A 102,713-nucleotide genomic window follows, 5' to 3' on the forward strand; every position below is an offset into this window, starting at 1 on the left:
AAACTTTTTCTTTAAATGTTGTTCTTGATCTTGGAAGATAAGCTTCTGTTCAAGTTTCATAACAATCTATGAAAGTTTACAAATGTAGCAGGTGAAAACTATTTAATTCAAGACCGTCTGCTAATTGCCCCCCAAAAAAATGGTAAAATACTGAAAAATGAAAAAAAAAATTTTAGACTGAAATTTGCTGACTGTTGTTAAAGTTTTGAAATCATTTAAAAATAAATGAATATATCTTCCCCATGCAAAGCTCTGATTCTTTGTCCGGAATTGGCTATACTTTAGGTACGTTTTATTTTGATCAGCTCTTCCAATGTTTTTATTAGGTTTTGGATTTTCAAATATTTCGGCCTCGAGCATCACTGATGAGACATTAATTGTCGTAATGCGCATCTGGTGCAAAAAAAAAAAAAATTCGTACAGTTGGTGTTAACATTTTTACATAAAATTCGATGAAGTTTTGACAAAGTAATTGATGCGTAACAAACAGTATCTACTTGTTAACTAATAAAAACTATGTTCTTTTCAGTAAATTGCGGAAAAATTAAAAGTAAATTTTCATAATTATGCTCTGGATACTCTTTTGATCATAAAAAAATTTCTGCCTATATTCTGTAAAATTTCATAAAGGTTTTACAAATTCATTGATGTTTTAAAAAAAATTTAACCACAGGCTGAACATAAATATTGACGACGCCAACGCCGATTACGGAATGTCTCGCAGGCTCGACAAAACTGCATAACGTATCTCAGCAGATAATGAATTGCTTTAAATTATAGGAAAGGGAGGATAATTCATTATAGTAGATTAAGATTTTGACAGAAAACGAACAAATAAATGATATGATACAATTTGATTAAAAAGTAAATTTCTTCCGACTGTTATCTTCAATTACAAGTCAGTTGAGAAAGAACTACAAGGCTCATGTGCTTTTGGCCAGATCTTTTAATTTATTTAGATTTTAATATTTTTTCTCCAAAATTCATTTGTACGCCCGGGCGTTTTGACGTAAACGTAGCTACGCGCCTGTAATTTGAATGGGGACATATGGTTGGACAACCCCGCCCCCTTCCTGTTAAAAATGGCTGAATCCGCCGCCGAAGCTTGTTGTCAATAGAACAATAGGGCGATTTCCCCATTACATTTGTATTTATTTCACTCGCATGGTCAAAATCTTAAAGCTCTTGTCAAATACTAATTGGAAATTGAATACATGTACTAGTATTTAAAAGAGTCTAAATCATATACTTAATTTTTTTTGAACAATTTATATTTCCCTTACTCAAAATGAAACTCGTTGCTACAACTTGTTGCTGTTAAAGTCATTTTGAAACGAAATTACTTAATTTGTATCCGGAAAACTATTTATATCATTACTTTCAAAGAAATTTGGTTTTGATGTCCTTGTTCACTTTTGGGGAAACTGCTCAAAATTTACAAGTCAAAATCCCGATTTTGGTCTATCTTCAGGCGTTTATAATTTAGATATGGAAACAAGCCATAATAGTTTGTTCTTATGTTGTACTTTTCAACCATTGTCCCAGGTTAGGGGAGGGTTGGGCGCCTGCTCACATGTTTAACCCCGCCAGATGCTGTATGTGCCTGTTCCAAGTCAGGAGCCTGTAATTCAGTGGTTGTCGTTTGTTGCTGTTTTACATATTTGCTTTTCGTTCATTATTTTGTACATAAATTAGGCCGTTAGTTCTCTCGTTTGGATTATTACATTTGTCCGTTAGGGGCCTTTTAAATTGGCTATGCGGTATGGGCTTTGCTCATTGTTGAAGGCCGTACGATGACCTATAGTTTATTTCTGTGTTATTTGGTCTCTTGTGAATAGTTGTCTCATTGGAAATCATACCAGATCTTTTATATAATATTGTAAGAACCTTAAATTAGATACTTGGGCTCTGCTGCTATGGAATAAGTAAAGATTGAAATACTTTTTGAAAACGGTCATGATGTGAATCAAATTTAGGGAATACTGTCCTTACCTCTTACTATAATGCCTAATGACAGTTCTTCAGAAAACATAATTGACCGATGAATGGAAAGCCGATTACAGTATAATATTAGTTCCTTAATATCTAAAAAAAATTCGTAAGGGTTCCGCGGAACCCAGTGTCTCGCCTACTTTTGCTGTTAATCGCAGGCTCAACAAAAATGAGGAAAAAAATTAATAAAAATATTCCTCTCTATACTATCTTTTGATTGTAAGTAGCTTCTGTCCAAGTTTGGTAAAAATCCAGGATAGTTTATGAATCTAATAAATGTTTTAAAAACTTAAACTGCAGACTGTATGTAATGTTAACTGGAAGAAAAACAAAGTCCATTTATAAGTAAAAAACAGAAAAAATGGAACAAAATTTTAACAAATTTTCCTTGTAGATACTAGCTTTTAATCATAAACAAGCTTCTGTCCAAGTTTGATACAAATCCAGGATAGTTTAAGAAAGTTGTTAAAATTTAAAAAAACTTTAACCACAGAGTGAATGTAATGTAAACTGGCAGAAAAACTAAGTCCATTTATAAGTTAAATACGGATAAACTGGATTTTTTTTTTTAAATTTACTTCTGGATACTATCTTATGATCATAAACAAGCTTCTGTCCAAGTTTAGTACAAATCCAGGATAGTTGAAGAAAGTTGTTAAAATTTTAAAAACTTTAACCACAGAGTGAATGTAATGTTAACTGGCAGAAAAACTAAGTCCATTTATAAGTAAAATACGGAAAAAATGGATTTTTTTTTTTACAAAATTTACTTCTGGATACTATCTTATGATCATAAACAAGGTTCTTTCCAAGTTTGGTAGAAATCCAGGATAGTTTAAGAAAGTTATTAAAATTTCAAAAACTTTAACCACAGAGTGAATGTAATGTTTCCTGGCAGAAAAACTAAGTCCATTTATAAGTAAAATACGGAAAAAATGGAATTTTTTTTTAACAAAATTTACTTCTGGATACTATCTTATGATCATAAACAAGTTTCTGTCCAAGTTTGGTAGAAATCCAGGATAGTTTAAGAAAGTTATTAAAATTTCAAAAACTTTAACCACAGAGTGAATATTTGTGGACGCCGCCGACGACGACGACGACGACGACGCCGACGCCGACGGAATGTAGGATCGCTATGTCTCGCTTTTTCGACAAAAGTCGAAGGCTCGACAAAAACAGGGACATTCCGGTGATAGGATTGGCGATTATTTTAGTACATAAATCATTTTTAAAACCCCTTCTAAACAATTTTAGGATCAAGGAGTGCTGTACAATATCATAATTGGAGGTGTCAGACTTGAAAAACTGTGAGCAGATATCCCGAATGCATATACCACCGTTACTCTCATATTTGTGTTGATCTCGAAAATCGAAAACAACATACAGGTTTATACAAACAAAATTAATCAGGTGGCGAGGCGCATCATGTCAGATTGATTGATTGATTGGTGTTTAACGCCAATTTCAATCCTATTTTGCTATTTCTCGTTGCTGTCAGTTTTTATTGGTGGAGGAAGCCGGAGTTCCCGGAGAGAACAAACGACCCTCAGTCGGAAAACTGACAATCCTAGTCAATTAAGATCGGAGTCGAGCGCACCTGTCACGTGCGGGATTTGAACTTACAACCTCAGTGTGGACAGGCTAGCACCATGTCAGAGAGTCATATAACATCTCATTTTTTTTTCGCTTTCTACGTTTTAGGCATTCTTTACTGTTATATTGAAATGCGAAGTCATAGCGGATATGGCCCTTTTCCGCCATGATTTCAGGGATGAAAGAAATGACTAAAAATGTGTACCAAAACGTCATGAAGGTCGTTAAAGTATACATGTAATTATTTTAATGAAATGTGATGAAACAAAAGGTAAAATGCCAATTATTGCACAATATTCAATTATATTGCATACACATGCATTGAGTATTCCAACTCTGAAATAATACCAATCGGTTATCTTGAAACTCACAGTTTTAAGTTAACCGATATTCAAAATTTCATAATTTCTTACAAAATGTATACTTCATTTATACAAAATGGAGATTAACGTGGTAAACTTTACTAATTAAATCGTCAAAATAATTCGGTTCAGTCATTCAGTTCAATTTGCTAATTTTTCAAATTTTGCTACTGCTATTGACTCCCGATAAGGAAAATTACTAAATTGAGATGTGCAAATATTAGATTTCCTGTAGAAACTGAAAGATGGGCCACGATACCTAAAGAGAAAAGAATTTGTAACATTTGAAAAAACGGAATCAGGAATGAATTGATTATTTATTCCAATGTGCATTTCCACCACTTGAACAACTTCGAAGAAATATGTACCTAGTTACTAATAGTACAAATCCAAATGAGATATAAAATGAAAAATACGTTATCATTATGTCATGTTCGACTATACAAAAATCTGTCCTTGTTCCTGAAAAAAATCTCGAAGTATTTTTTAGAAAAATCATGTTTCAGATTGTGCTTTTATAGCACTAAATAATTTGTTGAAACATGATATCATATTTTCGATCTGGGTGTATGTTCTCTGTATTTTTACAGTCTCGCGTGTCATCATTTATGTATATAATGTTTGTTTATTGTCCTCTTATACACTCAAGGTGTCTGAGGTTAAATTAAGAATTTTGAACTTTGAATTTTGATAAGACCTCGGATTCATTAATCGATGTACATGTAAGATAGCAATGATGATTCTTGGAAGATAATCTCATTCGGTGGTTTTGGAGACATTGCGAATGAAAAGTATATCTATGCAAAATGACTAATGTTTCTGACAATGCATTTATAAAAGTTGTACAAAAATCGAACATGTAAAAATGTTGTTTGTTTATAGTTGACACGTGTTTGGTTATTTATAGTAAGGTCGGTTCCATTTGGATATTGAGTTCATGCACGAGTGAAATAAGTTGGTTTCAAGTCATTAGAGCCATTGCAGTCAAAGTGTACAGTACCAGCTGCTTATTTTCGGTGTATTTACACGAACTTTCCACATTATAATATTCATAATAAAAAAAAATCGTAAGGGTTCCGCGGAACCCAGTGTCTCGCCTACTTTTGCTGTTAATCGCAGGCTAAAAAGAAAAGGAAAAAAATTAATAAAAATATTCCTCTCTATACTATCTTTTGATTGTAAGTAGCTTCTGTCCAAGTTTGGTAAAAATCAAGGATAGTTTATGAATCTAATAAATGTTTTAAAAACTTAAACTGCAGACTGTGTCATGTTAACTGGAAGAAAAACTAAGTCCATTTATAAGTAAAAATAAGGAAAAAATGGAACAAAATTTTAACAAAATTTCTTTCTAGATACTAGCTATTAATCATAAACAAGCTTCTGTATAAGTTTGGTACAAATCCAAGATAGTTTTAAAAGTTGTTAAAATTTTAAAAACTTTAACCAGAGAGTGAATGTAATGTTAACTGGCAGAAAAACTAAGTCCATTTATAAGTAAAATACTGAAAAAATGATTTTTTTTTACAAAATTTACTTTTGGATATTATCTTATGATCTGTCCAAGTTTGGTAGAAATCCAGGATAGTTTAAGAAAGTTATTAAAATTCAAAAAACTTTAACCACAGAGTGAATATTTGTGGACTCCGCCGACGACGACAACGAGTTTTTTTCATTTGTTTAGCTAGCTAAATCATGTTTTTAAATAGCCCGATAGATACTAATTATAGTATATGAAAACACGTCACATCATCTATTTTCATACCTTGAACAGGTATTCCTACAATAATCAAGGCCAAGACTATTGATTTTTTTTTTATCAAAACCAATATTTTGTTCGTAAATGCCCCTGAGGAGCATTAAAATATGAAGTATCAACTAATAGATATTCAAAATTAGTTTTGTATTAAAAAATACATGGTGCTTCAGTTAGCGTGTTAATGTTGGTAGGTGATTTGTAGCGTACACGTATTTCACAGCTTTGTTTAACTTAAAACTAACAAAATATTAAACAAGAATGTGTCCATAATACACGGATGCCCCACTCGTACTATCATTTTCTATGTTCAGTGAACTATGAAATTGGGATAAAAACTGTAATTTAGCCTTAAAATGAGAAAGATCATATCATAGGGATCAAGTGTACTAAGTTTCAAGTTGGTTGGACTTCCACTTCATCAAAAACTACCTTGACCAAAAACTTTAACCTGAAACAGGACAGACGGACGAACGAAGGGACGGACGGACAAACGAACGAACGGACGCACAGACCGAAAAACTGAATGCCCCTAAGTGGCGCCTAAAAAGGGTGTTGAATATAAATACAAGAAACATTTAATAATCTAATTATCTGATATAAATCAGCTAATCTAATTCAAGATCGGTCTCCGAGGCTGTTTTAATGCCATTAAGCCAAAAAATATCGGACGCATTTAACTGTGATGTTGTTTTCCTCAATCTGGATGTATCTCTATCTATACACTGTTCCAGCTTTTTTAAAAGGTTTACCGTCTATATGAAACGGACAACAGCTTACACCAGTTGGTACTAGAACGGCTTGCGTAACAAACACATGTAATCTGGTCTTTTCTACATGGCATTACACAAAATGGATCGACCCTATGTTGTGATAAAGATTCAACACTTTCTTAATGTTTTACCTACAGTCACGATTGGTATAGTGTAATTGATTTTTTTTGTGGTGTTGTTTCATTTTCTGATGACTTAGGTTCCGGTGTAGGGACGGTGGTACAATGTAACAATGCCAGAACTAGTATCTACACAGTTGGTGGATTGGCGATAAAATTATTGTCTGCATTTTTTACAAATCATGCCATTTTCTAAAACGTTCTTGTTCAAGATTGAGAAAAAATATTTTTGTTGTTTTGAAATTTTTTCTGCTATGGCCTTTTTTCGTTATGTGTATAACACACACAGCATTTTGGGCTTATAATCAATTCTCGTGTTATTGGTTATGTACTTGTAAGCACCTACTTCAGTGTGACTCTTTGAATTAAACAAACATCCGAAAAAATGTGATACAAACATAACATTTTAATATTTCAACATAAATAAACAGCTGCGCCATGAGCGCATGATACGTCTTGTGTGTGAATTTTTATGCAATAGGCATAAATAGTTTCTGACATATGGCGTGACATGCGAAAACCCCCCCTTTTTTTTTTACAAAAAACTCAATATCTCTAAAATAAAATTTTGAATCAAAACCAAAAAGTATACAGATCTTAAGATTAATATAACTAGGAAGTGTGTAAAATTTTAAGCAATAATCATAAATCGTTTTTGAGTTACGGCGCGACATGTGAAAAACCCCTCCCCCTTTTTTTTTTACAAAATACTCAATAACTCAAAAAATAAAATTTTGAATCATCACCAAAAAGTATACAGATCTTAAGATTAATATAACTAAGAAGTGTGTAAAGTTTTAAGCAATAATCATAAATTGTTTTTGAGATACGGCGCGACATGTGAAAAAAACACACACCTGTTTTAGTTACTAAGTCCCGTAACTCAAAAAGTTTTAATCTTATTTTCACCAAAAAGTATACAGATCGTTTGACCATCATAAGAAACAACTATGTTAAGTTTCATGAAATTTGGATAAGTCATTCTCAAGTTACGGTGCGACATGTTTACGCCGGACAGACAGACGGACAGACAGACAGACGGACGGACGCCGGACATTTGTATAACATAATATGTCCCGTCAAAAATTTGACGGGCGTATAAAAAATGAGAAAAATTAGCGTGAGATTTGAACCCCATCTTAAAAACAATCCATTATTTACAGTTTTAAGCGCTACCGATGGAGCCACGGCGACTCTTGAAAACAATATTGATATTAAGCATCTATATAGGTAAAATTTAGCGATGTTCCACTTTTTATTAAAAAAGTTGTTTTTAAGATATTAAGGACACACTAAACCAATTTCATTTTTGAGGGGAAAAGTTGTATAAATTACAACAACAACAAAAAACATAACTGTGTTTTGGTTTGAAGTGTCCTTCTAGGGGGATTCCCTGTTTTTCCAACCTAAAAACACGGTAAATTCCTCATATTTGACTTTCATCCTTTTTTGGAGGTTAAATTAACTATTTTCCAGAAATAACAGAATACATAAAAATCGAAATATTGACCAAAAAACATTTTTATTTCATGTTTTTATCGTAAATTTTATTCTTTCAGCACTTTTTGAAATTGGCCCTTCTGTGAAAAAAATTCAGGGGAAATTGGCCCTTCCTCTTTATATATAAATAGCGGACACAAGTGGACTCAAATCTATTTCCATATATTATTAAGAATTAAAGAAACAAAGGATACAGGCGGAAACAAATGGACACAGGGTTATTTCTATATAAAAATTATGGAAACTGGAGGCTACAAGGTTTATTTTTGTGGTTCAAAGAACAATACCCCCTATTTGGGACATACAAAAAGGTGCAATAAAAATATTCTCACCTCTGTAAAGAGTATTACTATATAAACAAACCGCCCACAAAATGCAATAAAAATCATCCGAAAAGGGTCGCGATTACTTAAATAAGAAATCGCCAAGACAACTTCAGCCATGTTGACTTTTCTATTTGTAGATCTTGCTAGTATTTTCTGCTTTTAAAGTTTCTATTTATTTTAGTTTTCAAGATAAAAGGCAAAAATGAAGATTTTCTCTATTTATTAAGAGTTTTCAAGATAAAACAAATTTGCATTTGACACCTATGTTCTACTGTAAGCCATGTCGACCATGTTGGTTGGAAAGCACTTAACTATAGATACCCCAATGAATAGTTTGGTCAAGTTTGGTTAAATTTGGCCTAGCAGTTTCAGAGATATTTTTTCTAAAATTAACAACGACGCACACAGTGATGAGAATAAATAAATAAGGTAACTAAGGGACACTAATGTACTGTCAAAGTGTACTGTCAATGTCAAAACCATTTATGTGGACATTGACCTGTACTCGATGATCAATGAAACTGAACAAATTTCTAAGGATTGGATCAAGTGGTACTATCATGAATCACCATCCAGAATGCAAAGAAATGTAGTTTTTAAGCAATTCCAAGGCAGATCTTTTGAAGGATAAATGTCAAAACCATATCGAAAGCAAACTAGACCCGTTTTTGTTTCAAAAGATGTGAGCATGCAGCATTATCATAAAAAAGATGAAACCCATAATACAGGTGTAATACAACCAAATTATAGTACGTCACATCCGGTTGCATACGAAGAAGGTTCGAAAAAAATATCCCCTTGAATTTGCCAGTTGAAGGCAATTTATCCATTTCAATGCAGTAAAAAAAAAATCCGAGTCATAAACACAGCTTGGTTGTTTCAAAGCACCATTCTTTTTTTATTAGTTCACCTGGCCTAAAAGGCCAATTAAGTGAGCTTTTCTCATCACTTGGCGTCCGTCGTCGTAACTTTTTACATTTTGAACTTCTTCTAAGGATCATTAATTGGAATGAAACCAAACATTGCATGAATATTCCTTATGAGGTTTTGACCAAGTGTTGTTACTTTGTAGCTGATCCATCATCCAAGATGGCCGCCAGTGGGGGGCTTCGTTTAACATAGGACCATATGGACAATACATACAAATGTTTTCTTTTAGAGAAACACTGAATGGAATGAAACCAAACATGAAATGAATGTTCCTAATGAGGCGCTGACCAAGTGTTGTTACTTTGTAGCTAATCAATTACCAAAGATGGTTTCCAGCGGGGAACTTAGTTTAACAAAGGACCCTATGTGAAATACATACAAAAGTCTTCTTTTGAAGAACCACTGAATGTAATGAAACCAAACATGGCATGAATGTTCCTTATGAGGTGCTGACCAAGTGTTACTTTGTTTCAAACTTGGTCTCAATTATTATTAGGGTATCTGTTATGATTTTAATCTATTTTTACATGATTTCCACAACCAAAGTAGAACCAGGTGAGCGACACAGGATCGTCAGAGCCTCTGGTTTGGTGTTTCTATAGACTATTTGGGAAACTTGAGGTTACAGGTTACATGGTTACAAAAGCTTGTACACAGGAAAAAAGGGGAGAACATTTGATTGGTGAACTTCCAGCGATGGTAATCATCGTATATCCAATGACATGTTATTTGAAATTTTGTCTGTAGCCATACAGCTAGAAAGAATAAAACTTGATTAAAGCCAAGTATTTCTTTATTTGGAACAAAGATAAATTTTTAGAAGAGTGAAAATTTAACAAAGACTAATGGGTGAAAACAATGGTAATATTACACCTCTAAAGGTAACTAAGACAAAATCGAACTTGACCTACATTTTATTGTTGTCCATGACATTAGGCAAATTGTAATTAATCGGAGTGGAAAGCAAACTTGAGACAGGGCAAAGGGATGGATGAACATGTGCATCACCATGGAAGGGGTTAATGAGCTGTAACATAGGTTTTGTCAACAACAAAAAAATTTCATTTACGAATCTTTCCAAATATTTAGGCTTAAACAAAACAAATAATATATTCATATTGCCGATAACCTGGACATCGGATTTTATCTTCATTAAAACAATACACATGCATACAAGGATAAGCATAAATACATAAAGAAAATCGTAGCAATTATAATTGATGAAATGCTCATTGTATTTTATGTGAAATATCAAATAATGGCAAAAAATCTATCATCGACGATCTTGATAAATACCAAAATGACACTTTCTAAACCTATTGTAACTACTTTTATGCCACTGTAGTACATCATCATAGTATTAGATGCAGACAGATCTGCATCATGAGTAAGGTGTAATTAGAAAAAAATATTATTGTACAAAATACATGAAAGTATTGTTGATTCATTTTAATTTCCTGGATACCAGATCTCAGTGTGCTTGTTATAAAAAAAAACCTTGATAACTGAAGATGTCCAGTACGGCCCTGCTTGCACCTTTTTGTGCGAGGCATACTCAAATATTGATTGTAATACTAACAAACTCAATTCAATTAATTCAATGTTTTATGAATGTGTCATCTCTCAACAATTACAATCGATATTTATACATTGTAAAACAACACTAAATAAAATAAGCCATTCTATACAGAATTATAAAGACTATTAAAATGCATAGATATAATACTATGTATTTTCCATATATAAAATTTCAACACCTTTTTAAAATCAAATAACAGGTTTTGGAACACACGTAACATATTTACATCTGAGAATAAAAACACAAACTTTAGAATAAAAACACAAGCTTTTGGTTATCATCTAAAGTATTAAAATTTTCATTATAAGTTTCAGCAACATAATATAAATGGTTTCTAAAATCTTCATAAAGAGGACATCTTAATAAAACATGTGCTTCGTCTTCAATAAAACTATAACATATATGGCACAAGCTAAAACAATATTTTCATATTTCCCAGTTTAAATCCTTAGTGGAGCAACACCACATCTAAATTTGAGAAAAGCACTTCTGTGACTGAAATTCATTTTGACATTAAAAGTTTAACAACATAATTAGTGTCCATATTTTCAGGACACGATAAATGACTTGAATTCAGTTCAGAGAAGGTTTTCCTTACTAAAAAGTTCCAGTTTTCAGCACACTTATGCTTAATACTCATTCTATCAGCCCACTAATGAACTTTTGCATTTATCCGACCTTAGCTCATGTGATTTAATCTACACCACAAACGAATAATACTTTCCACTGCTTATCAAAAATAGGTGGTATTAACTACATACTTGTGCCAAATATAAACAATGCAAACATAATCTTAGTTTGCGGACAGCCGATCATGCTCGATGGACGCCAGATTGTATTATAAATATTCACAAATTCAATAAATCATTAAAATATTGCAATGCATATTTAATTCAAAATCATAACAATTCCTATGTATATATTATCCCATGGAAGTAAAATATAATACTTCCATGATTTTCCTAAATACACCAAAACCAACTTTTGACTAAATGCACCCCTTCATAGACAGTCAAGGCCGGCCAGGAACAACTAGAGATAAAAAAAACGATATAATCGATCAAAAAGCTCTAGAAACCTGTGTCAGTGGATGCCAAGTGCGCAATCCTGTCTCCAGGGTCAGGTGCTCTGACCTACACCATGAAACATGTGTGTATTGACAAATCAAAATGCAATATAAAATAAAATTATCAACGTATAATACAATAATACCCAAGTCTCCAGTAACTGCAGCATTTGGTGCATATTTTTCTTCTAGAAAATCTATAGGCCCCATTATGTATGGAATTTATACAAGAATATCTTTTTACACCCCATATACCTTTTCATATTCTATTATAGGACAAACCAAACTTTCATATAATTTTACAAATACATCGAAACAAACACCCCCTAAAAGTTTACACTTGGCTATTACCATCCCTAAAGCTCTATTCGCTGAAGATTTCAACGGCGTTTGCAGTGATATTATAGTCTAAATGCTTGTTTAAAACGAGACCAAGTATCATTACTAGAAGACTTTATAGTATGACCATTACAATTAAAAATTACATCATATCTAGGTATAGATGGTGGTCTAAATTGTACAATGTTACTCTTGTTTGTATCAATTGTCATACAATTGTCTTCAAATCATGTAGAAAAAGCATTTACCAAAAGTTGTAGCTCTTTTTCATCGTTTGCTATAATAACATCATCAGCATATAATAAAATAAAGTTTTTCATCACCAATTTCTATTCCGCAGTCAAAGGACTTAAGAAATGGTAATCATTAATACACAAGTTGAACAAAATGAGCGACAAGGGACATCCTTGTTTCAAGCCAGTGTTTACATCAAACCAGTCTGTGAAATGACCGTTTATTCTTACAGAACATTTGTATAAATTGACTTAATAGCAGAACAAAAGTCTGTGCAACACCAATTTTATTTAGTATATACCATAAAATATCTCTTTGTAGTGTCGTAAGCCTTTTTTAAAATCAATAAAGGCGAAAAAGATTGATTTAGGAAGTGTTTTTCTCACATCTATCAAATTAGTAAGAGTAGATAATTGGTCTATTGTACTACAAAGTTGCGGTAAACCATTCTGTTCCTCAACCAGTACATTGTTATCATCTACCAACTGAGCTAATCTATAGTTCAGTATATTACAGTACAATTTGTAAGACACTGACGCAAGGGCGATCCCTCTATAGCAAAAGGGGGGGGGGGGGTCTCTCGCATCTGATATGTAAGATTTAGGAATATGATTTATAATACATCAATACTTTTAATAGGATATCAACAGGATCCATTAGACTATACTTAACGACACTACCTAATTAAGTGTATTAACCGTGTTAGCTATCAGTGATTTTGCAGATCCATTTAACCAAATGTTTTAATGAAGCAGAAATTTATATTTGGAATTTTGTTTTCACTTGTGCTTAAATTTAGAACATAAATTAAGTTTTTCTAATTTTCAATTTCCATCCATCAAACTGTGTCAAATACAATTTAATTTTGATACAATAACTTTCCAAAATCGATTTAAAAATTATAAATTATAAAGTTTAAATATTATATATTCACAGTTCAAATGTTCATGCACTAATATTGTTTCTTTTTCAATGACAATAAAATATCAAATGTATATCATTTCAGAATTACATTGACAGTTCCCTTTGAATGACAAAACCATATCCTGAAGACATAGAAACCACTGATTCCTCCATAGAAAAAAACAAGAAACACCTCAATAAGAACTACCTCAGTAACTCCGAAACCCACTATGTTAAATGTTAGTGAAGATGATACCATGCAAACAAAATGTACTTCTGAAATGATAATTTGATATTTGCTTAGTCCACAACAAAACTTTTAAGATATACATTAAAGGGTGCATGAACTAAACCATAAGTTAAAGTCAATTTTGTTTGAGTTAATTTGAAATTGATTTTTTTTTTTAATTTTGAATTTAAATATATTTAACAAAACTGCATATACATTTTTGTTTTTATCTTACAAAAGCAATGACAGATATAACAGGAAAAAGTATTTCACCAAATTGGATGTTCTGATTTGGTTACTCAAAAGATGATGCAAAAAGGAAACTACAGAATATTTACAGACTATTCTAATTTATTCATATGTAGATATGGTAACTTGTCAAATTTGAAGATAGTTTCTATTTTAAGATCTTATTTAGAGCTGGCATTAATTAAAACCAACAATTGATCTTTTGGCTTAATTATGAATGTTATATCATTGTAGACATATTGAGGGCACTTGGCAAATTCTCATCTGATATTTTGAACATTAGAGATTTCTATAATCTTAATCTTATTTATTCTCTAAAAAATTAAACTGTCTCTTCACGATTCTCAATTTAACATCCTCTGCTGCCATGCTGCACCTTCTACTACTGAAACATCATATAAGTTGCACCTGTAAATAAAACCAATCAATTCAGAAATTAATGTGATGCATGTTGTATGTCAAATCCTTATTTGGAGACAAGAATTTTTACAATCACTATACATTCTTATTAAAATATATCTCATTACAGTGAATATTTCAATAAATGAAATGTAGGACCAGTTTGTAATAAAATTTCAAGCTGTTGTTCCAGGAAAAACTGATTTTTATTACCTAACAAATATAAACATAGTTTTAAGAACAATTGTTATGAATAAATACATACATGTGACTAATCCTAATGTGTTATCTGCAATGGAAGCATCTTTCATGGTATAGGAGTCTTACATATTTAGGCTGTATCTGTTAAAAACAAAAACAAATATTTTAAATTAGTTTCAGCTTCAAAATCAAAGCAATTTGCTGTTGCAATCAACTCAGAAATTAATGTTATGCATGTTTGATGTCAAATCCTAAATTGGAGACGTATATTTACAATAACTAAACATTCTTATTAAAATATACTTCATTAGGATATAAATAGGAATAAAAGAAATTTTAGACCAATTTGTTATAAAGCTTCAATCTGTTGTTTCAGTGAAAACTGATTTTTAATGCCTAACAAATACTAGAGGCTTCAAGGAGCCTGTGTTGCTCATCTGATATTTTTATTTACTATTGATGCATGAAATAATGCAACCGTTATACATTTGCTTTAGTTTCAGAGATATGTCAAAAACTGCATTTTCCCCCCAAGTTCTACTTTTAGCGATGTCTGACATGTTGGTTGGCAGGCAGGGTCATTGGATATATTTTTTTAAACTAGATACCCCAGTGATGATTGTGGCCAAGTTTAGTTAAATTTGTCTCAGTTGTTTCAGGAGAGAAGATTTTTGTAAAAGACTACAAAAATTTACGAATAATTGTTAAATTTGACTTTAAAGGGCAATAACTCCTTATGGGGTCAATTGACCATATTGGTCATGTTGACTTATTTGTAGATCTGCCTTTGCTGAACATTATTGCTGTTTACAGTTTATCTCTATCTATTATAATATTCAAGATAACAAAAAAACTGCAAAATTTCCTTAAAATTACTAATTCAGGGGCAGCAACCCAACAACGGCTTGTCTGATTCAATTTCAGGGCAGATAGATCTTAACCTGATAAACATTTTTACCCACGTCAGATTTGTTCTAAATGCTTTAGTTTCAGAGATATAAGCCAAAAACTGCATTTTACCCCTATGTTCTATTTTTAGCCATGTCGGCCATCTTGGTTGGCAGGCGGGGTCATTGGACACATTTTTTAAACTAGATACCCTAGTGATGATTGTGGCCAAGTTTGGTTAAATTTTGCCCAGTAGTTTCAGGAGATTTTTGTATGAACGGACGACGACGACGGACGCCAAGTGATGAGAAAAGCTCACCTGGCCAAAACCAAAGGGGCCAGGTGAGCTAATAAACCTAGTTTAAAGAAAAAAATTGTAATGAATAAATACTTACATGTGACTAATCCTAATGTGCTATCTACAATGAAACCATCTTCATTGTCGAAGAGTGTAACATATTTAGGCTGTATCTGTAATAAAAAGAAAATTGTAAATTAGTTTCAGCTTTAAATAGGGAATATTTGCTGTTGCAATCAATTCAGAAATTAATGTGATGCATGTTTTATGCCAAATCTTAAATTGGAGACTAGTCTAGAATATCTACAATTACTTAACTTATTACAGTAAATATTTGAATAAAAGAAATGTTCGACAAATTTGTAATAAAATTTCAAATTGTTGTTCAAGGGGAAAACTGATTTTTGTTACCCAACACATATAAAAAGAGATAAAAGTACAATTATAATGACAAAATACCTACATGATACAAATCTTCGTGTGCTATATACCATGAAAGCATCTTCATTGTCTAGGAGTGTAACATATTTAGGCTGTATCTATAACAAAAACGAATCATCAATTAGTATCAACTTCAAATAGAGACTATTGGCTGTTGCAATTAATTCAAAATTAATATGATGCATTTTGTATGACAAATCCTAATTTGAAGACAAGTATATAAACAATTTCTATACATTATCATTAATATAATCTTCATAAGAGTATAAATTTGAATAAAAGAAATTTCAAATCAAATCTAATTTAAGCTGCTGTTCCAGGGAAAACTGATTTTTGTTACCTGCAAACCATATAAACATAGTTTAAAGTACAATTAAAAATACCAAATACCTACATGCTACGTATCCAGATGTGTGATCAATCTACCATGAAACCATCTTCATTGTCTAGGAGTGTAACATATTTAGGCTGTATCTATAACAAAACCAAATCATCAATTAGTATCAGCTTCAAATAGAGACTATTGGCTGTTGCAACAATTATAAAATAAATGTCACTCATATTTTATGTTAAATCCTAAATTGGACACAAGAATATTTACAATTACTACACATTCATGTTAAAATTTACTTCACTAGATTATAAATTTGAACAAAAGAAATATGTACACTAATTTGAAATAAAATGTTATTTAAGCTGTTGTTCCAGGGAAAACTGATATTTATTACCCAACACATATAAACATAGTCTAAAGTACAATTGTAATGACTAAATACCTACACGTTAAACATCCTAATGTGCCATCTACCATGAAACCATCTTCATTGTGTGGGATTGGAACATATCTGGGCTGTATCTATTACAAAAGAAAAAATATAAATTAGCATCAGCTTCAGATAGAGAATATTTAATGGCTGTTGAAAAAATTAAAAAATTAATGTGATTCATGTTTTATGTCAAATCTTAAATTACGGACACTTAATTTACAATTACTCTTTCGTTCTTATTAAAATATACCACATTTGAAATTCGAATAAAAGATATTTTAGACCAATTTGTAATAAAATTTTAAGCTATTGTTTCAGTAAAAACAGATTTTTATTGACTTCCAAATATTAACATAGTTTTAAGTACAATTGTAATGACCAAATACTTACATGTTGACTCTTCCTATCTGCCATGAATCCATCTTCTCTGTCTAGGAGTGCAACATATTTAGATGTATCTTTAACAAAAACTATAAATTAATATCAGCTTTAAATACAGACTATTTGCTGTTGCAATTTTTTCAGAATTTAATCTTTTGCATGTTGGACAAGAATATTCATAATTACTATACATTCCATTAAGAATATATTTCATTAGAGTATATATTTGAAGAAAAAATTTTTTGAGACCAAAGTTTCAAATTGGTCGATAATGAAATAGAGCCAGACAAAAAACTAAATACATTTTACCATAAACACAAGTTTTCATCATACTATGTAATAGCACCCATTAAATTCATCAATGTTATATCAAAATCTGAAGTTTGCTCATGAGGTCTGCTTTTACGAGACCCATTTTAACATAAAGCATCTTTTTGTCAAACTGTTCAGGAAAAAACGGATTTTTATTACCTAACAAACATAAACATAGTTTTAAGAACAATTGTAATGACCAAATACCTACATGTGCAACATCCTAATGTGTGAAAGCATCTTTCATGGTATAGAAGTGTTACATATTTAGGCTGTATAATCTGTAACAAAAACAATAATTATTAATTAGTTTCTGCTTTAAATCCAGACTTTTTGCTGTTGCAATCAATTCAGAAAATAATGTGATGCATGTTTTATGTTAAATCCCAAATTAGAGAAAAGTATATAATTACAATTACTATACATTCTTATTAAAATATTCAGCATTAGAGTATAAATTTGAATGAAAGAAATTTTAGACCAATTTGTTAAAAAGCTTCAATCTGTTGTTTCAGGAAAAAACTGATTTTTATTACCTCACAAGTATAAATATAGTTTTAAGGAAAATTGTAATGACCAAATACCTACATGTGACTTATCCTAATGTGCATCTGCAATGGAAGCATCTTTCATGGAATAGGAGTCTTACATATTTAGGCTGTATCTGTAATGAAAACAAAAAAATATACATTTATATCAGCTTTCAATCAAGACTATTTGCTGTTGCAATCAATTTAGAAATTAATGTGATGCATGTTGTATGTCAAATCCTTAATTGGAGACAAGAATTTTTACAATCACTATACATTCTTATTAAAATATATCTCATTACAGTGAATATTTCAATAAATGAAATGTAGGACCAATTTGTAATAAAATTTCAAGCTGTTGTTCCAGGAAAAACTGATTTTTATTACCTAACAAATATAAACATAGTTTTAAGAACAATTGTTATGAATAAATACATACATGTGACTAATCCTAATGTGCTATCTGCAATGGAAGCATCTTTCATGATATAGGAGTCTTACATATTTAGGCTGTATCTGTTAACAAAAACAAATATTTTAAATTAGTTTCAGCTTCAAAATCAAAGCAATTTGCTGTTGCAATCAATTCAGAAATTAATGTTATGCATGTTTGATGTCAAATCCTAAATTGGAGACGTATATTTACAATAACTATACATTCTTATTAAAATATACTTCATTAGGATATAAATAGGAATAAAAGAAATTTTAGACCAATTTGTTATAAAGCTTCAATCTGTTGTTTCAGTGAAAACTGATTTTTAATGCCTAACAAATACTAGAGGCTTCAAGGAGCCTGTGTTGCTCATCTGATATTTTTATTTACAATTGATGCATGAAATAATGCAACCGTTATACATTTGCTTTAGTTTCAGAGATATAAGTCAAAAACTGCATTTTCCCCCTAAGTTCTACTTTTAGCCATGTCTGACATGTTGGTTGGCAGGCAGGGTCATCGGACACATTTTTTAAAACTAGATACCCCAGTGATGATTGTGGCCAAGTTTGGTTAAATTTGTCTCAGTTGTTTCAGGAGAGAAGATTTTTGTAAAAGACTACAAAAATTTACGAATAATTGTTAAATTTGACTTTAAAGGGCAATAACTCCTTATGGGGTCAATTGACCATATTGGTCATGTTGACTTATTTGTAGATCTGCCTTTGCTGAACATTATTGCTGTTTACAGTTTATCTCTATCTATTATAATATTCAAGATAACAAAAAAACTGCAAAATTTCCTTAAAATTACTAATTCAGGGGCAGCAACCCAACAACGGCTTGTCTGATTCATCTGAAAATTTCAGGGCAGATAGATCTTAACCTGATAAACATTTTTACCCACGTCAGATTTGTTCTAAATGCTTTAGTTTCAGAGATATAAGCCAAAAACTGCATTTTACCCCTATGTTCTATTTTTAGCCATGTCGGCCATCTTGGTTGGCAGGCGGTGTCATCGGACACATTTTTTAAACTAGATACCCTAGTGATGATTGTGGCCAAGTTTGGTTAAATTTTGCCCAGTAGTTTCAGGAGGAGATTTTTGTATGAACGGACGACGACGACGACGGATGCCAAGTGATGAGAAAAGCTCACCTGGCCAAAACCAAAGGGGCCAGGTGAGCTAATAAACCTAGTTTAAAGAAAAAAATTGTAATGAATAAATACTTACATGTGACTTATCCTAATGTGCTATCTACAATGAAACCATCTTCATTGTCGAAGAGTGTAACATATTTAGGCTGTATCTGTAATAAAAAGAAAAATTAGTTTCAGCTTTAAATAGGGAATATTTGCTGTTGCAATCAATTCAGAAATTAATGTGATGCATGTTTTATGCCAAATCTTAAATTGGAGACTAGTCTAGAATATCTACAATTACTTAACTTATTACAGTAAATATTTGAATAAAAGAAATGTTCGACAAATTTGTAATAAAATTTCAAATTGTTGTTCAAGGGGAAAACTGATTTTTGTTACCCAACACATATAAAAAGAGATAAAAGTACAATTATAATGACAAAATACCTACATGATACAAATCTTCGTGTGCTATATACCATGAAAGCATCTTCATTGTCTAGAAGTGTAACATATTTAAGCTGTATCTATAACAAAAACAAATCATCAATTAGTATCAACTTCAAATAGAGACTATTGGCTGTTGCAATTAATTCAAAATTAATATGATTACTTTTTTATGACAAATCCTAATTTGAAGACAAGTATATAAACAATTTCTATACAATATCATTAATATAATCTTCATAAGAGTATAAATTTGAATAAAAGAAATTTCAAATCAAATCTAATTTAAGCTGCTGTTCCAGGGAAAACTGATTTTTGTTACCTGCAAACCATATAAACATAGTTTAAAGTACAATTAAAAATACCAAATACCTACATGCTACGTATCCAGATGTGTGATCAATCTACCATGAAACCATCTTCATTGTCTAGGAGTGTAACATATTTAGGCTGTATCTATAACAAAACCAAATCATCAATTAGTATCAGCTTCAAATAGAGACTATTGGCTGTTGCAACAATTATAAAATAAATGTCACTCATATTTTATGTTAAATCCTAAATTGGACACAAGAATATTTACAATTACTACACATTCATGTTAAAATTTACTTCACTAGATTATGAATTTGAACAAAAGAAATATGTACACTAATTTGAAATAAAATGTTATTTAAGCTGTTGTTCCAGGGAAAACTGATATTTATTACCCAACACATATAAACATAGTCTAAAGTACAATTGTAATGACTAAATACCTACACGTTAAACATCCTAATGTGCCATCTACCATGAAACCATCTTCATTGTGTGGGAGTGGAACATATCTGGGCTGTATCTATTACAAAAGAAAAAATATAAATTAGCATCAGCTTCAGATAGAGAATATTTAATGGCTGTTGAAAAAATAAAAAAAAATAATGTGATTCATGTTTTATGTCAAATCTTAAATTACGGACACTTAATTTACAATTACTCTTTCGTTCTTATTAAAATATACCACATTTGAAATTCGAATAAAAGATATTTTAGACCAATTTGTAATAAAATTTTAAGCTATTGTTTCAGTAAAAACAGATTTTTATTGACTTCCAAATATTAACATAGTTTTAAGTACAATTGTAATGACCAAATACTTACATGTTGACTCTTCCTATCTGCCATGAATCCATCTTCTCTGTCTAGGAGTGCAACATATTTAGATGTATCTTTAACAAAAACTATAAATTAATATCAGCTTTAAATACAGACTATTTGCTGTTGCAATTTTTTCAGAATTTAATCTTTTGCATGTTGGACAAGAATATTTATAATTACTATACATTCCATTAAGAATATATTTCATTAGAGTATATATTTGAAGAAAAATGTTTTTGAGACCAAAGTTTCAAATTGGTTGATAATGAAATAGAGCCAGACAAAAAACTAAATACATTTTACCATAAACACAAGTTTTCATCATACTATGTAATAGCGCCCATTAAATTCATCAATGTTATATCAAAATCTGAAGTTTGCTCATGAGGTCTGCTTTTACGACACCCATTTTAACATAAAGCATCTTTTTGTCAAACTGTTCAGGAAAAAACGGATTTTTATTACCTGACAAACATAAACATAGTTTTAAGAACAATTGTAATGACCAAATACCTACATGTGCAACATCCTAATGTGTGAAAGCATCTTTCATGGTATAGGAGTGTTACATATTTAGGCTGTATAATCTGTAACAAAAACAATAATTATTAATTAGTTTCTGCTTTAAATCCAGACTTTTTGCTGTTGCAATCAATTCAGAAAATAATGTGATGCATGTTTTATGTTAAATCCCAAATTAGAGAAAAGTATATAATTACAATTACTATACATTCTTATTAAAATATTCAGCATTAGAGTATAAATTTGAATGAAAGAAATTTTAGACCAATTTGTTAAAAAGCTTCAATCTGTTGTTTCAGGAAAAAACTGATTTTTATTACCTAACAAGTATAAATATAGTTTTAAGGAAAATTGTAATGACCAAATACCTACATGTGACTTATCCTAATGTGCATCTGCAATGGAAGCATCTTTCATGGTATAGGAGTCTTACATATTTAGGCTGTATCTGTAATGAAAACAAAAAAATATACATTTATATCAGCTTTCAATCAAGACTATTTGCTGTTGCAATCAATTTAGAAATTAATGTGATGCATGTTGTATGTCAAATCCTTAATTGGAGACAAGAATTTTTACAATCACTTTACATTCTTATTAAAATATATCTCATTACAGTGAATATTTCAATAAATGAAATGTAGGACCAATTTGTAATAAAATTTCAAGCTGTTGTTCCAGGAAAAACTGATTTTTATTACCTAACAAATATAAACATAGTTTTAAGAACAATTGTTATGAATAAATACATACATGTGACTAATCCTAATGTGCTATCTGCAATGGAAGCATCTTTCATGGTATAGGAGTCTTACATATTTAGGCTGTATCTGTTAACAAAAACAAATATTTTAAATTAGTTTCAGCTTCAAAATCAAAGCAATTTGCTGTTGCAATCAATTCAGAAATTAATGTTATGCATGTTTGATGTCAAATCCTAAATTGGAGACGTATATTTACAATAACTATACATTCTTATTAAAATATACTTCATTAGGATATAAATAGGAATAAAAGAAATTTTAGACCAATTTGTTATAAAGCTTCAATCTGTTGTTTCAGTGAAAACTGATTTTTAATGCCTAACAAATACTAGAGGCTTCAAGGAGCCTGTGTTGCTCATCTGATATTTTTATTTATAATTGATGCATGAAATAATGCAACCGTTATACATTTGCTTTAGTTTCAGAGATATAAGTCAAAAACTGCATTTTCCCCCTAAGTTCTACTTTTAGCCATGTCTGACATGTTGGTTGGCAGGCAGGGTCATCGGACACATTTTTTAAAACTTGATACCCGAGTGATGATTGTGGCCAAGTTTGGTTAAATGTGTCTCAGTTGTTTCAGGAGAGAAGATTTTTGTAAAAGACTACAAAAATTTACGAATAATTGTTAAATTTGACTTTAAAGGGCAATAACTCCTTATGGGGTCAATTGACCATATTGGTCATGTTGACTTATTTGTAGATCTGCCTTTGCTGAACATTATTGCTGTTTACAGTTTATCTCTATCTATTATAATATTCAAAAAAACTGCAAAATTTCCTTAAAATTACTAATTCAGGGGCAGCAACCCAACAACGGCTTGTCTGATTCATCTGAAAATTTCAGGGCAGATAGATCTTAACCTGATAAACATTTTTATCCACGTCAGATTTGTTCTAAATGCTTTAGTTTCAGAGATATAAGCCAAAAACTGCATTTTACCCCTATGTTCTATTTTTAGCCATGTCGGCCATCTTGGTTGGCAGGCGGGGTCATCGGACACATTTTTTAAACAAGATACCCTAGTGATGATTGTGGCCAAGTTTGGTTAAATTTTGCCCAGTAGTTTCAGGAGGAGATTTTTGTATGAACAGACGACGACGACTACGGACGCCAAGTGATAAGAAAAACTCACCTGGCCAAAACCAAAGGGGCCAGGCGAGCTAATAAACCTAGTTTAAAGAAAAAAATTGTAATGAATAAATACTTACATGTGACTAATCCTAATGTGCTATCTACAATGAAACCACCTTCATTGTCGAAGAGTGTAACATATTTAGGCTGTATCTGTAATAAAAAGAAAAATTGTAAATTAGTTTCAGCTTTAAATAGGGAATATTTGCTGTTGCAATCAATTCAGAAATTAATGTGATGCATGTTTTATGCCAAATCTTAAATTGGAGACTAGTCTAGAATATCTACAATTACTTAACTTATTACAGTAAATATTTGAATAAAAGAAATGTTCGACAAATTTGTAATAAAATTTCAAATTGTTGTTCAAGGGGAAAACTGATTTTTGTTACCCAACACATATAAAAAGAGATAAAAGTACAATTATAATGACAAAATACCTACATGATACAAATCTTCGTGTGCTATATACCATGAAAGCATCTTCATTGTCTAGAAGTGTAACATATTTAAGCTGTATCTATAACAAAAACAAATCATCAATTAGTATCAACTTCAAATAGAGACTATTGGCTGTTGCAATTAATTCAAAATTAATATGATTACTTTTTTATGACAAATCCTAATTTGAAGACAAGTATATAAACAATTTCTATACAATATCATTAATATAATCTTCATAAGAGTATAAATTTGAATAAAAGAAATTTCAAATCAAATCTAATTTAAGCTGCTGTTCCAGGGAAAACTGATTTTTGTTACCTGCAAACCATATAAACATAGTTTAAAGTACAATTAAAAATACCAAATACCTACATGCTACGTATCCAGATGTGTGATCAATCTACCATGAAACCATCTTCATTGTCTAGGAGTGTAACATATTTAGGCTGTATCTATAACAAAACCAAATCATCAATTAGTATCAGCTTCAAATAGAGACTATTGGCTGTTGCAACAATTATAAAATAAATGTCACTCATATTTTATGTTAAATCCTAAATTGGACACAAGAATATTTACAATTACTACACATTCATGTTAAAATTTACTTCACTAGATTATGAATTTGAACAAAAGAAATATGTACACTAATTTGAAATAAAATGTTATTTAAGCTGTTGTTCCAGGGAAAACTGATATTTATTACCCAACACATATAAACATAGTCTAAAGTACAATTGTAATGACTAAATACCTACACGTTAAACATCCTAATGTGCCATCTACCATGAAACCATCTTCATTGTGTGGGAGTGGAACATATCTGGGCTGTATCTATTACAAAAGAAAAAATATAAATTAGCATCAGCTTCAGATAGAGAATATTTAATGGCTGTTGAAAAAATAAAAAAAATAATGTGATTCATGTATTATGTCAAATCTTAAATTACGGACACTTAATTTACAATTACTCTTTCGTTCTTATTAAAATATACCACATTTGAAATTCGAATAAAAGATATTTTAGACCAATTTGTAATAAAATTTTAAGCTATTGTTTCAGTAAAAACAGATTTTTATTGACTTCCAAATATTAACATAGTTTTAAGTACAATTGTAATGACCAAATACTTACATGTTGACTCTTCCTATCTGCCATGAATCCATCTTCTCTGTCTAGGAGTGCAACATATTTAGATGTATCTTTAACAAAAACTATAAATTAATATCAGCTTTAAATACAGACTATTTGCTGTTGCAATTTTTTCAGAATTTAATCTTTTGCATGTTGGACAAGAATATTTATAATTACTATACATTCCATTAAGAATATATTTCATTAGAGTATATATTTGAAGAAAAATGTTTTTGAGACCAAAGTTTCAAATTGGTTGATAATGAAATAGAGCCAGACAAAAAACTAAATACATTTTACCATAAACACAAGTTTTCATCATACTATGTAATAGCGCCCATTAAATTCATCAATGTTATATCAAAATCTGAAGTTTGCTCATGAGGTCTGCTTTTACGAGACCTATTTTAACATGAAGCATCTTTTTGTCAAACTGTTCAGGAAAAAACGGATTTTTATTACCTAACAAACATAAACATAGTTTTAAGAACAATTGTAATGACCAAATACCTACATGTGCAACATCCTAATGTGTGAAAGCATCTTTCATGGTATAGGAGTGTTACATATTTAGGCTGTATAATCTGTAACAAAAACAATAATTATTAATTAGTTTCTGCTTTAAATCCAGACTTTTTGCTGTTGCAATCAATTCAGAAAATAATGTGATGCATGTTTTATGTTAAATCCCAAATTAGAGAAAAGTATATAATTACAATTACTATACATTCTTATTAAAATATTCAGCATTAGAGTATAAATTTGAATGAAAGAAATTTTAGACCAATTTGTTAAAAAGCTTCAATCTGTTGTTTCAGGAAAAAACTGATTTTTATTACCTAACAAGTATAAATATAGTTTTAAGGAAAATTGTAATGACCAAATACCTACATGTGACTTATCCTAATGTGCATCTGCAATGGAAGCATCTTTCATGGTATAGGAGTCTTACATATTTAGGCTGTATCTGTAATGAAAACAAAAAAATATACATTTATATCAGCTTTCAATCAAGACTATTTGCTGTTGCAATCAATTTAGAAATTAATGTGATGCATGTTGTATGTCAAATCCTTAATTGGAGACAAGAATTTTTACAATCACTTTACATTCTTATTAAAATATATCTCATTACAGTGAATATTTCAATAAATGAAATGTAGGACCAATTTGTAATAAAATTTCAAGCTGTTGTTCCAGGAAAAACTGATTTTTATTACCTAACAAATATAAACATAGTTTTAAGAACAATTGTTATGAATAAATACATACATGTGACTAATCCTAATGTGCTATCTGCAATGGAAGCATCTTTCATGGTATAGGAGTCTTACATATTTAGGCTGTATCTGTTAACAAAAACAAATATTTTAAATTAGTTTCAGCTTCAAAATCAAAGCAATTTGCTGTTGCAATCAATTCAGAAATTAATGTTATGCATGTTTGATGTCAAATCCTAAATTGGAGACGTATATTTACAATAACTATACATTCTTATTAAAATATACTTCATTAGGATATAAATAGGAATAAAAGAAATTTTAGACCAATTTGTTATAAAGCTTCAATCTGTTGTTTCAGTGAAAACTGATTTTTAATGCCTAACAAATACTAGAGGCTTCAAGGAGCCTGTGTTGCTCATCTGATATTTTTATTTATAATTGATGCATGAAATAATGCAACCGTTATACATTTGCTTTAGTTTCAGAGATATAAGTCAAAAACTGCATTTTCCCCCTAAGTTCTACTTTTAGCCATGTCTGACATGTTGGTTGGCAGGCAGGGTCATCGGACACATTTTTTAAAACTTGATACCCGAGTGATGATTGTGGCCAAGTTTGGTTAAATGTGTCTCAGTTGTTTCAGGAGAGAAGATTTTTGTAAAAGACTACAAAAATTTACGAATAATTGTTAAATTTGACTTTAAAGGGCAATAACTCCTTATGGGGTCAATTGACCATATTGGTCATGTTGACTTATTTGTAGATCTGCCTTTGCTGAACATTATTGCTGTTTACAGTTTATCTCTATCTATTATAATATTCAAAAAAACTGCAAAATTTCCTTAAAATTACTAATTCAGGGGCAGCAACCCAACAACGGCTTGTCTGATTCATCTGAAAATTTCAGGGCAGATAGATCTTAACCTGATAAACATTTTTATCCACGTCAGATTTGTTCTAAATGCTTTAGTTTCAGAGATATAAGCCAAAAACTGCATTTTACCCCTATGTTCTATTTTTAGCCATGTCGGCCATCTTGGTTGGCAGGCGGGGTCATCGGACACATTTTTTAAACAAGATACCCTAGTGATGATTGTGGCCAAGTTTGGTTAAATTTTGCCCAGTAGTTTCAGGAGGAGATTTTTGTATGAACAGACGACGACGACTACGGACGCCAAGTGATAAGAAAAACTCACCTGGCCAAAACCAAAGGGGCCAGGCGAGCTAATAAACCTAGTTTAAAGAAAAAAATTGTAATGAATAAATACTTACATGTGACTAATCCTAATGTGCTATCTACAATGAAACCACCTTCATTGTCGAAGAGTGTAACATATTTAGGCTGTATCTGTAATAAAAAGAAAAATTGTAAATTAGTTTCAGCTTTAAATAGGGAATATTTGCTGTTGCAATCAATTCAGAAATTAATGTGATGCATGTTTTATGCCAAATCTTAAATTGGAGACTAGTCTAGAATATCTACAATTACTTAACTTATTACAGTAAATATTTGAATAAAAGAAATGTTCGACAAATTTGTAATAAAATTTCAAATTGTTGTTCAAGGGGAAAACTGATTTTTGTTACCCAACACATATAAAAAGAGATAAAAGTACAATTATAATGACAAAATACCTACATGATACAAATCTTCGTGTGCTATATACCATGAAAGCATCTTCATTGTCTAGAAGTGTAACATATTTAAGCTGTATCTATAACAAAAACAAATCATCAATTAGTATCAACTTCAAATAGAGACTATTGGCTGTTGCAATTAATTCAAAATTAATATGATTACTTTTTTATGACAAATCCTAATTTGAAGACAAGTATATAAACAATTTCTATACAATATCATTAATATAATCTTCATAAGAGTATAAATTTGAATAAAAGAAATTTCAAATCAAATCTAATTTAAGCTGCTGTTCCAGGGAAAACTGATTTTTGTTACCTGCAAACCATATAAACATAGTTTAAAGTACAATTAAAAATACCAAATACCTACATGCTACGTATCCAGATGTGTGATCAATCTACCATGAAACCATCTTCATTGTCTAGGAGTGTAACATATTTAGGCTGTATCTATAACAAAACCAAATCATCAATTAGTATCAGCTTCAAATAGAGACTATTGGCTGTTGCAACAATTATAAAATAAATGTCACTCATATTTTATGTTAAATCCTAAATTGGACACAAGAATATTTACAATTACTACACATTCATGTTAAAATTTACTTCACTAGATTATGAATTTGAACAAAAGAAATATGTACACTAATTTGAAATAAAATGTTATTTAAGCTGTTGTTCCAGGGAAAACTGATATTTATTACCCAACACATATAAACATAGTCTAAAGTACAATTGTAATGACTAAATACCTACACGTTAAACATCCTAATGTGCCATCTACCATGAAACCATCTTCATTGTGTGGGAGTGGAACATATCTGGGCTGTATCTATTACAAAAGAAAAAATATAAATTAGCATCAGCTTCAGATAGAGAATATTTAATGGCTGTTGAAAAAATAAAAAAAATAATGTGATTCATGTATTATGTCAAATCTTAAATTACGGACACTTAATTTACAATTACTCTTTCGTTCTTATTAAAATATACCACATTTGAAATTCGAATAAAAGATATTTTAGACCAATTTGTAATAAAATTTTAAGCTATTGTTTCAGTAAAAACAGATTTTTATTGACTTCCAAATATTAACATAGTTTTAAGTACAATTGTAATGACCAAATACTTACATGTTGACTCTTCCTATCTGCCATGAATCCATCTTCTCTGTCTAGGAGTGCAACATATTTAGATGTATCTTTAACAAAAACTATAAATTAATATCAGCTTTAAATACAGACTATTTGCTGTTGCAATTTTTTCAGAATTTAATCTTTTGCATGTTGGACAAGAATATTTATAATTACTATACATTCCATTAAGAATATATTTCATTAGAGTATATATTTGAAGAAAAATGTTTTTGAGACCAAAGTTTCAAATTGGTTGATAATGAAATAGAGCCAGACAAAAAACTAAATACATTTTACCATAAACACAAGTTTTCATCATACTATGTAATAGCGCCCATTAAATTCATCAATGTTATATCAAAATCTGAAGTTTGCTCATGAGGTCTGCTTTTACGAGACCTATTTTAACATGAAGCATCTTTTTGTCAAACTGTTCAGGAAAAAACGGATTTTTATTACCTAACAAACATAAACATAGTTTTAAGAACAATTGTAATGACCAAATACCTACATGTGCAACATCCTAATGTGTGAAAGCATCTTTCATGGTATAGGAGTGTTACATATTTAGGCTGTATAATCTGTAACAAAAACAATAATTATTAATTAGTTTCTGCTTTAAATCCAGACTTTTTGCTGTTGCAATCAATTCAGAAAATAATGTGATGCATGTTTTATGTTAAATCCCAAATTAGAGAAAAGTATATAATTACAATTACTATACATTCTTATTAAAATATTCAGCATTAGAGTATAAATTTGAATGAAAGAAATTTTAGACCAATTTGTTAAAAAGCTTCAATCTGTTGTTTCAGGAAAAAACTGATTTTTATTACCTAACAAGTATAAATATAGTTTTAAGGAAAATTGTAATGACCAAATACCTACATGTGACTTATCCTAATGTGCATCTGCAATGGAAGCATCTTTCATGGTATAGGAGTCTTACATATTTAGGCTGTATCTGTAATGAAAACAAAAAAATATACATTTATATCAGCTTTCAATCAAGACTATTTGCTGTTGCAATCAATTTAGAAATTAATGTGATGCATGTTGTATGTCAAATCCTTAATTGGAGACAAGAATTTTTACAATCACTTTACATTCTTATTAAAATATATCTCATTACAGTGAATATTTCAATAAATGAAATGTAGGACCAATTTGTAATAAAATTTCAAGCTGTTGTTCCAGGAAAAACTGATTTTTATTACCTAACAAATATAAACATAGTTTTAAGAACAATTGTTATGAATAAATACATACATGTGACTAATCCTAATGTGCTATCTGCAATGGAAGCATCTTTCATGGTATAGGAGTCTTACATATTTAGGCTGTATCTGTTAACAAAAACAAATATTTTAAATTAGTTTCAGCTTCAAAATCAAAGCAATTTGCTGTTGCAATCAATTCAGAAATTAATGTTATGCATGTTTGATGTCAAATCCTAAATTGGAGACGTATATTTACAATAACTATACATTCTTATTAAAATATACTTCATTAGGATATAAATAGGAATAAAAGAAATTTTAGACCAATTTGTTATAAAGCTTCAATCTGTTGTTTCAGTGAAAACTGATTTTTAATGCCTAACAAATACTAGAGGCTTCAAGGAGCCTGTGTTGCTCATCTGATATTTTTATTTATAATTGATGCATGAAATAATGCAACCGTTATACATTTGCTTTAGTTTCAGAGATATAAGTCAAAAACTGCATTTTCCCCCTAAGTTCTACTTTTAGCCATGTCTGACATGTTGGTTGGCAGGCAGGGTCATCGGACACATTTTTTAAAACTTGATACCCGAGTGATGATTGTGGCCAAGTTTGGTTAAATGTGTCTCAGTTGTTTCAGGAGAGAAGATTTTTGTAAAAGACTACAAAAATTTACGAATAATTGTTAAATTTGACTTTAAAGGGCAATAACTCCTTATGGGGTCAATTGACCATATTGGTCATGTTGACTTATTTGTAGATCTGCCTTTGCTGAACATTATTGCTGTTTACAGTTTATCTCTATCTATTATAATATTCAAAAAAACTGCAAAATTTCCTTAAAATTACTAATTCAGGGGCAGCAACCCAACAACGGCTTGTCTGATTCATCTGAAAATTTCAGGGCAGATAGATCTTAACCTGATAAACATTTTTATCCACGTCAGATTTGTTCTAAATGCTTTAGTTTCAGAGATATAAGCCAAAAACTGCATTTTACCCCTATGTTCTATTTTTAGCCATGTCGGCCATCTTGGTTGGCAGGCGGGGTCATCGGACACATTTTTTAAACAAGATACCCTAGTGATGATTGTGGCCAAGTTTGGTTAAATTTTGCCCAGTAGTTTCAGGAGGAGATTTTTGTATGAACAGACGACGACGACTACGGACGCCAAGTGATAAGAAAAACTCACCTGGCCAAAACCAAAGGGGCCAGGCGAGCTAATAAACCTAGTTTAAAGAAAAAAATTGTAATGAATAAATACTTACATGTGACTAATCCTAATGTGCTATCTACAATGAAACCACCTTCATTGTCGAAGAGTGTAACATATTTAGGCTGTATCTGTAATAAAAAGAAAAATTGTAAATTAGTTTCAGCTTTAAATAGGGAATATTTGCTGTTGCAATCAATTCAGAAATTAATGTGATGCATGTTTTATGCCAAATCTTAAATTGGAGACTAGTCTAGAATATCTACAATTACTTAACTTTTACAGTAAATATTTGAATAAAAGAAGTGTTCGACAAATTTGTAATAAAATTTCAAATTGTTGTTCAAGGGGAAAACTGATTTTTGTTACCCAACACATATAAAAAGAGATAAAAGTACAATTATAATGACAAAATACCTACATGATACAAATCTTCGTGTGCTATATACCATGAAAGCATCTTCATTGTCTAGGAGTGTAACATATTTAGGCTGTATCTATAACAAAAACAAATCATCAATTAGTATCAACTTCAAATAGAGACTATTGGCTGTTGCAATTAATTCAAAATTAATATGATGCATTTTTTATGACAAATCCTAATTTGAAGACAAGTATATAAACAATTTCTATACATTATCATTAATATAATCTTCATAAGAGTATAAATTTGAATAAAAGAAATTTCAAATCAAATCTAATTTAAGCTGCTGTTCCAGGGAAAACTGATTTTTGTTACCTGCAAACCATATAAACATAGTTTAAAGTACAATTAAAAATACCAAATACCTACATGCTACGTATCCAGATGTGCGATCAATCTACCATGAAACCATCTTCATTGTCTAGGAGTGTAACATATTTAGGCTGTATCTATAACAAAACCAAATCATCAATTAGTATCAGCTTCAAATAGAGACTATTGGCTGTTGCAACAATTATAAAATAAATGTCACTCATATTTTATGTTAAATCCTAAATTGGACACAAGAATATTTACAATTACTACACATTCATGTTAAAATTTACTTCACTAGATTATAAATTTGAACAAAAGAAATATGTACACTAATTTGAAATAAAATGTTATTTAAGCTGTTGTTCCAGGGAAAACTGATATTTATTACCCAACACATATAAACATAGTCTAAAGTACAATTGTAATGACTAAATACCTACACGTTAAACATCCTAATGTGCCATCTACCATGAAACCATCTTCATTGTGTGGGAGTGGAACATATCTGGGCTGTATCTATTACAAAAGAAAAAATAAAAATTAGCATCAGCTTCAGATAGAGAATATTTAATGGCTGTTGAAAAAATTAAAAAATTAATGTGATTCATGTTTTATGTCAAATCTTAAATTACGGACACTTAATTTACAATTACTCTTTCGTTCTTATTAAAATATACCACATTTGAAATTCGAATAAAAGATATTTTAGACCAATTTGTAATAAAATTTTAAGCTATTGTTTCAGTAAAAACAGATTTTTATTGACTTCCAAATATTAACATAGTTTTAAGTACAATTGTAATGACCAAATACTTACATGTTGACTCTTCCTATCTGCCATGAATCCATCTTCTCTGTCTAGGAGTGCAACATATTTAGATGTATCTTTAACAAAAACTATAAATTAATATCAGCTTGAAATACAGACTATTTGCTGTTGCAATTTTTTCAGAATTTAATCTTTTGCATGTTGGACAAGAATATTTATAATTACTATACATTCCATTAAGAATATATTTCATTAGAGTATATATTTGAAGAAAAATTTTTTTGAGACCAAAGTTTCAAATTGGTTGATAATGAAATAGAGCCAGACAAAAAACTAAATACATTTTACCATAAACACAAGTTTTCATCATACTATGTAATAGCGCCCATTAAATTCATCAATGTTATATCAAAATCTGAAGTTTGCTCATGAGGTCTGCTTTTACGAGACCCATTTTAACATAAAGCATCTTTTTGTCAAACTGTTCAGGAAAAAACGGATTTTTATTACCTAACAAACAAACATAGTTTTAAGAACAATTGTAATGACCAAATACCTACATGTGCAACATCCTAATGTGTGAAAGCATCTTTCATGGTATAGGAGTGTTACATATTTAGGCTGTATAATCTGTAACAAAAACAATAATTATTAATTAGTTTCTGCTTTAAATCCAGACTTTTTGCTGTTGCAATCAATTCAGAAAATAATGTGATGCATGTTTTATGTTAAATCCCAAATTAGAGAAAAGTATATAATTACAATTACTATACATTCTTATTAAAATATTCAGCATTAGAGTATAAATTTGAATGAAAGAAATTTTAGACCAATTTGTTAAAAAGCTTCAATCTGTTGTTTCAGGAAAAAACTGATTTTTATTACCTAACAAGTATAAATATAGTTTTAAGGAAAATTGTAATGACCAAATACCTACATGTGACTTATCCTAATGTGCATCTGCAATGGAAGCATCTTTCATGGTATAGGAGTCTTACATATTTAGGCTGTATCTGTAATGAAAACAAAAAAATATACATTTATATCAGCTTTCAATCAAGACTATTTGCTGTTGCAATCAATTTAGAAATTAATGTGATGCATGTTGTATGTCAAATCCTTAATTGGAGACAAGAATTTTTACAATCACTTTACATTCTTATTAAAATATATCTCATTACAGTGAATATTTCAATAAATGAAATGTAGGACCAATTTGTAATAAAATTTCAAGCTGTTGTTCCAGGAAAAACTGATTTTTATTACCTAACAAATATAAACATAGTTTTAAGAACAATTGTTATGAATAAATACATACATGTGACTAATCCTAATGTGCTATCTGCAATGGAAGCATCTTTCATGGTATAGGAGTCTTACATATTTAGGCTGTATCTGTTAACAAAAACAAATATTTTAAATTAGTTTCAGCTTCAAAATCAAAGCAATTTGCTGTTGCAATCAATTCAGAAATTAATGTTATGCATGTTTGATGTCAAATCCTAAATTGGAGACGTATATTTACAATAACTATACATTCTTATTAAAATATACTTCATTAGGATATAAATAGGAATAAAAGAAATTTTAGACCAATTTGTTATAAAGCTTCAATCTGTTGTTTCAGTGAAAACTGATTTTTAATGCCTAACAAATACTAGAGGCTTCAAGGAGCCTGTGTTGCTCATCTGATATTTTTATTTATAATTGATGCATGAAATAATGCAACCGTTATACATTTGCTTTAGTTTCAGAGATATAAGTCAAAAACTGCATTTTCCCCCTAAGTTCTACTTTTAGCCATGTCTGACATGTTGGTTGGCAGGCAGGGTCATCGGACACATTTTTTAAAACTTGATACCCGAGTGATGATTTTGGCCAAGTTTGGTTAAATGTGTCTCAGTTGTTTCAGGAGAGAAGATTTTTGTAAAAGACTACAAAAATTTACGAATAATTGTTAAATTTGACTTTAAAGGGCAATAACTCCTTATGGGGTCAATTGACCATATTGGTCATGTTGACTTATTTGTAGATCTGCCTTTGCTGAACATTATTGCTGTTTACAGTTTATCTCTATCTATTATAATATTCAAAAAAACTGCAAAATTTCCTTAAAATTACTAATTCAGGGGCAGCAACCCAACAACGGCTTGTCTGATTCATCTGAAAATTTCAGGGCAGATAGATCTTAACCTGATAAACATTTTTATCCACGTCAGATTTGTTCTAAATGCTTTAGTTTCAGAGATATAAGCCAAAAACTGCATTTTACCCCTATGTTCTATTTTTAGCCATGTCGGCCATCTTGGTTGGCAGGCGGGGTCATCGGACACATTTTTTAAACAAGATACCCTAGTGATGATTGTGGCCAAGTTTGGTTAAATTTTGCCCAGTAGTTTCAGGAGGAGATTTTTGTATGAACAGACGACGACGACTACGGACGCCAAGTGATGAGAAAAACTCACCTGGCCAAAACCAAAGGGGCCAGGCGAGCTAATAAACCTAGTTTAAAGAAAAAAATTGTAATGAATAAATACTTACATGTGACTAATCCTAATGTGCTATCTACAATGAAACCACCTTCATTGTCGAAGAGTGTAACATATTTAGGCTGTATCTGTAATAAAAAGAAAAATTGTAAATTAGTTTCAGCTTTAAATAGGGAATATTTGCTGTTGCAATCAATTCAGAAATTAATGTGATGCATGTTTTATGCCAAATCTTAAATTGGAGACTAGTCTAGAATATCTACAATTACTTAACTTTTACAGTAAATATTTGAATAAAAGAAGTGTTCGACAAATTTGTAATAAAATTTCAAATTGTTGTTCAAGGGGAAAACTGATTTTTTTTACCCAACACATATAAAAAGAGATAAAAGTACAATTATAATGACAAAATACCTACATGATACAAATCTTCGTGTGCTATATACCATGAAAGCATCTTCATTGTCTAGGAGTGTAACATATTTAGGCTGTATCTATAACAAAAACAAATCATCAATTAGTATCAACTTCAAATAGAGACTATTGGCTGTTGCAATTAATTCAAAATTAATATGATGCAATTTTTATGACAAATCCTAATTTGAAGACAAGTATATAAACAATTTCTATACATTATCATTAATATAATCTTCATAAGAGTATAAATTTGAATAAAAGAAATTTCAAATCAAATCTAATTTAAGCTGCTGTTCCAGGGAAAACTGATTTTTGTTACCTGCAAACCATATAAACATAGTTTAAAGTACAATTAAAAATACCAAATACCTACATGCTACGTATCCAGATGTGCGATCAATCTACCATGAAACCATCTTCATTGTCTAGGAGTGTAACATATTTAGGCTGTATCTATAACAAAACCAAATCATCAATTAGTATCAGCTTCAAATGGAGACTATTGGCTGTTGCAACAATTATAAAATAAATGTCACTCATATTTTATGTTAAATCCTAAATTGGACACAAGAATATTTACAATTACTACACATTCATGTTAAAATTTACTTCACTAGATTATAAATTTGAACAAAAGAAATATGTACACTAATTTGAAATAAAATGTTATTTAAGCTGTTGTTCCAGGGAAAACTGATATTTATTACCCAACACATATAAACATAGTCTAAAGTACAATTGTAATGACTAAATACCTACACGTTAAACATCCTAATGTGCCATCTACCATGAAACCATCTTCATTGTGTGGGAGTGGAACATATCTGGGCTGTATCTATTACAAAAGAAAAAATATAAATTAGCATCAGCTTCAGATAGAGAATATTTAATGGCTGTTGAAAAAATTAAAAAATTAATGTGATTCATGTTTTATGTCAAATCTTAAATTACGGACACTTAATTTACAATTACTCTTTCGTTCTTATTAAAATATACCACATTTGAAATTCGAATAAAAGATATTTTAGACCAATTTGTAATAAAATTTTAAGCTATTGTTTCAGTAAAAACAGATTTTTATTGACTTCCAAATATTAACATAGTTTTAAGTACAATTGTAATGACCAAATACTTACATGTTGACTCTTCCTATCTGCCATGAATCCATCTTCTATGTCTAGGAGTGCAACATATTTAGATGTATCTTTAACAAAAACTATAAATTAATATCAGCTTGAAATACAGACTATTTGCTGTTGCAATTTTTTTCAGAATTTAATCTTTTGCATGTTGGACAAGAATATTTATAATTACTATACATTCCATTAAGAATATATTTCATTAGAGTATATATTTGAAGAAAAATTTTTTTGAGACCAAAGTTTCAAATTGGTTGATAATGAAATAGAGCCAGACAAAAAACTAAATACATTTTACCATAAACACAAGTTTTCATCATACTATGTAATAGCGCCCATTAAATTCATCAATGTTATATCAAAATCTGAAGTTTGCTCATGAGGTCTGCTTTTACGAGACCCATTTTAACATAAAGCATCTTTTTTACAAACTGTTCAGGAAAAAACGGATTTTTATTACCTAACAAACATAAACATAGTTTTAAGAACAATTGTAATGACCAAATACCTACATGTGCAACATCCTAATGTGTGAAAGCATCTTTCATGGTATAGGAGTGTTACATATTTAGGCTGTATAATCTGTAACAAAAACAATAATTATTAATTAGTTTCTGCTTTAAATCCAGACTTTTTGCTGTTGCAATCAATTCAGAAAATAATGTGATGCATGTTTTATGTTAAATCCCAAATTAGAGAAAAGTATATAATTACAATTACTATACATTCTTATTAAAATATTCAGCATTAGAGTATAAATTTGAATGAAAGAAATTTTAGACCAATTTGTTAAAAAGCTTCAATCTGTTGTTTCAGGAAAAAACTGATTTTTATTACCTACCAAGTATAATTATAGTTTTAAGGAAAATTGTAATGACCAAATACCTACATGTGACTTATCCTAATGTGCATCTGCAATGGAAGCATCTTTCATGGTATAGGAGTCTTACATATTTAGGCTGTATCTGTAATGAAAACAAAAAAATATACATTTATATCAGCTTTCAATCAAGACTATTTGCTGTTGCAATCAATTTAGAAATTAATGTGATGCATGTTGTATGTCAAATCCTTAATTGGAGACAAGAATTTTTACAATCACTTTACATTCTTATTAAAATATATCTCATTACAGTGAATATTTCAATAAATGAAATGTAGGACCAATTTGTAATAAAATTTCAAGCTGTTGTTCCAGGAAAAACTGATTTTTATTACCTAACAAATATAAACATAGTTTTAAGAACAATTGTTATGAATAAATACATACATGTGACTAATCCTAATGTGCTATCTGCAATGGAAGCATCTTTCATGGTATAGGAGTCTTACATATTTAGGCTGTATCTGTTAACAAAAACAAATATTTTAAATTAGTTTCAGCTTCAAAATCAAAGCAATTTGCTGTTGCAATCAATTCAGAAATTAATGTTATGCATGTTTGATGTCAAATCCTAAATTGGAGACGTATATTTACAATAACTATACATTCTTATTAAAATATACTTCATTAGGATATAAATAGGAATAAAAGAAATTTTAGACCAATTTGTTATAATGATTCAATCTGTTGTTTCAGTGAAAACTGATTTTTAATGCCTAACAAATACTAGAGGCTTCAAGGAGCCTGTGTTGCTCATCTGATATTTTTATTTATAATTGATGCATGAAATAATGCAACCGTTATACATTTGCTTTAGTTTCAGAGATATAAGTCAAAAACTGCATTTTCCCCCTAAGTTCTACTTTTAGCCATGTCTGACATGTTGGTTGGCAGGCAGGGTCATCGGACACATTTTTTAAAACTTGATACCCGAGTGATGATTGTGGCCAAGTTTGGTTAAATGTGTCTCAGTTGTTTCAGGAGAGAAGATTTTTGTAAAAGACTACAAAAATTTACGAATAATTGTTAAATTTGACTTTAAAGGGCAATAACTCCTTATGGGGTCAATTGACCATATTGGTCATGTTGACTTATTTGTAGATCTGCCTTTGCTGAACATTATTGCTGTTTACAGTTTATCTCTATCTATTATAATATTCAAAAAAACTGCAAAATTTCCTTAAAATTACTAATTCAGGGGCAGCAACCCAACAACGGCTTGTCTGATTCATCTGAAAATTTCAGGGCAGATAGATCTTAACCTGATAAACATTTTTATCCACGTCAGATTTGTTCTAAATGCTTTAGTTTCAGAGATATAAGCCAAAAACTGCATTTTACCCCTATGTTCTATTTTTAGCCATGTCGGCCATCTTGGTTGGCAGGCGGGGTCATCGGACACATTTTTTAAACAAGATACCCTAGTGATGATTGTGGCCAAGTTTGGTTAAATTTTGCCCAGTAGTTTCAGGAGGAGATTTTTGTATGAACAGACGACGACGACTACGGACGCCAAAGTGATGAGAAAAACTCACCTGGCCAAAACCAAAGGGGCCAGGCGAGCTAATAAACCTAGTTTAAAGAAAAAAATTGTAATGAATAAATACTTACATGTGACTAATCCTAATGTGCTATCTACAATGAAACCACCTTCATTGTCGAAGAGTGTAACATATTTAGGCTGTATCTGTAATAAAAAGAAAAATTGTAAATTAGTTTCAGCTTTAAATAGGGAATATTTGCTGTTGCAATCAATTCAGAAATTAATGTGATGCATGTTTTATGCCAAATCTTAAATTGGAGACTAGTCTAGAATATCTACAATTACTTAACTTATTACAGTAAATATTTGAATAAAAGAAGTGTTCGACAAATTTGTAATAAAATTTCAAATTGTTGTTCAAGGGGAAAACTGATTTTTGTTACCCAACACATATAAAAAGAGATAAAAGTACAATTATAATGACAAAATACCTACATGATACAAATCTTCGTGTGCTATATACCATGAAAGCATCTTCATTGTCTAGGAGTGTAACATATTTAGGCTGTATCTATAACAAAAACAAATCATCAATTAGTATCAACTTCAAATAGAGACTATTGGCTGTTGCAATTAATTCAAAATTAATATGATGCATTTTTTATGACAAATCCTAATTTGAAGACAAGTATATAAACAATTTCTATACATTATCATTAATATAATCTTCATAAGAGTATAAATTTGAATAAAAGAAATTTCAAATCAAATCTAATTTAAGCTGCTGTTCCAGGGAAAACTGATTTTTGTTACCTGCAAACCATATAAACATAGTTTAAAGTACAATTAAAAATACCTACATGCTACGTATCCAGATGTGTGATCAATCTACCATGAAACCATCTTCATTGTCTAGGAGTGTAACATATTTAGGCTGTATCTATAACAAAACCAAATCATCAATTAGTATCAGCTTCAAATAGAGACTATTGGCTGTTGCAACAATTATAAAATAAATGTCACTCATATTTTATGTTAAATCCTAAATTGGACACAAGAATATTTACAATTACTACACATTCATGTTAAAATTTACTTCACTAGATTATAAATTTGAACAAAAGAAATATGTACACTAATTTGAAATAAAATGTTATTTAAGCTGTTGTTCCAGGGAAAACTGATATTTATTACCCAACACATATAAACATAGTCTAAAGTACAATTGTAATGACTAAATACCTACACGTTAAACATCCTAATGTGCCATCTACCATGAAACCATCTTCATTGTGTGGGAGTGGAACATATCTGGGCTGTATCTATTACAAAAGAAAAAATATAAATTAGCATCAGCTTCAGATAGAGAATATTTAATGGCTGTTGAAAAAATTAAAAAATTAATGTGATTCATGTTTTATGTCAAATCTTAAATTACGGACACTTAATTTACAATTACTCTTTCGTTCTTATTAAAATATACCACATTTGAAATTCGAATAAAAGATATTTTAGACCAATTTGTAATAAAATTTTAAGCTATTGTTTCAGTAAAAACAGATTTTTATTGACTTCCAAATATTAACATAGTTTTAAGTACAATTGTAATGACCAAATACTTACATGTTGACTCTTCCTATCTGCCATGAATCCATCTTCTCTGTCTAGGAGTGCAACATATTTAGATGTATCTTTAACAAAAACTATAAATTAATATCAGCTTGAAATACAGACTATTTGCTGTTGCAATTTTTTCAGAATTTAATCTTTTGCATGTTGGACAAGAATATTTATAATTACTATACATTCCATTAAGAATATATTTCATTAGAGTATATATTTGAAGAAAAATTTTTTTGAGACCAAAGTTTCAAATTGGTTGATAATGAAATAGAGCCAGACAAAAAACTAAATACATTTTACCATAAACACAAGTTTTCATCATACTATGTAATAGCGCCCATTAAATTCATCAATGTTATATCAAAATCTGAAGTTTGCTCATGAGGTCTGCTTTTACGAGACCCATTTTAACATAAAGCATCTTTTTGTCAAACTGTTCAGGAAAAAACGGATTTTTATTACCTAACAAACATAAACATAGTTTTAAGAACAATTGTAATGACCAAATACCTACATGTGCAACATCCTAATGTGTGAAAGCATCTTTCATGGTATAGGAGTGTTACATATTTAGGCTGTATAATCTGTAACAAAAACAATAATTATTAATTAGTTTCTGCTTTAAATCCAGACTTTTTGCTGTTGCAATCAATTCAGAAAATAATGTGATGCATGTTTTATGTGAAATCCCAAATTAGAGAAAAGTATATAATTACAATTACTATACATTCTTATTAAAATGTTCAGCATTAGAGTATAAATTTGAATGAAAGAAATTTTAGACCAATTTGTTAAAAAGCTTCAATCTGTTGTTTCAGGAAAAAACTGATTTTTATTACCTAACAAGTATAAATATAGTTTTAAGGAAAATTGTAATGACCAAATACCTACATGTGACTTATCCTAATGTGCATCTGCAATGGAAGCATCTTTCATGGTATAGGAGTCTTACATATTTAGGCTGTATCTGTAATGAAAACAAAAAAATATACATTTATATCAGCTTTCAATCAAGACTATTTGCTGTTGCAATCAATTTAGAAATTAATGTGATGCATGTTGTATGTCAAATCCTTAATTGGAGACAAGAATTTTTACAATCACTTTACATTCTTATTAAAATATATCTCATTACAGTGAATATTTCAATAAATGAAATGTAGGACCAATTTGTAATAAGATTTCAAGCTGTTGTTCCAGGAAAAACTGATTTTTATTACCTAACAAATATAAACATAGTTTTAAGAACAATTGTTATGAATAAATACATACATGTGACTAATCCTAATGTGCTATCTGCAATGGAAGCATCTTTCATGGTATAGGAGTCTTACATATTTAGGCTGTATCTGTTAACAAAAACAAATATTTTAAATTAGTTTCAGCTTCAAAATCAAAGCAATTTGCTGTTGCAATCAATTCAGAAATTAATGTTATGCATGTTTGATGTCAAATCCTAAATTGGAGACGTATATTTACAATAACTATACATTCTTATTAAAATATACTTCATTAGGATATAAATAGGAATAAAAGAAATTTTAGACCAATTTGTTATAAAGCTTCAATCTGTTGTTTCAGTGAAAACTGATTTTTAATGCCTAACAAATACTAGAGGCTTCAAGGAGCCTGTGTTGCTCATCTGATATTTTTATTTATAATTGATGCATGAAATAATGCAACCGTTATACATTTGCTTTAGTTTCAGAGATATAAGTCAAAAACTGCATTTTCCCCCTAAGTTCTACTTTTAGCCATGTCTGACATGTTGGTTGGCAGGCAGGGTCATCGGACACATTTTTTAAAACTTGATACCCGAGTGATGATTGTGGCCAAGTTTGGTTAAATGTGTCTCAGTTGTTTCAGGAGAGAAGATTTTTGTAAAAGACTACAAAAATTTACGAATAATTGTTAAATTTGACTTTAAAGGGCAATAACTCCTTATGGGGTCAATTGACCATATTGGTCATGTTGACTTATTTGTAGATCTGCCTTTGCTGAACATTATTGCTGTTTACAGTTTATCTCTATCTATTATAATATTCAAAAAAACTGCAAAATTTCCTTAAAATTACTAATTCAGGGGCAGCAACCCAACAACGGCTTGTCTGATTCATCTGAAAATTTCAGGGCAGATAGATCTTAACCTGATAAACATTTTTATCCACGTCAGATTTGTTCTAAATGCTTTAGTTTCAGAGATATAAGCCAAAAACTGCATTTTACCCCTATGTTCTATTTTTAGCCATGTCGGCCATCTTGGTTGGCAGGCGGGGTCATCGGACACATTTTTTAAACAAGATACCCTAGTGATGATTGTGGCCAAGTTTGGTTAAATTTTGCCCAGTAGTTTCAGGAGGAGATTTTTGTATGAACAGACGACGACGACTACGGACGCCAAGTGATAAGAAAAACTCACCTGGCCAAAACCAAAGGGGCCAGGCGAGCTAATAAACCTAGTTTAAAGAAAAAAATTGTAATGAATAAATACTTACATGTGACTAATCCTAATGTGCTATCTACAATGAAACCACCTTCATTGTCGAAGAGTGTAACATATTTAGGCTGTATCTGTAATAAAAAGAAAAATTGTAAATTAGTTTCAGCTTTAAATAGGGAATATTTGCTGTTGCAATCAATTCAGAAATTAATGTGATGCATGTTTTATGCCAAATCTTAAATTGGAGACTAGTCTAGAATATCTACAATTACTTAACTTTTACAGTAAATATTTGAATAAAAGAAGTGTTCGACAAATTTGTAATAAAATTTCAAATTGTTGTTCAAGGGGAAAACTGATTTTTGTTACCCAACACTTATAAAAAGAGATAAAAGTACAATTATAATGACAAAATACCTACATGATACAAATCTTCGTGTGCTATATACCATGAAAGCATCTTCATTGTCTAGGAGTGTAACATATTTAGGCTGTATCTATAACAAAAACAAATCATCAATTAGTATCAACTTCAAATAGAGACTATTGGCTGTTGCAATTAATTCAAAATTAATATGATGCATTTTTTATGACAAATCCTAATTTGAAGACAAGTATATAAACAATTTCTATACATTATCATTAATATAATCTTCATAAGAGTATAAATTGGAATAAAAGAAATTTCAAATCAAATCTAATTTAAGCTGCTGTTCCAGGGAAAACTGATTTTTGTTACCTGCAAACCATATAAACATAGTTTAAAGTACAATTAAAAATACCAAATACCTACATGCTACGTATCCAGATGTGCGATCAATCTACCATGAAACCATCTTCATTGTCTAGGAGTGTAACATATTTAGGCTGTATCTATAACAAAACCAAATCATCAATTAGTATCAGCTTCAAATAGAGACTATTGGCTGTTGCAACAATTATAAAATAAATGTCACTCATATTTTATGTTAAATCCTAAATTGGACACAAGAATATTTACAATTACTACACATTCATGTTAAAATTTACTTCACTAGATTATAAATTTGAACAAAAGAAATATGTACACTAATTTGAAATAAAATGTTATTTAAGCTGTTGTTCCAGGGAAAACTGATATTTATTACCCAACACATATAAACATAGTCTAAAGTACAATTGTAATGACTAAATACCTACACGTTAAACATCCTAATGTGCCATCTACCATGAAACCATCTTCATTGTGTGGGAGTGGAACATATCTGGACTGTATCTATTACAAAAGAAAAAATATAAATTAGCATCAGCTTCAGATAGAGAATATCTAATGGCTGTTGAAAAAATTAAAAAATTAATGTGATTCATGTTTTATGTCAAATCTTAAATTACGGACACTTAATTTACAATTACTCTTTCGTTCTTATTAAAATATACCACATTTGAAATTCGAATAAAAGATATTTTAGACCAATTTGTAATAAAATTTTAAGCTATTGTTTCAGTAAAAACAGATTTTTATTGACTTCCAAATATTAACATAGTTTTAAGTACAATTGTAATGACCAAATACTTACATGTTGACTCTTCCTATCTGCCATGAATCCATCTTCTCTGTCTAGGAGTGCAACATATTTAGATGTATCTTTAACAAAAACTATAAATTAATATCAGCTTGAAATACAGACTATTTGCTGTTGCAATTTTTTCAGAATTTAATCTTTTGCATGTTGGACAAGAATATTTATAATTACTATACATTCCATTAAGAATATATTTCATTAGAGTATATATTTGAAGAAAAATTTTTTTGAGACCAAAGTTTCAAATTGGTTGATAATGAAATAGAGCCAGACAAAAAACTAAATACATTTTACCATAAACACAAGTTTTCATCATACTATGTAATAGCGCCCATTAAATTCATCAATGTTATATCAAAATCTGAAGTTTGCTCATGAGGTCTGCTTTTACGAGACCCATTTTAACATAAAGCATCTTTTTGTCAAACTGTTCAGGAAAAAACGGATTTTTATTACCTAACAAACATAAACATAGTTTTAAGAACAATTGTAATGACCAAATACCTACATGTGCAACATCCTAATGTGTGAAAGCATCTTTCATGGTATAGGAGTGTTACATATTTAGGCTGTATAATCTGTAACAAAAACAATAATTATTAATTAGTTTCTGCTTTAAATCCAGACTTTTTGCTGTTGCAATCAATTCAGAAAATAATGTGATGCATGTTTTATGTGAAATCCCAAATTAGAGAAAAGTATATAATTACAATTACTATACATTCTTATTAAAATATTCAGCATTAGAGTATAAATTTGAATGAAAGAAATTTTAGACCAATTTGTTAAAAAGCTTCAATCTGTTGTTTCAGGAAAAAACTGATTTTTATTACCTAACAAGTATAAATATAGTTTTAAGGAAAATTGTAATGACCAAATACCTACATGTGACTTATCCTAATGTGCATCTGCAATGGAAGCATCTTTCATGGTATAGGAGTCTTACATATTTAGGCTGTATCTGTAATGAAAACAAAAAAATATACATTTATATCAGCTTTCAATCAAGACTATTTGCTGTTGCAATCAATTTAGAAATTAATGTGATGCATGTTGTATGTCAAATCCTTAATTGGAGACAAGAATTTTTACAATCACTTTACATTCTTATTAAAATATATCTCATTACAGTGAATATTTCAATAAATGAAATGTAGGACCAATTTGTAATAAAATTTCAAGCTGTTGTTCCAGGAAAAACTGATTTTTATTACCTACCAAATATAAACATAGTTTTAAGAACAATTGTTATGAATAAATACATACATGTGACTAATCCTAATGTGCTATCTGCAATGGAAGCATCTTTCATGGTATAGGAGTCTTACATATTTAGGCTGTATCTGTTAACAAAAACAAATATTTTAAATTAGTTTCAGCTTCAAAATCAAAGCAATTTGCTGTTGCAATCAATTCAGAAATTAATGTTATGCATGTTTGATGTCAAATCCTAAATTGGAGACATATATTTACAATAACTATACATTCTTATTAAAATATACTTCATTAGGATATAAATAGGAATAAAAGAAATTTTAGACCAATTTGTTATAAAGCTTCAATCTGTTGTTTCAGTGAAAACTGATTTTTAATGCCTAACAAATACTAGAGGCTTCAAGGAGCCTGTGTTGCTCATCTGATATTTTTATTTATAATTGATGCATGAAATAATGCAACCGTTATACATTTGCTTTAGTTTCAGAGATATAAGTCAAAAACTGCATTTCCCCCTAAGTTCTACTTTTAGCCATGTCTGACATGTTGGTTGGCAGGCAGGGTCATCGGACACATTTTTTAAAACTTGATACCCGAGTGATGATTGTGGCCAAGTTTGGTTAAATGTGTCTCAGTTGTTTCAGGAGAGAAGATTTTTGTAAAAGACTACAAAAATTTACGAATAATTGTTAAATTTGACTTTAAAGGGCAATAACTCCTTATGGGGTCAATTGACCATATTGGTCATGTTGACTTATTTGTAGATCTGCCTTTGCTGAACATTATTGCTGTTTACAGTTTATCTCTATCTATTATAATATTCAAAAAAACTGCAAAATTTCCTTAAAATTACTAATTCAGGGGCAGCAACCCAACAACGGCTTGTCTGATTCATCTGAAAATTTCAGGGCAGATAGATCTTAACCTGATAAACATTTTTACCCACGTCAGATTTGTTCTAATTGCTTTAGTTTCAGAGATATAAGCCAAAAACTGCATTTTACCCCTATGTTCTATTTTTAGCCATGTCGGCCATCTTGGTTGGCAGGCAGGATCATCGGACACATTTTTTAAACAAGATACCCTAGTGATGATTGTGGCCAAGTTTGGTTAAATTTTGCCCAGTAGTTTCAGGAGGAGATTTTTGTATGAACAGACGACGACGACTACGGACGCCAAGTGATGAGAAAAACTCACCTGGCCAAAACCAAAGGGGCCAGGCGAGCTAATAAACCTAGTTTAAAGAAAAAAATTGTAATGAATAAATACTTACATGTGACTAATCCTAATGTGCTATCTACAATGAAACCACCTTCATTGTCGAAGAGTGTAACATATTTAGGCTGTATCTGTAATAAAAAGAAAAATTGTAAATTAGTTTCAGCTTTAAATAGGGAATATTTGCTGTTGCAATCAATTCAGAAATTAATGTGATGCATGTTTTATGCCAAATCTTAAATTGGAGACTAGTCTAGAATATCTACAATTACTTAACTTTTACAGTAAATATTTGAATAAAAGAAGTGTTCGACAAATTTGTAATAAAATTTCAAATTGTTGTTCAAGGGGAAAACTGATTTTTGTTACCCAACACATATAAAAAGAGATAAAAGTACAATTATAATGACAAAATACCTACATGATACAAATCTTCGTGTGCTATATACCATGAAAGCATCTTCATTGTCTAGGAGTGTAACATATTTAGGCTGTATCTATAACAAAAACAAATCATCAATTAGTATCAACTTCAAATAGAGACTATTGGCTGTTGCAATTAATTCAAAATTAATATGATGCATTTTTTATGACAAATCCTAATTTGAAGACAAGTATATAAACAATTTCTATACATTATCATTAATATAATCTTCATAAGAGTATAAATTTGAATAAAAGAAATTTCAAATCAAATCTAATTTAAGCTGCTGTTCCAGGGAAAACTGATTTTTGTTACCTGCAAACCATATAAACATAGTTTAAAGTACAATTAAAAATACCAAATACCTACATGCTACGTATCCAGATGTGCGATCAATCTACCATGAAACCATCTTCATTGTCTAGGAGTGTAACATATTTAGGCTGTATCTATAACAAAACCAAATCATCAATTAGTATCAGCTTCAAATGGAGACTATTGGCTGTTGCAACAATTATAAAATAAATGTCACTCATATTTTATGTTAAATCCTAAATTGGACACAAGAATATTTACAATTACTACACATTCATGTTAAAATTTACTTCACTAGATTATAAATTTGAACAAAAGAAATATGTACACTAATTTGAAATAAAATGTTATTTAAGCTGTTGTTCCAGGGAAAACTGATATTTATTACCCAACACATATAAACATAGTCTAAAGTACAATTGTAATGACTAAATACCTACACGTTAAACATCCTAATGTGCCATCTACCATGAAACCATCTTCATTGTGTGGGAGTGGAACATATCTGGGCTGTATCTATTACAAAAGAAAAAATATAAATTAGCATCAGCTTCAGATAGAGAATATTTAATGGCTGTTGAAAAAATTAAAAAATTAATGTGATTCATGTTTTATGTCAAATCTTAAATTACGGACACTTAATTTACAATTACTCTTTCGTTCTTATTAAAATATACCACATTTGAAATTCGAATAAAAGATATTTTAGACCAATTTGTAATAAAATTTTAAGCTATTGTTTCAGTAAAAACAGATTTTTATTGACTTCCAAATATTAACATAGTTTTAAGTACAATTGTAATGACCAAATACTTACATGTTGACTCTTCCTATCTGCCATGAATCCATCTTCTCTGTCTAGGAGTGCAACATATTTAGATGTATCTTTAACAAAAACTATAAATTAATATCAGCTTGAAATACAGACTATTTGCTGTTGCAATTTTTTCAGAATTTAATCTTTTGCATGTTGGACAAGAATATTTATAATTACTATACATTCCATTAAGAATATATTTCATTAGAGTATATATTTGAAGAAAAATTTTTTTGAGACCAAAGTTTCAAATTGGTTGATAATGAAATAGAGCCAGACAAAAAACTAAATACATTTTACCATAAACACAAGTTTTCATCATACTATGTAATAGCGCCCATTAAATTCATCAATGTTATATCAAAATCTGAAGTTTGCTCATGAGGTCTGCTTTTACGAGACCCATTTTAACATAAAGCATCTTTTTGTCAAACTGTTCAGGAAAAAACGGATTTTTATTACCTAACAAACATAAACATAGTTTTAAGAACAATTGTAATGACCAAATACCTACATGTGCAACATCCTAATGTGTGAAAGCATCTTTCATGGTATAGGAGTGTTACATATTTAGGCTGTATAATCTGTAACAAAAACAATAATTATTAATTAGTTTCTGCTTTAAATCCAGACTTTTTGCTGTTGCAATCAATTCAGAAAATAATGTGATGCATGTTTTATGTTAAATCCCAAATTAGAGAAAAGTATATAATTACAATTACTATACATTCTTATTAAAATATTCAGCATTAGAGTATAAATTTGAATGAAAGAAATTTTAGACCAATTTGTTAAAAAGCTTCAATCTGTTGTTTCAGGAAAAAACTGATTTTTATTACCTACCAAGTATAATTATAGTTTTAAGGAAAATTGTAATGACCAAATACCTACATGTGACTTATCCTAATGTGCATCTGCAATGGAAGCATCTTTCATGGTATAGGAGTCTTACATATTTAGGCTGTATCTGTAATGAAAACAAAAAAATATACATTTATATCAGCTTTCAATCAAGACTATTTGCTGTTGCAATCAATTTAGAAATTAATGTGATGCATGTTGTATGTCAAATCCTTAATTGGAGACAAGAATTTTTACAATCACTTTACATTCTTATTAAAATATATCTCATTACAGTGAATATTTCAATAAATGAAATGTAGGACCAATTTGTAATAAAATTTCAAGCTGTTGTTCCAGGAAAAACTGATTTTTATTACCTAACAAATATAAACATAGTTTTAAGAACAATTGTTATGAATAAATACATACATGTGACTAATCCTAATGTGCTATCTGCAATGGAAGCATCTTTCATGGTATAGGAGTCTTACATATTTAGGCTGTATCTGTTAACAAAAACAAATATTTTAAATTAGTTTCAGCTTCAAAATCAAAGCAATTTGCTGTTGCAATCAATTCAGAAATTAATGTTATGCATGTTTGATGTCAAATCCTAAATTGGAGACGTATATTTACAATAACTATACATTCTTATTAAAATATACTTCATTAGGATATAAATAGGAATAAAAGAAATTTTAGACCAATTTGTTATAAAGATTCAATCTGTTGTTTCAGTGAAAACTGATTTTTAATGCCTAACAAATACTAGAGGCTTCAAGGAGCCTGTGTTGCTCATCTGATATTTTTATTTATAATTGATGCATGAAATAATGCAACCGTTATACATTTGCTTTAGTTTCAGAGATATAAGTCAAAAACTGCATTTTCCCCCTAAGTTCTACTTTTAGCCATGTCTGACATGTTGGTTGGCAGGCAGGGTCATCGGACACATTTTTTAAAACTTGATACCCCAGTGATGATTGTGGCCAAGTTTGGTTAAATTTGTCTCAGTTGTTTCAGGAGAGAAGATTTTTGTAAAAGACTACAAAAATTTACGAATAATTGTTAAATTTGACTTTAAAGGGCAATAACTCCTTATGGGGTCAATTGACCATATTGGTCATGTTGACTTATTTGTAGATCTGCCTTTGCTGAACATTATTGCTGTTTACAGTTTATCTCTATCTATTATAATATTCAAAAAAACTGCAAAATTTCCTTAAAATTACTAATTCAGGGGCAGCAACCCAACAACGGCTTGTCTGATTCATCTGAAAATTTCAGGGCAGATAGATCTTAACCTGATAAACATTTTTATCCACGTCAGATTTGTTCTAAATGCTTTAGTTTCAGAGATATAAGCCAAAAACTGCATTTTACCCCTATGTTCTATTTTTAGCCATGTCGGCCATCTTGGTTGGCAGGCGGGGTCATCGGACACATTTTTTAAACAAGATACCCTAGTGATGATTGTGGCCAAGTTTGGTTAAATTTTGCCCAGTAGTTTCAGGAGGAGATTTTTGTATGAACAGACGACGACGACTACGGACGCCAAAGTGATGAGAAAAACTCACCTGGCCAAAACCAAAGGGGCCAGGCGAGCTAATAAACCTAGTTTAAAGAAAAAAATTGTAATGAATAAATACTTACATGTGACTAATCCTAATGTGCTATCTACAATGAAACCACCTTCATTGTCGAAGAGTGTAACATATTTAGGCTGTATCTGTAATAAAAAGAAAAATTGTAAATTAGTTTCAGCTTTAAATAGGGAATATTTGCTGTTGCAATCAATTCAGAAATTAATGTGATGCATGTTTTATGCCAAATCTTAAATTGGAGACTAGTCTAGAATATCTACAATTACTTAACTTATTACAGTAAATATTTGAATAAAAGAAGTGTTCGACAAATTTGTAATAAAATTTCAAATTGTTGTTCAAGGGGAAAACTGATTTTTGTTACCCAACACATATAAAAAGAGATAAAAGTACAATTATAATGACAAAATACCTACATGATACAAATCTTCGTGTGCTATATACCATGAAAGCATCTTCATTGTCTAGGAGTGTAACATATTTAGGCTGTATCTATAACAAAAACAAATCATCAATTAGTATCAACTTCAAATAGAGACTATTGGCTGTTGCAATTAATTCAAAATTAATATGATGCATTTTTTATGACAAATCCTAATTTGAAGACAAGTATATAAACAATTTCTATACATTATCATTAATATAATCTTCATAAGAGTATAAATTTGAATAAAAGAAATTTCAAATCAAATCTAATTTAAGCTGCTGTTCCAGGGAAAACTGATTTTTGTTACCTGCAAACCATATAAACATAGTTTAAAGTACAATTAAAAATACCAAATACCTACATGCTACGTATCCAGATGTGCGATCAATCTACCATGAAACCATCTTCATTGTCTAGGAGTGTAACATATTTAGGCTGTATCTATAACAAAACCAAATCATCAATTAGTATCAGCTTCAAATGGAGACTATTGGCTGTTGCAACAATTATAAAATAAATGTCACTCATATTTTATGTTAAATCCTAAATTGGACACAAGAATATTTACAATTACTACACATTCATGTTAAAATTTACTTCACTAGATTATAAATTTGAACAAAAGAAATATGTACACTAATTTGAAATAAAATGTTATTTAAGCTGTTGTTCCAGGGAAAACTGATATTTATTACCCAACACATATAAACATAGTCTAAAGTACAATTGTAATGACTAAATACCTACACGTTAAACATCCTAATGTGCCATCTACCATGAAACCATCTTCATTGTGTGGGAGTGGAACATATCTGGGCTGTATCTATTACAAAAGAAAAAATATAAATTAGCATCAGCTTCAGATAGAGAATATTTAATGGCTGTTGAAAAAATTAAAAAATTAATGTGATTCATGTTTTATGTCAAATCTTAAATTACGGACACTTAATTTACAATTACTCTTTCGTTCTTATTAAAATATACCACATTTGAAATTCGAATAAAAGATATTTTAGACCAATTTGTAATAAAATTTTAAGCTATTGTTTCAGTAAAAACAGATTTTTATTGACTTCCAAATATTAACATAGTTTTAAGTACAATTGTAATGACCAAATACTTACATGTTGACTCTTCCTATCTGCCATGAATCCATCTTCTCTGTCTAGGAGTGCAACATATTTAGATGTATCTTTAACAAAAACTATAAATTAATATCAGCTTGAAATACAGACTATTTGCTGTTGCAATTTTTTCAGAATTTAATCTTTTGCATGTTGGACAAGAATATTTATAATTACTATACATTCCATTAAGAATATATTTCATTAGAGTATATATTTGAAGAAAAATTTTTTTGAGACCAAAGTTTCAAATTGGTTGATAATGAAATAGAGCCAGACAAAAAACTAAATACATTTTACCATAAACACAAGTTTTCATCATACTATGTAATAGCGCCCATTAAATTCATCAATGTTATATCAAAATCTGAAGTTTGCTCATGAGGTCTGCTTTTACGAGACCCATTTTAACATAAAGCATCTTTTTGTCAAACTGTTCAGGAAAAAACGGATTTTTATTACCTAACAAACATAAACATAGTTTTAAGAACAATTGTAATGACCAAATACCTACATGTGCAACATCCTAATGTGTGAAAGCATCTTTCATGGTATAGGAGTGTTACATATTTAGGCTGTATAATCTGTAACAAAAACAATAATTATTAATTAGTTTCTGCTTTAAATCCAGACTTTTTGCTGTTGCAATCAATTCAGAAAATAATGTGATGCATGTTTTATGTTAAATCCCAAATTAGAGAAAAGTATATAATTACAATTACTATACATTCTTATTAAAATATTCAGCATTAGAGTATAAATTTGAATGAAAGAAATTTTAGACCAATTTGTTAAAAAGCTTCAATCTGTTGTTTCAGGAAAAAACTGATTTTTATTACCTACCAAGTATAATTATAGTTTTAAGGAAAATTGTAATGACCAAATACCTACATGTGACTTATCCTAATGTGCATCTGCAATGGAAGCATCTTTCATGGTATAGGAGTCTTACATATTTAGGCTGTATCTGTAATGAAAACAAAAAAATATACATTTATATCAGCTTTCAATCAAGACTATTTGCTGTTGCAATCAATTTAGAAATTAATGTGATGCATGTTGTATGTCAAATCCTTAATTGGAGACAAGAATTTTTACAATCACTTTACATTCTTATTAAAATATATCTCATTACAGTGAATATTTCAATAAATGAAATGTAGGACCAATTTGTAATAAAATTTCAAGCTGTTGTTCCAGGAAAAACTGATTTTTATTACCTAACAAATATAAACATAGTTTTAAGAACAATTGTTATGAATAAATACATACATGTGACTAATCCTAATGTGCTATCTGCAATGGAAGCATCTTTCATGGTATAGGAGTACATATTTAGGCTGTATCTGTTAACAAAAACAAATATTTTAAATTAGTTTCAGCTTCAAAATCAAAGCAATTTGCTGTTGCAATCAATTCAGAAATTAATGTTATGCATGTTTGATGTCAAATCCTAAATTGGAGACGTATATTTACAATAACTATACATTCTTATTAAAATATACTTCATTAGGATATAAATAGGAATAAAAGAAATTTTAGACCAATTTGTTATAAAGATTCAATCTGTTGTTTCAGTGAAAACTGATTTTTAATGCCTAACAAATACTAGAGGCTTCAAGGAGCCTGTGTTGCTCATCTGATATTTTTATTTATAATTGATGCATGAAATAATGCAACCGTTATACATTTGCTTTAGTTTCAGAGATATAAGTCAAAAACTGCATTTTCCCCCTAAGTTCTACTTTTAGCCATGTCTGACATGTTGGTTGGCAGGCAGGGTCATCGGACACATTTTTTAAAACTTGATACCCGAGTGATGATTGTGGCCAAGTTTGGTTAAATTTGTCTCAGTTGTTTCAGGAGAGAAGATTTTTGTAAAAGACTACAAAAATTTACGAATAATTGTTAAATTTGACTTTAAAGGGCAATAACTCCTTATGGGGTCAATTGACCATATTGGTCATGTTGACTTATTTGTAGATCTGCCTTTGCTGAACATTATTGCTGTTTACAGTTTATCTCTATCTATTATAATATTCAAAAAAACTTCAAAATTTCCTTAAAATTACTAATTCAGGGGCAGCAACCCAACAACGGCTTGTCTGATTCATCTGAAAATTTCAGGGCAGATAGATCTTAACCTGATAAACATTTTTATCCACGTCAGATTTGTTCTAAATGCTTTAGTTTCAGAGATATAAGCCAAAAACTGCATTTTACCCCTATGTTCTATTTTTAGCCATGTCGGCCATCTTGGTTGGCAGGCGGGGTCATCGGACACATTTTTTAAACAAGATACCCTAGTGATGATTGTGGCCAAGTTTGGTTAAATTTTGCCCAGTAGTTTCAGGAGGAGATTTTTGTATGAACAGACGACGACGACTACGGACGCCAAAGTGATGAGAAAAACTCACCTGGCCAAAACCAAAGGGGCCAGGCGAGCTAATAAACCTAGTTTAAAGAAAAAAATTGTAATGAATAAATACTTACATGTGACTAATCCTAATGTGCTATCTACAATGAAACCACCTTCATTGTCGAAGAGTGTAACATATTTAGGCTGTATCTGTAATAAAAAGAAAAATTGTAAATTAGTTTCAGCTTTAAATAGGGAATATTTGCTGTTGCAATCAATTCAGAAATTAATGTGATGCATGTTTTATGCCAAATCTTAAATTGGAGACTAGTCTAGAATATCTACAATTACTTAACTTATTACAGTAAATATTTGAATAAAAGAAGTGTTCGACAAATTTGTAATAAAATTTCAAATTGTTGTTCAAGGGGAAAACTGATTTTTGTTACCCAACACATATAAAAAGAGATAAAAGTACAATTATAATGACAAAATACCTACATGATACAAATCTTCGTGTGCTATATACCATGAAAGCATCTTCATTGTCTAGGAGTGTAACATATTTAGGCTGTATCTATAACAAAAACAAATCATCAATTAGTATCAACTTCAAATAGAGACTATTGGCTGTTGCAATTAATTCAAAATTAATATGATGCATTTTTTATGACAAATCCTAATTTGAAGACAAGTATATAAACAATTTCTATACATTATCATTAATATAATCTTCATAAGAGTATAAATTTGAATAAAAGAAATTTCAAATCAAATCTAATTAAAGCTGCTGTTCCAGGGAAAACTGATTTTTGTTACCTGCAAACCATATAAACATAGTTTAAAGTACAATTAAAAATACCTACATGCTACGTATCCAGATGTGCGATCAATCTACCATGAAACCATCTTCATTGTCTAGGAGTGTAACATATTTAGGCTGTATCTATAACAAAACCAAATCATCAATTAGTATCAGCTTCAAATAGAGACTATTGGCTGTTGCAATAATTATAAAATAAATGTCACTCATATTTTATGTTAAATCCTAAATTGGACACAAGAATATTTACAATTACTACACATTCATGTTAAAATTTACTTCACTAGATTATAAATTTGAACAAAAGAAATATGTACACTAATTTGAAATAAAATGTTATTTAAGCTGTTGTTCCAGGGAAAACTGATATTTATTACCCAACACATATAAACATAAGTCTAAAGTACAATTGTAATGACTAAATACCTACACGTTAAACATCCTAATGTGCCATCTACCATGAAACCATCTTCATTGTGTGGGAGTGGAACATATCTGGGCTGTATCTATTACAAAAGAAAAAATATAAATTAGCATCAGCTTCAGATAGAGAATATTTAATGGCTGTTGAAAAAATTAAAAAATTAATGTGATTCATGTTTTATGTCAAATCTTAAATTACGGACACTTAATTTACAATTACTCTTTCGTTCTTATTAAAATATACCACATTTGAAATTCGAATAAAAGATATTTTAGACCAATTTGTAATAAAATTTTAAGCTATTGTTTCAGTAAAAACAGATTTTTATTGACTTCCAAATATTAACATAGTTTTAAGTACAATTGTAATGACCAAATACTAACATGTTGACTCTTCCTATCTGCCATGAATCCATCTTCTCTGTCTAGGAGTGCAACATATTTAGATGTATCTTTAACAAAAACTATAAATTAATATCAGCTTGAAATACAGACTATTTGCTGTTGCAATTTTTTCAGAATTTAATCTTTTGCATGTTGGACAAGAATATTTATAATTACTATACATTCCATTAAGAATATATTTCATTAGAGTATATATTTGAAGAAAAAATTTTTTGAGACCAAAGTTTCAAATTGGTTGATAATGAAATAGAGCCAGACAAAAAACTAAATACATTTTACCATAAACACAAGTTTTCATCATACTATGTAATAGCGCCCATTAAATTCATCAATGTTATATCAAAATCTGAAGTTTGCTCATGAGGTCTGCTTTTACGAGACCCATTTTAACATAAAGCATCTTTTTGTCAAACTGTTCAGGAAAAAACGGATTTTTATTACCTAACAAACATAAACATAGTTTTAAGAACAATTGTAATGACCAAATACCTACATGTGCAACATCCTAATGTGTGAAAGCATCTTTCATGGTATAGGAGTGTTACATATTTAGGCTGTATAATCTGTAACAAAAACAATAATTATTAATTAGTTTCTGCTTTAAATCCAGACTTTTTGCTGTTGCAATCAATTCAGAAAATAATGTGATGCATGTTTTATGTTAAATCCCAAATTAGAGAAAAGTATATAATTACAATTACTATACATTCTTATTAAAATATTCAGCATTAGAGTATAAATTTGAATGAAAGAAATTTTAGACCAATTTGTTAAAAAGCTTCAATCTGTTGTTTCAGGAAAAAACTGATTTTTATTACCTACCAAGTATAATTATAGTTTTAAGGAAAATTGTAATGACCAAATACCTACATGTGACTTATCCTAATGTGCATCTGCAATGGAAGCATCTTTCATGGTATAGGAGTCTTACATATTTAGGCTGTATCTGTAATGAAAACAAAAAAATATACATTTATATCAGCTTTCAATCAAGACTATTTGCTGTTGCAATCAATTTAGAAATTAATGTGATGCATGTTGTATGTCAAATCCTTAATTGGAGACAAGAATTTTTACAATCACTTTACATTCTTATTAAAATATATCTCATTACAGTGAATATTTCAATAAATGAAATGTAGGACCAATTTGTAATAAAATTTCAAGCTGTTGTTCCAGGAAAAACTGATTTTTGTTACCTAACAAATATAAACATAGTTTTAAGAACAATTGTTATGAATAAATACATACATGTGACTAATCCTAATGTGCTATCTGCAATGGAAGCATCTTTCATGGTATAGGAGTCTTACATATTTAGGCTGTATCTGTTAACAAAAACAAATATTTTAAATTAGTTTCAGCTTCAAAATCAAAGCAATTTGCTGTTGCAATCAATTCAGAAATTAATGTTATGCATGTTTGATGTCAAATCCTAAATTGGAGACGTATATTTACAATAACTATACATTCTTATTAAAATATACTTCATTAGGATATAAATAGGAATAAAAGAAATTTTAGACCAATTTGTTATAAAGATTCAATCTGTTGTTTCAGTGAAAACTGATTTTTAATGCCTAACAAATACTAGAGGCTTCAAGGAGCCTGTGTTGCTCATCTGATATTTTTATTTATAATTGATGCATGAAATAATGCAACCGTTATACATTTGCTTTAGTTTCAGAGATATAAGTCAAAAACTGCATTTTCCCCCTAAGTTCTACTTTTAGCCATGTCTGACATGTTGGTTGGCAGGCAGGGTCATCGGACACATTTTTTAAAACTTGATACCCGAGTGATGATTGTGGCCAAGTTTGGTTAAATTTGTCTCAGTTGTTTCAGGAGAGAAGATTTTTGTAAAAGACTACAAAAATTTACGAATAATTGTTAAATTTGACTTTAAAGGGCAATAACTCCTTATGGGGTCAATTGACCATATTGGTCATGTTGACTTATTTGTAGATCTGCCTTTGCTGAACATTATTGCTGTTTACAGTTTATCTCTATCTATTATAATATTCAAAAAAACTTCAAAATTTCCTTAAAATTACTAATTCAGGGGCAGCAACCCAACAACGGCTTGTCTGATTCATCTGAAAATTTCAGGGCAGATAGATCTTAACCTGATAAACATTTTTATCCACGTCAGATTTGTTCTAAATGCTTTAGTTTCAGAGATATAAGCCAAAAACTGCATTTTACCCCTATGTTCTATTTTTAGCCATGTCGGCCATCTTGGTTGGCAGGCGGGGTCATCGGACACATTTTTTAAACAAGATACCCTAGTGATGATTGTGGCCAAGTTTGGTTAAATTTTGCCCAGTAGTTTCAGGAGGAGATTTTTGTATGAACAGACGACGACGACTACGGACGCCAAAGTGATGAGAAAAACTCACCTGGCCAAAACCAAAGGGGCCAGGCGAGCTAATAAACCTAGTTTAAAGAAAAAAATTGTAATGAATAAATACTTACATGTGACTAATCCTAATGTGCTATCTACAATGAAACCACCTTCATTGTCGAAGAGTGTAACATATTTAGGCTGTATCTGTAATAAAAAGAAAAATTGTAAATTAGTTTCAGCTTTAAATAGGGAATATTTGCTGTTGCAATCAATTCAGAAATTAATGTGATGCATGTTTTATGCCAAATCTTAAATTGGAGACTAGTCTAGAATATCTACAATTACTTAACTTATTACAGTAAATATTTGAATAAAAGAAGTGTTCGACAAATTTGTAATAAAATTTCAAATTGTTGTTCAAGGGGAAAACTGATTTTTGTTACCCAACACATATAAAAAGAGATAAAAGTACAATTATAATGACAAAATACCTACATGATACAAATCTTCGTGTGCTATATACCATGAAAGCATCTTCATTGTCTAGGAGTGTAACATATTTAGGCTGTATCTATAACAAAAACAAATCATCAATTAGTATCAACTTCAAATAGACACTATTGGCTGTTGCAATTAATTCAAAATTAATATGATGCATTTTTTATGACAAATCCTAATTTGAAGACAAGTATATAAACAATTTCTATACATTATCATTAATATAATCTTCATAAGAGTATAAATTTGAATAAAAGAAATTTCAAATCAAATCTAATTAAAGCTGCTGTTCCAGGGAAAACTGATTTTTGTTACCTGCAAACCATATAAACATAGTTTAAAGTACAATTAAAAATACCTACATGCTACGTATCCAGATGTGCGATCAATCTACCATGAAACCATCTTCATTGTCTAGGAGTGTAACATATTTAGGCTGTATCTATAACAAAACCAAATCATCAATTAGTATCAGCTTCAAATAGAGACTATTGGCTGTTGCAATAATTATAAAATAAATGTCACTCATATTTTATGTTAAATCCTAAATTGGACACAAGAATATTTACAATTACTACACATTCATGTTAAAATTTACTTCACTAGATTATAAATTTGAACAAAAGAAATATGTACACTAATTTGAAATAAAATGTTATTTAAGCTGTTGTTCCAGGGAAAACTGATATTTATTACCCAACACATATAAACATAAGTCTAAAGTACAATTGTAATGACTAAATACCTACACGTTAAACATCCTAATGTGCCATCTACCATGAAACCATCTTCATTGTGTGGGAGTGGAACATATCTGGGCTGTATCTATTACAAAAGAAAAAATATAAATTAGCATCAGCTTCAGATAGAGAATATTTAATGGCTGTTGAAAAAATTAAAAAATTAATGTGATTCATGTTTTATGTCAAATCTTAAATTACGGACACTTAATTTACAATTACTCTTTCGTTCTTATTAAAATATACCACATTTGAAATTCGAATAAAAGATATTTTAGACCAATTTGTAATAAAATTTTAAGCTATTGTTTCAGTAAAAACAGATTTTTATTGACTTCCAAATATTAACATAGTTTTAAGTACAATTGTAATGACCAAATACTTACATGTTGACTCTTCCTATCTGCCATGAATCCATCTTCTCTGTCTAGGAGTGCAACATATTTAGATGTATCTTTAACAAAAACTATAAATTAATATCAGCTTGAAATACAGACTATTTGCTGTTGCAATTTTTTCAGAATTTAATCTTTTGCATGTTGGACAAGAATATTTATAATTACTATACATTCCATTAAGAATATATTTCATTAGAGTATATATTTGAAGAAAAATTTTTTTGAGACCAAAGTTTCAAATTGGTTGATAATGAAATAGAGCCAGACAAAAAACTTAAATACATTTTACCATAAACACAAGTTTTCATCATACTATGTAATAGCGCCCATTAAATTCATCAATGTTATATCAAAATCTGAAGTTTGCTCATGAGGTCTGCTTTTACGAGACCCATTTTAACATAAAGCATCTTTTTGTCAAACTGTTCAGGAAAAAACGGATTTTTATTACCTAACAAACATAAACATAGTTTTAAGAACAATTGTAATGACCAAATACCTACATGTGCAACATCCTAATGTGTGAAAGCATCTTTCATGGTATAGGAGTGTTACATATTTAGGCTGTATAATCTGTAACAAAAACAATAATTATTAATTAGTTTCTGCTTTAAATCCAGACTTTTTGCTGTTGCAATCAATTCAGAAAATAATGTGATGCATGTTTTATGTTAAATCCCAAATTAGAGAAAAGTATATAATTACAATTACTATACATTCTTATTAAAATATTCAGCATTAGAGTATAAATTTGAATGAAAGAAATTTTAGACCAATTTGTTAAAAAGCTTCAATCTGTGGTTTCAGGAAAAAACTGATTTTTATTACCTAACAAGTATAAATATAGTTTTAAGGAAAATTGTAATGACCAAATACCTACATGTGACTTATCCTAATGTGCATCTGCAATGGAAGCATCTTTCATGGTATAGGAGTCTTACATATTTAGGCTGTATCTGTAATGAAAACAAAAAAATATACATTTATATCAGCTTTCAATCAAGACTATTTGCTGTTGCAATCAATTTAGAAATTAATGTGATGCATGTTGTATGTCAAATCCTTAATTGGAGACAAGACTTTTTACAATCACTTTACATTCTTATTAAAATATATCTCATTACAGTGAATATTTCAATAAATGAAATGTAGGACCAATTTGTAATAAAATTTCAAGCTGTTGTTCCAGGAAAAACTGATTTTTATTACCTAACAAATATAAACATAGTTTTAAGAACAATTGTTATGAATAAATACATACATGTGACTAATCCTAATGTGCTATCTGCAATGGAAGCATCTTTCATGGTATAGGAGTCTTACATATTTAGGCTGTATCTGTTAACAAAAACAAATATTTTAAATTAGTTTCAGCTTCAAAATCAAAGCAATTTGCTGTTGCAATCAATTCAGAAATTAATGTTATGCATGTTTGATGTCAAATCCTAAATTGGAGACGTATATTTACAATAACTATACATTCTTATTAAAATATACTTCATTAGGATATAAATAGGAATAAAAGAAATTTTAGACCAATTTGTTATAAAGCTTCAATCTGTTGTTTCAGTGAAAACTGATTTTTAATGCCTAACAAATACTAGAGGCTTCAAGGAGCCTGTGTTGCTCATCTGATATTTTTATTTACAATTGATGCATGAAATAATGCAACCTTTATACATTTGCTTTAGTTTCAGAGATATAAGTCAAAAACTGCATTTTCCCCCTAAGTTCTACTTTTAGCCATGTCTGACATGTTGGTTGGCAGGCAGGGTCATCGGACACATTTTTTAAAACTAGATACCCCAGTGATGATTGTGGCCAAGTTTGGTTAAATTTGTCTCAGTTGTTTCAGGAGAGAAGATTTTTGTAAAAGACTACAAAAATTTACGAATAATTGTTAAATTTGACTTTAAAGGGCAATAACTCCTTATGGGGTCAATTGACCATATTGGTCATGTTGACTTATTTGTAGATCTGCCTTTGCTGAACATTATTGCTGTTTACAGTTTATCTCTATCTATTATAATATTCAAGATAACAAAAAAACTGCAAAATTTCCTTAAAATTACTAATTCAGGGGCAGCAACCCAACAACGGCTTGTCTGATTCATCTGAAAATTTCAGGGCAGATAGATCTTAACCTGATAAACATTTTTACCCACGTCAGATTTGTTCTAATTGCTTTAGTTTCAGTGATTAAAGCCAAAAACTGCATTTTACCCCTATGTTCTATTTTTAGCCATGTCGGCCATCTTGGTTGGCAGGCGGGGTCATCGGACACATTTTTTAAACCAGATACCCTAGTGATGATTGTGGCCAAGTTTGGTTAAATTTTGCGCAGTAGTTTCAGGAGATTTTTGTATGAATGGACGATGACGACGGACGCCAAGTGATGAGAAAAGCTCACCTGGCCAAAACCAAAGGGGCCAGGTGAGCTAATAAACCTAGTTTAAAAAAAAAAATTGTAATGAATAAATACTTACATGTGACTAATCCTAATGTGCTATCTACAATGAAACCATCTTCATTGTCGAAGAGTGTAACATATTTAGGCTGTATCTGTAATAAAAAGAAAAATTGTAAATTAGTTTCAGCTTTAAATAGGGAATATTTGCTGTTGCAATCAATTCAGAAATTAATGTGATGCATGTTTTATGCCAAATCTTAAATTGGAGACTAGTCTAGAATATCTACAATTACTTAACTTATTACAGTAAATATTTGAATAAAAGAAATGTTCGCCAAATTTGTAATAAAATTTCAAATTGTTGTTCAAGGGGAAAACTGATTTTTGTTACCCAACACATATAAAAAGAGATAAAAGTACAATTATAATGACAAAATACCTACATGATACAAATCTTCGTGTGCTATATACCATGAAAGCATCTTCATTGTCTAGGAGTGTAACATATTTAGGCTGTATCTATAACAAAAACAAATCATCAATTAGTATCAACTTCAAATAGACACTATTGGCTGTTGCAATTAATTTAAAATTAATATGATGCATTTTTTATGATAAATCCTAATTTGAAGACAAGTATATAAACAATTTCTATACATTATCATTAATATAATCTTCATAAGAGTATAAATTTGAATAAAAGAAATTTCAAATCAAATCTAATTAAAGCAGCTGTTCCAGGGAAAACTGATTTTTGTTACCTGCAAACCATATAAACATAGTTTAAAGTACAATTAAAAATACCAAATACCTACATGCTACGTATCCAGATGTGTGATCAATCTACCATGAAACCATCTTCATTGTCTAGGAGTGTAACATATTTAGGCTGTATCTATAACAAAACCAAATCATCAATTAGTATCAGCTTCAAATAGAGACTATTGGCTGTTGCAACAATTATAAAATAAATGTCACTCATATTTTATGTTAAATCCCAAATTGGACACAAGAATATTTACAATTACTACACATTCATGTTAAAATTTACTTCACTAGATTATAAATTTGAACAAAAGAAATATGTACACTAATTTGAAATAAAATGTTATTTAAGCTGTTGTTCCAGGGAAAACTGATATTTATTACCCAACACATATAAACATAGTCTAAAGTACAATTGTAATGACTAAATACCTACACGTTAAACATCCTAATGTGCCATCTACCATGAAACCATCTTCATTGTGTGGGAGTGGAACATATCTGGGCTGTATCTATTACAAAAGAAAAAATATAAATTAGCATCAGCTTCAGATAGAGAATATTTAATGGATGTTGAAAAAATTAAAAAATTCGTAAGGGTTCCGCGGAACCCAGTGTCTCGCCTACTTCTGCTGTTAATCACAGGCTCAACAAAAATGAGGAAAAAAATTAATAAAAATATTCCTCTCTATACTATCTTTTGATTGTAAGTAGCTTCTGTCCAAGTTTGGTAAAAATCCAGGATAGTTTATGAATCTAATAAATGTTTTAAAATAAAAACTTAAACTGCAGACTGTTATGTAATGTTAACTGGAAGAAAAACTAAGTCCATTTATAAGTAAAATACGGAAAAAATGGAACAAAATTTTAACAAAATTTCATTTTAGATACTAGCTTTTAATCATAAACAAGCTTCTGTCTAAGTTTGGTACAAATCCAGGATAGTTTAAGAAAGTTGTTAAAATTTAAAAAACTTTAACCACAGAGTGAATGTAATGTTAACTGGCAGAAAAACTAAGTCCATTTATAAGTAAAATATGAAAAAAATGGAATTCTTTTTTTACAAAATTTACTTCTGGATACTATCTTATGATCACAAACAAGCTTCTTTCCAAGTTTGGTACAAATCCAGGATAGTTTAAGAAAGTTATTAAAATTTCAAAAACTTTAACCACAGAGTGAATGTAATGTTTCCTGGCAGAAAAACTAAGTCCATTTATAAGTAAAATACGGAAAAAATGGAATTTTTTTTTTACAAAATTTACTTCTGGATACTATCTTATGATCACAAACAAGCTTCTTTCCAAGTTTGGTACAAATCCAGGATAGTTTAAGAAAGTTATTAAAATTTCAAAAACTTTAACCACAGAGTGAATGTAATGTTTCCTGGCAGAAAAACTAAGTCCATTTATAAGTAAAATACGGTAAAAATGGAATTTTTTTTTTACAAAATTTACTTTTGAATATTATCTTATGATCATAAACAAGCTTCTGTCCAAGTTTGGTAGAAATCCAGGGTAGTTTAAGAAAGTTATTAAAATTTCAAAAACTTTAACCACAGAGTGAATATTTGTGGACGCCGCCGACGACGCCGACGGAATGTAGGATCGCTATGTCTCGCTTTTTCGACAAAAGTCGAAGGCTCGACAAAAATTAATGTGATTCATGTTTTATGTCAAATCTTAAATTACGGACACTTAATTTACAATTACTCTTTCGTTCTTATTAAAATATACCACATTTGAAATTCGAATAAAAGATATTTTAGACCAATTTGTAATAAAATTTTAAGCTATTGTTTCAGTAAAAACAGATTTTTATTGACTTCCAAATATTAACATAGTTTTAAGTACAATTGTAATGACCAAATACTAACATGTTGACTCTTCCTATCTGCCATGAATCCATCTTCTCTGTCTAGGAGTGCAACATATTTAGATGTATCTTTAACAAAAACTATAAATTAATATCAGCTTTAAATACAGACTATTTGCTGTTGCAATTTTTTCAGAATTTAATCTTTTGCATGTTGGACAAGAATATTTATAATTACTATACATTCCATTAAGAATATATTTCATTAGAGTATATATTTGAAGAAAAAATTTTTTGAGACCAAAGTTTCAAATTGGTTGATAATGAAATAGAGCCAGACAAAAAACTAAATACATTTTACCATAAACACAAGTTTTCATCATACTATGTAATAGCGCCCATTAAATTCATCAATGTTATATCAAAATCTGAAGTTTGCTCATGAGGTCTGCTTTTACGAGACCCATTTTAACATAAAGCATCTTTTTGTCAAACTGTTCAGGAAAAAATGGATTTTTATTACCTCACAAACATAAACATAGTTTTAAGAACAATTGTAATGACCAAATACCTACATGTGCAACATCCTAATGTGTGAAAGCATCTTTCATGGTATAGGAGTGTTACATATTTAGGCTGTATAATCTGTAACAAAAACAATAATTATTAATTAGTTTCTGCTTTAAATCCAGACTTTTTGCTGTTGCAATCAATTCAGAAAATAATGTGATGCATGTTTTATGTTAAATCCCAAATTAGAGAAAAGTATATAATTACAATTACTATACATTCTTATTAAAATATTCAGCATTAGAGTATAAATTTGAATGAAAGAAATTTTAGACCAATTTGTTAAAAAGCTTCAATCTGTTGTTTCAGGAAAAAACTGATTTTTATTACCTAACAAGTATAAATATAGTTTTAAGGAAAATTGTAATGACCAAATACCTACATGTGACTTATCCTAATGTGCATCTGCAATGGAAGCATCTTTCATGGTATAGGAGTCTTACATAATTAGGCTGTATCTGTAATGAAAACAAAAAAATATACATTTATATCAGCTTTCAATCAAGACTATTTGCTGTTGCAATGAATTTAGAAATTAATGTGATGCATGTTGTATGTCAAATCACTATACATTCTTATTAAAATATATCTCATTACAGTGAATATTTCAATAAATGAAATGTAGGACCAATTTGTAATAAAATTTCAAGCTGTTGTTCCAGGAAAAACTGATTTTTATTACCTAACAAATATAAACATAGTTTTAAGAACAATTGTTATGAATAAATACATACATGTGACTAATCCTAATGTGCTATCTGCAATGGAAGCATCTTTCATGGTATAGGAGTCTTACATATTTAGGCTGTATCTGTTAACAAAAACAAATATTTTAAATTAGTTTCAGCTTCAAAATCAAAGCAATTTGCTGTTGCAATCAATTCAGAAATTAATGTTATGCATGTTTGATGTCAAATCCTAAATTGGAGACGTATATTTACAATAACTATACATTCTTATTAAAATATACTTCATTAGGATATAAATAGGAATAAAAGAAATTTTAGACCGATTTGTTATATAGATTCAATCTGTTGTTTTAGTGAAAACTGATTTTTAATGCCTAACAAATACTAGAGGCTTCAAGGAGCCTGTGTTGCTCATCTGATATTTTTATTTACAATTGATGCATGAAATAATGCAACCGTTATACATTTGCTTTAGTTTCAGAGATATAAGTCAAAAACTGCATTTTCCCCCTAAGTTCTACTTTTAGCCATGTCTGACATGTTGGTTGGCAGGCAGGGTCATCGGACACATTTTTTAAAACTAGATACCCCAGTGATGATTGTGGCCAAGTTTGGTTAAATTTGTCTCAGTTGTTTCAGGAGAGATGATTTTTGTAAAAGACTACAAAAATTTACGAATAATTGTTAAATTTGACTTTAAAGGGCAATAACTCCTTATGGGGTCAATTGACCATATTGGTCATGTTGACTTATTTGTAGATCTGCCTTTGCTGAACATTATTGCTGTTTACAGTTTATCTCTATCTATTATAATATTCAAGATAACAAAAAAACTGCAAAATTTCCTTAAAATTACTAATTCAGGGGCAGCAACCCAACAACGGCTTGTCTGATTCATCTGAAAATTTCAGGGCAGATAGATCTTAACCTGATAAACATTTTTACCCACGTCAGATTTGTTCTAATTGCTTTAGTTTCAGTGATTAAAGCCAAAAACTGCATTTTACCCCTATGTTCTATTTTTAGCCATGTCGGCCATCTTGGTTGGCAGGCGGGGTCATCGGACACATTTTTTAAACTATATACCCTAGTGATGATTGTGGCCAAGTTTGGTTAAATTTTGCCCAGTAGTTTCAGGAGAAGATTTTTGTATGAACAGACGACGACGACTACGGACGCCAAAGTGATGAGAAAAACTCACCTGGCCAAAACCAAAGGGGCCAGGTGAGCTAATAAACCTAGTTTAAAGAAAAAAATTGTAATGAATAAATACTTACATGTGACTAATCCTTGTGTGCTATCTACAATGAAACCATCTTCATTGTCGAAGAGTGTAACATATTTAGGCTGTATCTGTAATAAAAAGAAAAATTGTAAATTAGTTTCAGCTTTAAATAGGGAATATTTGCTGTTGCAATCAATTCAGAAATTAATGTGATGTTTTATGCCAAATCCTAAATTGGAGACTAGTCTAGAATATTTACAATTACTTAACTGATTACAGTAAATATTTGAATAAAAGAAATGTTCGACAAATTTGTAATAAAATTTCAAATTGTTGTTCAAGGGGAAAACTGATTTTTGTTACCCAACACATATAAAAAGAGATAAAAGTACAATTATAATGACAAAATACCTACATGATACAAATCTTCGTGTGCTATATACCATGAAAGCATCTTCATTGTCTAGGAGTGTAACATATTTAGGCTGTATCTATAACAAAACCAAATCATCAATTAGTATCAGCTTTAAATAGACTATTGGCTGTTGCAACAATTATAAAATAAATGTCACTCATATTTTATGTCAAATCCTAAATTGGACACAAGAATATTTACAATTACTATGCATTCATGTTAAAATTTACTTCACTAGATTATAAATTTGAACAAAAGAAATATGTAAGCTAATTTGAAATAAAATTTTATTTAAGCTGTTCCAGGGAAAACTGATTTTTATTACCCAACACATATAAACAGTCTAAAGTACAATTGTAATGACTAAATACCTACACGTTAAACATCCTAATGTGCTGTCTACCATGAAACCATATTCATTGTGTGGGAGTGGAACATATCTGGGCTGTATCTGTTACAAAAGAAAAAGTATAAATTAGCATCAGCTTTAGATAAATATTTAATGGCTGTTGAAAAAATTAGAAAATTAATGTGATTCATGTTTTATGTAAAATCTTAAATTACGGACACTTAATTTACAATTACTCTTTCATTCTTATTAAAATATACCACATTTGAAATTTGAATAAAAGATATTTTAGACCAATTTGTAATAAAATTTTAAGCTATTGTTTCTTTTATTGACTTCCAAATTAATATTAACATAGTTTTAAGTACAATTATAATGACCAAATACTTACATGTTGACTCTTCCTATCTGCCATGAATCCATCTTCTCTGTCTAGGAGTGCAACATATTAAGACTGTATCTTTAACAAAAACTATAAATTAATATCAGCTTTAAATACAGACTATTTGCTGTTGCAATTTTTTCAGAATTTTAATCTTTTTTTAAATCACTGGAAATAGAAACAAGCCAATTATGAAAATCTATTTTAGTGCACTAGCCATTAGCCTTGCTATCAAATGTAAACAAATTGGTGAAAAATAGATTAAATATAAAAATAAAATCTTCTATACACTTTCAATGAGCAAACTCATTTATACTCTGGAGAAACTATAACAAGTTTTGGGTCAAAGTCAATTCAATGTTTTAATGCATGAACATTAATCAATGCAACTATCAAAAACATGATTTCATCATAAGACATCACCAAAGAGGTCAATAATGAAAAAGTTCTTTGAAGGAGCTAGTTCCAGTGGTCCCTAGTCCCATTCAACTTGGATATTTTGTCATAAGTCTTCAGTCCAGGTGTAGTGTATGTGCAAATTGTATTGTATCTACAGAGTAGAGATGAGTAAAATTATTTTCAATCAAAATTTTCTTTACAAGTTTGTAAAAATACATTACATTGTAATATATGGTCTATGATGTAGGATACACTTAGAAGTTAGTGTGCTTATAGGGATCCATGCTGTTACAATGTTTTGTTAAAAGAAATGGCATCCTACATCATAACCAGTTTTCTGAAAAATGAACTAGAGGCTCTAAAGAGCCTGTGTCGCTCACCTTGGTCTATGTGCATATTAAACAAAGGACACAGATGGATTCATGACAAAATTGTGTTTTGGTGATGGTGATGTGTTTGTAGATTTTACTTTACTGAACATTCTTGCTGCTTACAATTATCTCTATCTATAATGAACTTGGCCCAGTAGTTACAGTGGAAAATATTTTGTAAAAATTTACAAAAATTTACAAAATTTATGAAAATTGTAAAAAATTGACTATAAAGGGCATTAACTCCTTAAGTGGTCAATTGATAATTTTGGTCATGTTTGACTTATTTGTAGATCTTACTTTGCTGTACATTATTGCTGTTTACAGCTATCTCTATCTATAATAATATTCAAGATAATAACCAAAAGCTGCAAAATTTTCTTAAAATTACCAATTCAGGGGCAGCAACCCAACAATGTGTTGCCTGATTGGTCTGAAAATTTCAGGGCAGATAGATCTTGACCTAATGTACAATTTTATTCGCGTCAGATTTGCTCTAAATGCTTTGGTTTCAGAGATATGAGCCAAAAACTGCATTTCAGCCTATGTACTATTTTTTAGCCAAGTCGGCCATCTTGGTTCGGGGGCGGGGTCATCGGACACATTTTTTAAACTAAATACCCTAATGATGATTGTCGACAAGTTTGGTTAAATTTGTCTTAGTAATTTCAGAGGAGATTTTTGTAAAAGATTACAAAAATTTACGAAAAATTGTTAAAAATTGACTATAAAGGGCAATAACTCCTTAAGGGGTCAACTGACCATTATGGTCATGTTGACTTATTTGTAGATCTTACTTTGCTGTACATTATTGCTGTTAACAGTTTATCTCTATCTATAGTAATATTCAAGATAATAACCAAAAACAACAAAATTTCCTTAAAATTACCTATTTAGGGGCAGCAACCTAACAACGGGTTAACCGATTCATCTGAAAATTTCAGGGCAGATAGATCTTGACCTGATTAACAATTTTACCCCATGTCAGATTGCTGTAAATGTTTTGGTTTTAGAGTTATAAGCCAAAATCTACATTTTTACCCTATGTTCTATTTTTAGCCATGGTGGCCATCTTGGTTGTTTGGCCGGATGGCCGGACACATTTTTTAAACTAGATACCCTAATAATGATTGTGGCCAAGTTTGGTCAAATTTGGCCCAGTAGTTTCAGAGGAGAAGATTTTTGTAAAAGTTTACGGACGACGGACGCCAAGTGATGAGAAAAGCTCACTAGGCCCTTTGGGCCAGGTGAGCTAAAAAGTTATATTTTAATTGATGTAAGCATGGCTATGGGTAATGTAATATTGGAAAAGCTTTGAATTTCTTCAAGTTATGTTATCATTTTAAAGTACTGCTGAGGAAAAAAAAATTGGAAAAAAAGATTTTTATCAAAATTTTGTATGAAGAAACAAGATAAAGAGAAGGCATACACATAAAATAACTCATTGAAATAAATGTCTTAAATATGGAAATAAATTTAATCAAAAATAATTTAAACTAGTTTTATAATGGACAACCCCAATTTGAAACAACTTAATAGAAATAAGATTGGAAAAATATTTATTAAGAAGGCAATTTTGTAATTTTATGCAAACCAAATCATGAAAATTTACCCCTCGAAAAGACATTGTCGCCTCAGTTTTCTCGGGGTAACAAATTGTTCTATCACCCTTTCAGCTATGTGTTATTTATATAATGATCGCTGATTAGTTTTTACCATGTTTTTTCACACCTGACAGACGAGGTAAGCTCAGAACTAATCTAAATTGTGCTAATATTGCAAAAAATTCTATTCCACGACAACTTATTATCAATTCATTATTTATTCACTTTTCAACAAATACATGTACCATCCACAATTCTAATTTAAAACTTTTATTAAATTAGGACATTGAAAAAGTAATTTTTTATGAGTCAAAAGTGTGTGCCTTATTTACTATGTATACAATACATGGTAAGCAGACATAAAGTCACAAACTTGTTTGTTTACATTGCATATAATCATATTTAATAATTGTTCAGAAGCCTTGATTAATGAAGATTTATCAAATTTTAATCATGCAAAAGATATATTTTTTGGCCCCATGAAGCATTTTAAGTACCAAGCCACTTTGTCAAATAGTTTTCTGAACAATTATTTGATAATTTTAGTTTTTTCTAAGAATAAAGTTGGTTTATAAAGTTGCTTTATATTTCAAAGCTTAAGAAAAATACAAACTAAATGTGTCTGAAAGACATGAAAGGCCCCGTCTCCAAAAGTTGAATTTCAGCAACATATGTGGACACAAACATGCATGAATAGTATCAAGTTTTCAAAACCAATACTAGTTTGGTAAAAAATTTCCTTGATCAATGAGTTGTTAAATTTCAGCAAACAGGAAGTGGTTGTACTGCAGATCTACCAAGATGTGTTGAAACTGACATGAAAATCAGCATATTGGAACGAAACATAAACTTGATCTGTAACTTATCATTGTAGACTCACGTAAAATCAGCGCAAAATCTGAAGGCGTATTGAAAAAAAGTCCAAATCAGCTTAATATCTGAAGGCATATATACAAAAAAAATCTGTATAACTGATTTTCAAAAATTTTCAAAGTCCAAAACCCGTTCTTTCAGCAAAAATCAGCAGATCTGAATGAAACTTAAACTTGATCTGTAACACATCATGGTTAACTAACATACTTAAAATCAGCACAATATCTGAAGGCGTTTAGAAAAAAATCAGGATAACTGATTTTCAACCATTTATCAAAATCCAAAGTCCTGAATTTCAGCAAAAATTAGCAAAACGGAACCCAATATCTGAAGGCGTTAACATGGTTAAGAAAACAAGAGGCTCTCAAGAGCCTGAATTGCTCACCTGTAAATTTTGCCTTAAATATTTCATCAATGATTATTTTTGCTTTTCAATATATATTAATGAGTGGCTTTAAAATGCCATTTAAATGTTCTTGCATCTTAAAAGCAACAAAAAATCATTTTACCCCTATGTTCCATTTTAGCCATAATGGCTATGTTTCTTGACGTACAAGGAAATAAAATACAAAATTTATACTAGATACTCTGAAACTCATTCAGCCCAAGTTTGGCTGAAATTAATTCAGCAGTTTCAAATGAGAAGATTTTTTTAAAGTAAGCAAACTAGATGAACAAATCGTGAAAAATTTTCTTTAAAGGGCAATAACTCCTTAAGAGGACAATTGACAATTTTGGTCTTTAAACTAATTTGTAGATCTTACTTCACTGAACATTTTTGCTGTTTACAGTTTATCTTAGGCAATAACCTAAAAATCAGATACCTGATTTGGCTGATAATTTCAGGACAGGTAGACCTTGATCTAATGAATACTTTAACTTCTTGTCTGATTTGCTCTAAATGCTTTAGTTTTTGAGATATAAGTCAATAAACTGTTAACACAGAGATATGTCTCGCCTATTTGTTATTTTGATAATGGAAATGTTGAAATTAAAGTAGCAATACTTTAACATGCAAGTTATGCAAATATTTAAAGTCAATGAACCATAACTGAAGGTACAGGGCTAAACAATCTCCATGGAAATGAGATGTGCCAATGCTAATACAACTGTTAACCAAATACCATTGACTTTTCATAAGTCGTTCCCTTTAAACAAACCTAAACACAAACATTAACTTGTAAACTATGTAAAAGTTTCAAAGTCAATGAACCATAATTAGGGGGTGGGGTTATATAATCTCCATGGAAATGAAACTTGCAAATGCCAATACATTTGCATACTGAATATCATTGACTTAACATTTATGGTTCATCTTAAACTGAACTAATCACAAACTAATACATGTAAACTAAGCAAAAGTTTCAAAGTCAATAGACCATGACTGAGGGGTAGGGACCAAATATTCTCCATGGAAATGAGATGTGATAATGCTTATACAACTGCATACGAAATATCATTGACCTAGCTACCACTAGTGGTTCCCCATAAACTGACCTAATCACAAACTAATACATGTAAACTAAGCAAAGTTTCAAAGTCAATAGACCTTAACTGAGGGGGCGGGGCCAAATATTCTCCTTGGTAATGAGATGTGCCAATGCTAATACAACTGCATACCAAATATCATTGACCTACCACTAGTGGTTCACCATGAACTAGACCTAATCACAAACTAATACATTGTTGACGCTGCCGGAAACAGCATACCTATGTCTTGCTTTTTGACTCTGTCAAGGCGAGACAAAAACTGCATTTTACCCTATGCTCTATTTTTAGCCATGGCGACCATGTTTTCTGAGGAAACTGAAAATAAATTTTCAGCCATGTCAGCCGTGTTTTCTGAGGAAACTGAAAATAAAACACAAACTTTATTCTAGATAACCTAAGAATCATTCAGCTTAAGTTTGGTTTAATTTGGTTCCGTAGTTTCGGAGGAGAAGATTTTTCAAAGTTAGAAAACATGATAAACAAATTGTGTACAATTGTCCTTAAAGGGCAAAAATTCCTTCAGGAGTCAATTGACAATTTTAGTCACAATAAAACATATTTGTAGATCTTACTTTGCTGAACATTTTTGCTGTTTATTGTTTATCTTCATCTATAATAGTATTCAAGATAATAACCAAAAACTGCAAAATTTCCTTAAAATTACCAATTCAGTTGCAGCAACCCAACAATTGGTTGTTAGACTCATCGGAAAATTTCAAGGCTGATAGAACTTGACCTAATGAACATGATTACCCCATGTCAGATTTGCTCTAAATACTTTATATTTGAGATATAAGCCAAAAACTGCATTTTACCCCTATGTTCTATTTTTAGCCATGGTCGCATTGACAAAACAGAAAATTAACCACAAACTTTATTCTTGATATCCTAAGGATCATTCAGCTTAACTTTAGTTGAAATTGGTTCAGTAGTTTCAGAGGAGATGTTTAAAATAGTCCATACCGTATGGAGGACGACGATGGATGACATTGACGACAACGAACGCCAAGTGATGGCAAAAGCCTTGAATAGGTGAGCTAATCAAAGCGCGAAAGCGCTGTAAAGGCAGTTAATTACAGGTTGTGTGTATTTTTAGTCCAGTTATATCATTATCTTGCATAGTACAGTGTACTTATCAGAGGTGGCTTTCAGTATTTAAGATTTAGAGTTCTCTAATGATATTGAACAAGTTATATGAATGTCATATTCTGAGCACTATATGAAGGTGATTGTTCTCACTTGTTTATGAACTAGTGCATTATGTCCAGTTTGTACCTTTTTTATCTATGTTTATAGTCAAATTAGTTATCAAAGGTACCAGGATTATAATTTAATACGCCAGACGCGCGTTTCGTCTACATAAGACTCATCAGTGACGCTCAGATCAAAATAGTTATAAAGCCAAACAAGTACAAAGTTGAAGAGCATTGAGGAACCAAAATTCCAAAAAGTTGTGCCAAATACGGCTAAGGTAATCTATTCCTTGGATAAGAAAATCCTTAGTTTTTCGAAAAATTCAAGGTTTTGTAACAGGAAGTTTATAAAAATGACCATATAATTGATATTCAAATACTGTTTAAAATAGTTAGGCATTTTCTTTTTAGTAATAAGTAAATGTTATCAACTGTATTTTATTCAACTCTGCAAATGTGGTTTGTTACTGTTAAGTATGGATGATAGTTGTTTCATTGGCAATCATAACACATCTCCTTATTTATATAATGATCTATATTCAACGACCTCAGGTACAAAAAAAATGTATGTAACTTAATTATGATGGGAAACCTTTGACTTCTTTCTTTTATATAAACTTTTGACTTGGTACCATAGAACTATGTAGAATAAATGTACATTGCAACATGTCAACTCTTTCAATGACAATACTTTTTTAAGAAACTATAACTCCAAGCAAAATTATATTTCCAAGTTTAAAGTAATTTATGAATGAAAAAAGGAGTTCTTAATTAAGAAATAAACTGATTCGCTGAGCGCAGCTGGATACACCCGCAGAGGTCCAACCCTGAACAGTTGGGGCAAAAATGGACACAATATTCAAGCTTGATACAGGTCTGAATTTGGATTGTAATTAAATATTTGACATATTATAGTTTCTGAATAAATGTAGTCAAAGAACTTGAAATCGGTTATATGAATTGAATTTATATTCAATTAAAGATTTCTTGCTGTTGTGCAATACACTGTGCTGTTGCGCAATACTTAATAAATCTGTTGCCAGACTATAAACAAATAAAGTTCAATTTCTTCTCAATGTCATATTTGAAATTTATGAAAATCTATAGGGAGATTACATCAATAGCTATAAATAATTCACCAAAGTTTCATGCGAACTGCTTAAAGCATTTTTGAGTTGTTGTCCAACAAGAGTGCACACGCTGAAATGTCTCGCCTTCTTTACTAATCACTGATATTATGTTGATAGTCCTTAATATAAAGCTTTATTACAACTGTCACATAAACTTAACATTAACCAAGAAAACTAAACATTGACCAATGAACCATGAAAATGAGGTCAAGGTCAGATGAACCATGCCAGGCAGGCATGTACAGCTAACAATTCTTCCATACAACAAATATAGTTGACCTATTGCATATAGTTTAAGAAAAACAGACCAAAACACAAAAACTTAACACTGAGCAATGAACTGTGAAAATGAGGTCAAGGTAAAATAAAACCTGCGCTACTGACATATAGATCATAAAATATTTACATACACCAAATATAGTTGACCTATTGCATATAGTATTAGAAAAAAAGACCAAAACTCAAAATCTTAACTTTGACCACTGAACCATGAAAATGAGGTCAAGGTCAAATGAGACCTGCCAGCTAGACATGTACACCTTACAATTATTCCATACACCCAATATAGTAGACCTATTGCATACAGTATAAGAAAAACAGACCAAAACACAAAAACTTAACGTTAACCACTGAACCATGAAAATGAGGTCAAGGTCAGATGACACCTGCCAGTTGGACATGTACGCCTTACAGTCCTTCCATACACCGAATATACTTGACCTATTGCTTATAGTATCTGAGATATTGCCTTGACCACCAAAACTTAACCTTGTTCACTGATCCATGAAATGAGGTCGAGGTCAAGTGAAAACTGTCTGACGGGCATGAAGACCTTGCAAGGTACGCACATACCAAATATAGTTATCCTACTACTTATAATAAGAGAGAATTCAACATTACAAAAAATGTTAACTTTTTTTTCAAGTAGTCACTGAACCATGAAAATGAGGTCAAGGACATTGGACATGTGGCTGACGGAAACTTCGTAACATGAGGCATCCATATACAAAGTATGAAGCATCCAGGTCTTCCACCTTCTAAAATATAAAGCTTTTAAGAAGTTAGCTAACGCCGCCGCCACATCACTATCCCTATGTCGAGCTTTCTGCGACAAAAGTCGCAGGCTCGACAAAAACTGGAAAATCTCCCCTTTTTTAATGAATAAAACCCCATAACTCAGAAATGTAAAATCTAAAATTTATAAAATTCTAAAGGGAGCTTACGGATTGATAATTTAGTCTTAGATGCAAGATTTTTTTATCAGTTGTTAGTGGCTTTGAACTAGCTGTCAGTAACTTTGAGTACTCTCAGATCTGTACTTAGTGTCTTTTTGTTGTTTGGATGTACAACTACCCGACCACATCCACTTGTATTTGTATTTATCCATCTGATGAGTTAAGCCTCTTTCAACTGATTTTTATAGTTCGTTCTTATATTGTACTGTTACACCACTGTCCCAGGTTAGGGGGAGGGTTGGGATCCCGCTAACATGTTTAACCCCGACACATTCTGTATGTACATGTATGTGCCTGTCCCAAAGTCAGGAGCCTGTAATTCAGTGGTTGTTGTTTGTTTATGTGTTGCATATTTGTTATATTCGTTCATTTTTTGTACATAAATTAGGCCGTTAGTTTTCTTGTTTAAATTGTTTTACATTGTCATTTCGGGGCCTTTTATAGAGCTCTGACTGTGCGGTATGGGCTTTGTTCATTGTTGAAGGCCGTACTGTGACCTATAGCTGTTAATTTCTGTGTCATTTGGTCTCTTGTGGAGAGTTGTCTCATTGGCAATCATACCACATCTTCTTTTTTATATTTACATCAACAGATATAAACAATTCACCAAAGTCAAGGTGAGACAACAAAACTTAGTGGTAAGATCTCTGAAATGTTTTACACGGTACAAGTTTTTCTCATTGTTGGAGATTGTACGGTGACAGTAACACCTGTAACTGCTTAAACCCATTTCTTATGCACTTTAGTTCGATAAACTCACTGAATATCATACCACATCTCCTTATTTTTATATGCATTACAATTTACATGTGCATGTAATTATAAATATATATATCTCAGAACAAAATTCATTGCGTCACTTTTATTTATGCATCCTTTGGCACAACACAAGTTCTAAAATTACACAACATAGTACAACTAAATGTTATTTCAGATGAAAGTTTTGTTTCAGTTCCATTCATAGGATTTATTAGAATTTTGTATGTTTTGCCAAGTCCAATAATTCGCTCTATGTGCACATGTTAATTGGAGACTTTTCTATCCCGTATAAGAGTTTTGGAACTAATTCTGTTTCTTTTTTTGAAAAAAGTTAGCAAACAAATCTTGCACATTTAAACCTTTGTCTGCCATCACACTGTCACCTGGATCACATAATTGAACTATTCTACATCTTTCAACTATTTCATAGTCACTGGTAGAACCAACATATGCATTAGAGACATAGTTGACTAAACCACCAGGTGTCGAACATACAAGTATTTTCAGTGTTTCTGTTTTTATATGATGAAAAGGTTGCCTGAGCTCTAGGAGCTTTAGGTTTTATCACAGGATATTCTGTGCTGTCAATAATAATCAAAGTCGTAGGAAACTTTAATTTGAAGTTGGATGGTGAAAAATACCTGACTAAACCACTAGATGGCCAAGTGTTAGCCTCACACCACTGTTTAGACATACAAACAATTCATGTATACACAATAGTCTTAACACTAGATTCAATCTAGAATCTAGAAAGTTCAAAGTTGGTTGTATAATGCCTCAATTTCATCAAAGTCATAAAAAAACTGATTTTCAACTGACACCCTATCAATTTGTAAATATATGTATCTCAAACAATGTGCTGCTGGACCAAGTGTGGTCAAAACAAATAAAAATTTAGTATACAACTCTAAACCGGTATAAAAATGCATGGCTGAGTCACGTGTCTTCATTTCAAAATTCTCTGCTGAAAACATAGGCATTGATGGTGTTTGCATAATTCTATCTGTGAAGCTCAACATTAGCTCGGCAGTTGGTGGTGGACAGTCATAAATCCTTTCTGCAGTATGAATGAACCAACTTTACAATCAAAACTTTCCTCTAGATTTCTACTACAATATTCATCAAGTTTAGTTCTTTTGTTTTCACAGGAAACTGCCCTGATTTTTCTTTTTGCGGACGATTCAGTCTCTTGCTTGGTCCAGGAAAATAGGCTGGGAATGGCAGTAGACTTAGTCTCTGAATGGTGGGTTTGCGCCCTGAAAAAGGTTATAAAACATTAGTTTTTTGATAATTAAATGAACTTCCATTAGCAATGTATACTTCGTATTACCTGGCGAAATATTAACTAGATTTATTTATTACAATCTGGATAAAACTATGTTTGCCTGATTCAATGTATGTTATGTAAATCCAAAGGACAAACAATGAGAGACTTATGCAACAAACGTACATTGTTTGTACCTAAATAACTATAATATAGATGAGAGCATGTCATTGTTTTGTTCCTGTTAACATTGTCATTGATATTTTTCAAGAAAGTCTATGAGGCATAGCTTATGCATTCCTGTCATTACTACATTAGCATAATTACTGCTAAAATAATTCTCAGTATGATATACCTCTTGTAAGAAATCATTATAATTGTAGCAATCACCAAAAAATCTCAAACAGATCACATTGAATCGTAATCCAAAAAATTATGACGTCTTGAATTAACCACCCCTTTTATTCTAAAACGATAATTGCGGTTGTAAACAGACTTTGGTTTATTCGCATGGCGATTACATATATAACTATATATTTCAAAAAGAAAATAGAGTTTTACCATGAATAGTTTCCTGCATGTAGTCTTTTTCAGTAAATGTGCCTTGCAAACAACAGCTGATTGAGATGGACTCCACGAAATCGTGTTCTCGTCCAATCTGCGTATGGGCCATGGCGTTGATCCAACTTTTCCTTCTTTTTAAGTCATTTGGAAATGCATGTCCTCCTCTTAAATGACATCCAGGTACACAACAACAAGTACTTGGCATCGTTAATTAAAAATGTAACTGAAATAGTTGCACAGTGCAGAAACCGGAAGTTGAGGAACAGGATCGGCTACCACGGCGCCACCTATTCAGGAACGATAATTTGCTACTTTATATAACTGCGAAATAACAATAACGTTAGACGGGTTCACGTGCATAAACAGAAATGCGCTTTAAATTGTATAATATAATTCATGTTCAGTCGACCTTTAATTATTATATCAACGACTGAAATGATTTATAAACATATAGATTGCAGATAACCCTCGAAATTAACCCGAGCTCTTTCCACACGGAATTCAAATAATTCTAGTTTGTCAATCAGTTGACTGCTTATAATGCAAAATACAAATATATCAAAAGTTTTTAAAACTAACAAAACACAATGATCGTTTCTCTATTTCCCAATGTAAATGAAATGAAACAAAAAACATTTTATATCACAATAAGAAGAGGAGAGAATTCAACATTTCCAGATCTACTTGGAGCCTAACGACCCCCCACGTATATAAGTTGGATATCGCAGAAGGAAGGATTAACCCGGCAACTAGAAAGGCATTAAAGCACTGCCTTTAAAAATTGCATATAATGGTTTGTTGCGGAATGATGGAATGACAGACAAAGGTAAAACTATATGACCAACAACTTTGTTGCACGGTCATAAAAATGTTTTTAAATACTAGACATGTCTGAACAACATGAAAAGCCCGGCTCACATAAAAATTTTCAATGTCCAAAGCCCGTTATTTCAGCACAAATCAGTGGAGCAGAACCAAAATATGTCTGTATAACTGTTATTTTAAAAAAACATTACAAGTCCAAAGCTTGTTGTTTCTGCAAATATCAGCGTAGCAGAACTAAACATAAATTTGATCTGTAACTCATAAGCAGACTCACATACTGAAAATCAGCTCAATATGTGATAGTTAAGAAAAAAGTCTCTATAGGGGTAAATTCAGTAAATAAATATACGTCATCAGGGACCGCCCATTTGGGGGAGAGCTTTCTGTATAAAACTGAAGTCATGTGCTCTTCTGATTGGTAGATAATGTTTGTAATAAATATTTTTTGATAGATGGATAAAAACTAGAGTTGAAAAAAAATAAAAAATAAATGCTGAATGTACTAAATTTTTTTACTACAGGGTTGAAAAGTAATGGGGGTCAGTGAAGGAATTAAGTGCGAATCTACAGTGTTTGTAAACAAGGCCATGTGAAGGCCCAAAAATGCCGCATGACCCTATGTTTTTATTGTTGCAAATGATAGGGCTACATTTATACTTTCATGAATGATATATGAAATTTTCTAATTTCTAAAGGTAAATCAGGTATATATTTAATTCAAGACATAGATTAGCATTACAGTCAATGGGAGATTTTTTACTGAATTTACCCCTATACATGCTATTTTCACATAGTCCACTAAGCCCGTAATTTCAGCAAAAATCAATGGAACTATATCAAACCTAACCTTGATCTGTTACTCTTTAAAGTAGACTCACATACTATAAATCAGCTCAAAATGAGAGAGTATTTAGAAACTAAACCTAGAACGACCTTCAAAAAAATTAGGCAGGGAAGCATTCACCCAATATAAGTATGCCGAAAGAAACAATCTGATGGTTTATAGAAAAGTTAATTAAAAATTCTGAAAATGGAAAATATCAAGCAGAAGTTATAACCCCCAAACCTCCCAAAATTGCACCGGCCCATGAAAAAAAATCAGGTCATCCCATTGTAGACTTAGGCTCTATGTTGAGTCTTGGGACGTACTTAGACCTATAATGGTTTACAAATTGTGACTTGGATGTAGAGTTGTCTCACTGGCACTCATACCACATCTTCTTATATATATACTCATACCACATCTTTTATATATATACTCATACCACATCTTATATCTGTTTACAATAGTAACTGAAGACCCCTTATTATTAAAATTAATTAGTTTTCAAATTGTGAAATTTTTATTTTTACAATCATCCTGTAGCCTTCTATAAACAACTATGTTCTATTTTTAGCCATGGTGGCCATGGCAGGGTCATCGGATATATTTTTCAATCAAGAAGTTAAATTCTGTTTGAACCAGTAGATTATTAAGTGGAGAGGATTCTAGTAAAAGATTACAAAATTACGAAAAATTGTAAAAAATTTACTATAAAAGGCAATAACTCCTTAAGGGGTCAATTGACAATTTTGGTTGTATGTTTGACTTATTTGTAGATCTTACTTTGCTGAACATTATTGCTGTTAACAGTTTATCTCTATAATAATAATATGAAAGATAATAACCAAAAATTCAGCAAAATTATCAATTCAAGGGCAGCGGTCAGATAGATCTTAACCTGATGAACATTTTTATTCCATCAGATTTGCTCGAAATGCTTTATTTTAGAGATATAAGCCAGAAACTGCATTTTTCCCCTATGTTCTATTTTTAGCCATGTTGGCCATGTTGGTTGGCAGGTGGGCAAGGTGAGATAAAAAAGTCTGAATAACTATTATTTTCACAAAATGTTCAGTCCAAAGCCCATTGTAATTGCAAATTATATGCAAAGAGAAAACAAGAGTGCACACGCTGAAATGTCTCGCCTTCTTTACTAATCATTGATATTATGTTGATAGTCCTAAATAAAACTTTCTTACAACTGTCACATAAACTTAACATTAACCAAGAAAACTAAACATTGACCAATGAACCATGAAAATGAGGTCAAGGTCAGATGAACCATGCCAGGCAGGCATGTACAGCTAACAATTCTTCCATACAATATAGTTGACCTATTGCTTATAGTTTAAGAAAAACAGACCAAAACACAAAAACTTAACACTGAGTAATGAACTGTGAAAATGAGTCAAGGTCAAATAAAACCTGCGCGACTGACATAAAGATCATAAAATATTTCCATACACTAAATATAGTTGACCTATTGCATATAGTATTAGAAAAAAAGACCAAAACTCAAAATCTTAACTTTGACCACTGAACCATGAAAATGAGGTCAAGGTCAAATGACACCTGCAAGCTAGACATGTACACCTTACAATCATTCCATACACCAAATATAGTTGACCTATTGCTTAAAGTGTAAGAAAAACAGACCAAAACACAAAAACTTAACATAAGCAATGAACCTTGAAAATGAGGTCAAGGTCAAATAAAACATGCCAGACTGACATGTACATCGTAAAATATTTCCATACACCAAATATAGTTGACCTACTGCATACAGTATTAGAAAAACAAACCAAAACACAAAAACTTAACATTGATCAATGAACTGTGAAAATGAGGTCAAGGTCAAATAAAACTTGCCAGGCTGACATGAACATCGTACAATATTTCCATACACCAAATACAGTTGACCTGTTGCATACTGTATTAGAAAAACAGACCAAAACACAACAAGAGTGCACACGCTGAAATGTCTCACCTTCTTTACTAATCATTGATATTATGTTGATAGTCCTAAATATAAAGCTTTATTAAAACTGTCACATAAACTTAACATTAACCAAGAAAACTAAACATTGACCAATGAACCATGAAAATGAGGTCAAGGTCAGATGAACCGTGCCAGGCAGACATGTACAGTTAACAATTCTTCCATAAAACAAATATAGTTGACCTATTGCTTATAGTTGAAGAAAAACAGACCAAAACACAAAAACTCAACACTGAGCATGAACCGTGAAAATGAGGTCAAGGTCATATGAAACCTGCGTGACTGACATATAGATCATAAAATATTTCCATACACCAAATATAGTTGACCTATGGCATATAGTATTAGAAAAAAAGACCAAAACTCAAAAACTTAACTGTGACCACTGAACCATGAAAACTAGGTCAAGGTCAGATGACACCTGCCAGCTAGACATGTACACCTTACAATCATTCCATACATCAAATATAGTAGACCTATTGCATATAGTATAAGAAAAACAGACCAAAACACAAAAACTTAACTATAACCACTGAACCATGAAAATGAGGTGAAGGTCAGATTACACCTGCCAGTTGGACACCTTACAGTCCTTCCATACACCGAATATACTAGACCTATTGCTTATAGTATCTGAGATATGGACTTGACCACCAAAACTTAACCTTGTTCACTGATCCATGAAATGAGGTCAAGGTCAAGTGAAAACTGTCTGACGGGCATGAGGACCTTGCAAGGTAAGCACATACCAAATATAGTTATCCTACTACTTATAATAAGAGAGAATTTAACATTACAAAAAATGTTAACTTTTTTTTCAAGTATTCACTGAACCATGAAAATGAGGTCAAGGACATTGGACATGTGACTGACGGAAACTTCATAACATGAGGCATTCATATACAAAGTATGAAGCATCCAGGTCTTCCACCTTCTAAAATATAAAGCTTTTAAGAAGTTAGCTAACGCCGCCGCCGGATCACTATCCCTATGTCGAGCTTTCTGCGACAAAAGTCGCAGGCTCGACAAAAAACCAACATTATTTACCATGATCTGTAACTCATCCTATATAGTACGTGTATACAAAAAATAAGCAGAGTGGAAACAAATATTAACATGATCTGTAACTCATCATAATAAACTCACATACTATTATGATGAGTTACAGATCATGTTAGCACATACTTACAACTTCTCTTCCAATCAAATTGCTTATATTTGCCTTCTAATTTTCATAGTACATACTTTTCCTGTGTACTAAGTAACTACGCATGAAGGGTAGCTATTTTGAAATAAAATGCTGTGTTCCAAATTAAATTAAATAGTTTGTAATTAGTTTTCACGTTGATTTTTTAAATATCCTGCTATTAAAATCTTTTGATCTAAAAAATGTTTTTGGCAATTGCAAATTTTATCATTTAAATAAAGGGTAATACATATGGTTCTTTATACCTTGATTAGAGTACAACGATATCTTAAAATTATGATAATGTATCATCCATGCAATTACTTTGTACACAGAAAAGTGTGTACTATGAAACCTTGTGAAGGAAAATTAAAGGTTGCACTTTGTAAATACAGCTGTTTCTCAAACCACGCCTCTTTTGGGGAGATATATAATATTCATAGATATGTTAATTTGTTAATGTACTAGCTGGTTCCCATTCATGATCTCTGTGTTTCATCTCATAGAGACATCACTTGGGAATGTAACCAGTACAGAAAAACATGGTAGCGCCTAAATTTTAATTCTTAGGAGGTCCAAATATGAAGGTAAGGGTTGTATAGCATTTTAGTATAAGTTTAAACTCATAGAAGTTCAGGGCATATAAATGTTAAAATATGCCGCACAGCCCTATATTTTGACCTTTGAATAAAATAGTAGTGCATATAAACTGTCCGTTCTGGGATATTATTTTTCACGAAACTTCATAGTAAAAGTGTCACAGTTTTAGCCCCAAAGGGAGTTCCCATGGGAAATTGCATTGTCTATATTTACAGAATTGCAAACTGTATAGGGTTAAAAAAATAGAACATACAGAATTTCACAAAATCTAGCTGGTTTATCGCAGAGATTTTAAAGAATTTAACTCAAATATGAAGTTTTATAAATATTTCATGAAGATTGAGAAAATCCTGAGCCTTAACTATGATGACTCAGCATAAATTCACAGTTTACAGTATGCATGGTTTACTTAAGTCCCTGAATTCAAAATAAATTCATAATGTATGCCTATTTGTGATTTAAATTGTTTAGAAGTGCTTATATTTACTCTTCACAGTCATTGCAACTCATTGATCCTTCCTAAATAATTTTGTTGGGTTATTTTTGTCCTGTCGATAATCCAAAAGTAAGCCATAACACCTAAATATGTTTTTTTGTGACCGCAGCATTAAAAAGTACAAGCTAAGATTACAAAAAGACCTTAATAAAACTTACAATATTGTGTTCTATCCTAAATATATACTAAATATTCCACATTGCTAGAAACAGGGAAAATATTTAGGAAATGTGAGGCCCCAGGGGGCAAAAAACAGAAAAAATGCCAACCCTGGGTCATAAAACAGATAATTTAACTTGTAAATGCTATGATTTTATTATTTTCAAGGTCTTTTGTAAACAAAACAATAACTGTGCTGGAAAGTTCTGCAAAAATAAGATGTAAGCAGTCTTTTCTATCAAGCTTTTATTGAATTTATGCACCAGACTGATATCTTCTTAAATACAATTTTGCAAATATGGCTTTGTTTAGACACTTCTAGTTCATACATTAACTAACTTATGTTAGTTATATGGTTAGAGATGAAACTGTTGTGACAAGAATTCTCAACTGACCATTTGAGACAGAAATTGTGAAATTTCATTGACAAATAGGCATACAGTAAGATGTGGACTGGAGACACAGGCAGGATTGGATACTTTGTATAATCTTGAATGTTGGAATGATTAACTACTAAACAATACATTTATAGTATTCTAAAATGCTTTCAATTTGTTATCAGAATAGTTTCAAACATGTTTTATACATTTCATGTCAGAAAACATGCACATAGGGTAAGCTGGCAATAATTAAAGTCTTGTTTTCAAATTCTTTAAAAAACTGAAACAGGGGTAGGGGTATGAAATGTACTGTAAATGGAAACTTAAGAGTACATGTATATGCAGTGATTTCCTTAAGGCTATAATTCTGATAAATAAGTATTGTTGTGAGAAAAAGTGTTTTTAGAAGGTTTTCTATTTGAATAAATGTTTGCATAGGTTGCACTTTGTAAATACAGCTGTTTCTCAAACCACGCCTCTTTTGGGGAGATATATAATATTCATAGATATGTTGATTTGTTAATGTACTGGTTCCCATTTATGATCTCTGTGTTTCATCTCATAGAGACATCACTTGGGAATGTAACCAGTACAGAAAAACATGGTAGCGCCTAAATTTTAATTCTTAGGAGGTCCAAATATGAAGGTAAGGGTTGTATAGCATTTTAGTATAAGTTTAAACTCATAGAAGTTCAGGGCATATAAATGTTGAAAATATGCCGCACAGCCCTATATTTTGACCTTTGAATAAAATAGTAGTGCATATAAACTGTCCGTTCTGGGATATTATTTTTCACGAAACTTCATAGTAAAAGTGTCACAGTTTTGGCCGCAAAGGGAGTTCCTATGGGAAATTGCATTGTCTATATTTACAGAATTGCAACCTAAAGCAACTTGATTATTTTTTAAACTTTCTTAAGGAAGGTGATCTATTTCATCATGAATTGATTGATTTATTGATTATTGGTTGCTTAATATTCAGTGGCAAATATTTCATGCATGTTTAGGACGATGTCATGAATTGAAAAACTGTGATTATGTCTGAAGATAATGTGCCACCTATATATATATATAAATTAACATATTCTGATAAATCTTTTAGTTTTTACTTTGAAATAATAAAAAAAAAATCACAAAACACAAAACCTATAATCTCTGATCTATTGGTAGTTGCTTTTTAATGCCTATCTGCTAGACTATATCTATGGGGACAAACTATCTATATGTTTCAAATTTATTATAGCTTGAGTTTTACTGTGAAATTAAAAAATGTTTTCAAAACATGTAAAGCTTCCACTGCAATTTAATTATTGCCTGCTTTTGGTCAATTTATTTTGTCATCTTACCATGTAAGAAGAGCATGTATAGTAAAACACCGCTTTATATCAGTATACATGCTTACACCAGCAGCTAGCTACCATCTTTTCATTCTGGAGTGAAGGGCCTTTTGAAATCACATATTTTACAATGATACTAGTGAGTAGATTTACAAAACTTCGTTAATGAGCTCCGTTTTACAAACACCTGTGATACAAGTAGTCAGCCAAAATAAACTATCAATAGACCAATTAAAAGATTACTTGAGTTGTAAATATGTGCTAAAATTGGATAGTATATACCTTTTCATATTAGCACATACTTACAACTTCTCGTCCAATCAAATTGCTTATATTTGCCTTCTAATTTTCATAGTACATACTTTTCCTGTGTACTAAGTAACTACGCATGAATGACCACAAGGGTATGATTTCATTGTATCGTAATCAAGATATTTAAAACAAAAATTGCCACTGGCTATTTTGAAATATAATGCTGTGTTCCAAATTACATTAAATAGTTTGTAATTAGTTTTCACGTTGATTTTTAAATATCCTGCTATTAAAATCTTTGGATCTAAAAATTGTTTTTGACAATTGCAAATTTCATCACTTAAATAAAGGGTAATACATATGGTTCTTTATACCTTGATTAGAGTACAACGATTTCTTAAAATTACGATAATTAATGTATCATCCATGCAATTACTTTGTACACAGAAAAGTGTGTACTATGAAACCTTGTGCAGGAAAATTAAAGCAACTTGGTGATAATTTTTTAAACTCTCTTAAGGAAGGTGATCTATTTTGTCATGAATTGATTGATTTATTGATTATTGGTTGCTTAATGTCCAGTGGCAAATATTTCATGCATGTTCAGGACGATGTCATGCATTGAAAAACTGTGATTATGTCTGAAGATAATGTGCCACCTATATATACATATAAACGTATTCTGATAAATCTTAGTTTTTACTTTGAAATAATAAAAAAAAAAAAAAAACACAAAACATAAAACCTATAATCTCTGATCTATTGGTAGTTGCTTTTTAATGCCTATCTGCTAGACTATATCTATGGGGACAAACTATCTATATGTTTCAAATTTATTATAGCTTGAGTTTTACTGTGAAATTAAAAAATGTTTTCAAAACATGTAAAGCTTCCACTGCAATATAATTATTGCCTGCTTTTGGTCAATTTATTTTGTCATCTTACCATGTAAGAAGAACATGTATAGTAAAACACCGCTTTATATCAATATACATACTTACACCAGCAGCTACCATCTTTTCATTCTGGAGTGAAGGGCCTTTTGAAATCACATATTTTACAATAATACTAGTGAGTAGAATTACAAAACTTCGTTAATGAGCTCTTTTTTACAAACACCTGTGATACAAGTAGTCAGCCAAAATAAACTATCAATAGACCAATTAAAAGATTACTCGAGTTGTAAATATGTGCTAAATTGGATAGTCTATGAAAAGGTATATACTATGAAATTAAGAGCTAGGGGCAAGCCCCTCGCTCTAAATTTCATAGTATATACCTTTCCATAGACTAACCTAGACGACTAACATAGACGAAGAGTGGAAACAAACAATAACATGATCTGTAACTCGTAATAAACTCACATACTAAAAATCAGCAGATTGGAAACAAACATTTACACGATCTGTAACTCATCATAGTAGAACTGAAAATCAGCTCATTATGTGAAGGCATTTAAAAAACAAAAAAAGAGTCTGATTAACAGCTATTTTCATGAAATATTCGAAGTCCAAAGCACGTAATTTCTGCACGAATCAGTGGTGCAGAATTTAATCTATATTCTGTAACTCTTCACTGTAGACTCACATCCTAAACATCAGCTAAATATGTGAAGTTGTTTAGAAACTAGAGGGTCTAAAGAGCCTGTGTCGCTCATCTAGGTCTAAATGCATAATCAACAATGGACTCTATAAAACATTGTAGACAAGAACAAAGTTCATCACAAAAAAATTGATCTTGTATAATAATTATTAGCTGATCATTTTGTCTGTTTAGTTTCCCTTTGTCTTCTTCAGTTTTTGCTCAAAACACAAAAGAGGGTTAAAAAATCCTCATTTCAGAGCAATCACTCCTATGAAAAGTGACAGTCGACTCACTACATGTATATTGACAAAATTCGACTTGTTTGTGGATCTTGCCTGGCTGATTATTTTTGTTATTCATAGTCTCTATTTATCATTTATAATTCAATTAATCATGTAAGGCATATGCAAAATAACTGAGAGAAAAAATTATCATTAAAAGGCAATAAGGAAATGTCAGAAAATTTCCTCCATATTGTATTAAATGCAGATCTTGTCTTTCCAATCATCTTTGCTTATTTAAGTTTCTATCTATCTATTATAATGTGAAAGATATACGGCAAAATTGCCAAAAAAAATGATCAAATTGTCATCAAAGGAAATGATAAAAAAAAAATCATTAAAGGGCAATAACTTCTATAAGAATTCACCTGACAGTTTTGACATCTGACATGGAACAATTGGTAGAGCTCAATATTCTGAACATTTTTGCCCCCCCCCCCCCCCCCCCCCATCAGAATTCCTCTATTAAGAACAGTTTTTGGCCAGGTAAGCTAAAAAGATTGTATAACCATCATCATTGTAGACTCTCATACTTAACAGCAGCTAAATATGTGAAGGCATTTAGAAAAAAAAAAGACTATCACCGTTGTTTTCATGAATTTTTTAACTTAAGTTTCAATCTTTCTAAAACAGAAAATGTATTCGAATTTCAAGTATCTAGTCCATGCTTTGTCAAAACTTTTCCAGATACACAGCTTTGACAGTAGTCAAAAGTAAATTTTTAGGTCAAAACACTAGCCATTTATTATACTTAAAATTCTAAGCCAAAGGGCACATTTTTTGCTTCACATCCAGTGGCAAGTATTTCATGCATATTCAGGACAAGAACAAATTAACAACAAATACAAAAAGTAAGTCCTGTAAGTGGCTGTTTGGAAAGGAGGTAAGGCCAAATAAAATAGTATGTGTGGTTCCATTTACATTTAAAAATAAGTAAGGGTAGGTAGGTAGGAATTTTTTTTTATTTTATGTTGTTTTTTTTTTTTACATCGAGCCTATGGGAGCTACGTTCTGACTTTAATGGTGCTTAATGAAAAACAAGAGTGCACATGCTGAAATGTCTCGCCTTCTTTACTAATCATTGATTTGATAGTCCTAATTATAAAGCTTTACTACAAGTATCACGATCCAAGAAAATGAGGTCAAGGTTAGATAAACCAAACGAGACATATATGTACACCTAACAATCACTACAAGTGCAGAAAAACTATACGGCAGGTTGTTTCCGGTCTGTTTTTTTGTTACTTTTGTTTTGTCTGACTTGTACGACGTTTCAAGAAAGTAATAATACATTTTGCAAGACTAAACATTTGAGAAACTTAGATAGCCATAAAGCAGAAATGTAAGTTATAGTATAAACACATTTTTTTTTTTCATTTCCCTTCAACCGAGTTTTTTTTCAAGAAAAAAATCAGGAATCTAATAATTTGATAAAAAAAGAACCATTTCAAGTAAAAGATGAATGTTGTACACATTTAAGACTTTTTAAAATGCAACTTCGTAAAAAAGTAATATATTAAAGAAATATTTTAGTGGTAATTAATCTAACGTTTGATTTTTATGGATGAAACGGAAAGTGGGGAGGGGGGCCTAATTCAATTTAAAATAAACAGGCTGTGATCTTTATTTTGATGAAAAAATGCAGAATGTGCCATTCAATCCCCCCATTCTCCCTTTAAAAAATCGTAAAAATCGCACATTAATTCAATATTCAGTGGTGGGGGTCCCGGGGTTGGAACACCCCTTTTTTGGACTATCAATACATTTAAATGGGGACATATAGTTGGACCCCCCCCCCCCGTTTTGTCCTGGATTGGGAACCCCCTTTTTTTAAATGGCTGGATCCGCAACTGATATATATGTATATATAAATTCAATAACAATATATAAATGTATCAAAAGAATGAATTTTCTACTTCATTAGTGAATGAAATGTTATGAAAAAATGGATTTTGTCTTAACATTATATATATTCAGGCATATACTTTGATTTTTTTTTAAATTCATGCTCGTCTCTAGATCTGCAAGTGTTGATCGGGATTAAACACGTGTTACTATATGATCCAATCGCAGCTTACCGTCCAAAATTGATGACATAAGTTGAATGATTTTCTTCTAGATTTGCTGCTTATTTGGACGTGTATTACACGAACACTTTTTATTTATAGGATCAATCGTGCATTAGTGAGTTGATAGGGATTTCATCTTTTGATAAGATTTGATTTTTATTTACTTATTTCCTGTCTTTTTTTATTGAAATATAAACGTTGGTATCATCATTTCTTTACTTTCAGCATTGTCCAAAATACTATTCATGTCCATATATTGAAGAAAACATTTATTGTTCTTGTTTGTTATTTTTCTCATAAAATTTGGGATCAAAATATCTTTTTTTAGGAGAAAACCATACCCCCCCCCCCTTTTTTTTGAAGTTAAATGTCTAATCCCTTAGTGTACTGATATGAATAGTATTTTACTGAAAATGTTTGAAAAAAGATATTGATGCTAACGTAAATATTTTGTTTAATAAAAAGAAAGGAAATATGTCGGTGAACCAAAAAGTTCAAATCTAATTGAAAGTTAAAGTGCCCATGAACTCACAGATCATGCACGAGTGAATCTATTCATAAAAAGTGTCCGTGTAACAACTAAAAAGAGTCCGTGTATCATCTAAAAAGAGTCCGTGTAACACCGGTTAATGTACTGTTTTTCTATAGCTCTGCAGGGGGCAAAGTCGTACAAATATAGTTGACCTATTGCTTATAGTATTTAAGAAACAAACTTAACCATGAAAACTTACCATTGACCAATGAACCACCAAAATGAGGTCAAGGTCAGATGATACCTGCCAGACAGACATATACAGCTTACAATTCTTCTATACAACAAATATAGTTGACCAATTGCTTATAGTTTAAGAAAAACAGACCAAAACACAAAAACTTAACACTTTAATAGCAATGAACCATGAAAATGAGGTTAAGGTCAAATAAAACCTGCAAGACTGATATGCACATCATAAAATATTTCCATACACCAAATATAGTTGACCTATATAGCTATTGCACACAATATTGTCTCAGTACCATCAGCAATACTTATACCATCAGACAATAGAACCCAACAGATTCATCCGAAAACCTACTTACATCTACAGACTGTTACAAATAGACATTTTTTCCTTTACAATTACACAATGGAGTTTACTACCTCCAAATGTAGAAATTTCACCTACACTTAATATTTTTAGAGAACAGTTGATACCTACATTAAACCCCGGGAGAGGTCACTTCATATAATTGGGTGTAACACAGTGATGTACACCCAATATGGCTCATAATTTTGCGAGATTTTATTTTAAAATGACCCTCCTTTTCATAACATACTATATTCAGAATATTAAAATGAATTTACGTTTGATAACTGTAGATTGATTTGGGGTATAAATGATCTTCATATCATATATAAACATGCTATTCAGAATCTTAAATTATCAATGGTCAATATTATATGATATTAAATCAATTCATTTGAAAGTTCACCTTTCAAATAAGTTTCCAAATGAACCCCGGGCATTTGTCTCCTGATTTGTATATAAGTATTGGTCATTCTTTCTTAAATATTTATATTACTATACAATTGTGTAGGTACTGAATTTCAGTGAATGTTATCATGGTTATATTAAAATGGGTACGTTTTTTTGAGGCAAAAATGGCACACCCCTACCAAACAAATATCGAAGTAATCCTCCCCGCCCCAGGAGTAAACCTTAGGAGTTATGTTACTGTAAATAGTTTTGACCACATGTCATGTTAGTATCTATTTTTGGCACTATTCTTTTGTTAATATTTATGTATAATTATCCTACGCATGCACAGCAGTTAGTAATCATCAAAACTCTGATGGATAACTGGAAATCATAAGAAGAAGTAAGAAGGGTTCATAATGTGCAGAGAGCATTGGCACCCTCTCTACATGATGAGGCATCAAATTATTGAAATGTAATGTCCATATTCTGACTGAATGGCAGGGTACTTGTACATTTTGCACAGCCAAACCGATGGCCCACTTTTGGCAAGTGTTTTACTGTCGGGTGGAAAAGCGAGAGAAGCTCTACTGTGATAGTCGAGTTTGGCATATTTTAACATATTTATACACAGTTTTTGCTAAGATTTCAAACTCCTGTGCAGTGGCGGATCCAGGGGGTGGTCCGGGGGTTGGAACCCCCTTTTTTTTGACGATCAATGCATTTGAATGGGAACATATAGTTGGAACCCCCCCCCCCCCCCTTTATCCTGGGTTGGGAACCCCCTTTTACAAAATGGCTGGATCCGCCCCTGCTGTGACACTTTCTACAACAAAAAATCCTGTTCAGGATAAAACTCAAATTAACCCTATTAGATAAAACAATTTTCTTTTCTATGGCATGTTATTTCAAATCTTTTTACGCAATCATATCGGTCTTCTCGAATCGAGGATCCGCCGAGTTCAGTCAATTCTTTGGTCAAACCAGAGACTTAATATTATAATAGTTATAGATGCATGTTGAATGATGAAATCTTCTCTTCTTACATTTATTCACAAATGCATTTACAAGTGTTTACAAGAAGTTTTCGATAGTCACCAAACTAAACTTGACATTCCGATACTGTGCAACATTTAAAACTTGATATTCACACTGCGAACATAACGACCATATGTTATTTATAAAGAAAGAATAAAACCTACCTTATAGATGAAATTTTCAAAAAAAATGTAATATGTGTGAACAGTCGTTCAGTGTAACGTGTTAGCTAGAACATCAAAATGGATTCACCCGCAAGAGTTGAAAAATTAGAACAATAGAAAATCCCGCCAATAGTAGCCAATAAAAAACAGAATGCATGTGGTGCAATGAACCGTAAAGGAAGGGGATTTACCTTAATTTAATTAATTTATTTAATGGCAAAAAAAATAAAAAATAGAGAAAAATGGGCAAACATAATAAAGAATAGAGAATAGTGGAGTGCTAAAATATAAACTGAATAATTGGAAAAAAATTGGGAAAATTAAAGAATTGGATAAAAATATACCGATTTCAGAAAAGAACATGAAAAACTGCAAAAAATAAAGAATTGGGTAAAAATATACTGATTACAGAAAAGAGCAAAGTCCAGAATACAGTTATCAATTAATTATAGTTTTAAAGATAAAGAATAATGAGCGAATCATTAAAAAAAATGAGCGAAGAATACAGAATGAAGGACCTGGCTTATTCAGTGGTGGATTAGGAAATTTTCATAAGGGGAGCCCACCGACTGCCTAAGAGGGGACCCGGTCCAGTCATGCTTCAGTGATTCCCTATATAGTCAACCAAATTTTTCCCACAAAAAGGGGGGCGGACCCCCGCTCGGAGTCCTCCTCTACGTCCGTCTCTGTTATTAATACCCTTTTAAAGACTACTTTTTACAGTAAAACAAAAATTATCAAAAACACGAGATTAATATTGGAGAAGTGCTTCGAAATATCATAAATTTACACCAGCTTTTGTTTACTAGAAAAGACTGAGTTTTTTTTACTTCATTACCACTATTTATTAGATTTCGGTTAATTTTATTTGGGCTTCTGTCGGATTTACCGAGTTAATTGTGACCGTAAATTATAAAGAATCGAATTAAGCATGTATTTAGTTGCTCCATCCTGGGAATACTTCAAATAACCTATTATGAGCCAAGTGCAACTTCTGATAAAAAAAAATAGCCTTGAACTTTTTATAAAGCAAGGAGAACGAATATATTTTGTCCGCAGCAGAAAGAAGTTTCATAAAGATAAACAGTTATAGCGTTTGTTGAACTTTTATATTTCATCACAGGGTTGTCACAAAAGAAACAAATACTTAGAGTTCAAGTGTAAGAGATAAATTAATCCTAATAAATGTGTCTGGGCGGACAAATATTACCATTATAAAATGTCCATGGTTAAAGAATTTACTAGTATATTTAGTCGTGAGTCCGATGTCAGTAATCTAAGTCCCCAGACAAATTTTCCTAAGAATTCATGTTCAGGTCATCAATATTTCAAGGTAAAAACGTCCATGTCCTTTATTTTACTCAGAAAATGTGAAAATAAAGAAATCATAAGTTAACAATGGATTTTTTAATTCTTATGTTTTTATGTTCTGTAACAGTTGTGCATTAATCTTTTAATCAGTCAGGATTCGACTTCGTCAAAAATATCTCCCAATTACGCCAGCCAATTTGTACAATCGTAAAAATGGAAGCCATTATAGGGATGACGCGCTGACAATTTAGTTCTTGAAAACCGACAAATTTATCCACATAGTGCCTTAACGACCCTTACATGCAAGTTGTATTTTAAAAGACATGTGTATCTCTATTAGCTTTTGAGCATCATTTAATGGTCTTCTGCATTTGGTCAACTTAAAAATTATTGTCTAATCGTTTGTCAGGTGTAATTTTCGAAAGTTCGAAAACATTTAAAAAAAAATTCTAATTAAATATTTCGTGGAAGGGCACACTAAAAATGTTCAAAGGGTGAAGACTAATAACCCTAGATAACTCACACATAAAATAAAGTTTTTTTGAAGTCATGCATTTCAAAGACCCACTTGAAAAGTCTCGTCAAGTACTTTTAGTAAAAATTCGTTATTCGAACACACCTACTCTACTTTTTTGACTCATCGGAAAGGTATTTCACTTGACCCACATATTTCATTTTTTAGTACTGTGATTTTTTAATGATATTAAATCAACCTGTAGCCTAAAATATAAAACTAATAGAATATGATGCGAGATCAAGTATCAAATATATTTGCTTTATAAGTTTTCAAGACAGAATGGTAAACTCAAACACGCCTGAACATAGAAAGGTGCACTCGACTCTCTTTTTGATGAAATTTTTGCTCCTTTTTAGGATTTAAAAAAAAAAAAAAACTGTCGCCGGGGGCAGAGATGCAAATAAAGGATGTAGTCTTCTGCTGTTTCAGTCACGTTGAAATCTCTTTTGGGATTTCTTTTCCAAAACATGTGATACAAGTGGAAAATATCAATGAATTTTAAAAAATATTATAATCAAACTGAACTATGTGAAAAAAGTGTGTACTAACAATAAGCAGTTTTTGAGATATATATCTTTTTAATTTTAATAAGCCATCCGGTCAGTGTAATCAGCCAAAATGTTGAGAAAATTGGCGAAGTGTACAAAGAAGTGATTTTACCAAAAATATGTACATCCCATGTCATTTTTTTTTCTTTTCAAATTCTTAGATATGTATTTTTCAATCATTAATTGCAAAGAAGTTGATATAATATGCTTTTTGTTAAAAAAAAAATCCTAAATTTTAAAAATTTACAGCATGGTCAATTTGACACGAAATAGCAACAACATTTTATAAACTTTCTTTTATTAACACGATCTATAATTCGTTTTTTAAAGCTATATTATTCAGATTGGCCCACTTCGTCATTAATAGTTAAAGAATGAACAAAAGTTAAATTTTATAACTTTGATTTTTTTCATGATAATAGCCCAAAAATGGGTAAAAATTTATGACAAATGGCGAAATCATAAAAATGGGGTATTTCAAATGGCCGCAGCAAAATAAGAAGTGCACCACCATAATTTATGATATTTTCCTTCATCATTTTTGACAGAGCCCGCACCACAATCAATAAAATGGGTCATTTATAACGACACCTGTATTTGTTGTCCTTGTAGCATTTATCATTGAAATAGTTCAAACTGAGTGGGATAACTATTTATATAATAGTTATATATATAGCTGATGATCAGTAGTTATAATATATATATATATGGTCCTCCTCAAACAACACTGCGAAGAACATCCGAAAACTCTTACTGGCGAATTTAACACCCTTTTTAATAGCTGCAAAAAAGATCTCACCTCGGACAATTGTGATGCTATCAATGTTCGCCTAAAAGACATAACAACCATACAATCTCAAAATTTGAGTGAAAGGCAGAAAAGAAAATTCCGTAGGGATGGCATCGAACATATCAATCCTTCTTTACCATCTGAAAAAAAGAGAAAACGAGTAAGGCGCTTTAAACGTAGGTCACTAGAGACTGATTCGCCTTCCAACATTGTGGTCAATCTTTCCAAACACCAGTTAACGGAAGCTGAAACATCTCTTCTCTCGAGAGGCTTAAATTTCTGTCCTCTACCTGCCCCTGTCAATGAAACTAAATTGTCGGAAGACCTTGACAATTTTGCCAGAAGTCTACGCATTAAGGAATATTTCGCGTCGAAGGAAAATAACAACAGAAGCTCGGATAGCGACTCAGAAATTTCAGAAGACGAGAACAACTACAAATTTATAAAAAAGAGTACTTGGATCCCTAAACCGAGCAAAAATGCCACCTTGGAATCATTTATTGACAATTTTAAGTCGGACATTATTAGAAATACTAGAAATAACAATAAACCTTTTGACAATCTTACCAATGAAGAACGAACTGCACTGAAAAACTTACGATCTAACGACAATATCGTCATTAAACCTGCAGACAAAGGCAGTGCAGTGGTTGTCATGATAAATCTGCCTATATTCAAGAGGCTGAACGACAACTTGGCGATGCAAGGTTCTACCAAAAACTAGACTCTGATCCTACAACATCTTTTAGCAGAGAAATAACTGGTAGTTTGATAGAAATGCACAACGATGGTTTCATCGATGAAAAGACTCTAGAATATTTGAAACCAGAAAATCCAAAACCGGGCAGATTTTATCTTTTACCTAAAATTCATAAGGCCAATAACCCAGGAAGACCTATAGTTTCAGCGAACGGTCATCCGACGGAAAAAATATCGGAATTCGTTGACTTCCATCTTCGTCAACATGTTGAAGACTTACCATCTCACATCAAAGATACTACCGATTATCTTAGAAAATTGCAGGCCTTAAATCCACTCCCCTCCGACACGACACTTGTCTCTATGGACGTCACCTCCCTCTGCACGAATATTCCACATGCAGATGGCATTGATGCATGTAAAGAAGTTTGGAATTCCCGACCAGTGAAATATCCACCTACTGAATGCCTGGTCAAAATGCTCACGCTGGTACTCAAAAACAACAACTTCACTTTTGATAGAGATCATTATCTGCAAGTAAATGGAACTGCTATGGGCACCAAAATGGCTCCTTCATATGCCAACATATTTATGGGCAAATTAGAAAAACAACTCCTTGAATCTTCCATCGAAAAACCGCTTTCCTGGTTTAGATTTATAGATGATGTGGATATGAAATGGAATAAAAGTGACGAGGATTTAGATACATTCATCACTCATGCCAACAACATACATCCAAGTATCAAATTTACTCATGAGAAATCTAAATCCAAAATCACCTTCCTCGATACCTCCAGCTCGCTCACAGCTGGCATCATATCCACTGATCTATATTCTAAGCCTACTGACACTCACCAATATCTGTCCCCTAAAAGTTGCCATCCTGCTCATTGTACTAAGAGCATCCCGTACCGTCAGGCACTCAGAGTCAAGCGAATATGTTCCAACACAGAAACAACTAAAAAACAACTACGTCAACTCGAAACCCGCTTGAAGAGAAGGGGCTACAAACACAGAACTATCCAAAAAGGCTTTCAGAAAGCGGAAACTATTCCAAGGAGTAAACTGTTAGAATACAAATATAAAAAGAAAAATAAAAGGACTCCATGTGTTCTTACTTACCACCCATCTCTCAAAAACAGTTTCGGTGTCATTCGTGAGCATTGGAAAACAGTTGAAAAGAATTCCAAACTATCCAAGATTTTTCCCGAGCCTCCCATAGCTTTTAGGCAACCCAATAGTCTGCGGAACCTGCTGGTGCGGGCTGAAGTGTCTGATAATAGAAGTACTTCTGGAGAATGTCGTTCGTGTGATGAAAAACGCTGCAAATGCTGCCTACAGATGCATCACTCTTCAACTTTTCACAGTAAGGCAACCGAAAATAACTATAGGATATTTTGCAATGTTAACTGCATAAGTATGAATGTTATTTACATTCTAGAATGTTCGGTTTGTGGCCTCCAATATGTTGGTGAGTCAAAGCAGCCTTTCCACAAACGCCTCAATGGCCATAGGAGTGATATCTCTAAGAAGCCACTTCTCCCAGTTTCTCAGCATTTCAGACACTCTGGTCACAAACTTGATGACTTTAACCGCATGAAGATCCTAGTGATTGAACAGAACATTCACTGGAGTGATGCCCAGCGACAGGTTCGGGAAAGCTTTTGGATAAAGGAACTAAATGTACATCATCCAAACGGCATCAATAAAAAATACTAAGTTTAATTTTTCACTCATTTTGGGATGTAAATATACACAGTCACGTATATTTGAGTATTGAGTTTTGTTTTATATTATGATGTTCAGGATTTTGGATTAAATCAATAGACCAAAACTTACCTGTATTATTGAGCTATATTTATATATATAATCAGTATTGTTAAAATAATTGACACTGAAGAAGGCTATTTGTTAAGCCGAAATATTTGTCAACACGATTTAATAACAACATCTTCGTATAATACCATCTTATATAAGTATCGTTGTGCAAATCTCTAGACTTATATAATTTTTTCCTTATCTGCACAGTATCGTCTATTCTAGACGATCCGGTACATAGTAAATTTGCTGGTTGGTCCTTTTTATAGACTTCTATATATATATATGTATATACAAATATGATTTTCATAGGAAAATGGATATCACAGATTTTTATGATGTACATAATTACAATTGTTCCTTTCTTAATTTTAATATTAATTAATTTAAAGAATGTCTTAAAAATAAAATTTAACAGGGACTTTTTCATTGAAAAAAAAATGAGAATAAAGATATATAAAAATGTTCATAGGAAAATAAGTGCCAGACATAATTTACTAGGAATGGGCTTATTTTCATAGGAAAATTTATCCTCGGACTTACATTCGTAGAATTAAGGTCACGGACTTGATTACCTAGGAAAGACAGAATTTCACTGTTACACAAGTACCTGATATATACGCTTAGTCGCTTTGAACAAGAATATTCACACGAGAATCTATAGCACCGTCTATAATGACAATCCAGACAAAGTATTAAAAAAGAATTGGAACTATTCAAATGATTATAAATGATTTAATGTTGTATTTAACATAGATACTAGTACTTAGGGACAGGACAATTTTCTTTTATCCCTCCCCCTTTTTTTCCAAATCCGTAATTTTTTGTTTTTGTCGAGCCTTCGACTTTTGTCGAAAAAGCGAGACATAGCGATCCTACATTCCGTCGTCGTCGTCGTCGTCGGCGGCGGCGTCCACAAATATTCACTCTGTGGTTAAAGTTTTTGAAATTTTAATAACTTTCTTAAACTATCCTGGATTTCTACCAAACTTGGACAGAAGCTTGTTTATGATCATAAGATTATATTCAAAAGTAAATTTTGTAAAAAAAAAATTCCATTTTTTCCGTATTTTACTTATAAGTGGACTTAGTTTTTCTGCCAGGAAACATTACATTCACTCTGTGGTTAAAGTTTTTGAAATTTTAATAACTTTCTTAAACTATCCTGGATTTCTACCAAACTTGGAAAGAAGCTTGTTTATGATCATAAGATAGTATCCAGAAGTAAATTTTGTAAAAAAAAAATTCCATTTTTTCCGTATTTTACTTATAAATGGACTTAGTTTTTCTGCCAGTTAACATTACATTCACTCTGTGGTTAAAGTTTTTAAAATTTTAACAACTTTCTTAAACTATCCTGGATTTGTACCACACTTGGACAGAAGCTTGTTTATGATCAAAAGTTAGTATCTAGAAGGAAATTTTGATAAAATTTTGTTCCATTTTTTCCTTTTTTACTTATAAATGGACTTAGTTTTTCTTCCAGTCATCATTACATACATTCTGCAGTTTAAGTTTTTAAAACATTTATTAGATTCATAAATTATCCTGGATTTTTACCAAACTTGGACAGAAGCTACTTACAA

The 102,713-nt window shown here is 30.8% G+C and overlaps 3 long non-coding RNA genes across 3 annotated transcripts; all 3 read right to left on the reverse strand.

The window, feature by feature from the left end:
- Positions 1-14,611: 14,611 nt before the first annotated feature.
- LOC127732997 (uncharacterized) lies at positions 14,612-67,660 on the reverse strand. The gene is made up of 20 exons (XR_007996549.1): positions 67,586-67,660; positions 67,234-67,309; positions 66,857-66,926; positions 66,343-66,410; positions 64,903-64,978; positions 64,517-64,596; positions 64,145-64,220; positions 63,778-63,853; positions 50,573-50,649; positions 50,192-50,267; positions 37,833-37,902; positions 29,328-29,395; positions 28,951-29,026; positions 28,565-28,644; positions 24,568-24,647; positions 20,570-20,649; positions 16,572-16,651; positions 16,200-16,275; positions 15,834-15,909; positions 14,612-14,691 (listed from the first exon to the last, which is right to left on the reverse strand). It is a non-coding gene; the product is annotated as an uncharacterized LOC127732997 (long non-coding RNA).
- Positions 56,521-57,355, reverse strand: LOC127733011 (uncharacterized). Its single transcript, XR_007996567.1, has 3 exons — positions 57,288-57,355; positions 56,911-56,986; positions 56,521-56,603 (listed from the first exon to the last, which is right to left on the reverse strand). It is a non-coding gene; the product is annotated as an uncharacterized LOC127733011 (long non-coding RNA).
- A 9,366-nt stretch (positions 67,661-77,026) lies between the features above and the next one.
- LOC127733000 (uncharacterized) lies at positions 77,027-85,017 on the reverse strand. Its single transcript, XR_007996553.1, has 3 exons — positions 84,771-85,017; positions 84,036-84,362; positions 77,027-77,511 (listed from the first exon to the last, which is right to left on the reverse strand). It is a non-coding gene; the product is annotated as an uncharacterized LOC127733000 (long non-coding RNA).
- Positions 85,018-102,713: the final 17,696 nt, after the last annotated feature.

The sequence above is a fragment of the Mytilus californianus genome, unplaced genomic scaffold (assembly GCF_021869535.1).
Source record: "Mytilus californianus isolate M0D057914Y unplaced genomic scaffold, xbMytCali1.0.p SCAF_3, whole genome shotgun sequence".
Lineage (NCBI taxonomy): Eukaryota > Metazoa > Mollusca > Bivalvia > Mytilida > Mytilidae > Mytilus > Mytilus californianus.